At 44.9% G+C, this 114,021-nt stretch overlaps 2 protein-coding genes, 1 long non-coding RNA gene and 1 other non-coding gene across 4 annotated transcripts; 1 reads left to right on the forward strand and 3 right to left on the reverse strand.

Moving 5' to 3' along the window:
• Positions 1–46,088: 46,088 nt before the first annotated feature.
• On the reverse strand, positions 46,089–48,938 carry ACTA1 (actin alpha 1, skeletal muscle). Its single transcript, XM_046027083.1, has 7 exons — positions 48,836–48,938; positions 47,842–47,982; positions 47,410–47,734; positions 47,146–47,307; positions 46,859–47,050; positions 46,573–46,754; positions 46,089–46,490 (listed from the first exon to the last, which is right to left on the reverse strand). The coding sequence occupies exons 2-7, from the start codon at positions 47,968–47,970 to the stop codon at positions 46,347–46,349; spliced, it is 1,134 nt and encodes a 377-aa protein (XP_045883039.1). The 5' UTR covers positions 47,971–47,982; positions 48,836–48,938; the 3' UTR covers positions 46,089–46,346.
• LOC123955258 lies at positions 47,219–63,620 on the forward strand. The gene is made up of 3 exons (XR_006821229.1): positions 47,219–47,265; positions 50,101–50,245; positions 62,647–63,620. It is a non-coding gene; the product is annotated as an uncharacterized LOC123955258 (long non-coding RNA).
• On the reverse strand, positions 55,600–110,662 carry NUP133 (nucleoporin 133). Its single transcript, XM_046027082.1, has 26 exons — positions 109,170–110,662; positions 106,692–106,810; positions 103,983–104,086; positions 102,719–102,826; positions 100,681–100,815; positions 99,892–100,062; positions 98,074–98,229; positions 97,699–97,769; positions 92,478–92,625; positions 91,054–91,201; positions 89,955–90,112; positions 88,917–89,008; positions 82,881–83,044; positions 81,652–81,746; positions 76,066–76,290; positions 71,844–71,966; positions 71,181–71,280; positions 70,252–70,503; positions 69,484–69,617; positions 67,135–67,293; positions 66,217–66,352; positions 63,630–63,748; positions 62,574–62,654; positions 61,770–61,834; positions 59,847–59,935; positions 55,600–56,188 (listed from the first exon to the last, which is right to left on the reverse strand). The coding sequence occupies exons 1-26, from the start codon at positions 109,349–109,351 to the stop codon at positions 56,052–56,054; spliced, it is 3,471 nt and encodes a 1,156-aa protein (XP_045883038.1). The 5' UTR covers positions 109,352–110,662; the 3' UTR covers positions 55,600–56,051.
• On the reverse strand, positions 101,661–101,764 carry LOC123955841. The gene has a single exon (XR_006821386.1). It is a non-coding gene; the product is annotated as a U6 spliceosomal RNA (small nuclear RNA).
• Positions 110,663–114,021: the final 3,359 nt, after the last annotated feature.

The raw sequence follows: 114,021 nt of genomic DNA on the forward strand, positions 1-114,021 counted from the left end.
GCATCAGAGGTACCAACGACCGTTTCCTTGGGTCTGATTAATTTGTTAGGGCCGCTCACAGAACACAGAGAAACATCTTACTTACCAGATAACCAATTTATTATGAAAGGATATAACTCAGGAACAGCCAGCTGGGAGAAATGTATAGGGCGAAGTATGGACAAGGGTGAGGTGGCCCCATACCCTCTCTGAGCCGGCCACTCTCCCCGAATCTCCACGTGTCCACCCACCAGGAAGCTCTCCATCCCTGTCCTTTTGGGGCTTTGTTGAGACTTCATTGCAGAGGCATACTCAATTCAATCATTGACCATCCATGACTGAACTCCATCTCCAGCTGCACTCCCCTTTCCCAGAAATCAAGGGGTAGGACTGAAAACTTCCAACCCTGTATTCACAGGGTGGTTCCCTTGGCAACCAGCCTCCAACCTCTGGTGCACTTCAAAAGTCAACTCATTACCATAACGCAGCTGTCTATGAATGACAAGGCACCCATCTCACCTTTATGCATCTGAATTTCAGAAACTGAGAGCAAGAGACCAAGTATTACAGCAGAAGCTCCTTTTGTTCTTATTGCTCAGGAAATCGTGAGGGTGTTTGGAGCTCTGTGCCAGAAACAGGACAAAGACCAACTCCCTATTTCTTATTATAAATCACATATCACAACACCCTTTACTCAGTTCAGCAAATAGTAACCATAACCACTAAGAAGATGCATTCGCAGTAAATCTAATTAAGATCAAGTGTCAAGGACCTCACGTGCCTTGGTCCCCTCAAGACTCTGAGAGGGACTCTAACAATGTTTTTAGAGAGTCCTTGGTTTGCGTACAATGTACAACAGTAAGTCATTTAAATTGCAACTTTCCCCCAATACACTTCCCTTCCCATGGACTAGGAGTAGCTACAGGTAATTTGGGATCTGGCTGGTAGGATGTCGAGATGGGGTTTGGAGAGGTCTGTTCATGTGGTCACACAGGCCCTCCACAGGGACCAATGACACAGTGACACTGAGCTCTCTGTGCACCTGGCCAACAAAGGGCCACCTGCCACTCCATCTGCCCCAACCATAGCTGACGCCAGCGCCAACCTGCTGTACCTTCGGGGGCCATGTCCCTTGATGGTGCAATTAGGCTTTGTAGGCTAAATTTAAAAAATAGTAAAACAGAAATATTTGTTGTTGGAAACTGTAAAGTATAAGGAAGGGGAGGAATTACATTATAAGAAATGCTCATAACCTCCTCACTTGGATGCATGTCCTTCTGATATTTGCTTAAATGTGTACTCCTTTTATTTTATTTTTTTAATCTGAGTTCAGTGTAGTTAACAGATAGTGTGGTATTAGTTTCAGGGGTAGAATTTAGTGAGTTGCCTGTAACACCCAGTGCTCATCACATCACGTGGCCTCATTAATGTCCATCCCCCAGTTAACCCATCCCCCACCCCTGCCCCTCCAGCAACCCTGTTTGCTCCCTATAGTTAAGATCCTTTCATGGTTTGCCTCCCTCTCTGTTTTTATCTTATTTTTCTTCTCTTCCCCTATATTCATAAGTTTTGTTTCTTATTTTTTTATCTTATTTTTTTTATCTTATTTTTCTTCTCTTCCCCTATATTCATAACTTTTGTTTCTTAAGTTCCCCATATGGGTGAAATCATATGGTATTATTCTTTCTCTGATTTACTTATTTCACTTAGCATACTACCTTCTAGTTCCAACCACATTGTTGCAAAAGGCAAGATTTCATTCTTTTTGATGGCTGCATAATATTCCTGTGTGTGTGTGTGTGTGTGTGTGTGTGTGTGTATCACATCTTCTTTATCCATTCATCTGTCTATGGACATCTGGGCTCTCTTTCCATAGTTTGGCAATTGTGGACACTATAAACATTGCTATTAACATTGAGGTTCATGTACCCCTTCAAATGGCTATGTTTGTATCCTTTGGATAAATACCCAGTAGTGTAATTGCTGGGTCATAGGGTAGCTCTACTTTTAACTTTTTGAGGAAACTCCATGCTGTTTTCCAGAATGACTGTACCAGACTACATTCCCACCAACAGTGTAGGAGGGTTCCCCTTTCTCTGCATCCTTGCCAACATCTGTCATTTCCTGACTTGTTAATTTTAGCCGTTCTGACTGGTGTGAGGTGATATCTCATTGTGGTTTTGATTTGTATTTCCCTGATGCCGAGTGATGTGGAGCACTTTTTCATGTGTCTCTTGGCCATTTGGATGGCCATTTGGATTTTCCTTTGCCAAAATGTCTGTTCATGTCTTTTGCCCATTTTTTGACTGGATTTTTTGGGGGGTTTTGGGTGCTAAGTTTGATAAGTTCTGTATAGGTTTTGGATACTAGCCCTTTGTCTGATATGTTGCTTGCAAATATCTTCTCCCATTCTGTAGGCTGCCCTTAATTTTGTGGACTCATCTGAAAAAGTGAAATTGAGACGATGCTGATTTTGTGGTTTAAACTACTCGTTTTATGTGAGATGGCATCATGGTCGCTTTCCTCAACCATTTCAACATCTTGGAGAACCTACTTCAAGTGGTCGCTCAGCTGGGCCATCTTACACCACGCACCCAAGCTTATCCAGCTGGGCCAGCCTTGACCCACAGTTTACCTCTTCCAAGTTAGGTTTATCAGAAGTATCACTTGTACATACACATCTTTGCTGTCTCGTTCATTATTTCCTTAAGATAGATGCCTGAAAGTAAAATCACAGAACGAGGGATTGTTATGGCTTGTGTTTCATTGTCTAAATTGCTTTCAGAAAAGTTTCCAGTTTCTACTCCCCCTGCTCCCCGCAAGGCTGGGGAGGGTCCCCATGCCACCAGCCTTCTCGGTACTGACTTGTGTGTTAGCTTCTTAAATATTGTCAATTTGATAAACGAGAAGCAGCAACTCCCGGGGCTTAAATGGTCATGACTTTGATCAGTAATCATGTTAAATATTTTTCACGTGCATTGGTTTGTATATTTATCTTATGCCCTTTGTGTTTCTATGTATTATTTATCTTAAATTATGGATTTGTTCATACATGTTGTTTGCCTGCTTTTCTATTAGGATTTTTAAAGGTCAGTTTTCTGTTTTCTGTAGTTATGACTGTATTAACCATTTCTCTATCCCATTGTGGTGAGCATTTTCCCTGTCAATTGTTTGGAAATGAACGGGTGGCTGGGCTCCATCAGTCCTAATGTTTCCATCTTAGTTCTGGATAGGCGGCCTCTTTGTCTTCCCTGAACAGATCTATCCAGGGCACCCCAGTATCTTTTTTTCAAAGGGGGCTTGAAGGACAGTGAGCGAACCAACCCATGATGGGCACTTAAGTTTGCAAAAATTGTTACTAGTTGAAGTGTAAACATGATTCACCAACAAGACCTTTCTTGCCAAGGCACTGTGGTGCATGCCTCCTCCAGAACCTCCTCCTCTTCTTGTGGCTGCCTTAGGGACCTCACTCAAGGATCCCCTGCTGAGCACCTTCCCAGGGCTCCTGCAAGATGGAAAGCCAAACCCTTGGCAGGACGCAGAAAGCCTTTCCTGATCTGGCGCCTGCCTTCCTTTCTATCCTCCTGTCTCCCCAGCATTCCCAGTGTCCCAGTGCCGTGCTGCTTCCAGTTCCCCGAGTGGGAAAGTACATAAAACTCCAGCTCAGCTTCCAGGCACTGCCTTCCAGCAGCCAACAACCCCCCCACCCCCTGTGCATCACAGCTCACATTCTCACCACTCATTCGGCACTCATCACTGCGGTGCTAACAGCCTGCTCGTCCATCTGTCTCTGCCCATACTCTGTGATCTCCGTGGTATCAGGAGCTGTCTCTTCACTCTGAAATGCCCACTCAGCACATCGCAGGCACGCACTGTGTGCTCACGGGAAGAGGAAAGGGGTGGGGGCTAGTTCTCCTCTCTGTAGATCTGGCACCGTGGAAAGGTGCTTTGCAAAGTGTAAGTCCCTTTCCACGCAAGGGACATTATAGTCACTCGCAGAGGTGGTGGCAACATTAGGGCCACTATTATCTTCCACATTAAGATGAAAGTGGAAACTATCTTCAGCCTCATGGGCAGGCAGACAAACTTCACAGAAGAGGACATCATTGCTACAGGGTGAAATTTCTCATTTGGCAAGAGAATTGAATATCTGAAGCAAAGTGGTTTATTTTCTAATTACACTCTCTAGGGTTTCAGCAGCCACCAGGTGTGAAAGTCAAGGGGACCACACCATCTGCTCTTGTGATTGGATCCCTATGTGATTTGTCACCTAGGATTTTCAGGCATCAGATTTGACATACGTCCTGTGGGGGGCTAGGGCAGGAGAAGCCTCTGCCGTGCTAAAGTGCCTTTTGGGGTGATTCTTAATGGTTGATCCTGAGTCAGAACCTGCCGACTCCCTCCCACCCCCTCACCCCCCCATCCCCCCACTCCCCGCAGAGAGAGCTGGCCCCGCCCCCAGGGCTGCTTCTTGTATTGGCTTCTGGCTCTGGGTCACCAGTGCCCTGGCCTCCTTGCCTGCTCAGGTGATTGCTCTGCGCCAGGTGCTGGAGGTACAAGGGATGCTCCCTGAATCAGGGGGATGAGGGTCCTTCCCCGCCTGCCGTGCTCCAGTGGTCTCCTGAGCTCTTTTTCCTTTGGAGAGTAGTTCCCCCTAGGGCTTCTTTATGCCAAGATCTGAAGTTATTGGCTAATTATTGTAGCCATCTCATGAAGCAGATCTATTTCGAGGGGTCAGGAGACCAAAACCCAGGGACCGTCGCAACACAACACAAGCCCAGGGACCGTCGCAACCTAGACTCTGCCATGAGTGACCATAGCTCTCTTTCCTGCAGCAGCTGCTCACCGACCTCTGTCTGCCCTCAAGTTATCTGGGGGTTGTTTTTTAAAGTCTTATTTATTGAAGTAATTACTACACCCAGCGTGGGGCTCGAACTCATGACTCTCGATGGTCGCATGCTCCTCCTACTGAGCCGGCCAGGCACCCCTCATCTGGAGCTTTTATTAAACTGCAGATGTCGAGTGTCCTCCCCTAGACTCTGACTGGGGTGGAGGGAGCCCAGAGGTCTGCCTTTTCGCAGATACTTCAAGGGACTCTGATGCACCCGCCCAAGAACCACACCCCGGGAGACGCCGCCTTCCCTGGGTTGACCTGGGATTTGGAGATTTGCTCCCCCAACGGGGGTCCACGGACCACCAGCAGCATCACATCATCAGAGACCTTGCTACTAACTAGACTTTCTGACCATCTCAGATCTGCTGAATTAGAATGTGCATATTCACAGAATCCCCAGGTGAGGCTATGCACCAGAAAGTTCGAGAAGCACTGATCCCACTGTGGTAGAGGGAAAAACAAGAAAAGGCCAAGAGGAGTCCTACGAAACTCTTAAGGAAGCCCGAGTCACACTGGAAACACTCGGAAGTATTTGGAGTTACAAGCGTGTTTATTTCTAGAGGGGGATTTTCAGTGGAGGAGAGAGGCTATCTACTCCGCCGGCCAAGGACGGGGTGGGTGTGTTACTGAGTCATGCAGGTGAGGAAGGAGTTAGTTCTGTCTCTGGAACAGCACGCACCTCTCCCTAAGCAGGAGCACATGCGAAGACCAAAGCCCGTGACTCTGAAATGGGCAATATCCTCAATAACCCAAAAAGGGAAAATGCAGGCTGATTTTGCTTTTCGTTTCAACTCCCTTGTTTATTTGTGATGGAACACAGATGTCCGCAGGAGCCTCCCTGCGGCATAAATTTGTTATGCTAATTTGGTTTGGCTGAGACCCATCTCCAAGGCCACCATCAATCCTGAGGCCCTTCGGAGTGAAAGCCCTCCGCATGACATGTGCTGGCCCTCTGCCTCTGTTTCCCACATTAGCGCCCACTGCCCCCGTCGGCCCCCCTGGGGCAAAGGGAGCCTCTGGAGCCCTTCCCACCAAAAGTCCACTCACCCTGAGCATTTGGTGAGTTTAAGACTCTTTATTGGAGGTGTGGGGTCATAAAGGCGGCTAGTCCTTTCACTGTATCTCTTCCTAGCGACACCCCCCTTCCTTCCCCAAACAAAACAAGGACCTCCGGTTTCACTCTGTGGGCAGGACAGCCTACAGACATGTGTGCTTCCGAATAAACACCTGTGCTTTCCCTAAGATTACGTCTGATAAATAACATCTCTTCCACCTGCAGCAGGGGAGGCGACTGAAGGCAGAATAGGGTGAACTAAAATGATCCTTCCCTGATTTCTCAGACTAAGATGAAGATTCCTTAGCCAAGTTCAACTCCATCTCTCCGCATCCCTCCCCTGACCCTAAACACAGAGGTTTTCTGATAGGGATAGGAAACAGAAGAAAAAATTTGAGTACAGGGTCCAGGTGGGAACCCCTCTGAGACTGTGTCTGCGCACTCAAGGGCAGATCTGACAAGTGGCCAATCAGACCCCGGGCTCTAGGATTTTCCTGGGCTCTGTCTGTTGGTAACCCGGGGCCGTTCACTCACACACATCCAGAATGCCCCAGATCAGGACCTATGAGTCGGGGAGGGGGACCTGGGACCACACTTCATCCCTCTTTCATCTGTGCCCTAAAAAAATACCTGTCAGGGAGCGTGGAGTCAGGAAAGGAAGGAAGCCTTCCTGCAGGGCTGCTCCAGGACCCCGGCGCCCCTCCCTAGCAGGCTTGTGACGGAGGATGGGGAGAGGTGTGCCACACAAGGCTTAGGGGACCTGGAATTTGTGACCTGTTTGCCCTTCTTTTGTTTTTTTAAAGACTTTTAAAAAATGTGTTTATTTGAGACAGAGCAAGAGAGTGAGAGCAGTGAGGGAGAGGGAAAGGGAGAAGCAGGCTCCCGCCTAAGTGCAGAGCCCAAGTCGGGGGCTCGCCAGGACATGGGATCATGACCCCCACCGAAAGCGCAGGCTTTACTGACTGAGCCATCGTGTCCTGTGTTCGCCCTTCTTATAAAATAATATGTTCATTTTTAATATTTCTTATAAAACAATACGTTCTCTCATGTTCTTATAAAATAGTGTGTTCTGCAGGAAAACTCTGAGAGCAGGATTTTGCCTACGAATTCAAGGAGAGTAGCTGGGCGGGGCAGCAGGAGCCCTTCCCCTCCCCCGCCTCCCCCACACGCCGGTGGGAGGAAGCGGCCACCCACCGGTCTGTATCCAGCATGAATAATAACCGCCCTTTCTCTTCGCCACAAAAGCACACTGCCCCCGTCTGATGCAATGACATCAGAACTTCCGGGAAGCATCTTGCTTTTTCAGGCTTGAAAAATGTGCTTTTTCCTTTTCATTAGATTTTCTGTGAGGAGTTTGACGTGCGCTAGAGCCAGAGGCAGGAGCAAAAACGCGTGTGGGAGAAAGGGGGGCCTTTACACAGCAGACAACAGTTTCGTTGCCTCACTGTGGATCAGAATAGAAGCAACCTTCCCCCAACATTTCGCCACATTTATGCCCCCCATTAAAGCATGGTCCAAACACGAGCGCTGCCAGGCCTGACCCACCCCAGCCATGGGCCAAGCATCTGCCTAACCAGGACGCTGAGTCGGCCGACTCCGGATCAGGAAGCCCCTGTGATCCCGATCCGTTTCCGCAGGAAGGAGTGGGCAGGGGGCTCATTTGGGACCTGTGGGAGTGCGCCCTTACTCTATTTACTATTACTTCTATTTCCCGACCTCTCCTGCTACCCATCTGTACCGCTACCTGACTCATGCGCAGAGGGGACACCCCCCCCACCCCCCCCACCCCCCCCACCCCCTGCTACCCGCTCCTGTGCCCAGAGAATTCAGGCAGGAAGCCGGAAGGCCACTGAGGGCGCTGGGCAGGGGGCGGAGAGGGTGTCCTCCTGCCATGGGCTTCCTGGCCCCAGGCCCCACTAGACACCACCTCTGGGACCCGGGACCAGGAGCAGGGATGCCGCTTGTCCTCTGGGCCCCGCAGGGAAGGGGCCAGGAAAGGAACAAGAGCCAGGCCCACCGCAAAGGAAGCTGGAGGACAGCGGCTCTTCCTGGCTGGAATGCTCTGTCCCTTCTGATGTCACCAGGGAGCACCCCCCCCCCCCCGCCCCAGTCCCTTCGCTGCTGGGAGATGGAAGTAGTGTGACCAGCAGTCAGCACCTTGTCCCCTGGCAAGGCATAGGGGAGAGGCTGGAGTACCCCCAAAACGGCCTCCCCTGGTGTCAGGGCTGGGCTAATCCCCAGTCCCAGGGCCTAACCTCAGCCCTTCCCTCCCGCTCAGGAAAGGTCGCTGGCATAGGAGTTAGAATGGCATCAGGAGAGGGATAACCTCACCTCTTTATACACTCACTCCCTCGTGTACTTCTGGGGCAACAAGTTCTGAGCAGCGGCCGCCTCAGGACGGGCTGAGCTGGGCCGAGTGCATGGCACCCCCCGACCCCCGCACCCAGGGATGGGTGGAAAGAAAGGTAGGCAAGCGCTGGAGGCGTGACGGTGAGGCTGGCCGGGAGGGCAGGTGAAGGGGGAGCACAGGAAGCGACAGGACACAAATCCAAACCTGAGTTTTGCCTCAAGCAGGGCTCAGAATCGTGCGTCTGCAGAACTGGGACAGGCCGCCTGGAGATTAAGGAACAGGATGAAGCATTGGTTACAGCCTCCCCGGGCATTGCCTGGTGACTTGTGACTGAGGTCTGGGCTGGCACCACATACTGGCCTCTCGGCCAGGAGGCTGAAGGGGGCTCAAGCCCCAGGCACCATAGAGCACTGGCAAGCTTCGGCATGACCGGTCCTTCTGTGTAGAATGAGGACTTTGGGCTCAGTGCTCCCTGAGACCATTCCGGCTTTATGATTCTGTGATTCTGGGTCTGAGGGATTTAATATTGATTGATGATTCACACACAAGGCCTAGAGGTAATTGTGGGCTGGGTGATTCCTCATAAAGAATCAAAGCATCGTGTCAGTAGAACAGAATTACTCACCCTTGGAGTTCAGCATCGGGCAATATCACTAACAGAAAATATATTTTTTAAAAACTCTGCCTCAGGGGCGCCTGGGTGGCTCAGTGGGTTAGTGCCTTCGGCTCAGGTCATGATCCCAGGGTCCTGGGATCAAGCCCCACATTGGGCTCTCTGCTCAGCAGTGAGACTGCTTCCCTTCCTCTCTCTCTGCCTGTCTCTCTGCCTGCTTGTGATCTCCGTCTTTCAAATAAATAAATAAAATCTTAAAAATAAATAAATAAATAAATAACTCTGTCTCTGCGAAGCCAAACCAGATCAGAAGGAGAAGAGGAAGTGATGCCTCATCAGAGGGAGAGCAGCAGGACAGGTCAAAGGCCTGCCAAGGAGGGCGTCTCCAGCACCTGTCTTGACCGAACCTGGCATATCATAGTTGCCCAATTACTGTTTGCTGAATTGGATTGACATAAATAAAGAATTCCTAAGAATTCCTAGCATCCTGTACCAGACGTTGTTCATTATGCCCCAAACCATTCCCCTTTCTTATATCTTTATAGAAAGCCCACATTTTAGCTGGGCGCATCAGTGCTCAGAATAAAAATGACTTTTCTGAGTTACCCTCGAAGCATTATATTTTGGCCAAGTTTTGACCAATGAAGTATAAATAGCAGTATCCCATGACATCTTCCAGGAGCTTTCCCTAAAAGACAGCTAGTCGTGTCCTTTGCCTTCCTCCTTCCTGCTAGCTGGAATATGTGTGTGATGACCAGACCTCGGCAGCCATTTTGGACCGGGAATTGGTGACGTGAATTGGGACCCAGTGCAGCAAAGTAGATATTCCTGGGTGTCTGAGGATTTTGTGGACTAGAGCCTCAGTTCCAGTCCTGGATACTCTATCCCCAGCCTTTCAGAGGAAAGAGACATACATTTTTATCTTGCTTATGTCACGATTTTCTGTCTCTTACTGACAACAGAACCTGATCCAAGTTGATGCTGCCTAAATGTCTTCAGTAGTGCTTATGGAATGAATAAATGCCATAGCAATTATGTTATTATTGAAAAATAACAAAATTAAGGAAATATAGACAAATGAGCCATTGTCCTATAAGGATAAAAGAGAAAATTTGAGACTTATGCTTGAGTCCTGCCTACAGTTAATAATAATAACTGGATATTCACTGGACTTGTGACAACTGTTGAGATACTAACCCCCCAAATAACCCAAAATTCAAAAAAATGAAGCAGTGCTTTCTACAATCATTTTATACTTTTTCTCGAACCACTCTTCTCTCCCCAAAGCAAAAATAATCTTGTTATTTCCAATTAAATCCATTAATGACTATGAAGTCATTTAAGGACTAAAATTCAGATGTTTCTGCCTTCCTTTCCCCTGGGGATGTGCAAAGCTCTGGGGGACTCAGGTAAGTGCTGAAGAGGGGGTGCTGACCTCAGTCCACCTTTGCCCATGTGGCCCTCCTTTCGGGTCCTCATTCCCACAACTCTGCATCTTTTGCAGCTCTGCAAGGAGTCATGCCCTCCTCAACAAAACTCTGGGCCTCCTCCAGGTTCCCCAGCCCTCTTGGCACTTCTGGGGCCTCCTGGGAACCTCAGGACCTTTCCCTGATCCAGCTTGAAGCACCACAGCCTTGGCCCTCCTGGACACCCCACTTAGATGCTTCCCCAAGCTCCAGCATGCTGACCCTACCGGTGCACAGCTCCAGGGTGCAGGGGTCCTTGTCGACGTATCAAGGGGTCATTGTCATGGCTCATTCAGCTTGAGTGTGCCTGACAGAGTTCTTTCTCAGAAACTTGCAGTATCCATGATCTCCCTACTACCCTACCCTCCTCCCAAATTTGGAAAAACTCTCTTCCTTTCATCTCAGAAAGAGCTTTTCTCCCCTCATTCTGTGGTGAAGAAAATAGGCTTCCAAATATCACTTCTGAGTGTCTTCCTGCCACTTATAGGTAAACTTCAAACACTTAGCTCTTTGATGGGTCCTCTCTCCCAAAGCCAGGCTCTTGCCAGCTGAAACCCTTGGTTTCTAGACATTACTCAGCTGTGGTCTGCAGAAGCCTATTTTCTTTAGTGCCAAGGTAAGAAGGTGGCTGTGTTTGTCTCTAAACTTGGCCTCTACTGTTGGAAAGAAGGGCTGTGGGGTAGAAAGGAATGCCAAGAATTAAAATGAGCAGCTAATATTTCAAAATGTTTTCCTACCACATTAAGAAAAACAGATCTTCTGGGTCTCAGAAAGTGCACAGAGGGGAAACAAACAGCCCACAGAATCAGAGAGAAGCAGTTTCCCCTAGAGCAGTAAGGCCCAGGGAACCCCGCTCCCTCTGAACTATTTCTGCCCATTTTCTGTGACTTGCTGCCGAAAGCATCCTATCCAAGAATGAATGAATTTGTCTTGGAGGACATTGCTTAGTCCATGATGCAGTGTCCTTTCTAAGAGGGCTGCAGGTGACAATGACTTTTGCCTCATTTTTCTGAGCAACTGTGTTTCTGAGCTGTTGGCTTGTTTTCTCTCACTGGATACCATGGATCACTGTGGTAGAATGTGCTGGGGATTTGTTTCATTCAGGTATGAGAAGATGCACAGAACGGAAATGTCTGTCACGAAGGATGACTTTTTTTTTTTAAGATTTTATTTATTTATTTGACAGAGAGAGATTACAAATAGGCAGAGGGGCAGGCAGAGAGAGAGGGGGAAGCAGGCTCCCCACTGAGCAGAGAGCCCGATGTGGGGCTCGATCCCAGGACCCCGGGATCATGACCTGAGCCGAAGGCAGCGGCTTTAACCCATTGAGCCACCCAGGCACCCCCAAGGATGACATTTTTTTATACCCACAGATTCCCTAGAAGTGAGAGGCGCACAGGGAAACACCAGGTCAGTGAGGAGGTGGGGGGAGAGCGGAGGAAGATGTCGCCTAGAGCCTCCATTGTGTCTTCCATGGGATAGGCAAGGTGAGGCAGGGAAGCAGGTTTGGGATCAGCTAGTTTGAATAACCTCAGTGGGTTCAGGAGCATAGGAGCTGTCCCAGGGTGTCTGCTACCTGGGCCTGGGTGATTAGGGTAGGGGGACAGTGGCCCGAAATAGGAGAGCCCACAGAGGAGGTGACTGGCGTGTGGGTTCTGGGTTGGTGGTTTGCCAACGGAAGGTGCTTAAAGATGGGTTGTTGACTATCTCTAGGAATTAGCTAGCCCTGGGACAGGCACTGGCCTTCGCAGGGTCATCAAGGCCCCAAACATCAGAATAAAGACATGATTGTATGGTGACAAACATAATATAATTAAATAAATAACATATTTCAGCTCTCTCTCTAAGAAAAAAAGACATGATTAATACAATCATATTGGGGGCACCTGGGTGGCTCAGTGGGTTCAAGCCTCTGCCTTTGGCTCAGGTCATAATCCCAGGGTCCTGGGATCAAGCCCCGCATCAGGCTCTCTGCTCAGTGGGGAGCCTGCCTCCCCCTCTCTCTGTGCCTGCCTCTCTGCCTCCTTGTGCTCTGTCAAATAAATAAATAAAATCTTAAAAAAAAATACAATCATATTGTATCTCCCTCTTTCCACAAGCTGATGGTGAGCTCAGAATTAAAATTACGGTCCGTTTCTACCTGCCCGACTAATCTCCCTACTCCTAGCTTTATCTTAGCTTTCCAACCCTCTATGCTCCAATTTCTTTGCTCATTTTCATTTTATCCTTTATAATCTTGTATGCGCTCTCATAAGGCCTTTTTAGAACAAGACGACGTGTAAGTACGTGAAGGAAACACTGCAGCTTCCCACGAGGCTTGGCACGGAGGAAAGCACACAGTCATTTTGCAGGGCCGTCACGAACGCTGCAGAATGTGTCCTCTAGCTCAGAAGAGAGGCTCTGCGCCTAGACCTAGACCGTGAAAGTGACCGCCCACTGTGCTGACGTCATAGGTATTTAGGACGCACTGACCTACAACTCTGCCTTGGGACCTAGGGGAAGATTGGGGGTGAGGGGATTTCCGCCCGCCCCCCCCCGCCCCCCCGAACCCCCCCCCGGCCCCGAGAGCTCTCTGGAGGACTGGGAACGGCAACTCTCTTTCTCTGCAGATAAATTCCCCTGGAAGCAAGCAGACACCTTCAGATTTATCCAGTTAAACTTCAAACTGCCTCAAAGATGAAAACATTTCTTTCCCAACGAAAGCTTTTGTTCCGAGCACCCAACCGTTGGGAGACCTTGAAAGGACTCGGTCATAGTCAAGGACAGGCCTCGCGCAATTTTTTGCTTGTTATACTCAGGCCTGATTCACGGGCTCTAGGGCGACGCTGGCCGTCTTCCAGGTGAGGACACAGGCTAGGTTGCGTCTAGCTGTGTGTGTGGAGAAGTGGAACCAAGACCAGAACCAAGGCAGTCTGATCCCTAACTCTGTGCCTGTGACCACCCGGGAAGCTGCCTCGGGACAAGGGGGCTCTGAGCCTGGGCTGCTTCAGTTGGGAGCGACCAAAATCCAGTCCAGCTGGTTCATATCGAACAAACAACGGTGGGAAGGGATTTGTAGACTCAAGTAATGAGAACCCAGATCGATCTGAGCGTCCCCACCTGGCTGTCCCTCTCCCAGCTCCCACCCCAGGGGCCACAACTGCCTGTAACCCCCACCTCTCACCCCTCCACGGCCGCCCAGCAGAAGCGAGCTTCCCTCAGAACACCGCAGACCAGTCTAGGCAACGACTCTTACTGGACAGTTTGGATTGTTGGCTCATCCAGAAGCTGCTGTTTCCAGCTTCGTTCGAACTGGGTCACGGGCCTGGCCCGGGTCTTCTGGGGGAGATGGGTGATGCACGACCGTGTGCTCCATAGCTCGGGGAGGGAAGAAGGGTACTGGCCGACGAAAACACAGATGGTGACCAGAAAGCACCCACACCAGTAGCCCCGCGCCTGCATGAGCGGCGGCACGCTGCATGGGACGGCACCTCTGCCCACACCTTCCCAAGCGATGAGCAGCTGCTCTGCTCCCCCCCACCCCGCCAAGTTCAAGGGTCCGTATGTGGGGGATTTCGGCACCCAGGTTCTCACGCTGAGACGTTCCGTGTACTCTGCTAGCAAGCCCTCATCATCGTGAAATCTTCCTCCATTACAGAGCAATGCGAGCATAGGAAGAAAGCCACCAGATGACCATGGGTGCGTAGTAGGGCCCTGAGAACCCAAGGCTTTGACCCCGAAGCAGAGACACACTGACGTGATGGTTTCCCATGAGAACTATGACACCTCCTGGTGTGGCTTTCTGGATTTTCAGTGCAGAGTGGCTTCAAGTATGTCCTGGCTGGTCCAGGCCACGCATCCTGTGTTTTCTTCCAAATACCAGCTTGCTCCACAATGGCCCCAGGGGGTGAACAGTGTGAAGGTCACCAGGGTCCTCCAGGACCCACACATCTTCTTGCCTCCCTGCAGCCCCCGAGTAGACGCTCGTTTAAGGAGATTAAGGTGCACACGGTGGGTTGTCTGAATACACTGGGACCAACTGAGACAGACCCATGATGTTTCCATGCTTCTAATGAGGCCATTTCTGTCCCTTGGGCCTGGGCAGACAAGAGCCCTGACACCAGTGTCTGGGGAAGGAGAGGGCAGCCCAGGGGTGGAGCCACGGCAATGAAGGCCCCAGGAGTCTGGGGCTCCTTCGTGTTCTGTGTGACTCAGCAGAGTATCATGTGTACCTGGCTTGCCTTTCCCTTTCCTTCCTTCTTTCCTTCCTTCCTTCCTTCCTTCCTTCCTTCCTTCCTTCCTTCTCCCTCCCTCCCTCTCTCTCTCCCTCTCTTTCTTTCTTTTGAGAGTGAGAGAGCATGCACGGGGGTTGGTGGGGAGAGGAGAGAGAATCTTAAGCAGGCTCCATGCCCAGTGGGGAGCCCAACACGGGCTCGATCTCACAACCCTGAGATCATGACCTGAACCGAAGTTAAGAGTCAGACGCTCAACCAACTGAGCCACCCAGGGGCCCTAAGACTTTTCTAAAGCTGTGAAATCAAATTCATGTGTTAATCTGCCAAGAGAAGGTATAGAGACCAAAAGTGCTCTGAAAGGAGAAAAGAAGTTTATTTATAAAAAGGGGCAAGGGAGCCAGAATTCAGTAATACTCTCTCATCCGATTAAAAAACCCAACAAGTATCTCACACTTAGGCTCCACAAAATTGCCGCGTTTACATCTGTCTTTCCATGGTGGAAAACACGAAAACCCCTCACACAATTATCATCCACACATTGTGTTACATCCTCAGACATCGACTCCAAAAGCCAGTGATGAGGCTGTTTCTGCGGAGTTCAGGCTTACGGGAAATGCTTAAGATTTTCGTCTTTGGAGATCAAAACTAGACAGTGACTGTATGATATTTATTTTGCGTGAAGGTACAGAATATTTTTTCCTCCCTGACTGACGACTGGGGATCAGCTCACACTGACCTCGGGGGGCTGGGTCTAGTGCTGGTCTGCCCGGGGTCAACAAACGGACATTTGGGTCCGTTTGTCTCCTTGTTCCAATATGGCTCCTGGGCCTTCAAAGACATGATCAAAGTCAGTACCACTCTTTTTTTCTCCTGGGATCAGGACGGTCGTAGGGCCATGAGGAAAGGTGGCTTCGACAAAATGACACATTGAAGAGAGGAAGTCGAGCCAAAGCTGCTGACTTCTGTTTCTTCCAGCTTTTTCTTATTCCCTGAAATCCTCTGAGACCCATGAATCATTACATCTGTTGATCTTAATGAGGCAGAAGGAGCTCTTGAAATATCCGTATTCTCGGTACGTTCTTCCTACCCCGGGTCTCTTTCATCAATAAGAGCCTGAGTTTGGTTGTTTCAGGGGAGGCTGAGCAGAGAGAACAGAATATCGTTGCCTTTGGCTTCTAAACTGGGGCCTGGAAATCCACCCCAGAGACACAGTCTCAAAGGACAAGGGTTTTATTTGCAAGCACCTGACTTCCTGAGTAAAAATACTAAAGGCGTTGGAGTCTCAGGAAGGACTCGGAGCTGAAGCTTCACACGCACACACGCAGACGCAGGCACACGTGCACAGGCGTGCACACACGAGCACACACTTAGAAGAGCCTGTTTTCCCACCGCTCCAGGAGGAGAGAACTCTCTGGGCTGGGGACTTACGGCTGTTTTGCCAACAAGACCCAATTTCTTTTCTTCATGTAACATTTTCCTCTTTTTTTTTGTAAGTTTTTATTTTAATTTGAGTTAGTTAACACACAGTAGAATATGTGTTTCATGTGTGCAATATAGTGATTTCTCGCTTCCATACAACGCCCGGTGCTCCGCATGACAGGTGCCCTCCCTGTTCCCCTTCACAGATTCACCTCACCCCCCTTCTGGTAGCCATCAGATTTCTCCATAGTTAAGAGTCTGTTTCTTGGTTTGTCTCCCTTTCTTCCCTTTTCTCGTTTGTTTTGTTTCTTAGATTCCACATGTGAGTAAAATCATGGTATTTGTCTTTCCCGGACTTTCTTCACTTACCCTTATACTCTTTAGCCCCACCCATGTTGTGGCAAATGGCAAGATTTCATTCTTCTTACGGCCAAGGAATATCCCATTGTATGTACCACTTCTTTATCCGTTCATCAGTAGATGGACACTTGGGCTGCTTCCCTAATTCAGCTATTGGAGATAATGTTGCTATAAACATAGGGGTGCATGTATCTCTCAGATTCGGTGTTTGTTTTTTTAAGATTTTTTTATTTATTTATTTGACACAGAGATCACAAGTAGGCAGAGCAGCAGGCAGAGAGGGAGGGAGAAGCAGGCTCCCCACTGAGCAGAGAGCCCGAAGTGGGGCTTAATCCCAGGACCCTGAGACCATGACCTGTGCCGAAGGCAGAGGCTTAACCCACTGAGCCACCCAGATGCTCCTGAATAGGTGTTTTTGTATGTTTTGTGAATACCCAGTATTGTGATTGCTGGATCCTAGGGTAGCTCTATTTTTAACTTTGCGAGGAGCCTCCCTGCTGGTTTCCACAGTGGCTGCACCAGTGTGCATTCCCACCAACAGTGCAAGAGGTTCCTTTTTCTCCACAAGCTTGTCAACACCTGTGTGTGTGTGGGGGGGGGTTGATGTTGTTATCATTTTGTTTTTTGGGTGGTTTTGATTTCAGCCATTCTGACATGAGGTGATCTCTCATTGTGGTTTTGATTTGCGTTTCCACGGTGATGAGTGATAGGGAGCGTCCTTTCATGGGTCCGCGGGCCGTGTGGAGGTCTTCTGTCCACGTTTAAACTGAACTATCTGTGTTTGGGGTATTGAGTTTTATCAGCTCTTCATATATTTCGGATACTGACCCGTCAGCAGAGGTCTTTGCAAATACTTTCTTCCATTCGGTAGGTTGCCTTTTAGTTTTGTTGATTATTTCCTTTGCTGTACAGAAGGTTTTTATTTTGAGGGAGTCCCAATAGTTGATTTTGCTTCCCTTGCCTCAGGAGACACATGGGGAAAGAAGTTCCTTCGACTAATGTCAAAGAAATGACTGCCTGTGCCCTCTTCCAGGATTTTTATGGCTTCGGGTCTCACATTTAGGTCTTCGATCCATTTTGAATTTATTTCTGTGCATGATGTAAGAAAGGGGCCCAGTTTCTTTCTTTTCATGTAGCTGCTCAGTGTTCCCAACAGTGTTTGTTGAACAGACTGTCCTTTTCCCACTGGATATCCTTTTCTGCTTTGTCAAAGATTAATTGAACATATAGTTGTGGATTTATTTCTGGGTTTTCTATTCTGTTCTACTGAATGTGTCTATTTTTGTGCCAGTATCCTACTGTTCTGATCACTACAGCTTTGTAAGATAACTTGAAGTCTGGAATTGTGATGTCTCTAACTTTGTTTTCCTTTTTCGGGAAACTTTTTCAAGATTGCTTTGGCTATTTTGGGGTCTTCTGTGGTTCCGTACAAATTTAGGACTGTTTGTTCAGGTTCTGTGAAAAGCACTGTTAGTATTCTGAGAGGAATTGCGTTACATGTACAGACTGTTCAAGGTGGGACAGGTATTTTAACAATATTTGTTCCTCTGATCCACGAGCATGGGTCGTCCTTCCATTTCTTTGTGTTGCAACAAGACCCAATTTCGACTGTATTTCCTGTCCTTTTTATCCTGTAGCCTCTGAGAAGTCCATCGCCCTTTTCATTCATTCATTGAATAGTTACTGAACATTTATTTCGTTTCTTTTAAAATAGACTATGCTGGCTCTGGACTTCACCATGGAACATTCAAGAACAGATTCTGGGGGCGCCTGGGTGGCTCAGTGGATTAAGCCGCTGCCTTCAGCTCGGGTCATGATCTCAGGGTCCTGGGATCGAGCCCCGCATCGGGCTCTCTGCTCCGCGGGGATCCTGCTTCTTCCTCTCTCTCTGCCTGCCTCTCTGCTTACTTGTGATCTCTCCTCTCCGTCAAATAAATTAAAAAAAAAAAAAGAACAGATTCTGAACTCTCCGAGAGGTCGATGGGGATTCTACTCCTACCATGCCTATGGGCCCTTATGCCTCCATTCAGCTGCGACAGAGACTCAGAGAGGAACTGCAGGGGTTGAACTGTGAAACACCCCCCACCACCATCTGAATTCGTGTATTGAAGTCCTAACCTCACAGGACCTCACAATATGACCTTATATGGATCTGGGCTCTTTACAGAGGTAATCACACTCCAGTGAGGTCCTAAGAGTGGATTAGAGTTACTAATCCAATATGACTGGTGTCCTTCTAAAAAGAGGAATTTGGAAACAGACATGGAGGGGGGCATGTGAAGATGAACAAGGCCATCTATAAGCCGGGGAGAGAAGCCTGGGACAGAGCCTTCCCTCACAGTGCTCAAAGGAACCAACCCTGCTGACACCTTGGTCTCGGACTTCTGGCCTCCAGAACACTGAACAATAAATTTCTATAGTTTAAACCACCCAATCGGGCAAACCGTGTTGCAATGGGACGAGAAAATGAACACAGGGACCAACCCAAGTCCTTCAAGTCCTTTGTGTCATGACACACTTGGATGTCCCTGGAGCACACTGACAGCCATCCTTGTTTAATGTCTGTGCATTCCCTAAAGGCTCTGGGTGTCCCACCCCGCCCTCCCTGCGGGTCAAGAGGTCTCCAGCAGTGGATGGGGAAGGAGGATGTGGAGTTGGGTAGCTTCTGGACTGCCGGTCTTTCTGTCCCACCAGTTTTGCTAAGGGGCACCTGTTAGGGTGCCTGTGATGCTCTTCTCTGGGAAGTTTGGCCTTTCCCTTGTCTCTATTGACCACAGAGAACCCTCACTGGCCGTGCTAATGCTGGGGCACCCGTTTTCCTAGCCATTCCGTATTGACCAAGGATGGAAACTTGAGTCATCTGATTTTTTCCTGTTCTTGGAAGTGTCAGATAGAACTCAGACCGAATCTGAGCTTTCGCTTAGGACTGGACCTGTGAGCGTAATTTGGAGCTGCGGCGTGTCCATTGTCTATGGTAGGCTGGATAAGCAGGCAGGGAAGAACAAAGCAGATATTCAAAGAGGAGGATGGTGGTGAACAACAGAAAGAGGTGCCCAAGGCCCTTCCAGCCCTCCTGTGCATTCCCTCCTTAGGAGCTGCCTTCATCTCCCACATCCTGATAATCAACTCCCCTCCCCACCCTTGCTGAAGCTAGCTGGGCAACCTTGCACTCACTACCCAATCTCTACCATATCTCCTTCTCTTAATGTAGCCAAATACTTCTAAACACCAATTTTATAGCTGGTAACAATCCTCATAATCCAAAAACAGGAATTTATTTCTTAGTATAGGAATGTCAATTTCCTCTTGGTTGGAAAGAATTATAACAGGGAAGTGTATGTGCTTGGTATTAAGTCAGACTTGATTTCAAATCCCAGTTCTGTGACTTACTTGCTCTGTGACATTGGACAAGTTTCCCAGTCTCTCTGGGCCTTCGTCTCCTCCTCTAGAACACATAGGTGATAAGAGTACATGCCCCCGTAGGTTGCTGTGAACGAAATTTCACACACAGTGTGGCAGATGGATATCTATTCACGTCTCTTCCATAACGCTACAAAAAGGCTACGAAATGATACCGTTTGTTTTTATGTATTTTCACTGGGAAAAAAATCCAGCTCTAAACACAGTAAAATCAGATCTCTCTGTGATTTTTTTTTTAAAGATTTTATTTATTTATTTGACAGAGAGAGATCACAAGGAGGCAGAGAGGCAGGCAGAGGGGGGGGGGGGGGAAGCAGGCTCCCTGCTGAGCAGAGAGCCCGATGCGGGACTCGATCCCAGGACCCTGAGATCATGACCTGAGCCGAAGGCAGCGGCTCAACCCACTGAGCCACCCAGGTGCCCCAGATCTCTCTGTGATTTTAACATTTTTTCTTTTTACCTCTATTTTCTCATTTGTCAACAAAAAACACATTACATGGGGTGCCTGGGTGGCTCAGAGGGTTAAGTATCTGCCCTTGGCTGCAGACATGATCCTGGAGTCCTGGGATCGAGCCCCACATTGGGCTCCCAGCTCAGTGGGGAGGCCGTTTCTTCCTCCCTCTCTGCCCCTTCCCCTGCTGGTGCTCTCTTTCTGTCAAATAAATAAATAAAATCTTTTTTTTTTAAAGTTAGTTATATCAAAGAAGTTAAGGTAAAACACATTCCTCCGTGAGGGGCCTGAGTCCTTCCGTTAGACAAACATTTTGGAAGAAGTATCGTACTATAATCTTTGAAGTCAGAGATAACCTTAAGGATCATTTCATTTAAACACTTCTTAAAAAAATAATAACAATTTTTTAAAAGGGCGGCTACCTGAGTGGCTCAGTCAGCTAAGCATCTGACTCTTGATTTTGCCTCAGGTCATGATCTCTGGGTCATGAGATGGAGCCCTGCATCGGGCTCAGTGCTGGGTATGGGGTCTGCTTCAGATTCTCTCTCTCCCTCTCCCTCTGCCCCTTCCCTCCTCTCCCCTTCTCTAAAAACAAAACAAACAAAAAAACACTTCTCGGGGCGCCTGGGTGGCTCAGTGGTTTAGGCCACTGCCTTCGGCTCGGGTCATGATCTCAGGGTCCTGGGATCGAGTCCCGTGTTGGGCTCTCTGCTCGGCAGGGAGCCTGCTTCCCTCTCACTCTCTCTGCCTGCCTCTCTGCCTACTTGTGATCTCTCTCTGTCAAATAAATAAATAAAATCTTTAAAAAAAAAAAACACTTCTCTTTGTGAACAGACCAAATAAGGAGTTACAAGAATATTTGCTATATATCTGCAACTTCATTTGAAAGGCATCAAAAAATCAGACAGATCGCAGGGTGGGGAGAGGGCTGAGTGGGCGGACGGGTAGGTGATCAGTCAGACGTCAGTGGGGGATCCGAGGCGGAGGGCAGATGGGTGCTCGTGCACATTCCTGTAACTTTCCCCGTGCTTGATGTTTTTCATAACAGAACGTTGGAGAAGTTCATGGACACGCGGTGGTTCTAACAGCTCACACGGAGCCGGAGCAGACAAGTGAGCGTTCCCTGCACGTGTGCTCCCTACTCCCACCCTCTGCACCCAGGTCACCTCTATAAATCTGTAGTGTCCCCCCCTCCCATCATGCCCTCAGTTTTTAGATGAGATCACAGAGCTCCAGAGAGACCCTGCTTCTTGCCACGCTCTCCCCGCAGGTCAGGAAATTTCCATGCTGCTGCTCCGGGCTCTGCAGCACCCAACCAGCAAGGGTGTCATCAGAGCCGCCGCAGCCGGGACAACCCAGCCTGCGCCCTCAGCCCGGTCTGTGAAAGACACTTGCGGGGAGCAAGTTCATCCTCCCCGGTGACAGGAGTTTTTCTTGGCAGCGGCAGCGTGAAACTCGAAACTAGACTCGAGTCGTTAGACACGAGCATCTACACAAACTGATAACATATATAAATAACTACAAATCCACCTCCATTTGGCCATTCAGAAAGAAGCAGCCTTGCAGGGACGGGCGGTCAACATGGTTACAACATGTAAACCAGCCCAGAAATCGCCACGCAGACGTCCCTACGAGCTAGAGAGAAGGGCACCCACGGGCAAAGGGGACAAACAGGCCAGTCCCAGAAGGACAAATCCGGCAAGTAAGCCTGTTCTGACACCCCACAAAAAGTGAAGTTCAGGGTCACCGGAAACAAGGACTACAAACAGTGTCTTTTCTTGCCTATCACGGGTCCAAAGGAAAAAGTGATCAGAACCAGGGCTGGGGGTGGGGGGGATGGCAGGCGCCGAACTCCGCCCGCCCTTCTCCCCCCTGTTTTCCTCTTCTCTGCCCTTCTTCCACAGTGAGGGCTTGGCAGCCTCCCTATCTTCAGCCTTCGTCTTCTGCCAGTCCCAGAAGACACCACAGCCTACTTTGAAACCTCTAATTTGACGCGCGGCCAAAGGGAATTCATCCACGTCTGGGGAAGTGCCAGCTGCATATTAGGCCAGTTTGGAGAATTACGTGGTCGGGGAGTTAATTCTACAGGAATTAGCACAAGCATTAATTCCCATTAGAGGCCTGGTCTAGGACGTACTCAGCCAGAGACAACACATCCTTTCGGTGAAAGTGCACCGTTCCTGCTGCCGTCTTGCCATTTTCAAAGCAAAAAATGCCAGCTGGAGGAAAAAAAAAAAAGAAAGAAAGGAGCTGGTAGGAAAATAGGACATGAGCAACAGGTGCTGTGACCTACTTCGTCCCACAGGGTCCCCTCCAGGCAGCGCTTCATCGCTGAAGTCATGAGTGCGGACATTTGTCAGAACACTTGGGGGATGATCTGTCCGCATGTGGGGCTGGACGCCAGAATGCGCTCCATCATGGAACTGCCAGCCACGGCGACCAGTGTGTCCAATTAAAAAAGAATTACACCCGCAGATATACCCGTGCACAGTTAGGACGTGAGGAGAACAGACCTGAACGTGTCAGAGATCTCCCAAACCAAGAAAATTTGATTCGGGTACTGAAGGTGTAAAAAACTTTCTTCTTCGGTCATTTCCGTGTCCACATGTGTTCCCACACCTGATTCCTGCAAGTCCTGGGCCCCTGAAAACAGCCTCTCTGTAAGCTGCTTCAGCCCCTCTCCAAAGGATGAGAAGGACCAACATGCCCAGACCTTGGGTCCACAGGAAATAGAAACAGCTTGAACAAAGCCCCAAGACAAGAAAGACATGGGCTTATGTGAGGGCCCGGGAGTGACCTCAGTGGCAGGAACAGGGCGGCACGGCGTATGGAGATATGGGAAGCCTGTGCCACCCAGAGTGCCTTCTCGGAGCCCTTGAGGCCAAGAGCTCAGTGCAAGTCCATGCAGACTGTCTTCCTCAGGCTCCTCACTTACCGATGTGATGCGGGCCCTTCTGTGCCTGAACGCACGCTCACAAACAGCCTGGCCCAGGAGAAGATTCTCGTAGAACCTCCACGAAAATCACTTTAGAGTTTATACCAGTTAGCATGGCATTTAGTAACCATATGAAGACTCATGCCTGCGTCTTCATATTTGGAAGGATCTTCTGCCCTTGGCGTCTGTCTTCTCATAACGTATCCCCTCAGTATATTACCTATTGCATTCTGTGTTAAGATTTGGCGGTTGAGTAGACTTGGAGAATTTTGTGATGATTTCTATGGTCTCCGGAGTGAGCAATGGCCCTCTCTTAAGATCAGATCAGCTCAGGGCACCTGGGTGGCTCAGTGGGTTAAAGCCTCTGCCTTCGGCTCAGGTCATGATATCAGGGTCCTGGGATCGAGCCCCACATGGGGCTCTCTGCTCAGTGGGGAACCCGCTTCCTCTTCTCTCTCTGCCTGCCTCTCTGCCTACTTGCGATCTCTGTCTGTCAAATAAATAAATAAAATCTTTAAAAAAAAAAAAAGATCAGATTGGCTCCTGGTGAGAAGATGGAGGCATATCCTCTCCCGTCTCCACGCTGCACTGCTGAGAGCAATAAGGTGGCAGGCAAAGGCAGGAGGGGAGGCTGGTGAGGGAGGGTGTGGGGACGAGGGAAGAGTAACGGGGGTTGAGCCTCTCTTACGCTCCAGGCACTGTGTTGAGCATATATTTTTTCATTTTAACTTTTCTTAGGTGTATAATATACATCCAGTAGAGTGTCGGATCATAAATGTACAGCTCAACAAATTTTCGCACATTCGGTGTATTTGCATTTCCCACACCCTAATTAGGAAACAACATCACCAGCAATGCAGAAGCCCCCCAGCATCCTCTTTCTGTCACTGTATCCCCGAGAATAATTACTTTCCTCATTTTTCTTATTGAGATGAAGTTAACCTATCACAACTTTGGCCATTTTCAAGTGAACGATTCAGAGGTATTTAGTAATAATTTAGTAATAAAATTGATCTACCACCCCCTCTGTCTACCTCCAAAACATCGTCATTACTCCAAAACCCCATTGCCTATTACACAGTCACTCCCCATCACTCCCCTCTCCAACCCCCAGCTCTTGGCAACCACCATCTACTTCCCATTTTTATGGATTTATTGATTCTGGATATTTTATGTAAAGAGAATCATACAATATGTGACCTTTCGTGTCTGGCTTCTTTTACTTGGAATAAGATTTTCAAAGTTCACGTACATTATAGCATGTGTCAGCGCTTAAATTTTTTTCTTTATGGCTGAAAAATATTCCACTTGGATGGATAGATTACATTCTGTTGATTTTGTTTATTTTTGAAGATTTATTGATTTATTTGAGAGAGAGAAAGAGTGTGTGTGGGCAAACAGGGGAGGGGCAGAGGGAGAGGGTGAGAATCTCAAGCAGACTCCCTGCCGAGCACAGAGCCCCATCTGGGGCTCATGACCCTGACATCATGACTTGAGCCAGAATCAAGAATTGGACACCTAACCGACTGAGCCCCCCAGGGGTCCCTCCCTTCATCTCTTAATAGACATTTGGGTTATTTTCACTTTCGGACTGTTACGACTAGTGCTGCTATGCACATTCACGAACAAGTATTTGTTTGAGTACCTGTTTCCAGACCTTTTGGATACAAATCAAGGAGTGGACTTTCTGGACCATGTGCTGAAGCAATGTGTTGTTTCACTTTTGGGAGAAATGCAATTGACAGTTTCCCAGAGTGACTACCCCACCTTCCATCCCCACCAGCAGTGGGAATGAGTTCCAATGTCTCCATATCTGTGTGAGTACCTGCTATCATCTGTCTTTGTTCGCTTCCCAGTGGGCATGAAGTGGATCTCATTGTGCTTCTGATTTCCATTTCCATAATGATGAATGACGTTGAAGGTCAAGGGCTCATTGGCCATTGTATTTTTTCCTTGGAGAAAAGTCCATTCACATCCTTTCCCTATTTTGATTAGGTTATTTATTTTTTATTGTTGGATTTTAAGTTATTTATCCATTCTGGATAGACAGCCCTATAGTGTAAGCCCTAATTGGTTTTTTTTCCTCTTTTTTGTAATGTGAGTACCTGACTTAAGCTTTGATTGCTTAAGCTTCCATTTCAGTGAGGTATCTGCTTCAACGATGGCTATCTTGAATAAACATATTGCCAGCCGCGTGATTAGATAAAGAACCAGGCCACCTCTGCCCACTGAGGCTCTGTTGTCGTAGAGATCTTGGTTAACTTTGATAACTGGCCATTTGGGTCATTTGTCTCTTCTCTTTCTATGCTTTAAATTCCCACTCTTATGCTTTAAAATCACCAATAAAGGTTAAGCCTGGGAAACCCTAGACCCCTACCCTCAACCCCAATAAAAGCAGAACCCTGGGCCTATGAAATCTTCCCCACACAACCTTACTATATGGCCCCAGGTATGCTGTGTAATTTCTAGATGTTGTAAGTAATAAACTCCTGTTTTTTCAGAGCTTCCTGGTGGCTGCTCTAGGGCATCTTACAATCATAATAAGAAAGATAAAGTCCAGTCCATCCACAGCACTGGCTGTTGGTAGGTTGAGATCAGCCCCAAACTGTCCCTTCTCAGCTATATAATTTGCAAATATTTTCTTCCATTCTGTGGGTTGTCTTTTTACTTTCTTAACGGTATCCTGTGAAGCATAAAATGTTAATTTGGGAGTTCCAGTTCAAGATGGCAACTCACTTCCTCCCACGGACACATGGAGTCTACAGCCACATATGGAGCAGTGTCCTCTGGGTAGAGAGGGGGACTTGCTGAGAGACTCCTACTCATCAGTGAAGGAGAAAACCCACAGAGAAACTGGAAATAGAGTTACTTTTTGTGTATGGTGTGAGGTAGGGATCCAACTTCGTTCTGGATCCCAGAGGTTCTGAAAAACACTTGTTGAAAAGACTGGTCTTTCCTCCGTTGAATTATCTCGGCACCTTTGTTGAGAATCAGCCGGCCAGCAGTCAAAGACTGTAAATGACAGAAGCTAACCCAAGGACAGCTTAGGTGTCCTTTAGGCCCCAGAGTGAGGCAAGTGATACATCTGACACGGGTTTGGGACAAACACCTGCTTTGAAAGGATGCTGTGAGGCTTCCGTCCGGGTAGGCATCATTCTAAGCCCCTTACCGACATCATCTCATGTCATCCTCACGGCAATCTCCTGAGGGTAAATACAAGTATTCTCTCCTACAGAGGAGGAAACTGAGGCACAGAGGGGCCTGGCAGTTTGGGCAAAGCCGTTCAGCCGGTAAGCGGAGAGGGGAAGAGGGGGAAGCCAGGCACCAAATCCAGGCAGTTGAGAAGTCTAGCACCGTCCCTGCTGTATCTCAAGCTCTCAGAGAAGACCCAACAAGTAGCTATTATTTATAAAATGAAAATAACAACAACTACGTTATGGGTTTTTGATGCTGTGTACAAGTGCTGCTTTATAAACTCTAAAATCCCATTTCGCTGATGTAAGAGGGATGCCAGATTTATGCATTTTCAGTGGCCACATCTGTGACGTGACCCAGGACTTCTCTTTGTGGAAGGTTCTGCTGGCAGAAGAGCCTTTCCTAAAAGTACCTATTTCTGCTTCATCTTAAACCGGCTATGATGCACAGAGAATCAAGTAGGTTTGTTGTTTTCAAAGCCTCTTCAATCTCATGGGAAGTTTGGTTCATCTATTTCTGGCGAGGTTTAGAATACACGGAGCCCACACCCTCACAGACACGTGCACACACAGAATCATCACAGTCCTGCGCGTCCAGCTCTGGGAAGCTGCCTTTCCCTCGAGGCCCTTTATTATTTCAAAAGGAAAAGCAACGTGTGAAAATAAACCTTCAGGCTGCAGAGAATTTGTCTACAGAATATTGCTGTCATCCAGATAGCCAGGAACTGAAGATGCTCTAAATAGCAAAGGCATCTAGATAATTGCTGCCTTCCAAAGGGAAGTTGGCAAGAACTTCAAAGAAAGGAAAGCGAGTTCACTTCCATCAAGTAAGGCTGCAGATAAGAAATTTGCTGTTGATGAGGAGGTGGGGGAAGCCCAGCATAAGTGCCAGTGTAAATCACCCTGCGGCGATACCGATTCCCCAGGGAATCCGGATGGAAGACAGACTGTGATATAGCTCCTGAGGAAAATGTGCTCCCTCGATAGCATGGACTCCTGCCTCTGTGGAAAGTTCAGTCCGGGCCCAGAAGAGAGAAGTCGCCCCAGAAAGGATCACTTTGCTGAAGACACTTGCATCAGTGTCCCGTCATGGCTGTACTCAGTGACCACAAATTTGGTGGCTTGAATGATACAAGCACGTCGTCTTGTATTTCTGGAGGTTGGAAGTCTGAAATGGATCTCAAATCCTGGGGTCAGCAGGGCTGTGTTCCTTCTGGAGGATGTCAGGGTCCATCTCCTTGGAGGCCACCTCTGTTCTTTGGCTCTTCGTCCTCTTCTGCAAAGTAACTGCATCACTGCCATCTCTGCCCTCACCGTCACCGTCACTACTCCTCGTCTGACTCTGAAGCCCTGCCTCCCTCTTGGACAAACTCTTGTGATGACACTGGGTCCACCCAGATAATCCGGATAACCTCCCCATCTCGAGCTCCTGACCTTAGTCCCATCTGTGAAGTCTCTTTGGCCACAGCAGCTACCAGGGTATGGGTCCTGGGGATCACAACATGGCCATCTTTGGGGGCTCTTATTCTGTCTGCCTTTCTGCTTTCAAGAGAATGGGTCAGGAGCCCAGTTTGCCTGGCCCGCTCCAATTTGAGGCAAGACCAGCAGGGCATAAGGCTGTGCTTGTATTCCTGAAGGATCAGGCATCCTTCAGGATGAAGGGAGATGCCCTGAGAGCCTGTGGGAGGAGAGTAGCCAGACCAGGTGGTCTTGGACCTGACCTTCCCTTTTATTTGTCTTTTGAGTAAACTTTTTATTTGAGAGTGGTCTTTGATTTACAGTGAAGTTGTAAAGATCCGTATAGAAAGCTCCCATATACTTCATACCCAGTACCCCCTATGATTAACAGCTTAAATTAGTGTGTTTGTTACAATCAGTGAACCAACACTGATACATTGTTATTAACAAGAGCTCACACTCTATTCAGATTTCCTTGGTTTTTATCTACTGTCCCTTTTCTGTCCCAAGATCCCTTATTTCACTGAATCCTCGTGTCTTCTTGGGTTCCTCTTGGCTGTGACATTTTCTCCAACTTCCCTCATTTTTTATGACCTTGACAGTTTTGAGACATACTGAGTCAGGTATTTTATAAAATGTCTTTTGTTTGGGATGTGTCTGATGTCCTTCTCATAATTATATTGGGGTTATGCATTTTTTGGAAGGAGATCACTGGCATAAAGGGCCATTTTCATCAATTCGCACCCAGGGATGTTAACTTCTCATAATTATATTGGGGTTATGCATTTTTTGGAAGGAGATCACTGGCATAAAGGGCCATTTTCATCAATTCGCACCCATGTTCATCAATTCGCACCCAGGGATGGAGGAGGCATGTCTGGCAGGTGTCCCCACCGTGAAACCACTCTTTCTTCTTTCCTTCCTGTACTCGATAAACATGAGGCTTTGCACGGGGCCACGGCTTCAGAATTCTGAGACCACCCCGCATGTACACTGGCATTGAACAATTAAGTAAGCGAATGACAGTGGGAGTCAGGGTTCTGCCTGTTGGAGCGGAGGTTACAGAGGCAAGGGGAGGCGGCTACAAGAGCCAGGTGGTAAGGCACTGCAGTTGGAGACCAGTATGAACTCATGCTTGCTTTTTTTTTTTTTAGATTTTATTTATTTGACACAGAGAGAGGTAATGAGAGCAGGTACACAAGCAGTGGGAGAGGGAAAGGAAGAAGCAGACTCCCCGCTGCGCAGGGAGCCTGATGTGGGGTTCGATCCCAGGACCCTGGGATCATGACCTGAGTCAAAGGCAGAGGCTTAACAAATGAGCCGCCCAGGTGCCCCTCACGTTCGCTTTAATGTACAGATTGCTGGATAGGGCAATGCCCACAGTTGTGTGTAGACAAGGTTCACAGTACATAAATAACTCTCTTGCTCTGTTGGCTGAGAGGACCTTGGAGCAATGATACCCCAGTGGCAATAAACAGAGCCAGCCCCAGATCTCTGTGTTCTAAAACCATTCTCCAAGAAAAGGAACCAGAACTCCCAGGAGAAATGGCTGATTCTAGGACCAGGGCAGAAAATATACAAGGGGAGTCTGAAGTATCTCACTGGGCCAGAAATTAAGGGAGTGATTTAAAAAAAAAAAAAAATCCCACGGTGATGGGGTAGATCAAACGGACATGGGAGCCAGTATTCAGAGCTGCAAGAATCTGGCCTTCTCTTTGAACGAACAGTGGTGTCTGCTACCAGGCACTGAATGGCATTTCACCCCAGCGAAGGCCATGCAGACATCCTCACGTCGATCCTCACAATATGCTTGGGAACATTTTTCTCAGTTTAGGAACAAGGAAGTGGACACTTGAGACAGTGATGTGAACCAAGATCACACATCTGCGAAGTGCCTCTAGGATTCACGACCTGTGTATTCAGGGTCTGCTCCCAAACGTCACTCAGGACCTGCTCCCACAGCCTCTGGAGGCCCTGCTCATGCATGGTCGGCCCACAGAGGTCTCCCAGGCCAGGACTCACACTCCTCGTGTGGCTTCTGGTGCATCTCCCCTTCTCCAGGAGATGGTAAGCTTGTCACGGCAAGGCAGGTGTCTCCCTTTCCCTTGCTCTCTCCCCCAGGGGCCAGTAGAGTGCTGGGTACACGGTCCCATAAGTGCCTGTTCCCTTGCCTTCCCTGTCACCAAGGTAAATCCCACTTCCTTCCAGTGCACACACTGGGCACCACACCCGTAAGAAGCCTAAAGCAGAAGGCGGGAGTTATGATACCTTTCTCTGTTTTACAAGTCACATCTCTTAAAACTCTTGGTGCTTCAAGCCAAGATTCCTTTCCTTTTAATTTAATTTAGAAGCTTCCAGAATCTGTGAACCCTACATGTCTGTCAGATATATGCTCTAAGCTGACATAAAGAGGGAGATCCAAAGCCCAAACAGTAGAGCCTTTAGTACCCACGTGGAGGAGGGGGGAGCCCGGAAAGGGAGATGGGCTCCTGCCGTCAGATGTGCCCCACCACCTGCCATAGGGTCCCCTCAAACAGGTCTAGTGGCGGGAGCCAGTCACCGCCATCTGCCGTAAAGGTAGATGCATAATGGTAAAGCCTCAGCCGCCTTCAGACTGCAGAATCAGAGAACCAACATCGCCTGGACAGGACTGTGCCCGGGGGGCAGACTGGACTGGCTTTTCCCTCAAGGAGTGAAGACCGGATGTTCCCATATTGTGGTCCTTGTGGTACTTCTCCACCCAGGCAAGGGGGCTCTGTGGGCTCTAAGGACCCAGTGAGGGTCAGAAGATACTGAAGATCTCAGCATCTAATGTTGCCGAGGCCCCACAGGCATAATGGAGGGGGAAGGGCGGTGTCCAGAGTTGAGAGAAGGACATGTCCCAGAAGACAAGGATGCAACTGTTTGGACAGTGCTGCCTTCCTGCTCTTGATAGAGCTGGCTCTGGCACGAGGGAGCTTTCCTTTTCCTTATATGAGGAGGTGTCATTTAAGTCTGTCTCCGTCTGTATCTATATAATGGCAGACACCTGGCTGAAAAGTGAAAATGCAAAGTAATGAAATGTCCTCTCTGTCTTCTAGACATCAGCTGGGGTCATATGGCTCCTAAGATTGAAATGAGATAGGCTTGAACCCTCCTTCCTCCTGTGGAAAATCCAACATCCTCCCTCTACACCCCGGGAATGGAGAGACTTAGTTTCATGTTCATATTTTTTCTGAGTTAGTACCACTACCAGAGTCACTCAATTTATAGATCATTTCAAAATTCTGTTGTACTGGGGTGCCTGGGTCGCTCAGTTCTTGGGCATCTGCCTTCAGTTCAGGTCATGATCCCAGGGTCCTGGGATCGAGTCTCACATCAGGCTTCCCTGCTTGGTGGGAAGCCTGCTTCCTCCTCTCCTACTCCCCCTGCTTGTGTTCCTCTCTCGCTGTGTCTCTCTCTGCCAAATACATAGATAAAATCTTAGGAAAAAAAACCCCACAAAACTCTGTTGTACTGTAGTAGAGTCAGAGAAACCAATAGGAACTCGTGTTTAACTTAACATATATGCAAACGTATATATGGAAATAATTATAGATGTATGTATACATGGGTTAACATACACATCAATATTCCTTAGCTCTGTCAGGAGGGCCTGGAAACAGCAATAAACACCCCAGGAGCAGTGAGCACATTAGTGCCCAGACCTTGGTTTCTAAATATCATTCTCCAATAAAAGGACTCCTTGGAGAAGTGATTGATTCTTGAGCAGGGAAAATCCAACACATGCCTGGAGCGTATCGCTGTAGGAGAAAGCAAGGAAGTGCACCATCAACAAAAGTATTGTGCTGTCAAAGGGAAGAGCACCTAATGGCCAAAGCCAGAATGACTCGAGAAGAAAATAGGTAACATAGCCCTGGATTATAACCCAGAGTGTATATGGAAGTGACGACTGCTTTAGTTAGTAATGGGTGAAGAAAAGCAGCCCCTCCTTCCAGAAGATTCTGAACAATGTATGGAGAGACTTCCAGCTACAGGGTATGGATGGAGCTTAATCCTCCATCCTCCTCCTTTAAGCTCTAAGCCTGGGTTCTAAAAAGTACTTTAGGGAAAGTAAAAAATAGTACATTAGGCAGGAGAAACCTGGCAGACACCCCCTTAGCCGCGCAATGAAGACAAATGCCACCCGGGGAGACACGCCATCTCATATGATCTTCTATATGATGTGATGAGAAGGGCAATTGGCCTCTTTGGTGTTCTTTCCAAAATCCCATAACCCTGGTGTGAGCATGAGAAAAAGATGAGAGAAATCCAAATTAAGAGACCTTCTCCAAAATCCCTGAGCAGTACTCCTCAAAACTGTCAAGCTCATGAAAAACAAAACAAAAAAACCAGACATGACTTGAGAAACTGTGATGATGAGAACAAGAAAATGAACACGGATGCAGCGTGGTGCCCCCAAGGGTTCTTGGGACAGGGCGTTCATGGGAAAACAGCCAAAACCCAAATAACTTCTGGAATTTATGTAATAGTAACTCAGCAAGTCTGGTTCCTTACTGCGGCCGCTGTGCCCAGGGTATGAAGACAGGAACAACAGGGGGACTGGGCGCAGGATATACCGAAAGGAGCTCTATGTACTCCTGCTGCAACTTTTTTTTTTTTTTTAAGATTTATTTATTTATTTGACAGAGATCACAAGCAGGCAGAGAGGCAAGCAGAGAGAGGAAGGGAAGCAGGCTCCCTGCTGAGCAGAAAGCCCGATGCGGGGCTCGATCCCAGGACCCCGGGATCATGACCTGAGGTGAAGGCAGCGGCTTTAACCCACTGAGCCACCAGGCGCCCCGCCTGCTGCAACTCTTGTGCCCCCACCGCGACCCCAGTTCCTGGACATAGCTCAGGCCGAGGACTTTACCTTCCCCTCTGTTTACCGCCCTCCACCTCGTCTGTGTGAGGGGAGTTTTCACAGTTGGATTCCCCCCCCAGGGCCCAGACTGGCCTGGCACCAGAGCCCCTCCGCTGTCCTGGGGACGTCCTGGAGACCAGGAAAGCCCTGCATGAGCTCGCTCCAGAGGTGCGGGCCCCGCAGGCCAGGGAGGACACAGAGCTTCTGCAGGGAGGCGGGTGAGGCTCTGTTAGGACAGCCGCAGGCCAAGATACCACTCGGCAGCCCAGCGTGCCCCAGAGCTGTAAACAGCAACCGTAGGCAGGATTTCAAAGCTTCTGGGCCGAGAGGGACCCTGGAGGTGAGGGTTCTGCCCCTTGCTTCACAGATGTGGAAGAGAAGGCCCAAGTGGGAGCACTGAGTCACGGAGGGACTGTCCCTGGGTCGAGTCGGGAGAACGTGGACAATCCTGCCCGGAGCAAAGACGGGCACAGGCCAGGAGGAGGAGGGGCCCCTAGAGGCTGTCAGGCGCACAGTGAGAGCGGCCTGAGGGGGCGCTGCTGTGGGGGAGAGCAGCCCACGCCTGTGCACTCTACAGGGGCAAAGGGGTCCAGGCCAAGGGTCCCCATCTCAGCGTTCCCCCCAACTCAGCAGACGTGCCTTCTCCTGCAGCTTCTCAGGACCCTGCCGCCTGTGGCCAGCTCCCCGGGATATTCTAACCAAGGCTCCGAGCCGAGGCGAGGCAGTTCCAGGTCCTGCAGAGAATTTCCATGAGGGCTTCCGAGGACACAGTGAAAGCAATCACGTCCTCTTCCGAAGACGATAAAACAGAGGGGTTCCTGGGAGCTGCTAGTTTGTATTGTGACCGCTGCTCAGACTTCCGCTCGGCGAGCTGATAAAATCTACCTTTCTAGTGTTTTTAAGCCCAAGCTTCTTGGACGTGGCAGCTGTTTTCTGTTTTTATTTATGTACAACCCATTCTGTGCAGCTCACTAAGCTGAAGAAGCCTGGGAATAAAGTTTGAGACAAAGGTTAATGAAGCTCTTTGTCAAGAGAGGAAGGAAGGAAGGAAGGAAATCAAATCGGAGCTGCACACAAGGCCAGCCTGGGCCCTGAGCCCCTGCAGAGGCAGAGGGTGGCTTCTGTCTCTGGCAATGGCAGCCAGTGAGAGGGGCTCCTGTCCTCTTCTCCCACAGCATAAAGACACCTGTCACTTCCTGTCCTCTGGCAAAGCTGCTCAGCCTCCCTGCTGCCACCAGCCCTTGTCATACCGTTTGGGGGCTGGGGCCAAAAGCGAACACGGTTGCCTCCCTCCCTCCCAGAGTTCGGCTGCTCAGGGCCCTGGGTGGGGGTCCGGGGGGCTCAGCGCCCTGCCAGGGGGCTCCGCCTCCATGTCCAGGGCAGTGTGGCCCTAATTTCCAAAATTAACTCTGCTGTCATGACATTAACCGCCCTAGTAAACATGCCCATATGTTACCGGGGAGGGAAGGCCAGGAAGCCCCTATCAGCCTTGAGCTGGGTTAATTCTGGACCAGAAAGAAGCCCCAGGGTTGGGGAGGCACAGCAGGGGTGTGGTGGGGGGTGCGTGCTGGTGTCTTTGGGGGCACAGCAAGAAAAGGCACTGATAATGTACACAAGGCACTTCTTCAGCCCCCTGGGGGAGGCGGGAAGTGGGGATGGCCTGCTCTCCCAGCCGGGCTGGAGGACCCCCAACTCGGCTCAGGTTCAAGGATAGATAATTCCCTCTGCAGGCTGGGCGGCGTCCCACCCTCTGCGGCTCCCCCACGGCCGCCCAAGTCCCTGCGACCTAATAATACACACAAATCAGAAGGCAGGCCACAGGCCGTGGCCATGCAAGGAGAGGGAGTGAGCGGACACCTGTCCCAGCCTGTCCCCACTGGCCTCGCCCTCCCTCCAGCCGCAGAGCTGGCGGCACCACCCGGTGTCCAGAAGCGCCCTATACTGAGAGGATGAGAGTGCCCGGAGGCGGGGGTGGCAGGCATGTGGGGTGAGCGGTCAGTGCACCCGGCCCAGAAAGCCTGTTCTCTCCCCACACCCCTCTCCCTGCTCCAGCTCCCAGAGGACATGGGCCGCTGCCCTCAATGGAAAGTTGGGCAGGCGGAGTGAGAGGAGGCCACTAGGAAGATGGACGAGTTCCAAACTGGCTTAAGGAAGTCCATGGGCTTTGTCCTCCATGCCGACTCTGAAAGGATCTAAAAGAGAGATGCCCTCTTTTATCCATCTTCCCCAAAAAGGCCCGTCAGCTCTGCGTTTCCGGGGCTGCCCTTGACTTCTCCACCATGCCCACCACCACGCTCCCCAGGGATTCGGGGTCTGGGCATCAGGAGAGTAATAGGTTAGAGACACAGACTTCCTGATGCCGTAACAGCCTGGGACTCTTCGATCACCTCGCAGCCTTGGCTTTCTAACCTGCAAAGTGGGAACTTCTCTCTTTCCTCCTGAACAGGCTGCTCCTTGGCCACAAAAGAAGATGCCCTCCCTGTCATTCATGAAGGGCAGAGACTCAACTGGCAGACCCTCACTGAGCCAGCCCTGGTGGAAGGAACAGTGTAGGCTTTGAGGCCACTTTGTTTTTTGGGGGGGGGGGGGAGTGTCCCAGCCATACCTGTCAAGAAAGGTGCAGGTCTTGGAGTGGGGGAGGGGGGGTGATTTGAGCACGTGGGAGAGCCGGGCCCTGGAGCCGATGTCCAGGAGAATGGGGCCGTCAGCTCCCGCCACAGTGTTCAGATGGGAGGGGACAGGGGAGGGTGGGGCGGTTCAGATGGTAGGGGACAGGGGAGGGTGGGGCGGGAGAGGAGAGCACATGCACCAAGCCTGGCTGTCCCTGTGCTTTCCCAGCAGGATCTGGATCCTCTTGTCTCTCCCCCAGGGCCTATCAGAGCCACTCTTGGCTTTAAATTGTGAGTTTAAAACTAGGCTTACTAGTGCAAGAGGGGAAAAAAACCCAGACCACTTGTCAGTGTCCCTCTCCTTCCTTCTAGGGTCAGGCCCAGTGTATGAAAGAGAGGACAGCTGCCTGTTCTAGGAGGCCCCAGAAAGGCGAGGTCTGTGCCAGTGGCCGGGCACCTGCTCCTATAGGCATGGCCCCAGGGCACTCGGAGCTATGCTGGGGTGAGGGGCTCAGCCTGTCTGGTCTCCAGCCTCCATGCACAGGCAGGTCCTGGGGCCTTGGGTCACCAGGATCTTGCCCTGAATGTGAGGTTCTTTCCATGGAGAGACCGGAAATGCTCATGCCTCTTCTCCACGAGGCCCAGGAGCTGGGATCCTGGGGATACAAGGGCACACGTGCGTGCTGGCTGCCCACCGCTGGCAGAGCGTGGCAAGAAGAATGCGTGGCCCAGCTCACCAGGTCCTTCCCAGCAAGAGTAAATGCTAATTCTCCGGGCCCAGATTGCTCAACGGCTCTCGTCCTGGAGATTATCCAAATGGAAGATAATCCAGGGAGGCTCAGAGACACGCAGCAGAGCACTTCTTGCCCTTGGCCCGGCCAGCGAGCTCAGCCAGGCTGGTGGTGTCCCCGTGGCAAATCAAAGAAAAAGCAGCGCACATTGTCTAGAAGGCGCTGGGGAGCAGAGCTCTTCTCAGGCCTGGGCCTGCCAGCTGCCCCCTGGGCACAGAGGACAGTGACACTGGGTTCTCCGGTCACTTTGCAGTCATCCCCCAACCCTGCAGGGCTTTCCACGGATGAGGAGATGGAGGGGCAGAGAAACGGAATGACGTGCACAAGGTGAAGGGGCTCGGCGAATCGCAGCCGCCATCTGACCGCCAGCCTCGGCCTCCTGCATTTGTCCGTGACCGGCTGCTCGTGGCTCCAGCCCCGGGAGGGCGGCAGCCTTCCGCGCCCTGCTGAGGAGCCCTATTCTGCCGGCTGTCCCGGTCAAGTGCCTTTGAGCACAGCTTCCCAAGCCCCTCCCGCAGCTGCCGCCACCCCCTGGTGCCAAAGCGCAGGCTGCAGGTCGGGTGGCCCCCGCTGGATCCCGGGATCGTTAGCGGCGCGGCTGCCCGAGGCCTGGCGAGCCGAGCCTCCCCTCCCGGGGCAGCCAGGGCTTCGGCGCCAGCTTATTGCTGGCGAAGATCTCCTGGTAAGAGGCAGGGATCGCTTTATAATTCCTATTCAGACGCCCAGCGCTCCCCTCGGCCCTCGTCCTCAGCCACCAGATCCCCCTCACCAGCTGCGAGGCTTATTTAACGAGTCAGATATGAGCAGGCTCCGATACAAAAATAGAGGCAGGCGCTGGGAGCTGGCGCGGTGACTCACCCTGTGGCAGGCGGCGGCGGGGGCGGACAGCTGCGGGCCTCCCCCCCACGTCTCCTCCCCTCTCCACTCTCCCCGCCCCTCCCCTGCTCCGCCTCTGCCCCATCTCCTCTCCTATTTCCCCGGCTTCTTCCTCCCTCTCCCCCTCTTCCCCCCTCCCGGTTCCTACCTTGCTCCTCCCTCCCCCTCCTCTCCGCCCCTTCCCAGCGTCTGGAGAAGGGTCCTCAGGGCAGACGCGGGATAAAGCAGTGCTATTTGAGGCAGGTTCCCCCAAGGCTCATTTACTGTTTAAGATTCTCCTGCATTCTTTCCTGAGAGAGGAAACGCCAAAATAGCACAAACTCTCATTCTCCTGTGGTCTTCCTGGATCTTTTAAGGAGAATCCTCCAGTTCCGATGATCCTCCCTGCCTGCTCCAAGGTGGGAGCAGACTGACAGGAAGCGGAAAGGTTGTAGCCCAGGCCATACCCCATCCTAGAGGCCCAGGCACTCCGGTCTCAGGGCCACATCTCTGGGACCAGGCCCGTTCCTCCCTCCCCTCCTGCAGTTCCTTCTCCAGGTGCCAGTCTGCCCCGTGTCCCACACCCGCCACAGCTCACTAGCTCCCCGGTTTCGGGAGCATCCTCATGCGAATTGGAGGCTGAGTCAGAGGCCCGAGAGCTGTCGTGGAGTATTTCCTCCTGCTCCTGGTGATGCCAGGTTCGCTCTGTCTCTCTTTCTCTCTGTCTAAAATGGTTCAATAGGTTTTCTTCATTCTTAGATTAAAGCAAAATTATGTCTTCTGCAGTGGAGGGTCTGCTCAAGCCTGGTGTGGCCCCTTCTGCATCCCCCTCACCCTGATACTGTGAGCCCCCCAAGGGCTGAGACCCTGAGCCTTTGGCTCACCACCTTACCTCCTGGCACAGGGCCGGGCACATAGTAAGTGCTCAGTAAATGTATGTTGAACGAATCAGCAAGTTAACTGCTGACGGGTGGGTGTGCAGTCGCAGGCAACAGGGGAATCTCAGAGTTGTGGATCCTTTTAGAAAATGAGCAGAAGAACAGTCAGGACCAGAGTTTGGATGTCTTGACTTCTCAGACTTAAAGGACAGCCCCCATGCCTGCGTCCTTGGACAACCAGGAAGCTGGGTGGAGGAAAAGGACACTCCCCTGGCTGTGAACCATGAGCCTGTATTCTCCCGTGGCCTGGAACAAATCTGTTTGCCTCACAGTGTCCAGATTGCCCTTTGGAAAAAGTTCAGCGGCTCGCACAGGGCTGGGGTGAGGGTGAGGCAAGGAGTCGCCCAGGGGCCAGGGAAGGAAGAGGGAGAGCCACGCTGAGCCGGGGCCGGGGTGTGTTTTTCTGGGTGAAGTCCCTTCAGTCTCAGAGGGGCCGATACCCTGGCTTTCAGGTTTCTGGCACTTGAGCCTGCGGGTTCAGCCTCAGTGTCCCTGGCGGTCAGAGCGCAGGTCCTGCCTGGGGCCTGGTCTACCCCTGCGGCCCAGCCCTCCACCAGCCTGCTCCGCTCTGGGCCCTCTGAAAATCTGAGACAGGAAGCAGAGGAAAACCCAGGTTCCAGAGAACCTGCCAGAGGTAGACGTGGAGCGCACGAGGCCCCCCCCTTTAAGCATTTACTGAAGAAGTTCAAGTACAGTCAAGTGACTCTCTAGCGCGCCTCTCCATGCCTAGAGTAGGAGAGACCTTCACAACTGTGTGTTGGGGGTGGATTTTGAGCACTCTGGCTTAGGAAGGGCCAAGTGTGAGACGGGGCTCTGCGGAATTTGCAGGGAAGCTGGGCTTTGGAGACACTGCCTTCTCCCAGCTCACCAGCTTGTCCCGCTCCCGAGTCATTCAGAACAGCCTCTCCTTTCTCTCCCATGAGTGACGAGGGCAGAATCATACACGGGCAGCGGAATGAGGGGCCCGCGGCCATGGGTGGCTCTTCCCCCTCCGACTAGAGATGGAGCTGGGACCAGAATGCAGTCTCTGCCAAGTTCACCCAGGACTGCTCTGGAGCTCAGAGCAGAGAAAAGAAAGGAGCGAGTGCAGCTCCTTTCAGCTGGTGCCACCTGGGGATCACACGTGACGCAGTGGTCCTCGGAACCCCGGCCCAGCCCAAACCCCGAAGCTCCTCCGTCTGTCTCAGGAGCCGGCTGGCCAGCGCATCTGCCCAAACTCACCCCCGCTGCTGGAAATGCCATCAGGACTATTTATTGGACTACTGAGACCTCTTCTCTTCTGGTTGTTTTTTTTTTTTCCTTTTTCCCACATTTTTCACTTGACTATTTTTAATAGTAATATAATACACATTTCTTGAAGAAAAATAAAGTTGGGACAAATATTGGAGTATAAAAAGGGCAGAAAAAAATCACCAGCAGCTGTTGTGGTGACTTTGACCCAGGCCCTTTGCCTCTTTTGCCCTTCATTTTTTTTTCGTGCTTCAACTGATCCCTGTTGACACACGGCACGTTAGCATTGGACCGTGAGGGCTCCAGGCACCCCGGCCTCCCAGCTGGTACCCCATCAGCCTGGGGAATATTCCAGACCCAGAGCATTTTTAGACCCAGAGAAAAAACAACAGCTTTAAAATAAGGCAGCAGAATTGGGGGCAAAATTCCTGAAGCTGCTTATGAGATTTGTGCTGTTTTCCGTCAGTGGCCAAAGCCAAGCCTGAGAAGGAAGAGCCGTGGAGTTCCATTTATAGGGGATATGGCAGGCTAAATTCTCAGAATCAACACTCCCCTTGCAAACGACTTTTTAAAAAGCTGAATAAAGAATTTTAAAAATCTTAACAGGCACTGAAGAGTTGACAAGATACTAGGGAATTAGTGGGCCGAAATCTGAGGGAAGCCGGAAGTGTGGCAATTGTGGGAGCAGCTCTCGCCCTGAGAGCGTTTGCTTATCTAGCTTACCTGGCACTGAGGTTTAACAGCTTTGTAAAGCTTGGGGCCTTCCTCCGTGAAGCTGAAGGGCTACCCCACAGGAGACGAGGGAAGGTGTGAGCCAGAAGTAAACCCCACCCCACACGGCCTCACCAGCCTCCTTGACACCGAGCACGACATGGCGGTGATGGCGCGGGGGCGGGTTCCCGAGAAACTGAACACAGCTGAGTCCTCATGTGTATCTGTGGTCCCCGTTTGTATCCCCTGGGACCACCAGGCAGTGAATTTTATCATCATTTCAGAAGAGCTGGATCCTAGGAGATCCCTGGCGGAAGCAAATACAGATCCTTTCTGAAGAGAGGCACTTGTGTTCCAGGTTTCCAAGTCTACAAGCATTCTTCAAGGACGGTGAACAAGACACCGTCAACAAGGAAACACATGGATACAAGGCCGTATGAATAAGAACCTGAACAACAGGTAACAGAAACAGACTCCCAGACTCCAGTTACTGGGATTATTAGGTCCACATTGTTTAAAACACACACACACACACACACACCAAAATAACCTTTGGATGCAGGGGCGTCTAAGAGTCTGTCTTCTGCTCAGGTCCTGATCCTGGGATCCTGGGAGCAAGCCCCAGGTCAGGTTCCTTTCTCCTCAAGGAGCCTGCTTCTCCCTCTCTCTCTCTCTGCTGCTCCCCCCTGCTTGTATTTCCTCTCTCTCTCACTCTCTCTTAAATAAATAAAATCTTAAAAAATAACACAACACCTTTGGATGCTTTATTGAGGAAGTAAGAGAAAGGCTAACAAATATCCATTGGGAACAGAAATATAAAAACATGCTCTCGTTGATTTGGAAAAGAACAAAACAGAATATATAAAAATTTCCATAAGGGAAAAAATTAATAACAGAAACTTAAAAGTCCACAAAAGAGCTTAATGATAGATTAAGTAAAAGGAAGAATTAGTAGATTGGACGATCAATTAGAGGAACTACCCACTATGCAATTCAGATAAACCCCCTAAAATGAACAGTGTTGAAAATTTTTTAGTGTAGAACATATATGATATTCTGGGGCACCTAACTGGTTCAATCAGTAGAGCATGTGACTCCCCCTGCCCCCCAAGTTTCACTCATTTATTTCAGAGAGAGAGAATGCAAATGAACAGAAGGGACAGGCAGAGAGAGTCTCAAACAGACTCCACACTGAGCATGGAGCCTGACACAGGACTCAATCTCATGACCCTGAGATCTCAATCCTGAGGTCACAACCTGAATCAAAATCAAGAGTCAGTCACTTAACCGACTGCACACCCAGGTGACCTAGCTTGTGACTCTTGATCTCAGGGTCATGAGTTTGAGCCTTGTGTTGGACATAGATATTACTTAAAAAAAAAAAAAAACTTCTGATATTCTATTATTGATTGCCATTTTTTCTTTTGATTAAAATTTACATTGAATGAAACACACAGATCGTAACTGTATGCTCACTGAACTTGATCTGTTTGACACAATTCACATTTATCAAAATATAGAACATTTCCATCACCCCACAAAGTTCTCAAATCTCTACCCCACTTCCCAGAGACAACCACTGTTCTGGTTTTTCTATATCACAGACTAGTTTTGCTTGTTCTCTAATATCATATAAATAGAATATTACATATATAGGTTTCTGTGTACATTTTTTTTCACTCAGCATGTTTTTGAGATACATTCATGTTGTGTGTATCTATAGTTTTTTCCTTTCTATTGCTGAATGGTAGTCCATTATATGACTACACACAGCTTGTCTGGTTTTCTACTGATGAATACCTGAGCTGTTTCCAGTTGTTTCTGGTTTTCTTTTTCTTTTTTTTTAAGTAAGCCCCATGCCCAGCATGAAGTCCAACATGGGGCTTGAACTCACAACCCTGAAATCAAGACTTGGGCTGAGGTCAAGAGTCAGAGGCCTAACCCAGTGAGCCACCCAGGCACCCAGCTGTCTCCAATTTTTACTATTATGAATAAAGCTGCTATTAGCGTACTTGTACAAGTTCTTTGGTGAATATATGTTTTTAATCTTTGTGGCTAAATTCCTAACAATAGAATTATCAGGTATTAGAGCAAGTTATGTTTAGTTTTATAAGAAACTTCCAAATGTTTTCCAAAGAGATAGTACCATTTTGCATTCCCACTCAGAGTATGAAAATTCTAGTTTCTTCACATGCCTGTCAACATCTGGGATTGTCAATCTTTTTAATTTTAGCTGTTATAGTATGTATATAGTAGCATCTGATTTTTTTTTTATTTTTTCTGTCTCTAACAACTGAAAAGATTGAGCACTTTTTCGTGTGCTTACCTTTTCTTAAAATTGTGGTAAAATATACCTAACATAAAATCTGTAATTCTAACCATCTGTTCTGTGGCATTAAGTTCATTCATTTTATCATGCAACTGTCTCCACCATCCAGCTCCAGAACTCTGTGCCCATTAAATACTAACTCCTCTCTCTTCCTCCTCCCAGCCTCTGGCAACCACCCTCTTACTTTCTTCCTCTATGAGCTTGACTACACTAGGTATATCATGTAAGGAGGAAATCTGGACCCAGACATGGAAAGGGAGAATATGAAGTGAAGACACAAGGAGAAGATGGCCATCTATAAGCCAAGGAGAGAGGCCTCAAAACCTACCAATCCCACCACCACCTTGATCTTGAAGTTGTAGCCTCCAGAACTGTGGAAAAGTTAACTCCTGTTGTTTCAAAGCATCTATTTTGTGGTTATATGTTACAGCAACCACAGGATCCTAGTATAGGTGCCATGAAGGAAATAAGTCAAGATGTGGAAAGATAAGGATCCAAGGGTGTTATGGCTGCCCCTTGGCCCATGATGTAGAGAATCTGCCATTCCCAAGGCCAGCTCTGGTGGCCAGCAGCTCTGCACAGTGATGAGGTTTAGGAATCACCAATCGTTATTATACAAAAGGCAATCCTGATACTATCGGCACATAGGAGAACCACCAATGTCATCTTAGCACCTTCCGCAATCTATCTTTTACTCACTCATATATCGCCCTCAGAAACTTCATTACTGGGAGAAGTCATCAAGAAACTGATAAGAGGGAAAGGGCCAATCAGAGGGCTCAGGGCTCCTATATCCAGAGACAGGTCCTCTAGCTTCCTGTGTGACAGGACCACCCTTGTGAAGCCCCCGCATGTTCCTCATTCACATCTGAGTAACCTCCAGCTGCTTTGCCTTTCTAAACCACCTTTGGAAGTTGCAGCCCTTGGTGGCTTGGGAGCTGGCTCTGGTTGTAGGTGACAAGGAAACAGGTGGCCCAGAGTCCTGTGTCCCTACTGTGAGACCGACCCAAACACAGTGCCATCAAGGCCAGATGTTCTCTGCTTCTTTCTGAGAGCTGCAGCTGAGGCATGTATCATCAGCTTACGGTAATCACTCAAAAGAACGATGACATATCAACGGTGCTGAAATTGATGCCTTCCAAAGGACGGTACAGGGCAGAAAGGAAATGAAAGTGACAGAAATGAGACAAAGAGGAGAAGGAGGCAGCCAGGTAGGTAAGCTGACCACATAAATGCCCACATAGCAGTATCGGTCTGCGGGATGAGCCCATTTCCACCTCTGTCCTTGCGGCTGAGGCACTACCCGGTAAGAGGTGGTCCCCAGCACCAGAGGCAGGGTAGACCCTCTTGAGCACAATGAAGGCTGTGTTTCCCCATGAGAACCAATATTTGGAACTCATCCAGCCTCATCAGGAAACAATGGGAGGGAAGCCAGCCTCACAGTGGCAAGTGGCTGAACAGGCTACAAAACAGCCACTGTGTCCACAGCATCTGATGGCTCATGGTGCAGAGAGGGCCCTGCACCCAGGAACTCCCATAGACTTTGCAGTAATCAGAGTCAAGGCATAAGTGGAGATCGTGGCACCAAACTCTAAAGGATGGGACCATATCTCAGCCCTCTCTGTACCTCTTGCACATGGTAGATGGGCAGCAAAATATTTCATTAACATTTTGTGGGTTCTACCACATCTGAGGTAATGGATCAGGGGACAGATGCAGCTGGGAAGGACCCTGATATTCCATGGTCCAATTCAAACTTCCAAAGGTTTACATGACAGAGCCTAGGGTGTACTGTGGTCTTGGATCCTTTCCTTTCTGCCGCTTAACCTTAAACCTTTTGAATCCTGGCACATTCTCTCTTCTCATGTTCTTCTCTATTCCTTCTTTCTCCAACTGAACACTGGTAATATAGATTTAGTGAAAACAAATTGGTGGCAACTTCACAAGCTCTTGTGAGAAGGAAATCAGATTCCTGATAAGTCCCACTGCCAAGTCTAGGGAAACACGCCATAAGCAGTGGATGGGGGAAGTTTTTTGTTGTTTTCAATTCTCTCACTGCTCCAAAAACTGATTCTCTGAGATGGCTGTTCAGTTGGGGGAGAAGATGTAACATTATTCACTCCACACAGGGACTTCTTGGTTCTTATTACTACAAACACTTGTACAGCTGTTGGACTCAGTATTTCTCCCCTCGCCCAGCACACATTTTTATATGCTCTAGATACACATTTTCAAAAGACCCATTATTTACTACACCACAGCCAACATCCTCCTTCAGGACAAATATAGGAAATACAATTCACCAAATATCTATCATCGTAACCTAATAGGAAAGCAGGAAAACTAACAGAACACTAATAAAATGTGTGATGTGTTGTTGTTGTTGCTTTTAGAGAAGTCTAAGTAAGGAAGATAATTTTCAGAGGTGGCACATTCCAGTGAAACCACACGATTAATAATATCTGCGCATTTTTTTCTGTCGAAGAGCAGTATCAGAGGTAATGCGGCAAGAAAGGCTACCAGGTTATATTGAAAATTTCTGTGAGTTCCGAACGACCATGACTCATGCAATGATTATGATCACAGGAGAAATGGGTCATTATCTCCTGACATACCTTACTGAAATCTTAATTAAGTGATTTTGGGTTTTGGTTAAAAAACGCTTAATATGACAACTAACTCATGTAACTGACATTTTTCTGGGCTGCTGGCTACATGAGTTATTCAGTCTGTGCACACATGGGTTTAGTTTGCTCAGATATGCCTATGCATACCTGTCATTATCAGTAAAACCTAGATTCCTCCAAGAGGCTAGAACTTCGCGCATTTTTAACATGTATCCACCCTTCGTGGGGCAATAATACACAGCATCATAGACTTGTTCGATTAAAATTTTAAATTCTACTGGATTACTGATTTTCCTGGCATCTGGGTTTGGCAGAATTCCCACCTTAGAGTCCTCGAAGGCTCCAGAAACGTTTCAATGGGCCATACAAGGAGAGAATGAATGAACCTATGGCTATGTGGCTTATAACACTGCATATTGTTAATTCTACTTACAAACTTATTTTCCAAAAAACTTTATTACCTTCTTTGAGTCAGAATCTATTTTATTTAGGTGCCACTGTCCTTGGTAACCTCCACTAGAAAACACTGAGCTGGTTTTTAAACAAGTAGGTACTGTGCTCTCCCAAAGAAACTGCACCCCATTAGCGTATTTTGTGCCTTTAGAACATGGCCAGTGGCGGGAAGGAGAGGGTGGTGTTTCTCCTCCCTTGTTTACCCCTCTTCTTCCACGGCCAGTCTCAGCTCCACTCCCCGCAGACCCTTCCTTGCTGGGCTGCCCTCGGGGTCCGTGTATGCCCCACACGCACTGTCCTTTCTGGACCGCTCATTCGCCCCTTCCTCACCCTCCTCCCACACCTCTGGGTGTGGCTCCTCCCCACCCCACCCTGATTTTTGTACCACCATCACCTTGGCTGGAAGCAAAGGACTTCCCGGTCTGGAAGAGAAGTGACTGTCTTCATTTACAAACGAAAACCGGCTCATTAAATGCAGAACACAACCCCTTCAGTTAGGTCTCGAGATTCGGGAGGGGGACGCCGGTTTCCTTTAAGGGAACGCGGAGCGCCGTAATCGGAGCGGCTCGCGCGCGCCAGCACCGTGGACAGCGCCCGACGCCTGCGGCGGGCCAGAGCTCCCGACAGCGCCCTGCAGAGGGGGAGGGTCCTCAACACACACCAGGGGGCCAGGTCGGGCCTTTAATGGGCCTGCGGGTATTTGGAAATTGTCCTGATCTAGGGGGGAAGGAGCGCACTCCCTGGGAGTGTTGTGAAAAGTGACTCCAGTGACACTTGTGACACGGAAGATGGGGGGACTCTCTCCCTCCCTCGACCCGCCACTTCCCTCCCATGGCAAATAAACACAACAAACAACTTTACGCAACAGACAGAATGGCTGAGTTTAATGCTTCAAGTTTTCCATTTCCTTCCACAGGGCTTTGTTTTCAAAATAACAAAATGAGGTAAATAAGTTAATGTATGTACACGTTATAAACATTGTGTCGCGTTGCGGCGGCAGCAACTGCAGTTGTTAGAGACGAAGTCGCTGCGCGGTGACTCGAGGTCAGCCACCTGCAACCTCAGCAGATTTGTCGTCCTGAGGAGAATTCGAGCGCTGTTGGCGGAATGGGGTCTAGAAGCATTTGCGGTGGACGATGGAGGGGCCGGCCTCGTCGTACTCCTGCTTGGTGATCCACATCTGCTGGAAGGTGGACAGCGAGGCCAGGATGGAGCCGCCGATCCACACAGAGTACTTGCGCTCAGGCGGGGCGATGATCTGTAAGACAGGGAGCGCGTCAGGGGGTGAGGCCCGCAGCCCAGAGCCCACGCGCGGGCAGGGCGCGCGGGCCGCCGCCCACCTTGATCTTCATGGTGCTGGGGGCCAGCGCCGTGATCTCCTTCTGCATGCGGTCAGCGATGCCGGGGTACATGGTGGTGCCCCCCGACATGACGTTGTTGGCGTACAGGTCCTTCCTGATGTCGATGTCACACTTCATGATGCTGTTGTAGGTGGTCTCGTGAATGCCCGCCGACTCCATGCCTGCGGGGCGCAGGGAGCAGCGTGAGCCGGCGGGGCGCGGCCCGAGGACGGGGGGCGCGGGCGGGGCCCCGGGACTCCCGCGGAGGCCGGCGAGCGGGACTCACCGATGAAGGAGGGCTGGAAGAGCGTCTCCGGGCAGCGGAAGCGCTCGTTCCCGATGGTGATGACCTGCCCGTCGGGCAGCTCGTAGCTCTTCTCCAGGGAGGAGGAGGAGGCGGCCGTCGCCATCTCGTTCTCGAAGTCCAGGGCCACGTAGCACAGCTTCTCCTTGATGTCGCGCACGATCTCGCGCTCGGCTGTGGGGGGCAGCGGCAGGAGAGGAGCCCTCAGCGCAGGGCCGCGGGGCCCGAGCGCCACCCCACCCGCCCCAGCTGCCCCGAGCGCCGCGCACCTGTGGTCACGAAGGAGTAGCCACGCTCAGTGAGGATCTTCATCAGGTAGTCAGTGAGGTCGCGGCCGGCCAGGTCCAGGCGCATGATGGCGTGCGGCAGGGCGTAGCCCTCATAGATGGGTACGTTGTGGGTGACGCCGTCGCCAGAGTCCAGCACGATGCCTGCGCGGGGGGCAGGGCGGGCACAAGGCTGGCAGTGAGCGCGAGCCCCTCGGCCTGCGCGGGCGGGGGGGGGGCGGGGGGGCCGGGGCCGCGCGCACTCACCGGTGGTACGGCCGGACGCGTAGAGGGACAGCACAGCCTGGATGGCCACGTACATGGCGGGCACGTTGAAGGTCTCAAACATGATCTGGGTCATCTTCTCGCGGTTGGCTTTGGGGTTGAGGGGGGCCTCGGTGAGCAGGGTGGGGTGCTCCTCGGGGGCCACGCGGAGCTCGTTGTAGAAGGTGTGGTGCCAGATCTTCTCCATGTCGTCCCAGTTGGTGATGATGCCGTGCTCGATGGGGTACTTCAGGGTCAGGATGCCTCTCTTGCTCTGAGCCTCGTCGCCCACATAGGAATCTTTCTGGCCCATACCCACCATGACGCCCTGCGGAGCGGAGACAGCACGCCCACGTTACCGCGGCTCGGAGTGGCGCAGGGCCCCGCTCCACGGAGGTCCCCCGCCCGGCTCCCTCCGCCGAGCGGCAGCCTGACCTGATGGCGAGGGCGGCCCACGATGGAAGGGAACACGGCCCTAGGGGCGTCGTCGCCGGCAAAGCCGGCTTTCACCAGGCCGGAGCCATTGTCGCACACGAGGGCGGTGGTCTCGTCTTCGTCACACATGGTGTCTGGTTTCTGCAAAGGACAGGAAGGCCGTGGAGACACGCGGCGCGTCAGCACAGGAGGCCCCGCTGGCCCGAGAGCCCTCCCTTCCCAGGGACCGACGGGCATCCCCAGCCGGAACGGCGCGCAACCGGCCAGGGGAGCAATCGAAGGGACCCATCCCTGGCTTCTCTCCCCAGGCTCAGGGCTGCGATGCCACGGGGAGAGGGGCACAGGGCCCTGGCGCCCACACGGATAATTTCTCCACCCCGGGAACCCAAGCACAGGTTCCGCCGAGACTTCCCTGACTTCGCCACAGGCTACACGCGGCAGGAGCCAGGCGAGGGCGCCCACCGTCTCCGCGCCTCCGCGGCCTCACCTGGAAGGTTGAGGCCGGCGGGACCTGCTCGCTGGGCAGGCGGCCCGGTGCAAGGACATGCCCATGGGAGGGGCTTTGGCGCTCCAGCCAGGGCGGATTGGCCCATTCCGGACCCGTCTGACATTCCAGGCTCTGAACAGCGGCACCTTTTCAAAAGCCTGATGGCCAACCCAGAGAATAAGGGCCCCTCCTGCTCTTTGGCTCAGGCCTTCGTTGGGAGGTATTGCCCTTGGGACGACTAAAGCAAAAGCTTTAATCCACCTGGCACACACTAAACGCCAGGTAGCGGAGCCCAAAGGGGCTAGGGATAAATTTGGAGACATTTCCAAAAACTGATTGCGTTGTGTCTCCTCTATAAAGAGCGTAAAGTAGGCCTTGGGGCTGATCAGATGAGTCGGTTGGGTTCTACCTCGGAGTTCTCCCGGCTCCCCTAAGTGGTGCCCTATCACCTTGTCCCCCTGTCCTATTGTTCTCCTGTCCCTATCCCCTCCCCCACTCCCGCCCTACCTGGGCGGGTGGCTACACCTGCTGCTCTCTGGCTCGGGCCCGGGTCGCCGCGGGAGGGAAGCGAGGCTTCTCTCGGCGCTGTCCGCTGCGGTGGCCGCTGGTCCTCGCGCTCAGGTTTTATATAGCCCGCGGGCGCACCCCCCCGCGCCGCCCCGCAGGAATGTCGCTCCCCTTCTCGAGCCATATTTGGGTGTTGGGCACTAGAGCCCCCTCCCCCAGCCGGCTCGCGGCCTGGGCCCCCGCCCGGGTCTCCTGCGCTGACCAAAGAAGGAGCGGCCTGGCCTAAGCCCAGGTAACGCGGGCCGGGCCGTATATGGAGCGTCTCCCCGGCCGGTCGGCCACCCCTACCCCCCCCCCCCCCGCGACCCGGCCCAGTTGCCCGCCCGAGGGGATGGGGTGGGGCGAGGGTCACCGCGCGCGCCAGTGGGTGCGTGTGTGCGCCTGCGCTCCCGGAGCTGCACCTGTCCGAAAGGCCTCCCCACCCCGTCCGCTCTGCTCGCACGGGCGCTGCCGAGGGTGCCTCCTACATTTCAACCCTTCTTTGGGTTTACTCAGACCTGCAAAACCCCACGCGCGGCTAGAGGGAGGAGGGAGCCGTGTCCCAGTGGTGGGGCAGAGAGGATGGGGGCAGGAGTCACACCCGGTGTCCCAGGAAGGGAAGGAAGGAGACCCCCGTCCCCTCCCGCCAGTGAACTTCATATTCTCCCCGCTCTACCTACCCCTGAGGCTCCAACTCAAGGGCTGACCCAGGTCGGCTCCCGCCCCCACCACGGAGAGGGATACCGGCGGCGGGAGGGCGCGCAGCTGTCGCGGCCCAGACAACTGGCGGCGGGAGGAGAGGACTGAGAGGCGGGGAAGAGGAGGAGGAGGCACAGGGCTCCCGGGGACAGGCCAGTTCAGCGGCCCTGGCAGGGCCGGGCACAAAGCCAGGGCACCCGGAGCTGTTCGCCTCAGTGAGGTTCAGCACATCTGGGGGGTTAATGAAGGAATTGAGGGGGTGTCCTCTTTCTCCACAACCTGCCCCAGGTTGGGTGGGCCGAGCTGAGCTCCTAAGTCCCCACCTCCTTGGTGGGGCTAAGAGTGTCCCTGTCCTGGAACTGAAAGGCCAGGGTCACCAGGCACGACCTGGTGGTGGAATGGGTGAAGTGCCCTAAGTGAACCTTGCTCGACCTCCCTCCCAGTAAGAAGGACAAGGACATTGCACTCTAGGATGGGTAGCGATTTTTCCTTCTGCAAAGGCTGAACAAACTCATCTTTATATTTAGAGGATGATGCCTTGCCAAGGCCCGGCCGCCAGTCCACCTTGGAGAGTCACCATCTACCAGAGGCCGCTGAAGAGGTTCTATTTATACCACTGATATATGGGGATATGCCTTTCAAATTTTCTAGAAGGATTTGGATCTACTTATGGTAAGGTGGAGTGAGGGTCAGAGGAGGTTATCCAGTTGGTGCCAGTCTCACATTTTCTCTTTTTTGGGGGGGGGTGGGAGGTGGGGGTGGGTGGGAGGTGGGGGGGGTGGGAGGTGGGGGAGGGTGGGAGCGCAGTCCTAAGCCTGCTGTGGAAGCCACAGGGAGACACAATTTTCTGTGATGAACTCAGTGACATGCTTTGAGGGGGTACATCAGTGACACGGGACAAGCAAGAATGGAATGGTTCATTTTTCTGATGTGCTTAAGTGCTCCCAAAATAGTTGCAATTCACATTTGGTAGTGGAACTCGGCAACTGGGACAGGTGTGGCTTCTCTGGAGGGAGGGACAGAAAAGCACATGGAACCCTCCCCTGGAGCCCACATCATGGCAGCTCTTCCTAAAACCGTCAGTCAATTAAGCAATAGTTTGGTTAGGATGGGGCTTACGCACTGGACGCCAAGGGTCAGCTAAAAGCTACTGCGGTTTCCTGTTTAGCTTTTCCCATTATCTTAGAGAATGAGGGAGTGACAGAACAACATGGCCTTCTGAAAACCTCAGGTCCTGCTGGCAGTGGGTAGTGATGAGACTAGAAAAAAATAAACCAGCAAATGCACTACAGGTACAATATAAACGGAAAAGCTTAAATTTTGGCCTGAAATAGGAAGAATATCAAAGAACTTGGTATTTGAAAGGGGAGCGGAGTTGTATTTTCCAAAATTCATGCTCAGTGCAGTTCTCTCTAGCAAGCTTGCTCAGCCCAGAGTCCATGAGCTTCAAGCACAGAAAGCTATGAAGAAAATGCTCAGGAGGGAAGAGACTGAGTCCAGCAAACCTTGTGGCGGGCGACGGGGGTGGGGCGGTGCTGGTGCTGAGGACACCCGGCCAGACATCTGCTTTCTGCCCCTGGGGGAGCTGTTTAAATAGTCTCTGACAGGTCACTGTGGGGCCACCCAGTCCCATTCTGGTCTTGTTGAATTCTCATTGGCCTAGGACTAGACCTCACGGGCGAGTCACGGGCGAGTGGAAAAACTGTCTCCATACATGTACACTTTTGGGGAACACACCAGTGCTCCACTCTCGCCCGATAAGCAGGTGACTGCCTGCACACCCTTCTGAGAACTCAGTAAAGCTCAGCCATGTAGGGGATGCCTGAGAGAGGGCCTGCTTCTAAGGTCTCAGGTGCAGCCCCGCTCATGACACCTGACAGGGCGGTGCTGCGACTCAGCTGTGGGTTCACAGCTCCCTCCTCCGCAGCCCTATGCCTTGAGCACCTCACAAATCTGTTTGCGCCACTCTCACTGGGTCTAAACCCCCTATCGTTTCCTACTGTTTCAAATATGAGTTCGGGGTGCCTGGGTGGCTCCGTCTGTTGACTGTGTGCCCTCAACTCGTGGTATAGGGGTCCTGGGATCGAGCCCCGCAACAGGCTTCCTGCTGGGTGGGGAGTCTGCTTCTCCCTCTCCCTCTGCTCCCTGCCCCCCATTCTCTCTCTCAAAAAAATGTCAAATATGAATTCATAAAACACTTTATATGCTTTCATATTGTTAAAAGCATATAAGCTTCTAACTATTCTGAGGTAAATAAGACAGGTAATAGTCATTCAGTTTTAAGAATCAGAAAAGCAAGGCTCAATGAGCTAGACCACTCCCAGGTCCCACAGCTGGGGCTTGGGTGACTCTCACTAGTAGTCAGGGGGCGGGGGCAGCTTTCTACTTTCCTTTAATCCTCCCCAGCACTTGGTTTGGTTCTGGAAACATAACAGTTCTTCAAGGGTTCTTTTCTGAGAGGCCAAAGACATCCTGCAATGAAGTCAAGGCTTCTGCCTTGGCCATCTGTACTGACCTAATGATTCCACTGGAGCCCTCAGCTCCGCCCCTCACCCCACCACCTCCTAATATCCAGCACGAGAAGTGGGTCAAAAGCTTGCGCTCTGCAGAAAAGTATTTCTGGGGGCATCCTCCCCCCGTTCTGACTGTCATATGTCTGCTTCTCCCTTTCCCTGGGCTCCCCGCCCCCCAGTCTCTCTCTCAAAAAGAAATCTCAAATATGAATTCATAAAACACTTCACATGCTCTCAAATTGTTACAAGTATACAAGCTCACTTCAAGAAAGGCTCCATATTCTCAACTGATGATACTATGTACTCCTTAACACTGACTTGAAGATTAAAACTAGGTAAGTGCCTGGGGCATAAACACTCAACAGCTCAGTATCTTTCCCGTGTCCGGAGGAGGTGAGGGGGTGAGGAGGTAGAAGAGGGGAGCAAAGGGCATTCAACACTGTTAGAACTGTCTGCGAAACACGTCAACATCAGCGCCAACTGAGCAGGAAGAGTCATGTGATTTTACAGGAATTTGGGGTGCACACAGATTTATTCTAGTATTATCTAAAATGGTAAAAGTAAAGTAAAAAAACCCAACCCAACCCGAAACCATTAACCCAAGTGTTCAGATCGCTAGAAGGCAGAGAAACGTCAAATAAAGCCTGGCACAGCCATGCGGTCAAGTGTCCTGCCGTCATTGAATTGTAGACATGCATTTTTGAAGGGGGGCATTCTTCTGTGGGGTGTGAAGAATATCTTAGATGTGACAATGACCTGTGGCTCCAGAGGCCCAGCACAGACAAACCTGACAGTCTATCTGCAGTACTAAACTTTCCCGGTGCGGGTACGGGGGTGGACTGATTAGGACCAAACTGTCTGAGAAGAGTCCTCAGGAACGACAGTGAGAAACAGGCTGGGAAACACTGGATTAAGGAGATGGTCACAGTATACACTAGGTTATGGAATACAGTATGCACAAAGCCAAACTGCCCAAGATACATTCCACTTTTTAAAAGTTCATTTAAGTAATCTCTACACCCAACATGGGGCTTGAACTCATGACTCTGAGACCGAGCATTGCCTGCTCTTCCCACCGAGCCAGCCAGGCGTCCCTAAGAGACAGTTCAAACTGGTAAGTGAAACTATTTCTGGCTGGTGGGATTCCATATACTTTTTTAAAAAATAGGTTTCACACTTTCCTCAGTTTTGCTTGTTTTTTAAGAACTAATGAGGGCACCTGGGTGGCTCAGTCGGTAAAGCATCTGCCTTCAGCTCAGATCATGATCTCAGGGGCCTGGGACTGAGCCGTGTGTGTGTGTGTGTCGGGCTCCCTGCTCAGTGGGGAGTCTGCTTGTCCCTCTGCTCTTCCCCCTCCTCACACTCTCTCTCAAATAAAAATCTTTTTAAAAATTGTTAGGATTATACAAAACTATTTTTTAAATTGTATTTTGGTATTTAATGAGGGGATTTTGCATAGAAATGCTATTTTCTCTTCAGCCATTCTCCAAATTCAAGGTCCAGGAATACACAGGTGGGACCACGTTAGTATTTCTGTAGTTATCAGCCTCAACATGTGCAAGTACGCTGGCTTACAACAGACTAAGAAGTGAGTCCGACGACATTATGGTGTGGCTTTCCTTCCATTCCTGTTCCGAGAGAAAGCAGTCGGCCTCAAAGGAGAAACGTGGCCTTGTGTGCCTGGTGGGTGATACACTTCAGGTTTCTGATTCAGAACCCAAAGTAAAAGAAACAATCCAGTTTTGAAGTTTTCTTCAAAAACGAAATCCTTACATTAGAGGGTATCAGGAGTCTTTTACCTCACTGGGGTTTCAAGCAAGTCTCTTACATGTATCTCCAGTTCTGCCTTCATCCTTGACACATTCATGATTTTTTAAATTCATTTAAGAGAGAGATAGAGAGAGCACAAGCCTGGGGAGAGGCAGAGGAAGAGGGAGAGGGAGACTCCCCACTGAGCAGAGAGCCCAATGCAGGACTTGATCCCATGATCTGAGATTATGACCTGAGCCAAAGGCAGACGCTTAACAGACTAAGCTACCCACGTACTTCATATTCACAAAATCTTAAAACACACCAGCACACAAAGCTGGCTGCTCACTTTCAAAAATGTTATCGTTTGATTTAATCAAAGCTGCAAGCTATGACTTGGAGAAAAGCAAAGACAGAAGTGGAGAAAAAAAAACTTTCCCAAGTCAGTAAAATTTCTCTTTCCTTACAAAACATGCTCACCTTTAAAATGTGTCTTTATCCATTACTCAATTTATATAAAAATCAATTCTTTGGTAAAGACTATGTTGTAAAATTTTAATTTAGAAAAATTATTCAAAATCTTAGGCCTTAATTTTACCACTACTAGTTTTTAAAAATCCAACCATTTCAGTGCTAGGCTACTGACGACAAGACAAGAGCTAGAAGAGCGAGCCTTCCCCCCCCTCAAAATAAGATGACTATGCATTACACGGTGACAGCAGTCATGCAAAATCATGCCATCGATGGGGCCCGGGTGACTCTCAGACTGGCCTTCCTGTCGCACTAGGGATTATTAGATTTGTGGAAGCACGTTGAAGGGGGCACAATGCTGTGTCCCCAGAGCACATTATAACGGACCAGGATCATACAGCTAAGAACTGTTAATGTCAATAGAAAACCAAAGCCTCGTCTTATAAGAAGAGAATTTTAGCAATTCCTTACCTGCCATCTGACAAGTTCTTCCTAACTTCCCTTAGCAACCCTTCAATAGGTTCCTAACCTGGACCCTGATGCTGTCCCCGCACACAAGCTGCAAAAAGAAGAAGACAAGGCTGCTAGTGTCTTTCCTCTGGTTATTAATGTAATGAGCTCCATTAACCTCTTCTTGACAATGTGTTCAAAGGCTGGATGTGAAGCGAGAGGGAAGAGGACACAGACGGCTGTACTTTGTGAAACCAGGAACCGGCCTCTCTTCACCATATTTAACTTCTGACCTTTTCAGCTGTCGGAGCAAGTTGTTTAGTGAGCATTCAACTGGGCCAGAATCTGAATATGCCAGCAGCTCCCTGTCCAATCTCTAGTCTTTATTTAAAGCTGATTAAAAACTGAGTGATGACACTGGTCAGAACAATGACGCTTAGGGAATCACTACTTTTCAGTAAATCAGATGCCATATTAAGAAAACCTATAATGGCCTCTAGCATAACACATGCTTTACATTTGTTAGACTGTGGTAAAGCTGGCATTCAGTGTAAATCACCTTGAAAATACACGGAGCTAATGGAATCGCCATACTGGAAGGCTGTAACTAACACCAATACTATAAACTTATTACATGGTAACTTATCGATAGGCTAGAAAACACTTAAGGGTCTTGTTCCTCTCATTAATGCTCAATTATTTATGTAGAAATATTTAATATTTTCCCAATGAATCAATTCGTTCTCAAGCTCACATGAATTACGCCTTGTTTAGTCTTTTAGTCCTACACCAAGTTAGCAAATCTGACATCGACCTTACTTTCCCTTAGTGGGAAATATGTATTTCCCACTAGCCCCAACCAAAACAGACACCAAATACTCCAGATTCTCTTCAGTGCAGAGTCACAGCCATTTCAGAGACAATCCGTGCACTCTGGTAATGTTTAGAGTTACAAAAACTGAGGCCGAGAAGTGCTTTGTGCATACAAGTAGCCAGAACCAGAGTAAGAATTCCAGAACCCCCAACAGATAAGAAGAGAATGGAAGGGCAGCAAGCACGGAAATAACAAGTGCTACATTTTAGATGGAAAAAGGAGGAGAGAAAATATCTTGTAACAAAAAAACCAAAACTACAGTCAGCCTTACAGTGGTTTTGCAGCAGCTTTCAAATAAAGTATACAAAATTTAGCAATACGTGTTATAAACTGTACAAATTTTTAGATGTTTAAGGCCTAAGATTTTTAAAAGAACATGCTTCCGCACATTTTCAGGAACAGTGACCATTTTTAGGAAAAGTTACATTTGCCCCATAACATAATATTCATAGTTTGCTTTCAAAACAAACTCAAAGTAAGGATTAGACTTCAGGCTTCCGAGCTGGTCTGCTTGCAGGAGGTCGCTCACCTCTGGCAGGTACTCACTGAGCTGAATGCCTATAAACACAAACACAGAAAGTCCTTTTTAATTTTCATAAAACTCCCAAATGAATGAAGATGATTAATGATAACACCTGTGCTTCTATTTAAAATATAATGTCACTCCACTATTGGGAAATACTCTGCTCTAAATTCCTTCCACTGTCAAACATGCTTGCAGGTCTACAGCCTGACATTCTTACTCTGAAGAGGCTGCGGGAGTATTTTTCCCCCTAGTGGTCAAAACAGCCAATCTGATCAAAGCTTTTAGTAAGACTTGAAATAATTTCATTTTCTACACAGCTTAAGTCATTTCTTCAATGTGGAAGTTTTTAACTAATAATCACCTGAAAACAAGTATTTCAAACAATTACATATTCCAACAATTATACATTAATTTCAAACAAATATATAATATCTATTTATATATTCAGGTATTTCAACAACTATACATATTAAACACATATCCAATTATGTACGGGGAAACAATTTAGCAGTATAGTAGTATGAAAGCTAGCTCCAGTGTCTCAAAATATATTATAGCCGGAAATGAGACCGGTGAGGAATTATTTCTTCATCAGACCTCTGTAAAGCTGGAAAGCCAATGAGCACTGATGAAACAGAACTCTTGGAATTAGGACCTGTGTAGTTACAAAAAGATACGTACAATTTTCTTATTTGATAAAGAAAATGGGAAAAAAATTTTCAATTAATAATACAGTATTTTATAATTTGCCATATTAGCATAAGGTTCTCAAAATCAAATACTGAGGTTTTTTTCCCAATACCCTCAAAGTGCCCAGTACTATTTTTTGTACTTAATTATTATATAATTAAAAATCTGGGTTAGTAAATGTTTTGAGGCTAAATTTGAAATATTTATAGATCATTTACTACAATTAAAATACTTTCAATAAGGAGTTTTTATCTGTCAAGCAGCATTATACTTCTGAAAATATATTGATTTTAAAAGATCAATTCTCTAAAAAAAATTACACATCTTATTTGGCTTCTATTTTTACCATGCATGCCCTCTGTTTAGAACTAGTATTTGATGGATTTCTTTTTCTCACTACCATCAGCTCTGTCCTCCTTTAAAAACATTCACTATTGTACATAGTAGCTGTACTATTAAAAAGGTTCCAAAAATAAATGTCTTTAACTTCTTGATATAAGTATATATACCTTTTACTTGCACACATATGTTCATTTTTCTAACAGTTTCTACTTGTTTTTGTTCTTTGGTCATAATTAAATAATTCTTCCTGTAAAATCACAACTTTCCATTCCTGTTGTCCATCTATGATTTATAATCTAAGAATAATAAAAACAGCAAAGTCACCTCTAAATAGCACTAAACATTAGATAGCCACGATTTAATTCTGTGGCACTTTTATGAGAACAATCTTCAAGGAAAGCACTGGATTTGGGTCCAAATGCTTTCTAATAATCTATTAGGCTCATGGAAAATCTCTCCAGTAGTACAGAGAAATCAACCATACCCAGTTATTTCATTTCCAAATACAGAAAAGAGAAAGTCTCAGAGGGGCATTTAGCTCTTTCTGAATTTCAAGTATTTCAAATACTTTCAAACAAATCAGATTCTTCTGTTATACTCCTTCATTATTTCATTTTTAATTTTTATTTATTTTGTGACAACGAAAAGGCTGCTTAATTAACCTTTGTGTTATTTGCTCATCTTTGAAAAAGAATGCACTATTAAATCGGTCATGACAGGATGATCAAGTATTACTTTTTCAAAATAAAAGTGCAGATCAATTCTGAGCAAGTTCCAAGTAATCTAGTCATGGAATTATATTTTCACTGAATCACTTACAAAAGGAGACTAAAAATCTGAAAAGTAACACTAAGAGACCATCGCAGCTGGGTTGGAAAACAAAAGCTTCCAACATGTAAACGCTGAGAGTTTGCTTCTGTTTCACCCCAGAATACTGGTCTGTGTGGTTAGTTTCACACTGTTTTTCTAAGGGTCCCCCTTCATGTCCCCTGGTTAAGCCAGCAATTTTAAAATAGAAGACTGCAGGGACGCCTGGGTGGCTCAGTTGGTTGAGCAGCTGCCTTTGGCTCAAGTCATGATCCCGGTGTCCTGGGATCAGGTCCCACATCGGGCTCCTTGCTCGGTGGGGAGCCTGCTTCTCCCTCTGACTCTGCCTGCCACTCTGTCTGCCTGTGATCCCTCTCTCCTTCTCTCTCTCTCTCTCACAAATAAAAAAATAAAAAAAAAATCTTTAAAATAGAAGACTGCAGAATACAACCCATTACAGAGGAGCTGGGGCTATGAATCTGCAAAATACTTGTAGGCATTCAAAGGACAAATGTCTATTGAGTGACTACTATGTACCAGGGACTGGGTTCGTCATATTTGATGTAGATTAAATAATGTATCTTGCATATATATGTATAGAAAACTTTCAAATGTGTGTAAATGTCAGTATGATGGATAAAAGTCCTATCCATTTAGAGGGATTGAATTTACAATAACTTACCACTGTGTATTTTTTCCATTTGGTATAAAACAGAGTACCCTTATATTTGCAAAGATTGGTAAACACTAAGTCTATTTTGCACGTTGCCTGAATTTAGTATGACACATTTTGATAGAATTTTCTATAATAAACATGAGCCGCACATATGTAAAATGTGCAAAACGCTCATCTCTGGTCTGACACTCTCCATACATTAAGCTCCCAGTAATATGAAAAAAGGTGAAAGTACATACAGTTGACCCTTGAACAACACAGGTTTGGACGGCAGGGGTCCGCTTACCTGCGAATTTTTTTGACAGAGTAGAGTACTGTAAATGTATTTTCTCAATAACAATTTCTTTTCTCTAATTTATCTTATTATAAGAATATAGTATATAATACGCCTGCAAAGTATGTGTTAACCAAAAGTTTATGTTATTGGTAAGGTTTCTGGTCAACAGCAGGCTAACAGTAGTAAAGTTTTTAGGGAGCCAAAAGATTTATGGAATTTTCAACTGTACTGGGGTCACTGCCTCTCATCCACACATTGTTCAAGGGTCAACTGTATCCCCTACTTCATATTCCCGCTGAGAACAGCATTTTACCTACAAAAGCTTCTTTACCTAATTTACTGTGTCTCAATCAGCAAATGGAATTTTGCTGATTATATTAGGTACAAAACATGCAAAACATACCCCCTTCTTTTTTTATTTTGTTCTTAACATGAATTTTAGAGTTTTAATGTCCAAAATGGACGTGTAAAAGCATTTTGTAAATTGTACTTTAGTACAGTCCATTATATATCAAAAAGTTATTTCTCATTTATATATCATTTCAAGTTCTCAATCTTCACAAGAGTTAACCGAAAAATTAAGGAAAATGGTTACTTCTGTCATACAGAGTTTTGGTGTCACAACATGTGAATCCATTCCTTGTCCATCCTGAATCAGCAAGGAGACTTTGCCCACTGGAGTCCACCAGGACCCATGTGGATGGAGACTTCACCCTGACCCATTCTCCCCCAGTTGGGAGAGGAAAGAAACATTTTAAACAAATCTCTCTAACTCTGAGTATGATACTATTTAATCTTAAACTGCCCTGGCACTGACACCTTGGAAAATCCCCACTATTTTCAGATTTCTGAAACTGAGGAGTGATGCTCTAACTTCCAATATTAACAAATGACTTACCATCTTTTAAAAGTTTCTGTAAGATTTTCACAAATATACTGTCTTTAGATACTTCAATTGGATCATCCTTACCATCTGAACTGGACCAGCTAGAAAACAAAATTGCAGGAAGAAAAAGAAATCATGGACATATTTGAAATAAATGACTTCTGTTTGCTAGTTTTATTTTGCTGGTTGTGCCAGGGGTGGAGAATCTTGAGTTTTGTAATACTGTTTCAAAGTATTTAAATAAGGGAGGTCTGAATGTTGAATATACTTAGAGTCCCAATATCAGATACAAAATGCTACACTCAGGTAGCTATTCACCCAACACAATAGTATGTATTTGATGTCAAAACAAAGTAGCAAACCATCTTCCCCCCAAAATTCTATAAATAAATAACAAACCTAGTAAGGACTCCCAAGTACAATCTTCAGACCATAGGTAACAGTTACAATACATTGTAACATACTCTGCTTTTCATAAAAATAAAATGGTAACGAGGGTCTAGTATAATGTTTTCTGTATCTAGTTGAGATTACTGCTCGCTCACACACACATACACACACACACACAGAACCACTGCTTTGCAGTAATCAATGAAATATTCCACAATACCTTAAAGTTTTTAAAATTTTTTATTTGAGAGAGAGACAGGAAGCGAGCATGGCAGGGAGGGGCAGTGGGAGAAGTAGACTCCCCGCCAAGCGGGGAGCCTGACTTGAGGACCCAGGACCCAGAAATCATGACACGAGCCAAAGGCAGATGCTTAACTGAATGAGCCACCCAGGTGCCCCAACACCTTAAAGTTTTTAAACATGAAGCCATGACAAGGAATTCCAATCAAATGACAGCATACTTTTTTTAAGATTAGAAAGGAGAATGAAGCGGGCAGAGGGATATGCTTCAGAGAGTGACCTCCAAGACCAAACAGAACAACAATTTTAACTATTTGGGAGTGATCAGAAGAAGAAATGCTTTAGTAAAAATAGTTCTCCTGCAATTTCTCAGCACCATATAAAAAGGAAAATTTTAAGTAGGGAAGGGTGTTAGCACTCAAGTTCTCTCAAATTCTTTTCCTAGCAACAATTCAATCCCCCAACTAATTATTCTGTCTTTCACTGCCACCGCCTTTCTTTGCCACCATTTCCCATGGAAATCTCCCTTCTCAGGAAGGAGATGATCACGAAAAAGAGGTCTCAGTAATTTACAGGAGAGTACCGATACTCTAATATACTTTTTGTTTAAAACAAATGCAGCTTCTTTGGCAGAACTGGCCCAACTTCTGTGAAAATCAAGAACATATATATTTCTGTGCAAACTGACAGTCTATATTTTAAAATCAAAAGTAGAGGGGCATTTAGGTGTCTTGGTTAAGTGTCCGATTCAGGTCATGATCTTGGGGTCATGGGATCGAGCTCCACACTGGGTTCTGCACTGGGCATCCAGCCTTCCTGAGATTCTCTTTCTCCCCCTCTCCCTCTGCACCCCACCCCTGCTCTCCTACTCAAATAAATAAAATCAAAAGAGATTTATTATACCAGTGGTCCTAAGTCCTTAAACTCTTCCTTAACTACTGAATGAGAAACTTAGATTACTAAAACATACAATAAAATTTTTATAATTATGTTAGAATATAATTAGGTTACAAAACCATTTGATACATGATATCATAATCTTCCTCAAGAGTCCTTTTCTAGGGGCATCTGGGTGGCTTAGTGGGTTAAAGCCTTTGCCTTCAGCTCAGGTCGTAATCTTAGGGTCGTGGGATCGAGCCCCGCATCAGGCTCCCTGCTCAGGGAGCCTGCTTCCTCCTCTCTCTCTGACTGCCTCTCTGCCTACTTGTGATCTCTGTCAAGTAAATTAAAAAAAAAAAAAAAAAAAAAAAAAGAGTCCTTTTCTAAAACCATAGCTTAGATTCATGTTATGTTATGAGAACTTACTTATCTCTCTGAAGAGCTTTGCAAAGGATTTCCAGTTTTAGATCATTTATATTTACATCTTCCTCCTTTACAGTAAAACAAACAAAAAAATCCTCATTAAGTCCTGATTTAAAAAAAATACATGTTTAAATTTGAGTTAATTAATTCTGCATAAATTATTTACTTTAATTCATAATTTAAAAAAATTTCCTTTAAGACATTAATACTCAGAAGAGTAAGCCAATTAGTAACTGTATGAGAATTAGTTTCTGATTATTCTGTAATAATCTGATTTTATCAGGAAGCTTGAAGGGCTAAGATTTGAAACAAGGTACCAATACACTACATTTTTAAAATCTACCAAACTGCTTCCAATTGCAGGGCCAACTATTTAATCTACAGAATTGTCATTATAACCACCTCCTCTCCCCCAAAGAAACAGCTCCTCTTAGGGTGAATACTATGAAGAATAAATCGATAAAGCAATGTATCAGACTGAGGAACTAATGATGATTTAATAATGAAAGAGAAAAAAATGCCTCAGGAGTCTGAAAAACTGTGTTTTTATTCATGCACAGAAAAAGACATCTGGGAATGTGTGAGAATTATCAGGAAAGGGAATCTCCTGACAGCTTTTCTAAAGAGCTATACACATTCCAAGAGTTAGGAAAAGCTGAACCAGAGAGTCTTTCTAAATTAATACACTGTCATGATTGGCTAAAAGATTTATTTTTTTTTCTCTTTTTGTATGTATTTAGTTCTATAGAAAACTAAATATATAAATTGTGATCCTTGCCTGTGATCATCTCAAGTGATTTTACTTACCGCATCAATATATTCCAGCAGGTCCAAAGCTTTCTTGAAATCATATTCATTAGCTCTTCTGTTTTCTTCACAGATATACAGCTGTGGCAAGTTCAAATAAGGTTGAGGATTATTTTAAGTCATCATATAACCAAGACTAGAGAAATTTATGGAGAAAAATACATCATTCTGTCTTTCAAGTAAGTCAAAGATATCTTTATTTTATCATAAGAAAACTATCATCTTTGGAAATTACATTCCATCTATCCTCATAATAAACTGTCCTTCAAAATGTGCCTATGCTCAACAGTAATTAATTTGCAAATCTTGGTACATACACCTCTAAAATATCAGTAAATTTATATTCTTAGGTTCAAGATAGTACACATATTTCAGTATCCTTTCGAGCATATTCTTTGCAATATGCTATATAAGGAGAGGCCATTGTGTGCTCAATTATAGGAAATCTGTTACTAGCGATGGCTAAAATACCGATGTTTTTGAACTGTCTTCTTTTCAATAAAATTAGAACAAATTCAAAGTGATCCACATTGCTCTTGTATTTGAAACACTTTCTTGAAAGGCAAAGAGAGAAGCAGAGTTAAGGCTACGAGTGTATTTAACAACAGAAGTATCTTACCCAGGCTGCAGTGCACAGTCTAGCTATGCCCTTAGGAATGTGTTATGTTCCAGAGGAAAAGGGTGAGGTCAGTACTCATAGGCTATGAAAATCCAGTTCCTTAAACCATTTTTCTTGCGGAAGAACCTGAGCTGTACCTCATGGTACATATTTGTCCTCTGCTGGAAAAGAAAGTACAAGTACTTTCTTCTGGTCACCTGCATGAGCATCTCTAGGAACAGGTGGAGATTGACAGGGAGGCAGAGGCGGGTCCACTACTTCCTGCTAACGCGCATCCTGATCTCCAGCAGCTTCTAACAACTTATTCTAGGGGAAGGGGAATGCTACCAGAAAAATAGAAAGTGGGAAGATGACCACTCATAGAACTATACCATCTGACTCTAGAAATACCGATGTGTTGTTTTGAGACTCAGGTGTGAGGATGGAAAGGCACGCACGCTGATGAGCTGAGGGGCAGTCAGCACTGGCATCGCACTGAGACTTAGCTGTTTCTCCGCCAGCAGCTGTTCAGGCAGGGTCTCCTGGTGCAGTAGAAAGCGCTCCTGCTCAGCCATTTCTAGAATTCAGAATAAGAGGCAGGGAGGGCAGTAAACTCTTCTGCTCTATCATAAAACAAATCTGAATTAAAACAAAACAGAGCATCTCTCATGGTAATCTCATCACTACTTGGTGATCTTAAAATGTTATTACTTCTGCTACCTCTTGAGTTCTGATGTTAAAACATATTCATGGCTTGATTCAAATCATAGAAACAATCAGTCACCAGAAATAGGAGGGGCGAGAAGAGCTATGAAAACACACGCTACTGCTTGAAGGAGTTGCAGAACAGATGGCTACTCATGAGGCACAAGTCCCTCAAATCAGGGGTCACCCAGTCCCATGTTATTTAGCTCAGTAACTCCCACCAGCGTTTCTAATATACTCTTTCACTGAGGGAAATGATCTATTTAAAAGCTACCATGAGGGGGCACCTGGGTGGCTCAGTGGGTTAAACCTCTGCCTTCAGCTCAGGGCATGATCTCAGGGTCCTGGGATCGAGCCCCACGTCGGGCTCTCTGCTCAGCGGGAGCCTGCTTTCCCTTCCTCTTTCTCTACCTGCTTCTCTGCCTATTTGTGCTCTCTCTGTTAAATAAATAAATATATTTAAAAAAAAAAAAAAAGCTACCATGAGTATATTCCAGGAAAAACAAAATCTGGAAGTTGAAGCACCAAACCTAACAAGCAACGATAACCTTAAGAGGATGAGGTGACCGGGTGAGGCTCACTTGGGATAAGCTATCAAGGCTGCAGCCCATTCCCAGGTTTTGCCCAGGAAAGTGTGGTGGGCTGCAGGGGAAAAGGACTGAGAACTGCCATGCAGTCTCATAAACAGTGGTCACAGCAAAGTACAGTGACCAAAGCACAAATATGCTCATAATGACATCACTCCACATGATGCTAATTTTATAACAATCACATGAATCATTTTTGTGCAATTTCCATACCTAGAAAAACAGACTGGGAGGATACACAAAATAGTAACAGTAGTAATCTCTGAGGCAATGAGATTATATAGACAATTTATTTTTTTGTTGTGTTTTTCCTGGTGATTTACAAATTTCCATAAGGAATTATCATATAACCAGAATTATTATTATTTTTTTAAAGATTCTATTTATTTATTTGACAGACAGAGATCACAAGTAGGCAGAGGCAGGCAGAGAGAGAGGAGGAAGCAGGCTCCCTGCTGAGCAGAGAGCGTGACGCAGGGCTCGATCCCAGGACCCTGGGATCATGACCTGAGCCAAAAGCAGAGGCTTAACCCACTGAGCCACCCAGGCGCCCCAACCAGAATTATTTTTTAAAAATCTACTCCCTATATCCAGATACACTGATGACAGTCTGTAGGTAATTACCGACACTTGAAAATACTCCCACTGTTTTAAGAAAGCAAAAGTTAAGAAGTGATCAAATCAAGATGGTGACCAGAGTTCCAATGATTTCTGGTGGATGGGGGAGCAAAAAATAAAACCCTGATTTGATTAACATGGTCTAAGTCTGGTGACCAGGCTAAAATTTGGCTTCCCGTGTTAGACTATCAGCCAACCTTACAGAAGCAGGGGGAGCAGCAGGGGGAAAGGGAGAAGCAGGCTCTCCCCTGAACAGGAAGCCTGTCGTGGGGCTCAATCTCAGGACCCTGAGATCATGACCTGAGCTGAAGGCTGACACCTAATGAATGAGCCACCTAGGCGCCCTAGATTTTTCATTTTTAAATGGCGAAATAAAACGCTTTACTACCATTCTTTTTGGTGTTCAAATTATCCCCAGACTTGGCCAGTGGAGGCTATTGTGTTGACATCTCTACATTGAACTTGCTTTCTGGCTAAACAAGACTTCCCAAGACCATTTCTTCAATATCCTCATTTCCTTTTACTGAGAAATAGTGAGATGCCAAAGTACAGGACTAGGCATACTTATGCTCCTGGGGTACAGAAAAACTTTAATTTTAAACAATCCTGACTCCATCTGATTATCTCCGATTCAAACGCAGTACAGGGTTCTTCCTCGTCCTCCTTCCAGATTTCATCTCCCTTCCCCTTGGTTCTCAAACATAACAATATATCCAATCAATTTCTCAACCTACAATATAACAAAATAATTGTATACAATTATGATGCCAAAAAGTTTTGAATTCTGAAACTAGTAGCTTCAAAATTACAACTATCTATAATAAAACCCACTGAGTAAAGGCCAAGACTTCTTTGCAGTTCTTCCTGTTCTTAGGATACGAGTCACTAAGGGTACTCAGAGCACTCTTCAAATCATATAACAACCTTCTTAGGAATTCTTAATTAACATACAAATTTTCTCTAAAAAACAGAATCCCAAAAAATACATACTTGAGTAAGTGTCTAACAACACTGAACAGAAACCACTCTTCATAAAGGAGAGGCAGATTCTGTGTCTAAGGAACCCTATTTTATGATAATAGGAATGCACTAAGTTCACTGATAGCATGACTGATGTTCAAATCCTTTCTTTTACCTTCAATTTTTTCCTGCAGTATATCCTCTGAAAAGTCTGAAGCCAATGCAGCCAATTTACTCAAACCAAGAAGCGTTTTCTTCTTTGCAAAGTAATGAGTTTCCATGTTTGCCAAACCCAGAAGTGTTGCATGAGCCTACAATAAACAAAATATGAAAAGTGGTAAGATTCTGTGTACTAATTTAAGTTGAAAACAAAACTGTTTTCCCCCGATACGAATGAAAGATCAGATCCAATACCAGCAAACCTAAAACTGATCGGTAGCGGATACCAGGAGTAACCACTCAATAAAATATCAACCAGCCACACTAATTACTGGGAAAAGAAACACGTATAAAACATCTGTTCCATAATAACTATATATTCAGTTGAACAACTTGCCAAGGAAAAACTTTAAAATTAATTCTTGTACTATTTTTACTCATAACTTGAACATTTTCATTACAAAAAAAGGCAATAGACTGTTCTTTACACATTAATAAAATTTTTGTACTTTACTGTAATAGTAGTCAAATCACAAAAGATACTTTTTTTATTGAGACATTAAAAGTAATGGCAACACTACCATAAATAAAAAAGAACAGTTTACTCAAATTATGTCAGAGAATAAGAGATACATATTTCAAATAATCTCTAGGGGCACCTGCGTGGCTAAGAGTCTGCTTTCGGCTTGTGTCATGATCCCAGGGTCCTGGGATCGAGTCCCGCATTGGGCTCCCTGCTCAGCGGGAAGCCTGCTTCTCCCTCTCCCACTCCCTCTGCTTATGTTCCCTCTCTCGCTGGGTCCCTCTCTGTCAAATAAATAAATAAAATCTTTAAGAAAACAGAATAATCTCTAAATAGTATTCTAATCACTAAACTACACTAATCAAGTAAAAAACTGCCTAAGTCTGCTCAGTGTAACTCAATTGCTCTTACCTTTTCTAATTCTTGGCTGTTAATTTCATGTAACCAGCTGAGATGTTCATGAGCCTGCAAAAAATTCGCCAACTCTCCATGCTGAGAAATGGGCTGAGATAATAATTTGCCTCGCTTTCCTTTCTCCAGATACCAACGGAACAGAAAGTCTGAAAAATTCTACAAATAGTAGGACAAAGAATCCAATAATATTCAGTAATATAATTTTTAAAAGTACATTTCTATATTAAAATATTAATTTTTTTTCAAAGGTCTTAGATTGCAGAACAGAAATCTTTAAACACTTAGATTTTCTATGTGGTAAAGTCCTAAAAAAACCTTAAGTCACCTCATTTCATAAATGGGGAATTCAGATTCAAGAAGAGGATCTTGCACAAGATCACATAAACTTTAGATGTGCATGGTGTGGTATGGTAGCCACTGGCTACATACAGCTGTTTAAACTTAATTAAAATTTTAAAATTCAGTTCCTCAGTCACACTAGCCACATTTCAAGTGCCCAATGGCCCTATGCCCTATCTTAGACTATATGAGTAAGATCGCCAATGTTACAGAAAGTTCTAAGTGACAGTGCAGATCGAAAGATTCTTCAGGGTTGAATTCTGTGTCAGAAGGCCATGCAGGTGTGCTTGATAAATAAGAATCTAGAGAGGCCCTCAGTGCCGAGCTGGTTTTTCCCACCAGACGTTTGCTGAATGCTGGGTAGTACGGAAGGCTAGGGTTGGAAAGGAAGACCAAAATGTCCTACACAGTATGTAAGAGATGTTTCCACTACAGAGGGAACTCTGCGACAAACACACCAGTCCCACAAGACTTCAAAACTGGAAATGAAATGAATGTTAACAAAGCCACAACCAAGCCTTGGCCCACCCCTATTCTCGATGAATTGAGTGACCTCTCATCCTCTTTGCCTCCCCAAATAAAAAGAGCATTCATTTCCATCTTTAAGTTTCTTTAATACAGAATATCCAAAATAAAACAAAAAAATTACAAGACATAAAAAGCAGAAAAATATGACTAGTAAGAAGACAATAGAACAGACCGGAGAATGATCAGATTTTGGAGGTAGCATGGAAGGATTTTTAAATAACTACTAAACACATTAAAGAAAATAAATGAATGCAAAAATGGATGGAAAATGTCAACACAGGATTAGAGTCCACAAAAAGAATAAAAATCATGGGGCGTCTGGGTGGCTCAGGGGTTAAGCCTCTGCCTTCAGCTCAGGTCATGATCTCAGGGACCTGGGATCCAGCCCCACATCGGGCTCTCTGCTCAGCAGGGAGCCTGCTTTCCCCCCTTTCTCTCTGCCTACCTCTCTGACTACTTGTGATCTCTCTCTGTCAAATAAATAAATAAAATCTTTAAAAAAAAAAAGAATAAAAATCATGATGGGCCGGGCGCCTGGGTGGCTCAGTGGTTTAAGTCTCTGCCTTCGGCTCGGGTCATGATCTCAGGGTCCTGGGATCGAGCCCCGCATCGGGCTCTCTGCTCAGTGGGGAGCCTGTTTCTCCCTCTCTCTCTGCCTGCCTCTCTGCCTACTTGTGACCTCTCTCTCTGTCAAATAAATAAATAAAATATTAAAAAAAAAAATCATGATGGGCGCAAAGTATTTACTAGACCCTAGTCAAATATTCTAAGTTACGCCCAGTTCACAATATACTATTAACACCATCAAAAACATGGTTGTGAAAGAGTTGATGATAAGGACAAATATCAGTGATGTATTAAGGGAAACAAGCAATTGGTGAAACATGTTTGTCTACAATGTTATAGAGTATGAACACTAGAACAATACAAACCAAATGTTAAAAAGGGTTCTCTCTGGGTGGTGAAATTGTGAGTGACTTAAAATTTTCTATTTTATAGACGTTTTCCGAATTTTATACAATGTCACTTTTATAGTAGGAAAAAAATCAGTTTTTACATGAATATCAACTGACTGAATAAAGTGGCTTTAAGGAGCAACTAAAATTCACCTAAACATTGTCATAATGAGAACTTTAAAAAAAAAAAAAGCATTATGTCATTGAGAAAAGCTGAGCTCTCCAAAAGCTGTAGGATCCTGTGCTCCCATGAAATTTTTTCAAAGTTTTAAAACTCTCCCAATATTCGTCTACCCAAGTACTTTTAATTATAACTAGAAATACCAGAACGGAAATGAGAGTTTTAACACTTTGTTCAAAGGTCAAAGAATCTTTCAGTAATATTTGGAATTGTCTGCCAACTTACAAAGAAACATAATGTACAAATTAGTATCTAAGTTAACAGCATCTTCCTAAAAACCCAACATTTGAAATGGTAAAACCAACTACACAATCTACTGCCTACGTCCTCAGTGTTCATTACCTGATCAGCAAATTGGGTCATGTAGCGCTGGAGTCTGGTCTGGTTGTCGGTCTGCTCACACATCTGTACTAAGATATCAAAGTCACAGTACTTTTCTGCTAATGAAGCAGCCCATGGGTACTGGCCTAGTGTGACTATAAAAATGAGAACAGATGGAAAAAAAAATCCTGTTAGTGAAAACTTAATATATGATGAAAAAAATATTACTTGAAATTTTACCTTTAACTCATACCATACTCTAAAAACAATTAATGGAATAGAAACCATTCCAGTTACTGGCATTCAGTTTCATAATCCACATAAATTCATTAAAGACACAAATTTAATCCACTGCTTGTTCCTACCTACCTAGGAGGCTATGCCCTTCCTGTGTGTACAAGACCCTCTTCCTCATTCTAGCTATGAAAAGAATGTGTCCTTTGCTGAACAGCCATACTCTCCTAGCTGCGCCCTCTAACAGCCCTCATCGTGCTCTACTGGGCAGACTAGTCATTTGTGTAAAGGTCTCAGATGACAAGCTTGGAGGACAGTCTCCATTTGTTGCTAATTTACCTTTTCAAATCCTCTTCAGCATGGTACTTGTACCTAGGAAGTATTGAAAGCAAGGCTGAACAAAGGAACACAGGAAGCTGTACATATATGCATTAAGTCCTCGGTTACGGTTGGGTAAATGACAGTACACTGAACACCCTGCATTAATGATCTGACTCCTTCATCCGTTCTGCAAATTCGAAGACCCATGGCCCTCGCTAAATACCATGTACTTACGAAGTGGAGATAAGAGATCTGATCTCTTCTGGAGGTACTCGATCTCCAGACTGTTGTATCTTTCTTGATCACCAGATCGGTCCAGAGACTTCAGCTGGGAAACATAACCATCCAGGAAGCAATCAATCAGGGCTACCAGCTGTTCTGTCAGAATGTTTCGGAGGTTGCTGTCTGCCTGAGGATAAACCACTTTCAGGACAATCCCATGCTGGCGTTCTATTACTGTTCGGATGCCTGAAGGACCACTTGTTGCTGTGAAATCACACAAATTAATACGGTAAGTAAGGGCTCTACACTGGCTGAGAAAGGCCAACTACCTAAAATCTATCACCTCACTGCTGCTGGAAAAAGAAATCAAACAGGGTTTCAGTTGATAGATACCTCTCTGTGCTGCTCAAATCCCATCTTCTCCATGGGAGACTTCCTCAACAAAGCCAGGTAAACATGATCCTTCTTCCTTCTAAATCCCTTTAATACTGCTCCACATACTTTTTTGTATTAAATCAACATTAAATAGAGTCAACACCTCCAGAACCAGGACGTGCTTCTTTGAATAACTATATGCCCTAAAATCTAGTAGACATGGGGTGCCTGGCTGCCTCAGTCACTGGAGCATGCGACTCTTGATCCTGGGGTCATATGTTCAAGTCCCTCGTTGGGGGTAGTAGCAATTACTTAAAAAATAAAATCTAGTGGATGCATAGTAAGTACTAGTGAGATACACCATGGAGAGATCTATAAATTATTCAAGGGAATAAAGCAATTTTCACAAGAACTGCTCATTCTGGAGACAGCACTTATTTTTCATTTCACTTATAAACCTACACTAATGGAGTAATATAGCTTCCAAAAATGGGCCATTAGGAATATATTTTGAGTCACTGTTAATAATAAATCAGTGTATTTGGGCTCGGTGCTAGAAATCTCACCTGTCCAAGGAACATATTCAGGTTCTTGTTCTGGTAGTTCTTCTCTTCTATATAAGGAGTTTCTATTTTGTCGATAATGACTAGCAGCTTGTAGCATGTCCTAGAAAAAAAAAACATGTTAGCATATGTAGAAAGTGATGAATCCTGGTATTTTTAAAGGTAATTTGAAATATCAAAGTCTATTAATACCAAAAAATACTTAGCACAGGTCTGCAAAATTACTTTTTAGTTCTTTGTATATTTGAAATTTAACTTCAATTCTGGAAAACTATAACAGCCGAAGTAGGAGAACCATTGCTATAAAGACCATTAGCTAAGACTAAATGGAACATTTTCATCAGTAATATAAAGTAATATAAAGGTTTTGAGTGATTTATTTAAATAGTATAACATTTATACATTTGCAATGATATATCCATCCTTCTCCAGATAAAAGGTTTGTTCTACCAAACACGACTCAGGAACATAGACACTAATGCACAAGGCAAACATTCAAAATGTTTGGGTGATTAATAAAATGACTGGTATTTTCCTAAATTTTTGGAATTAAATGCTAAACGCTTATAAATTACTGGCAATACAGACTAGGAATATGGAAGCCACTTTCTCTTTTATCCACACTCTGGTCTTTGATTTGCTGAAATCTTCACCGTAGTTTTATACCTTAAGAATACTGTTCACATTGATGACCACCTCAGCCCATTCAACGGATTCCAATGATGTATCCTTTAAGACCTGCTCCTCATGCTCTAGCAAGCACTCACAGACAGTGTCTACCTGGGACACCTGGGGAAGTACAGAAAAGGCAATACAAAAATTAAACAAAAATTATGGCAATGCGTAGTAATTACAACTGTCCAGAATATAGTCAAGGGGCTTTTCTCATCAAGGATTACCTCAGCTCATTAGCCAGAATAAAACAGTGGATGGTGAAAATAAATTTAAAAGGAAATAGAAAGAGAAAATAATGTTCAAGGGATCCTTGAACAAAAAGGTTTGAACCGCATGAGTCCACTTACACGTGGATGTTTCCCGATACAGTAAATTTCTCCTTTATGATTTTTAAAACACTCTGTGTGGGAGGTTAGCACCCTTAAGCCTCCATATTGTTCAAGAGTCAAATGTATGTGGGGCACCTGGGTGGCTCAGTGGGTTAAAGCCTCTGCCTTTGGCTCGGGTCATAATCCCAGGGTTCTGGGATCGAGCCCCACATCGGGCTCTCCGCTCAGCAGGGAGCCAGCTTCCTCCTTTCTCTCTCTGCCTGCTTCTCTGCCTACTTGTGATCTCTATCTGTCAAATAAATAAATAAATAAATCTTAAAAAAAAAAAAAAAAAGAGTCAAATGTATGTAACTTCTGTTCTTTTCTAATTTTTTTGTCATTATTAACATATGAAGATAATGAAGCCAAAATGTTCTTTAAGCACTGAAACACCTGTTTCCAGTTTCAGCCCACAGTTAAACACCCCCCTGTATTTTATTTATTTTTAAAGATTTTATTTATTTATTTGACAGAGAGATCACAAGTAGGTAGAGAGGCAGACAGAGCGGGCGGGGGGGTGGGGGGGACAGGCTCCCTGTTGAGCAGAGATCCTGATGCAGGGCTCAATCCCATGACCTGAGCTGAAGGCAGAGGCTTAACCCACTAAGCCACCCAGGCACCCCAAACTTCCCCCCCTTTATTAAGTGAATATTTACTTAATACATTTAGAGTTTGTATAGCATTGAGCATGTACAGAAATAACAAGTAAGGTTTGCTGCCCTTAAGCTTACAAACTAGCTGAAGGAACAAAACATGCAAAATGTGCCCCTTCCCCCCAAAATCGTCTTTTAAACCATTCTTCCTTTTCTACTTCAGGTGTTAGTCAAGGCATCCTAATAGCCCCAGCAAGAGACTTTTGGCTCATTTAATTTCTAAGATTAAATGCAAGGAGTTCTTAATACTGTTAATAGGAAAATGGTAAGAAGGCATGTATGACATAAAAAAAGCAGAAGATAAAAAGGCAGGGATGCCTGGTGGCTCAGATGGTTAAGTGTCATGATCCCAGGGTCCTGGGATCAAGCCCTGCATCCGGCTCCTTGCTCAGCGGGAGACTGCTTCTCCTTCTGCCTCTGCTGCTCCTCCTGATTGCGCTCTCTCTCTCTGACAAATAAATAAAATCTTAAAAAGTATATATAAAAGCAAATAAAATGTCAAAACACTTGCTCAACATCCTCACCACGTGATATGCATACTCAGTGGTTTCAAACACTATTCATATGGGGACCCAACAGTCTGTCTCTTAGGCAGTTAACTCTATGGAACCCTAGGATTCAAAACTACACCCCAAAGGAAACAAGACCAGGAAACATCATGAGGAATTAAGATAAATGATGACATAGAGTCTTAAACATTACCATTTTCCATATGGAGCATTCTTTTGAAGAACCAATCACATTTTTGGTTTTGTTCTATCATATTCCTAAGGTGCTACTCATGAATTATATATCCAACTGATAATTTCCAGATTCTCCCCCCACCAAGTTAACTGGAAAATGCAGGTATAGTGAATCACCTAGCATGCTTTCCACTTAGATCCAAAAACAGAAAATGGAACCAGGCTCTTACTCAGTTCTTTCAAATAATTTGCTAATAATTTTTTTAAAAATTTGCTTTGCCATGTAAAATTACATATGAACAAGGACCAAAAAAGAACACAAAAGTGACAACAGTTTGTGAAAGGAATCTATACACCTTAAGGATCCTCCTACCTTTTCCCTTCAAACCCCAATAGCCTCTCAAACGTGAGGCCTTAAGAGGCTTACAACCCCTCATTTCCAAATCCCTTTCCTTAAATACATGGAAACCTTTCTCCCATCCTTCCGGCCAACAAGCTAGATGGCTCTTCCAGACTTGTTCAGGATCTCAGAATGATCAATGACGTAGTCATCGCTATCCACCCCACTGTCCTCAATCCATACACCCTCTTCCCCACCATCCCACCCTCCACCATGTACTTCACTGTCTGAGACCTTGGCATGCATTCTTCACTATTCCCAACTCCCCAGCACCCCAAGACATTTTGACCTTTACCTGGACTGACCCTGACACCTGACACACCCAACAGTTACCGTGGACGGTCCTCCTGCAGGGTTTTCGGGATAGTCCCCACCTCTTCGAACAGCTCCACATCACATAACCTCTCCCTCCCAAATAGCACTCTTATCCAACTCGTAGGTGACCTTCTCTGTAGCCCTTCTTTGCCCACTTCTATTTCTGACACCATCACTCTCCTCCCCTTCCTACACAACAGAGAGTTAGGGCCAAGTGCAGACACCTGTGAGTTTTGTCTGTAAGCTTGACTGGGGGTAGGAGAGTGAGGGCTTTGCATACATTCCTTTCAGACTGGTTAGATCATGAAATTTGAGGTGAACTGTTTTTCTTCATTCAGATTTTGGAGATATTTCCTAAATTTGAAAAATAAAAAAATAAAACAAAAAAGTGCTTTGCCTTATATCCTTAGGGAAAAAACTAATCCAAATATACAAGAACAAGGCAGTCTTAGAACTAAATACATTTGGAATCAACAGAAAACCTGAACCTAGTTCAGCATCTTAAATTATTTTTAGGTTACAGTACATGAAACATAGTTGACCCTTAAATAAGACAGGTTTAAACTGCATGGGTCCACTGATGCACAAATTTTTTTTGATACCTACAGTATGTGAATTCAATACTGTGAATTTATTTTCTCTTCCTTTGTAAATTTTAACATTTCCTTTATTATAAGCATGAGTATATAATACTGTATATAACACATAAAATGTGTGTTATTGATGACTGGTAAGGCTTCTGGTCAACAGTAAGCTATTAGTAGTTAAGTTTTTGAAGTTACACAGATTTTCCGCTGTGCAAGGGGGCTCACATGTTGTTCAAGGGTCCACTATATTAAGAAGAAAAAAAAGACTTCTTGGCATAGCCCGCTAGATGCTAGATTACAGCTAGAATGTAACAGGAAGGAAGTAAAAAACAGACTCACCAAACAGAATGAATAGTCCCCACCGGTAAAAGAACAATCTCAAACTGCAGAGCTATAGGGGAAGAGCTCGAACCATTAGTGTCACCATCCTTACAGGAAGAGAGGAAAGTCTCCCTGCCCCTTCATGAGGTGGTAAAGTCACACAAGAATAAGAGCTGTATACTATTATCACAATGGTCAGCTGCACCAGCTGGCCAAGGTCTTAATCTCTTCTCCCTCTGAAGTTCACAGCAGGGTTTTCTTTTCCTTTGAAAACAAATCTGATTTTAAAAGCAAGGTAGCTAGCAGGATCCTAGCAGTAGCTGAGTCTAGTGAAGGGACAGCTTAGGGTGGTGCGGCCAGGGTCAGAGGATCTACAGGAAGGCGCTGCATCCAGGGCTAGCAACAGGCAGCCCCTATTAAGCCCAGGCATGAAGGGACCCTGGGCGGAAGGAGTTACAGGACACGTGGACAGCAGCCAGTGAGAAGCCGTAGTCTCTGACAGAAGGCACAGCCAACCGCAGTGGAAGCAGGGAAGGAATGAAGCTGGGGGAGTAACAGAAAAAATAACAAGAGATAAGCACTCCCAACCTGATGGTGTCTCCCTGTTAGCAAAGACAACAGGAAGGCACAGAAACCCACTGACAAGTTGCCCTCTGGGGCAGCATCAACAGTGGCTTTGGAGAAGCAAAAGGAAAACACTCAGCAGACAGTAGAAAACAGTCAATTTTGCGAGCTCTAATTTACAGGGAATGTAATAAATAAATACGGAGTCCTATTTAAAATTTCAATGAGATTTTTTTGTCCTCAATCTTTTCCCTGTTCGAGGCATGATCAGCAAATGGCAGGGCTCTACGAAGGCACATTAAAGGCAAAAAACTCCTCTTACTTCTCTAAAAAAGACATCTGCAGGCGTCAGGTTGGATGGGATTTCACAGTCCCTCTTGTTTAAAGCAATCATTATTGCTGTGTTCACCAGGTCAGAGAGCCTCGAGTGGTAGTTCTTGAGAACAATGGCAGCTGATAACTTCTCCGCATGCTCGCAGAGCAACAGTCGAGTTGCCATGGGCGTCCCTCTTACTTCAAAAGTGTGAAGACGTCCAAATAAGCCAACCTGGTGAAAAACAAACACATGTTCTTAGAAAGCATTTATAGTAACATGCAATATAATGCAGACTTATCTCCACCAGCAGCACACTGAGTACAGAGCCACTGGCCTTAGCTATCCCCAACAAAGTACCTCAGCTATCTTCTCCTTTCCACTGTTTTAAACACACACACAGACACACCTCTCTCTCTCTCTCTCTCTCTCTCTCTCTCCCTCCCTCCCGCCACAGGCATGAGCAACCATAAGAAAGCACAGATGTTCCTTTTCTGAGATTAAGGTCATTCCACTACTCTATCTTATTTCTCATTATTTATGGTTATCAAAAGCATAAAATTGCTCTTTTCTACCTAACTCCTCAAGGTTCTAGATCTCTGTGAACTAGAAACTCGGCAGTCTCTATGTGTAGTGACTAATTTCCATGGGAAACTAAAAGCCATGGGAAAGGTGGGGGCATCTCTAATCCTTTGCACTACTACCTCTGGTCTGCCCGATGTCCATTTCTGATGTGTTCCTACTAGGTTCTGAGGGTTCTTCTAAGCTTTCTTATCTGATAAAGCGTTAACATCCCAACTAGGAAGAAGCCAAGAGAGATATCTAAATACTGAATACTCTTCCAAATTTTATTACAGAGTGACTTGATTTTTGTATGCTGAGGTTTATTTTAAATAAAATACAAAAAAAAAAACAAAAAAAAACAGTACCCCAAATCCCCAGAGAGGTCCTACTGAAATGGGCAAAAAATACACATGGTTAGGAAATGTTTTTTTTTTTCCTGAATTAGATTTCTTTTATTACAATGAACTTAAAGAAACAATGAGAAATCTACCTTTTGCTAAAATGGTTTTCTGCAAATCCCCCAAGAGGTTAGTGACAGTCCTCTCCCTCTTCTTTTTTTAAAGTATAAAGAGAGCCCTAAAGTGTGTAAATGGCAAGCCACAGGAGCCACTCTTTCCATATAAGAGATATCAGAATCATTGAGGAACACCAGAAGTCAAGACAGGAGGAACAAGCGGTAATTGTAGTGAAAAGCCAAAACAACTTGTGTCTTCGAAGTCTGGTTTACGTATGCATGTCAAGAACAAACACTGCAACATCAGGCAGCTGAACACAAAAGACAAAAGCTGATATTGTGGGTCTTTTTCCTTTTTCTCTGTGCAAAAAAGCTCTTTCATTTTTTCTAAATGAGAGAAGACTGTTCTTTTCAAGATTTTATTTATCTGACAGAGAGAGAGAAAGCACAAGCAGGGGAACACAGAAGGAGAGGGAGAAGCTGAGCAGGGAACCCAAAGTGGGGCTTGATTCCAGGAACCTGGGACCATGACCCGAATGCAGGGGGACACTTAACCAATTAAGCCGCCCTGGCGTCCTGAGAAGACTTTCTACACTGTGACCTGACACGAAAATGCTGCGTGCCCAGGGTGCCGTGCCCAGCAGCACCTCTCACTGACTACTATTGTGAGCAGAGAATCTGGACAGTAAGAGGATGAACATGACCTCTCTTGGCTGGGGAACCATTTCTTGTCACTTTGCTGCTGAATTCACTAGTTAAACTGCTCAAAGAAAAGCTGCACCCTGACTCTGGAGCATCTACAGCAATTACATATAAAGACTATCAACGACAGCACACGTGAACCCCTCGTTCATGGAATATAACCAACAAAAGAGCGGGTCTGATAAACTGGGGCCAGAATGCAGAATAATACCGGAGGTCAGACCTCAACGTGCTCAGGAACATCCTCTGCCACCCCTAGTGAACAGCAAAGCCAGGAAAGAGGCTGTGAAGCTCTGACCCACGGAAGAGAACAGTTCAAAACGTTTGACAAAGGCATCTCTTCCCAACACACTCCCTGTGCGGCTCAGCCAACAGTGCAGGGCTTGCGAGGCATAATGTGGACACCAGAGCCCTCAGCTGAACTTGGTCTGCCACGCTGGATTCCCCATGGTGCAAAGAGAACTGGAACGCTGTCCGACTCCCGGCACTATTTCACTCACACTGGTCCCTTTAAAGTCTTCTTTCCTCAAGCCAGACCCCTAAAGGACCCTGTATGCAGTGAGGGTCTAGACTCATGACCCAGATGTCAAACTGTAGTTAGAGCAGGAGGACTTAAATCTGATGAATTCTACTCTGTAAAACAGCAACCGTCTGTGAGTTGGGGGTATCAACGAGGTTTCTGTGAACGGGAAGACTGAACCGGGATGTGCAAGGCAGGATTTGAACGCCTAGCGGCCTGCAGGAGTGACTCAGGCACAAAGCTCCCAGCCTGCCCTGACTAATGCTGGCATGGGGGTGCAGAGGGGGCACCTGCTCAGTGTTTAAACAGAGTCCTCGCAAAGAGGGGGCTAGACCTCTGTGACACTCCTAAAGCTCAATGTACCTGCTACCTGTGCAAAAGACAGGCGTGATTCTTGTCTGCACAAGTGCAAGGTCTGCTTTCTTAATTCCTTCAATAGTAAAGCAACACCCTAGAAGAGAAGAAACTTGGAAAATCGTGGGAAAAACCACATGGCCTTTCCCAGTGCTAGCTGTCTGTGCTGGGGCACGAGTTACAACCCTTCATGATGCTGAAAGCTACAGTACAGGTTACCTAGCTAGGGCAGTCTGCAAAGAGTCCTGTTTTCCCTCACAGAACACAAGAAAAAGGGAGAACTGACCCATGCTGCAGTAGGTCACCATTCTGGAAATCTCTCCACCACACTGTCCATGGCAAAAGTGGAGAGCCTGGCTTGCACATGGTTAGAAAACTCAATAGTATGGAGAGGTAAGAGTCCCCAGCCCATTCCCTACTGGAGCTACAATTAAATTCCCTATCTTTATCTGTTTTTGTGGCATTCATATGCTAGGAGGCATCTTTCTTTTTTTTAAAACACAAAGGAGTCACACTATATTGTCTGTACCTGATTTTTTTCCACATTTACTCATTTTTTTTTTTTACATTATTTTTAATGACCATGGAATAGGTCACTGAATCAACCTGTCTTAATTTATTCAACCTGTTTACCTGGTTACTTTAAAGTAAGAGATGCATAGTCAAAAAACAAAACAAAACAAAAAAGAGTTGTACAGTCATTTGGGATTTGAATTCTCTTCCTGGTTCCCTCACAAATACCGCAAATGCAGTTTTTACCTGAGGGAATCCTGCCTGCCTGCTTCTACTCGCCTCAGCACAGCAGCACTGCCAGTGAAGTGATGTCTATGTATCAGCATCACTCAAGCCACATACCGAACAGGAGCACAGTAACTGCCTGCTTCTAAGCTTCTCCAAACTACGTGTGAAGACGTATGCTTCCCTCAGTGCCTGGAAACTGGAGGCAGAGGTTCTCATCCTCTTTAGCATGAGATATGGCCTTGTGGGCACAGAGTCTGGCTTGAGAAGGAGAACCTCATATTCAGAAGTATTTCCTCAGGATCACCTGGGTGGCTCAGTCAGTTAAGCCTCTTCCTTCAGCTCAGGTCATGATCCCAAGGTCCTGGGATTGAGTCCCGCATTGGGCTCCTTGCTTAGCGAGGAGCCTGCCTCTCCTTTTGCCTGCCACTCCCCCTCCTCATGCTCTTTCTCTCGCCAACAAATAAATTAAAAAAACTTAAAAAAAAAAAGTATTCCTTAGATACAAGTATCTGGTTATACAATCATTTATGTTAATAATAATTAACAATTAATAATATGCTCTAAAATATTAAAGGTGATTCAAACATAAAGGCATAGCCATAATGGGATTTTTAGACCCAGCCAGGTATTACCTTGCAGTGGACACTGCCTCCAAGAGTTGAATGACTCCAGCAGGGTTTCTGAAGCCCAGGGAGGCTGTGCCAAGAGATACAGCAACGGCTCCTACCCATGGCTCTGGCACCCTCTGACGAATTAGTGTCTCCTCGGTGTCACATAGTAAGGCATGAACTCCTTCCATCCCGGTATATACTGCACAACCCTTCTGCCACATTGACTTTGGCCCTCCTCCCATCAAGACATAGAATCCATTTCTCAATTCTTTTCATCTGGGCTGGCCGGTGACTTGCTTTGACCAATGTCACTTTGGTGGAAGTGACATTTTGTGACAACTGGGGTAAGACCTGAGGAAGACTATAGCTTCTAAGTTCATCCCCATGGAGGGTTGCCCTGAGACCACAGAAAGCCAGTTCAGCCTAAAGGAGAATTACAGACTAAGTAGAAGAGAAGAACCCTGTGGCCCAGCTGACAGACTGACATGCAATGTCAGGCGAGAGACGCTTGGGGACCTTCCAGCTCAGGTTACCCTAAATGCAGTTCAAGGAGTGGTCCAGCTGAAATCCATTTTGGGATGGTTTTTTAGGTGTTAGTAGTTAACTGATACGCTTGACTAAATAAACAATTACATCAGAACAAAGTCTGTTCCCCTCCCCCCCCATTAGTCTGTAGTCTATCTAAACCACTTTAAAAAGAAAGGAGAGAGACTTGAATGGTTGGAGTGCCCTTGCCAAGACAATAAAAGTAGACAGGAGTCAAACCATACATTACAAACATTCTGAAATCATCTAGAATTGACCTGTTCAATAAGGTAGCCACTATCCACCAAAGTGATGATTTAAATTTAATTAAAATAAATTAAAAACAAATACAGTTCCTTAGTTGTACCAGCCACATTTTAAGTGCTCAGCAGCTGCCTGTGACTAGTGGCTACTGAGTAACACAGATATAGAACATTCTCATCACCACAGAAAGTTCTATTAGACAGCATCGTAATCTCTTTAACATGAAGGCATTATCAATTTTGGAAAAAATAAGCAAAAGTGGGATTAAATGTATTTGTTTGGATATATAATATGCTTGGGAGCCACTACTGATCAACAAGGCAGAGATGGGTGATACTGTGTAACAATTCTGACTAGCTGCAAAAACATATTCTAATTTTAGGCCCAATATAAATGGGGATAGTCTATTAAAAAAAAAATACAAAAAAACCCACCACAAACTTTAAATAAGGAATTGATTCTAATGGCACTTCAAAATTATAACCCAAAAATCAAAATCTGTCATTGCCTTACTGCTCTTCATGATCTTTTCAATAATACAAAGCAATTCATGAAAACCCAAGTTTACATAAAACCACACACGTATCCTAGAATCTTAAAAGAAAGTTGAAACATTTCTGTGGAAATACACTGTTTTTCTTCTTTTCAGCCTGTTTTCCATGCAGCTCCCCATCCCCCAACAGCCCTGGACTTATTTACTTTCAACTCAGCAAAGAAACTGGAAAACACTAGTCCTGTCCAACCCCACCAAACACCTCAGAATAAGAAAGGCTCTCCCACTGTCCTGGACAGAGCTGACAAAAGACACAGTAAAGCCAGGAGTCCCGGCCACTCTTGTTCACAGCAACTGGGATGCTTACTTGGTGAATAAAGTCCATAAGGAAAGAATGGGCCTTCATCTTGTCTTCTAGCTGGTGAAGAATAATCAGTGATGTATTGCTAAACCCAGGTGCTTCTGTTGGAACACAAGAACAGCATTTAAACACATAATGTACTGGCTTTACAATAATTACGGCTATTAAATTAAAAACTGAAAAAATATCTATACCAAAGGAAACTACCAACCTTTTCATGGAACTATTTGCAACTATTTGTAACATTATCCAAGATTTTAAAAAATTTAGACGAAAATTTTGGTAGTTTGGCATAATTCATACTATATTTATTCAAAACACAAACCCTGTTATTATTATTATTAGAATACTAAGCTTGCCAGCTCAAAATGAAGTCAAAGAAAAAAGGTAAGCACTGATGTTTCCTTCCTAACCCTCTAATGAGGCTTAGCAAACTTGCTAATAAGTAGCAAATCAGAGAGAGAAATGGACACTTGAGACAGTTTGCTGCTACCTGGGAAAGTGGAGTGCCCATGACGATGGGGCGGAAGAGTAAGATGGACAGTCACCCAGGGCAGAAAGGAAAGCGCAGAGCAGAGACATGGTGTGCTCACCTCTATATGCTGAGATTAGCTCATTGCCGCTCTTAGGGAAATTTATAATTTCTATTAGGCAAATACAATGATTATGCCAAAATTATCATTTAATTTGGGCTGATAAATAGGTGCCAAATGCTTATCCATACCACCAATTTCCTTTTAGACATTAAATGGTAAGAAAGCTAAGTAGGGCTAATTAATCTGCTTCACAGAGAACAAGCAGGATTTGCTCCAACAGTCCTTCAGTTTTTATCACATAGGTATGTTTTGAGCCCTTTTCAAAATCTACTATAAGGTAAGTTATAACCTTTAAAAAAAAGTAAACTAATAATTGCTTCAAAAACTAAAAAAAAAAAAAAAAGTGCTTCAAGAAATGCTTTAATGGGATACCTGGGTGGCTCAGTGGGATAAAGCTCTGCCTTTGGCTCAGGTCATGATTCCAGGGTCCTGGGATCGAGCCCTATATATCGGGCTCTCTGCTCAGCAGGGAGCCTGCTTCCTCTCCCTTCTCTCTGCCTGCCTCTCTGCCTACTTGTGATCTGTCTGTCAAATAAATAAATAAAATCTTAAAAAAAAAATAAAGGGAATCCTTTACTAAAAGAACCATAATATGCTCAAAACATATCACTGCATAATATGAAAAGTGGAAGTTCTTACCCTCAGGCACAGACTCAGCCCACCGTGGGTCAGATGCTGGGTAGTCATCCACCAGATCCACACTGATTTGTGTAACAGCTCTGTCTAGTTCGCAATCAGAATCCAAATCAGAACGGGAGGAAAAGAGCTCATCAACCACCATTTGAGCATGACCTAGATCTTTTCTGAAATAAAATTAGAAAATAGAAGTATTAAAGGAGGCAAGCCATTTTAAAAATTCACCATGAAAAAGTTAACTATCGGGGCGCCTGGGTGGCTCAGATAGTGAAGCGTCTGCCTTTGGTTCATGATCTTGGGGTCCTGGGATTGAGCCCCGAGTCTGGCTCTCTGCTCAATGGGGAATCAGCTTCTCTCTTCAACTCTGCCTCTCCTCCCGCTGGTGCTCACTCACACACTCTCTCTCATGCTCACTTTCCCCCCGCCTCAAATAAAGAAATAAAATCTTTCAAAAAAGAATAAGGTAACAGTGAAAGTCCCCTAGTTTAGTCGTTACCTTTTTTTAAAAAAAGATTTATTTATTTGAGAGAGAAGGAGCATGCCAGGGGAAGGGCAGAGGGACAGAATCTCAAGCAGACTCCCCACTGAACTCAGAGCCCCACATGGAACTCAATCTCACCACCAGTGAGATCATGACCTGAGCGAGTCAGACACTCAACTGACCAAGCCATCCAGATGCCCCAAAGTTAACTATTTCCAGTACCATTTATTTAAAAGGGAGACAGCCATCGTGCATTTATTAATGCAACAATTACATGCTGAGTGCTTACAACATGCTAGGCACTGGGGCCAGAATGACAAGACATTAAAAACACTCCAGGACTTCACAAAGGACACAGTGTCACAAGGAGCCAGAGAGTTAAACAAGTAGTTAGGTGTATACTGTGACAGGAAAAGACAGAGCACTTGCTACAGAGCACACAGAAGGGAAACCAAAACCATCCAAGGGGCAGGGAAAACTTCCTGGAGGAAAAGGTTTAGGATAAGGAGAGGCCTATAGCTACAGAAGAGGAGCAGCGAGGCTGAGGGGACTCTGGGGAGTACACGGTGGCAGAGAGAGCACACATCACACCTGTGAGTAAGTACGTCCATATCTTAGCAAAGAACTGAAGCCATAGAGAAGAGATCACCCAGGGAAGAAGCCTTCCAGGGCAGACTCTCAGAAACACCACCAATCAAAAGACAGAGTACATAAAACCTCATTCACCATGACATGGAGTTCTAGGCACTAGAAGGCACTTCTTAGGCACTAAGAAGAAAGTGTCACGTTTTCCCAAAGGATCATTTTAGGATATGGACGGGGGCAGAAATACCAAGATAGGAAGTTCCTACAGGGGCGCCTGGGTGGCTCAGTCACTGGGCATCTGCCTTTAGCTCAGGTCATGATCCCAGGGTCCTGGGATCGAGTCCCGCATCAGGTTCCCTGCTCAGTGGGAAGCCTGCTTCTCCCTCTCCCACTCCCTCTGCTTGTGTTCCCTCTCTCGCTGTGTCTCTCTCTGTCAAACAAATAAAAAGAATCTGGAAAAAAAAAAAGTTATTGCAGAAACCCAGACAAGAGAAGGGGGTCTAGCAGTAGCTGCAGAGGAGAATGGAGACAATTAGTCAGGTTTGAGAAAAAAAGAGATTTGAGGTAAATATTGGCAACTGTTTGGATCTGATATATTTTTGCTCTGAAACTGAATGTATTATGGTAGGACATTTTTACTAGTGGCAGAAACAGGGGGTAAAAGAGAAAGCATAAGCTTTGGAGAAGACAAGCAAGGCTGTGGGCACATTGAACTGAGATGCCTGTGGAATAACAGCTGCTCTGGAACAGTCTTCATTTGTATATAATGGCCTAGAGTATGGTAAATCTGTGTTTCTTTGGCAAATGAAGTAAGTAGGAAAAAAAAACAGGCAGGGAGTAGAGAGAGAAAAATTATGATAGACAACAGCAAAGGCAGGCAGTTTAGTTATAAACAGGAACAAACAAAAGGGGTAGTAGATCAGAGAGGGACACAAAGTCAAACACTGGTCTTTTTTTTTTTTTTAAGATTTATTTATGATAGAGAGAGAGAGATTGCAGTGGGAGGAGGGTCAGAAGGAGAGGGAGAAACCCAAGCAGATCCGGCACAGAGCATGGAGCTCAACGGGGGCTCAGTATCAGAACCCTGAGGTCATGACCTGAACCAAAACTCAGAGTCAGATGCTTAACCAAATGTGCCACCCAGGAGCCCACCCCTGTTTTTTTAAAAATGGTATATTAAATATGATTGATGGCTGGTGAGAAGAAGCCAGCACAAGAGAGGTCAAAGATATAGAAGAGGAATAACAAAACATAGTCTCAAGAGAAGCAAGAGACTGAGGCATTCAAAACAAAGACAAAGAGGGGTGCCTGGACGGCTCAGTCCATTAAGCATCCAACTTGATTTCGGCTCAGGTCGTGATCTTGGGGTTGTGGGATTGAGCCCCATGTCAGGCTCTGCACTCAGCGGGGAATCTGTTTGAGATTTTCTCTCTTTCTCTCTCCCCTCCCCCGCCCCTCCTTTCTGCTTGCATGCGCACAGGCTCTAAATGTATAAATGAGATCTTTAAAACAATAACAAAAAACACAGGGATTCTTTTTAGAAAGAGCAACCCTTCCCACTTTATAGGGTGCGAAAGAGGAAAAGTAGTTGCAGTGCAGGTAAGTGTGTAGGTATTAAGTCCAGGGAGTTGCTATCTAATGGCTTCTATTATCTGTGAAGTAGGAGCCTGAGCCCTCTGCTAAGTATGGGAGAAGAGGCAGAGAAAGGGAAAAGGTTGAGGAGAGTTAGAAAAGCACTGAAATGGACTCTTGGTAGAACAAGAGATGGACCTGAATTGAGAAACACAGAAAAACTGCCTAAAAGTGTTTAAGGCCAAGCTGAAGCTGGAAACCTGGTTATGCTACAGGTTATGGGAATACAAAGTTCGCTAAGGCAAGATAATCAACTATTAACTATTTTAATTAACAGAGTAAGTTTCTTAAAACTGTCATGAGCAAAAAGATCAAGTGAAAATAAAAATAATGTAAAAATTAATTTCAAAGAAACCATGCCATAGAAACAGCAATATTAACCTTAGCAAAAAACGAAACAGAACATTTTTGAGTGCGATCTACTCATTTCAGCCGCTAGGGAGCATGTGGCAATGTCTGGAGATAATTGTGGCTGTCGTAAGTTGGGGGAGGCTGCTCCTGGCACCAAGTAGGAAGAGGCCCGCTGTGGCTGCTACACATTCTGCAATTCACAGGGCAATTCACAGGAGAACATCGTATGGCAAGGTAGCAAAACCCTGCTTTAAAAGTATGATTCCATTTGTGAAGGATCTAATTCCTTTAGATGATTAATAGGTTCATACCAACCCCGAAATGATCTCGTTAGCCTCACGGGGTAAGTTGAAGGCACAGCTGTGCTAGAGATCCATGACCCTTTTCCTAAGGTTACTACGCCCTTAGGACTTCAAGTCAGGAGATTCCTTGTCGAGCTTAATAATCTTCTACAGAACATTTAGAAATGACTACATGGGGTTGAATAGCATCCCTCCATATCCTCATTTACCCAGAACCTCAGAATGTGACCTTATTTGGAAATGAGGTTTTTGCATATATAATTAGTTAAGTTATGGCGAAGTTATACTGAATTAGGGTGGGCTCTAAATCCAGCGACAAGTGTCATGATTAGGAGGACATGTAAAGGCAGACACGCAGGGAAGAAGGCCATGTGGTAATGGAAACAACTGGAGTGATCCATGTGCAAGCTAAGGAATGCTGATGATTGCCAGCAACCATCAGAAACTAGGAAAGAAGCAAGCAAAGATTCTTCCCTAGAGCTTTCAGAGGGAGCATGGCCCTGCTGACACCTTGATTTTGGATTTCTGGCCTCCAGAAGCACGACAGAATAAATTCCTATGAAGTCACCCAGTTTGTAGTGATTTGATACAGTAGCCACAGGAAACTAATACAAGGACTATGGTGACTTGCTCCATTATCTTTTAAATTTTGAGATGCCACAAGTCTGTCAAAATTGTTGAAGGAGGGGGCGCCTGGGCTGCTCAGTGGGTTAAAGCCTCTGCCTTCGGCTCAGGTCATGGTCTCAGGGTCCTGGGATCGAGCCCCACATCGGGCTCTCTGCTCCGCGGGGAGCCTGCTTCCTCCTCTCTCTCTGCCTGCCTCTCTGCCTAGTTGTGATTTCTGTCAAGTAAATAAAATATTAAAAAAAAAATTGTTGAAGGATAAACTTGTGTAAGACAGGATCACAGTATTTTAATCCAAATCTTGGCAATAAGACTGAACACCATGCAATAGAGCAAAATTAAAAGAATACATTTTAAAAACAGAACAAAAAACTTGTCTAATGGTGCCCTCTTCTGGATGAGAAACTAAGATCAGTAGATTATTTTGATGGCACAGAATTACGTGTGTTTTTTAAGATTTTCATTGAGAGACCACACAGCGTGTGCACAAGCAGGGAGAGGAGCAGAGGGAGAGGGAGAAACAGACTCCCCCCTGAGCAGAGAGCCCGATATGGGGCTCGATTGCAGGACCCTGGGATCATTACCTGAGCCAAAGGCAGATCCTTAACCAACTGAGCCACCCAGGTGCCCCAGTGGCACAGAACTGTAATACTTTACGTGCTATTCCCCCTGTGGGAGTGAACTCCTATGCATCAAACACCACTATCGGTGAGACCATGGGATCATGAGCTGAGAACTGGGGGATACGGAGGTAGTAAACTCTGACTATAACTTCAAAAAAAAGACCTGCCAGATAAACTAATGATCCTTCAGACAGTCCAATGGCAACCCCACTCAACACTTCACAAAGAAACAAACAAAATTCCAGAAATGTTAGCAATCTGTCCAAAGTTGCACGCAGCTATTTAAAGGCAGACCAAAGGCTAGATCTCAGTTTTCCTTAGTGTTCACTCAAATGTGAATTTACTATACCTTTTAAGGAAGGTACATGATAAGCAAAATATATGTCTAGGACAAATGACTGAATTTGCCTTAAGTCCAGAAGTATTAGGTCATCAAGTGTGGCAAACTGAGTATCATTCCCCTCCCATATGTATACTCCCTACTGGCACCCTCCCATGCAGGGGGAGGGGAGCTCGCCCCTGTAATTTGCTATGGCCAATGGGATATTGGCAAATATGACCCAAGCTGAGATTTGAAAAGCATCTGTACACTGAGGCTTAATCTCTTGCCACACCTTGCCACGCCTGAGACATGTAATCAAGGCTAATCTGCTAGATGATGAGAGGGCACATGATCAGAGAGATGACCAGAGCCCTTGAAATGGGAGCACCTGGGTGGCTCAGTGGGTTAAGCCTCTGCCTTGAGCTCAGGTCACGGTCTCACAGTCCTGGGATCGAGCCCCGCATCCGGCTCTCTGCTCAGCGGGGAGCCTGCTCCCCCCTCTCTCTGCCTGCGTCTCTGCCTCCTTGTGACCTCTCTCTGTCAAAAAAATAAATAAAATATTTAAAAAAAAAAAAAGTAAGCAAGTCTAACCGGGATGGCTGGGACTGATCATGGACAGTGAATTCAGATGGGAACCATAAAATGGCCACCTATACCCAACCCCAAACGGCCAGACTGCAGAATCATGAGCTGTATTAAACAAACAACTATGTTTTCTGGTGATTTTGTATGCAACAAAACCCAATGAATAGGCAAAATCTAATTTCTCTGTAACATCTAAACCACTGTATGCAACTTACTTGCCTTCACAGTATACATAAAACACGCTTGCTAAATGTTTTTCATGGCCACCATTTTTAATAGCACACTGTTATCCATTAAGTGGAGAGAATATGTTACACCATGCTTTTTCCTAGACTAACTGGAAGCCTCTTATGCCTATCAAGCTCAGAGTAAGTTTTTAACAAAGCTTTAACAGCACTGAAGCTCAGAAAAATCTCCTTGGTGGTATCATTCCTCCACCTTGCTCCCACCAGTCAACAAATAAGTAGCATATATCAGTAAAATGTGTCCCCAGGCTTAAATTAAATAGGCCATAATTTAAAAAACTTTTCATACTTGCAATATTGCAGAAAAGCAGCTTTTAACAGTTTGGTTTTATCCTCCTGGGCTATGGTTTCATTCTTTGTAGAAGGCTCAAAAACCATACTCTGTCAAATAAAAAACTGTAATTTAGAGGTGAAGGTATCAGAATATTCTGAATTCTTGGACAAAAAACCAGACCCACCTATGACAGCAACAACAGACACATAGCTGTTTACCATGTTCTTTATACCAGCAGTTTACTTAAGACATTTACTAAAACAAGATAAAATGGACTAAATGATAACTAAAGTCTTATCAAAAAGGTATAGATATAACCAAAGAAATCCTGAAAAATAAAAAACTGGAGGAGGCATCAAGTTATACCACAAAGGTATCCCAGGTACCAAGTTATACCACAAAGCTGTAGTAATCCAAACAGTACGGTACTGGCATGAAAACACACAGATCAGCGTTAACAGATTAGAGAACCCAGAAATCAATGCACAATTATATGATCAATTAATCTTTAACAGAGGAGGCAAGAATATGCAGTGGAAAAAAGACCATTTCTTTAACAAATAGTGTTAGGAAAACTGGACGGCTACATGCAAAATGCATCTGGACCACTTTCTTACCTTACACACAAAAATAAACTCAAAATGTGGATTAAGGACCTAAATGTGAGACCTGAAATCATAAAAATCCTAGAAGAGAGCAAAGGCAGTAGTTTCTCTGACATTGGCTAGAGCAACATTTTTCTAGATAGGTCTCCTAAAGCCAAGGAAACCAAAGTAAGTTATCCTAAATCCTTATCTTCTATAATAGGAAATCAACAGATGTCTAATATTGGTGAATTAAGAGGTGGCAACATATGGTATTACTTAGAAATATGGAGAAAATACCAGCAGAAACAGGTAAAAGACTGAAAAGGAGCTGCTTCTGGAAAGGACAGAGGAGATGAAGGAGGTAAAAGAATTATGTTTTCATCACAACTCTTTTAAAACCGTTACTCTAAAACATTTGTGGGAAATACAATGACAAAAATCTTAAAATCTTATGGAACCACATTACCTCATTGCTGGGTCCAGCAACTGAAGATGCTAGGGAATCTTCAAGGTCTTCTGCTAATACAGACACACCCTCCCTTGAAGTAATAGACACCAACCCACTGTTTCTAGAAAAAAGGATAGGAAAACCACCGCAGGAACCAGCTCCTAAAATACTATCTCCTAAAAGAAAGAAAAATACACAGACATACATAACAAAAAAATGCTTTCTAAAATCTACTGCCCTAAGCAGAAAATAATCATCTTGATACACTAAGAACCTTTTTTTTTTCCTTTACAATAATCCTCCTACTTTGAACTCAGCTTTTTAAATCCAGATCAAATGTCAGGATCCTATTGCTATTTGAAATACCAGGCTCTGTGTCATTCAGTTTGGGGACAACAAAAACTAGCCTTGCAAGATAGCAGTGAGTATGATAAGCCAAAAAAGAAAATTATTCATTCTGCAAAACTCAGAATGACAGCTTTTTTAATCCAATGGAGTCCTCTTGCCCTCTTTCTGTATTTCTTGAGTAGGTCAGTGGAGAAGGGGAAAAAGTCTGTTTGCTCAATTCCTTATTACCATTCTCCTTACCCAAAGTCAAGGCTCTTGTGTTGAAACTAGAAAATCTAGGTTCCATCCTGCTGCCTCATTTGGATTTTGCCCTCTGCCTGGTCTCTTTACCCTGATTAGACTGCTTGCTTGGCTTTTATTCACTCCTGGCTGGCTCCCCCACCCTCTGCCACCATTCCAGCCCCCCTGCATGAGTCCAGCACCTGGGATCTTAACCAGGAGTCCGGACAAACTTACTTACAGAACATCAACTCAGGATAAATTCGTCTAACTAGGAATAGGCAGTTACTTCTCTTAGTGTCAATTCTTTGTTTCCTGGCCTCTTCTAGAGGAAAACGTTACTACCTTTTGCCCCAAAATATAACAGTTTGGGAATTTTACTACCCTTTTGGTTTTTCAGTAGGGTTGGGACTTCAGCTACTACTGCTGTGGTCGTGAATGTCTCAATAACACTTGGGGGTAGCATACTTAACACTTATGGAAAGAGAATAAAAACTGCTAAGAATGACTAACAAGTTATTAATCATCCTTTCTAAAACTGATACTGTACCTTGTGTATTAAAGACAATTTTCTCCCTAGGAAGAGAAAACTTCCCAGTTCCTGTGGCGCACACGTAGACAGCACTTTCAGTATACAGATAGGCAGTCTGATTTGAAAAGTTTGGGACCATCAACCGACACATAATCAAGTCTTCAGACTGAAAATTAAATGTCAGATTATGTTTAAGGATAATTAAAACAAAAATACTTGCCTGCATAATTTTGTAACTTGTATTTTTATACACTATCTCATAAAAATGATAAAATAATTCATTCTGTCCTTGTCTAAACCTAAATACTATTCTTGGGATGATTTACAAAATATGACAGGGTAAGTTTATAAACATCAATTAGAGAGAAATCATTTGTCGAATTGTAAATAATCAGCAAATTTTGAAAATTACGGGCGCCTGGGTGGCTCAGTGGTTTAAGCCGCTGCCTTCGGCTCAGGTCATGATCTCAGGGTCCTGGGATCGAGTCCCGCGTCGGGCTCTCTGCTCGGCAGGGAGCCTGCTTCCCTCTCACTCTCTCTGCCTGCCTCTCTGCCTACTTGTGATCTCTCTCTGTCAAATAAATAAATAAGAAATCTTAAAAAAATTAAAAAAAAAATTTTGAAAATTACATGATGGTAAGATTCTAACTAAAAGCCTATAACAAACATGAGAAAAGAAATAAAAAGACTGATTTATTTTATTACTAATTTAAAATTGGCAAATACTTTGTAAGTGATCCCTGGTAAACATTTTGCTTCTTACTTCACTGTGAAGATATCAAGCACAAGAAAACTGAATTAATTTGTTTATATATAAAATCAGAAGCAGAAACAGAAATATGACCTAATTAAATGAAATCAGCAAATGTTAAATATACTGTTTATTATTAAAGAAGTAATTTTATAAACAAAACATTAAAAAGTGGTATTCCATAATGTTTTTATTCTGAAACTGTTTTCTTTACATCTCTTTTGCATTGCCTGAAAAATCTTATCACTGAGCATGTTTTTCTTGCATAATCAGAACTGTAAGGTTTGTTTGAAATAAAAGGACAAATTAAATGATTTCCTTACAGTATTTAGTTACAATCACATTAAGAATAAGGATTTAACAAAATTAGATACTATACGGTATAAGGCTAAATGAAATGAATTTACATTTAAGGCTTTTCCTTATGAACATCACCATTATTCAACAATATTTACAACATTAAACAATTGCTTGCCGTCAGCTGCTTCCACTCATTTCTCTTTAGCTAAGGTTGTCCAAAGTAATGAGTCTAAGACGGCAAACAAAATGCAGTGCCTAAAAACTGGCCATTTAAAAGTATCTCAAGCCTTCCAAGTAAATCTCTCAAAAGAATCTGAGCCTACAACAGTTAGGACAAACAACTCAGTATGTTCTTGTCATCTGCAATTCACTTTATAGATAGAACTCTTACCTGAAAAGGTGGATTGCACTGAGTGACTTCCACAGTTACTGCATCAGACATTTGGTGGCCATTATCTTCTACTGTTATCAGAGAGTAATAGATGAGACATGGATTGTCTGCTGGGTGCCATGCGGCTGCCAAAATCAGGAGCCCATCACTAATCAATGAAAAAGAAAGATCTGCAGCCTCTTGGAAGTCAGTTTGTCAGTTTCTTATACAGTTAAATACATACTAACCATATGCCCTAGCAATCCCACTCCTAGATATTTACCCAAGAAAAACAAAAACTTATGTTCACACAAAAACCTGTGTGCAAATAGTTATAGTGGCTTTATTCACAATTACTGAAAACTGGAAGCCCAATATCCTTCAACTGCTGAATAGATAAATCCCGGTAATTTTTTTTTAAAGATTTTATTTATTTATTTGGCAGAGAAAGAGAGAGAGAGAGAGCACAAGCACGGGGAGCAGCAGAGGGAGAGGGAGAATCAGGCTTTGTGCTGAGCAGGGAGCCTGATGCAGGACCCTGGGATTACGACCTGAGGTGAAGGAAGATGCTTAACTAACTGAGCCACCCAGGCGCCCCTGGTAAATTTTTTTTTCAAGACTTTGAGAGAAGAGAGTGCAAGTGGGGAGAGGGGCAGAGAAGGAGAGAGAATCCCAAGCAGACTTTGAGCTGAGCACGGAGCCCAAGGCAGGGCTCAGTGCCATGACCCTGAGTTCATGACCTGAGCTGAAATGAAGAGTTGGAACATTTAACCGACTGAACCACCCATGCACCTCAAGCCCTGGTAATTTTACACAGTGTGCCACTACTCAGGAAAAAGGAAGAAACTGCTGAATGAACATCAAATGCATTGTGCTAAGTGAAAGAAGGCAGTCTCAACAGGCTTTATATTATGTGATCCCATTTACAGGGCATTCAGAAAAAGGCAAAACTACAGGGACTGAAAACATCAATAGTTGCCAGAGTTGAGGCTGAAGGAGGCTTTGATTACAAAGGGATGCAAGGAAGTTTGGGGGGTGATGGAACTATTCCATATTGCGATTGTGTCTCAAGGTCAAATGAGTCTGCTTCTGTCAACTCATCATACACTAAAACAGGTGAGTTTTACTGTATATAAAATATAGCTCAATAATTCTGACTTAAAAAAAAGATCACCAAATCATCAAATGCAGGACCGACAAAGCATAGCCCTCAGGCCAAACTGTGCCCAAGCCTGAGTTTTTATAAATGAAGCTTTACTGGAATGCAGCCATGCCCACTCATTTCTATACTATGGATGCTTTCATGCTATCACTGAGAGAGCAGAAGAGCTGCAGTGAAGACCACATTGTGGGCCCTTCAAAGGAAGGCTGCCAAACCCTGACCTAATTTGTTCTTTAAAGCTTACTTTGGTGCAGAGGAACATTTTGTTTTTAATAATCAGTTACAGAAATTTCAATGTGAAAACAAACCTTTTTCTATCTTAAAGCTTATGTTTCTCGTAAGTCTATCAAAATTGTTGCCGTCAACAAAGAATTACATGGTCTCTAATCTCAAGCCCTCCAAAATACTCAGTAGCATTTATTATTAGCAACTTTCATTCAAGTCTCAGAAATAATTAAGGGGAGGGCTGCGGGGGGGGGGGGGGGGAGAGAAAGCACCCTCTACTGACAACTAAAAAGAAGAAACCAGAAAAAAAAAATTGAAACCCAGCTACTGACTAAATGACATCACTTCAAATCGAACAATCCAAACATAGCTCTCGTTTCTTTTTCCACTGTGATCTTCACCAGCTCCTGCACCCTTATCACTCCTACTCAGACTTCTGAAAGGAATCCAACAATACTAGCCCAAACTTATAATATACTGGCAGTGACCTAAAGAGCTAACACAGGATATGGAAGAAAGTTATGCATAAAAAGGAACTAATGGACTAAAGACCTAAATGTGAGATCTGAAACCATAAAACTCCTAAAAGAAAACAGGCAGCGATCTCTTGGATATCAGCCTTAACAACACATTTATGGATATGTCTCCTGAAGCAAGAGAAACCAAAGCAAAATCAAACTCCTGGGGCTACACCAAAATAAAAAGCTTTTGCACAGCAAAGGAAATGATCAACAAAACAAAAAGGCAACCTACTGAATGGAATTTCAAAAAATGATATATCTGATAAGCAGTTAATATCTAAAATACGTAAAGAACTTACACACCACCACCACCTCCCCTAAACAACCCAATTTAAAAATGGGCAGAGGCCCTGAATAGACGTTTTTCTAAAGAAGATATACAGATGGCTAGGAGACACATGAAAAGATGCTCCACATCAGTAATCGTCAAATCGTCAAATCACAATCACAATGAAATATCACCTCACACCTATCGGAATGGCTAAAATAAAAAGGACAAGAATTAACAAATGCTGGTGAGGATGTAGAGGAAAAAGGAGCCCTCACATTCTGTTGGTGGGAATGCAAACTGGTGAAGCCACTGTGGAAAACAGTATGGAGGTTTCTCGAAAAATTAAAAATTGAAATACCGTATGATCCAATAATTCCACTAAATGGGTATTTATCCAAAGAAAACAAAAACACTAATTTGAAAATATATACGTACCCCTATGTTTATTGCAGCATTATTTATAACACCTGAGACATGTAAGCAACCCAAGTACTCATCAACGAATGAATGGATAAAGATATGGTGTGTACACACACACACACACACACACACACACACACACACACACACACGAATAGTACTCGGCCATAAAAAAGAATAAGATCTTGCCATCTGTGACAAAATGGATGGAACTAAAGTATTACGCTAAGTGGAGTTAAGTCAGACACAAAAAGACAAATACCATATGACTTCCCTTATACGTGGAATCTTAAAAACAAAACAATAAACAAAACAAAAAATAAACAATAAATAAACAATCGGAAAAACAAAAGAAGACTCTTAGTTGCCAGAAGGGAGATGGCTGAGGGGATGGTCAAAATAAAGGGGATTAACAGGTATAAACTTCCGGTTATAAAATAAACAGGTCACAGAGATGAAAAGTACAGCCAAAAAGACAAAAAAAAAAAAAAAAAAAGAAAAGAAACAAAGTGAGGTCCCAGAGAATGTGGTCTTGAATGTACCAAGGAGGGATGCAGAGTTGGTCATACCTATAAGGCACTATATTGAAGTTACTCTGAAGACTGTATATTGGGTGACAAGGGGTGCCACCAAGTCATGGAGACATGTCTAACAAACAGAATTTCTTAGAGTAGTGCTAGACCAGTTTTATTTGACATCTATATAAAAACATCTTCACATGTGAAAAAAACATGAAGCTGTTTTAGGTAGCAGAGATGATAGGTAGATACTCTAAATTTTGCAAACCAACAAAAATTTAATAATAAATTTTTTTATTTATTGTTAAAAATTTAAAAACAGGGTGCCTGGGTGGCTCAGTTGGTTAGGCCACTGCGTTCAGCTCAGGTCAGGATCCCAGAGTCCCTGGATCAAGTCCCACTTTGGGATCCCAGCTCCACAGGGAGTCTGCTTTTCCCTCTGACCTTCTGCCCTCTCATTCTCTCCCTCACTCTCTCTCAAATAAATAAATAAAATCTTTTTAAAAAAATTAAAAAAAAATTTTGTTAAATTTTTACATGAGTATATACAAAAAAATACACTTAAGACTTAAAAAATCCAATTTCACATCTAAAACGAGGATCTCTGAGCTCTGTGTAATGATTTAGTAAAAGAACTTATAAGCCTGTTCCATGAAAATATATGCCAGGTTGCAAACCTGGCCAAACAAGCAAAAGATCAAGGAGCGTCAGTGAGCATCAGGAAGATGGACAGCATCCTTAAATAGAAGAAATGTATGCAGATACGGACACTGTATGATCACTAGATGGTCCAGAAGGAGAACAAGAGCTGCATCTTACAAGTCCCATAAGCATCTTGCTAGCATGACAACTTAAGCATGAAATTCTTAAGCATGTTTCTCTTGTTTTCAGTCCACATCTCCGTTCTGAAAACCATGTGAAAAAATGTCTGCATCGTATGACCACGTGGGCTGTGTCCCAGCAGCAGTAATTTTTTTTTTTAAGATTTTATTCATTTGACAGAGAGAGACAGTGGGAGAGGGAATATAAGCAGGAGGAGTGGGAGAGGGAGAAGCAGGCTTCCCACAGAGCAGGGAGCCTGATGCGGGACTTGATCCTACTACTACGACCCTGGAATCATGACCGGAGCCAAAGGCAGATGCTTAACGACTGAGCCACCCAAGTGCCCCCTAGCAGTAGTTCTAAATTCCTGAAAGTCTGGGAAAGATATGAAAACACATAAACTATATTTAATTAAACAACTTGTGGAAATTAAGCACATGCTATTTCTACCTCTTTGATAGTTTATGTAAGGTTTTCAGAAACTATAAAGAAGGATCTTACTGACATTCTCAAGAGCCTAAGAAAAATTATACAGCAGAACTGCAATATCCTTCCAAAAATACAAGTAGAATTTGTTCTACTAAATAAATTACTCTAAAACACATAAAAATTGCTCTTAACTTCTGGTATGTTGTGTTTTGAAGAATTACAAGTCATATATTTGTACTCATTATGAACCTTCTTATGGAAGCCATGTTATAAATGGTTTTTAAGTTCCATATGACCTTTGGTATTAAAATTAAATAATAACACAGGATAACTAACCTAGGATTTATCAAACTAACCGAGGATCTTAAGCGCCACTTGGAGCACCATCTCTAAGAGGAAATTCACTGTGAATTTAAACCCTGAGTGAGTTCTCACTTGTACTGCCAAGCCAAAACCTCACTCCACTTTCCCTTCTTCAATATCACCACAAACGTAAGCTTACTAAAGCAAAAGGGCTGGAGAAGAATGCGTGGTATGGCCACTGAGAAGAGAAGGATGACAGCAGGGGCACCCACAGCAGCAGGGAGGGCATCTCTTAGTGTGAAGAGAGGCTCCAGCCATAAGAGCAGGAAAGATGAGTCTCAAACTAGGGCAGACAACTAACATAAGAATATGCAGGTGAAGGCTGAGAACTGCCTAGATTTCTCAAATCAACCAGCATCTCTAGAAAAGGACACAAAGCCTTTCAGTAAGGTATGAAAGTATGATGCAAACAGCATTAGAAGAACAGACGGCAAGACTGATCATCATTTTACAATAAACATTATTTTCCCAAAAAACTACCTGTATTCTTGAGGACAAGCTAACTGCTTACCAGTTTTGCTTCAAATCCAAATACCGAATGTTGACCCCTTCTTTAACAGCTTCGTAGTTACTTTCAGATCCCTACATGAAAACACCAATAACATAAGCTCCATGAGTGTAGGGGTCATTGCTTTTCACCTCTGTATTCCCAGCACCTACGAAACAGTTCAAAGTTGCTGAATAAATAATATATGCATTATAAAAACTACTAAGTAAACCAGAGAACTCCAGTATTTCTAAGGTTTGAACTCCCTATTTCTGCTTATCTGATGACTAAAAGCTACAATGCATTGAAATGTGTTCTAATAAATAAAATAATTAAAGAAACTAGCATTCTCATCTAATCAAAATGTGAATCACAGAGATGAATATTATTTTTCCTTACCCAGATAGCATCAGTAATGTTTTCCTTCAGGACTCTATTTAGATCCCAACTATGTGCTTGTTTTTCTGAAGAATCATCCAATTCCCATTTACTCATGTTTGAACTTGTCAGGCTATAAAAGCTTGCTCTCTCTCTATCCCAAAGGACACTTGAAAGCTGTATGGAGAGGAGAGAAGAAAAAAGTTACAAATGTGAAGGAACTACTTTTCTGAAATTCAAATTTATATGTTTCATAAGTATTCCATTAGTAATCCTGGCGGAATTCTATATTTAGTATTCCAGAAAGGAGTGATCCTAAAATGGACCTTGAAAGCAAGGTAGATTTCCAGAAATATAAAAGCAGACAGCCCACAAAGAGTACAGTTGTGGGAAAGTTATAAGGCCTTCCAAAGAACAAGTAGTCCTGTTACATTGGAATCTAGACTATAGCTAGAAAAGGAGGGAAAATAATGCTCAAATGAAAAATTAGGGACACACAGCAGAGTCCTGACTGTGAATCTGTACACCTAGCAAACAAGGTATTATCAATGGCTTTTGAACTCAAGAGGTGTGTTGTAGGAAAAGGAATGTGGCAAGTTATATGTAGATAGATTATTCTGCCTTTTCAAGTATATATTGGTCATGAAGTACAGTTATGTTTTTAGTTGAGCACACGATTGTTTTAAGTTAAAGCCCTGATTTTCTCCATTTCTCCTGTCACCATGATTCTGGCCACTAATGGGTGAGAGAGCCAACAGAGAGTAAACTGAACTGCCACCCAGGGCTTAGGGGAAATTGACCAAGAGTGCAGATTAGGGCGTAACAATGGAAGCAAAAGGTAGGGATGAAAATGAGACGTGACAGAAGTCAAATCTATAGTATCTGTTAAGTACGGAATCTGCTACAGAAGGGAGGCGCGCATCCACACACCCACAAACACACACACACTGGAGAGTTTATACCCAGGTCACTGAAAACAGTGACAGGGTCATGAACAGAAATTAACAGGCCAAAAGATAAACGAGTTTTATATACACTTTTGGTGTAGAAAATGTGAGGGAAGAGGGAATATGAGCAATTTGTTTTCAGACATATTAGGTTTTAGGTCTTTAGACCATCAAGGAGGCAGATGGCGAGAGCAACCTGTAGTTAGAAGGAAACAGCACAGTGAGAAGAAAATGGGCTTTCAATTCAAAGAGGCCTGGGCACATATCTGCCACAGAGTAGTCGTGCAACGTCAGGCAGTTTACATAAATGTCACCGAGGCTGTTTGCTCATCTGCAAACTGGGGAGAAAGCACTCTACATTACAGGTTATCACAGTTATTGCTCAAAATAACAAATACAGAGCCTCTAGCAGAGAGGAGACGCTCCAGGTTTGCTGCCATCGGCCTCCCTTCGTTATGCCAGAGCCTAAGGCAGAAGCCCGGCCGACAGATCCAGATTCGAGTCATCCACACAAACAGCTGGAGTCATGTGAGTCGAGAACCCTTTCGGTCAAGTCAAAAAGCAAAACTGGCCCTTAAACACAATTTCATAAAACAGTTTATACATTTTATATATAATTTTATATAACAGTTTTATATAAGAATGTATAAGAATGTACATATACATGTAAGAGAATCTGTATGGTTTAAGAATATTAAAGTTACAGGGTTTGTGAGAGAGTTCATATGAACTCATTTGATCACAATAAAAATGCTTCACTGGAAACATCAAAGGTTTTACTTCCTATACACTAGTTTTCATACGGAGACAATACCAACTTCATAGGAAACCTCCAACTTACTGATTTCATAAAGAAACAAGCTTGTAAAACAAAATCATTTTATCAACTTACGATGAGATCACTACTGGGAGATAAAATTCCCAAAAGAGAAGAAACCTTCCGACCAATTCCTGAAAGCATCCCTTGTCCTTGAGGCAGAATGTGTTGATGAATCTTTCCTAAACTATCAGGTATCAGCCGAACCAGCTGGCTTCCCGATGAGGACAAAATAAAACTTCCTCCCTATAAACAAATATTGTGAAATTAGTTATGCATCTATAACTAAGATAAAGAGCATTAACACAAAATGCTTTGATACAGAAACAAGTCATCTATCATCCGTACCTTAAAACAAATCTAAAAGAATAAAAAAAAGTATCATTTTACTAAAATGATTTACTTACAAATACTACAACATGTTACTAATATATGATACTATTACTTTTACATAAACTTTAGTTGTTTTTTTAATTGGGTGTTTCCTTAATTCTGATTTTTAAACTACAGGTTCACCACACTACAGGTTCAACAAATCAAGTATCACATTGTATTCTTTGGTAAACTTGCAGAGTGCACATTATAATGCAAGCCCTTCTTCCTAATGTCTAAGGGTTTCTAAGTGGCCGTCAGGAAATATTTCTGAAAGAAATGAATACCATGGGCTATGATCCAATACTGGTATTTCAGAGTCCTAGGAAAAAGACTTTCCTTTGTCCAATCGCTCAACGCCTAGACCCTTACATTCTTCTCTTGCCTCTTTCTGATCCCTCTCTGGCTATATGGTCTATTTTACTCATTCACATCTCACTACAAGGCAAATCACAGCTTTCCAATAAATATGAAAGAAAATCCATCACATACCTGCACTGCTGTTAGGAAACTGTAAGTCTTATCACCTCCCAAATCTACAAGGGTCTCTGTGTAGATATCTTCACCAGCAAGGCTTGGCCAGTAGCGGACAGATCCTTCTCTGGTGGCAACCATGACAGCAATAGCCTTCAAATGAGATCATAACACTCGGCAATTAAGAGTAAAAAGGCATGTCTGGTGTGTCTGGTGACACTGATAAAAAGAAACTAGGGCAATTTATTATCTGATTTACAGAAATTAGGGGGGACATAACCCTTCCTATTTATATTTTAAACATCATCAGACTATAAAATTTACTTTCTTTTCCTTTTGTTGTGCAGTTCCAGTAATTTTAACACTTGTATAGACCTAGGTAACTACTACCAATATAGGGACACAGCACAGTCCCATAAACATCCCAAACTCCCTCGTGCTAACTATCACTTCATAATCACACCTTTTCCCCATCTTAACCCTGGCACCCGGTTTCCATCATTACAGTTTCATCTTTCTGAGAATGCCAAGTAAATGAAATCATACAGAATGTAACCTTTAGCACTGGCTTATCTCACTTCAGCATGTCTCTGATCTGGGTTGTTGCTGTATGAAGAATTCATTTCTTTTTACTGTTGCATAGTAGTCCATTCTATGGATGAAACCCATTTGTTTATTCATTCACTTGTTAAAAGGACATTTGAGTTGTTTCCACCTTTGGCTATCACAAATAAAGCTGTTACGACAATCACACACTGTTTTTTGTGTAAACTTTTTTAAAAACTTCTTTTCAGTGTAACAGAATTCATTGTTTATGCACCACACCCAGTGCTCCATGCAATACGTGCCCTCCATAATACCCACCACCTGGCTCCCAACCTCCCACCCCCCGCCCCGTCAAAACCCTCAGATTGTTTTTCAGAGTCCATAGTCTCTCATGGTTCATCTCCCCTTCCAGTTTCCCTCAGCTCCCTCTCCTCTCCATCCCTCCATGTCCTAAAAATATGGAACGCTTCACGAATTTGCGTGTCATCCTGGCGCAGGGGCCATGCTAATCTCTGTATCGTTCCAATTTTAGTATATGTGCTGCCGAAGCGAGCACTTTGTGTAAACTTTTAAGTTTTAATTTCTATGAGGTAAATAGCCAGGAATGGAATTGCTAGGTAAGTGAAAATCAAGTAGCTGTGCCATTTTGCATCCCCATCAGGAATGCATGAATTCCAGTTGCTCCACATCCTTGTCAGCACTTGGCAGGGTCAGTATTTTGTATTTTGGCCATTTTAATCGGTATTTGTGACAGCTCACTGTCATTTCAGTTTGCATTTCCCTAATGGCCAATGATGTGAACACCTCTGTGACACTCTTATATCGTTTTTGGTAAAAAGCATCTGTTCAAATCTTGTGCTCTGTTTTGAAATTGGGTTGTTCTCTTATTAAGCTTTGAAAGTTCATTTTACATTCTAGATACAAGCTCTTTGTTGGATATAGGACTTAGGAACATTCTCTCCCAGTCTGTAGCTTGTTGCTCTTTTCTTGCCACTGTCTTTGACAGAGCCAAGTTTTTAATTTTGATGCAGTCCAAATTATCTATTTTTTACTTTTGTGAATCACGCTTTTGGTGATTTCCAAGAACTCTTTGTCTAATCCCAGGTCATGATGATTTCCCCCTATTTTCTTCCAAAAATTTATAGTTTTATGTTTTACATCTAAATCTATGATCCCTTTTGAGTTAATCTATGATCTTTGTATAAGGTAGGAAGTTTAGGGGAAAAGTCTTTCTTTTTTTTATTTTTATTTTTTTGCATAAGGATGATCAATGGTCCCAACACCATGTACTGAAAAGACCATCCTTCCTGCACTGCACTGCTGCTGCAGCTGTCACAGACCAAAGGGCCACCTCTGTACCTGCATTCTCTATGTGTCTACCTGCCCATACTAGTGTCTTGACTCCTGTGGCTTTAGTTATGTGTCTGAATCAGGTTGGATGATTCCTCTAATATTAGAACTCCCTTATTTAAAAAATATATATATTTCAGTAAGCCTTTAAGTCACCTACCTGAGTAGAATGTGCTTCACCTGCAGTATCAGGATAAGAGAGAGCCACCAAGTCAGCACTGCAGGGGAAGTCACTAGGCGGCAGCTGAAGTTCTTTGCAAACAGATAACTAAAGAAGAAACCCAAACCAAAAATCTTTCACATCAAATCCATTTTTTGAATATGCACCTGACTTCACTATTTTCTTTCCCTGCATATTTCAGATTCTCATTTATTGCTGGAAATACCATTCTACAAATATTCTTTCTTCTCACATCTTTCTCATTAGGGTTTCATCAGTGCTTTCAGTAATTTCAAAACAAGTATCTTACGAGATACAGAATCAGGAAAACTTAAGAGGTAGACCAGACCCTGAATATCAACAAGCGCAATATCTTTCTGGACTAAAAAAATATCTACTGGTTAAGAGATGTGTGTATGGAATTTTCCCAGGCTAGTCTTGATTTGTTTATTTGACATCTAAAATCAGCATGACCACAGAATAACTAAATATACCAAGCTATCCAAAAAATACTTCTTGGCCTCAGCCAGGTATTAAGCTCCTTCTGCTAACTCATCATGGCCCCCAGGACGTCTCCCTCGCTTAAGCTCTCAACTACAAATTCTATTTTCTGGGCAGCACCAGTATGGAGACCATAGATGTCAAGACTTTAGGTAAGCATGAGTCCCCAGTTCCAACAGAACAGTGGCCCAGTAACAACAGTAACCAGTGACTGGTGCAAGACAGGATGCCTGATCTGGAACACAAAAGAAAATAAGCTGCTGAGGATAAGGTCTTAGAAACACAAATGATAATCCTACGTGACCCAGAAATCATGACTTGAGCCAAAATCAAGAGTTAGCTGCTTAACTGACTGAGTCACACAGCCGCCCCTCAGTTTTTCCCTATTAAGCATCATTCGGTGGATTTTCTATCTTAGAGATAAATAAACTCAGTTCATTAGGTTAGGTGGACAGCGTTTAGTCTTAAACTTCATTAGGTAGACTGAAATGACATTTATAATGTTAATTAAAAATTATAAAGTCTAATGTTATTAAATGTAAATAACATGGATCTAGTTTAAAATTATTAAATGGGAGAAACTTTCCCAACACGAAAATGTATTTGCAGGCTCAGTACTCCGTATCACAACAAAAATGCAGAGCCAGGTCTGAGTAGATTCAGATTACTGTCCTTTAACAACTCTAAAGCTTTAGGGTAAAAATTAAGAGCCAATTGGTAATCCTCTCCTCTACCTCCTTTTAGCTCCCTAAACAGCAATTACCTTAGTAATAGGTGACAGAGCAATCTTCCAAATAATGAGTTTCTCTTTGCAGACCAGACAAGCCCATCCTCCTTCATCTATGTGAACAGTCAAGAGATCATCAACTAAAAAAAAAAAAAAAAGAAAAAAAGAAAGTATGTAATTAAACCTAAAGCATGAGTAAGAAAAACTGTTAAAAACAAAACAAAACAAAAAGAAGGGGCGCTTGGGTGGCTCAGTGGGTTAAGCCTCTGCCTTCGGCTCAGGTCGTGATCTCAGGGTCCTGGGATCGAGTCCGCATTAGGCTCTGTGCTCAGTGGGGAGCCTGCTTCCGCCCCCCTCTCTGCCTGCCTCTCTACTTGTGATCTCTGTCTAATAAATAAAAAAACTTTAAAAAAAAACAGAAGAAAAAAAACCCTTAAAATTCCTTATACCAAGATCTTCTTTATGGTTATATTCTTTACATACATATGTGTGTGTGTGTGTGTGTGTGTGTGTGTGTGTGTAAAAAAGTGATCACCACATAAAATAATTCATTCACATCAAAAAATGCTCTTGAGTAATTCAAGAGTTATTAATACCCAAAATAAGAAATCCATTTAACTTTGATAATCACTTTCAGAAATCTATCTGAAGGCAAAAAAGTATATTTTGGACTTAGGTTTAATATCTTTTAATATTGGTTATAAACCAGCATCTTGCTTTCTATAATATTTAGTAACATTTGTAATTTTATTTTGATACGGCAACACAAATAATAATCTTTCCCATTAAATATATTAAAAAATTTCAAGGAAAAATTGTTCCTTCAAAAGAATGTGATTTTCAAATACTTTCCTTAAAGTATGATAAAGTACTTCATTATATGCAGACATCAAGGGTTACATTCCATATCTTCTTAAAAGTTATTTATTTTAGCAAGAGAGAGAGCATGCACAAGAGAGGGGCAGAGGGAGGAGAGGAAGAGAATCTCAAGTAGACTCCTCACTAAGTGCAGAGCACGACACAGGGCTTGAGCCCATGAACTGAGCTAAGACCAAGAGTTGGCCGCTTAACCAACTGAGCCAGTCATCCAGACACCCGATGGGTTACATTCCATATTAAATGACAAAACTGAATTATTATATTGCTGTCATAAGCACTGGTGGTAAACCTCAGTAAGTGTGTTACCCTTAGAAATTTAACTAATTTGAGCTTTGCTCTTTGCCTAAAGCCGGGTAGAGGGGCGAGATAAAAGGCATCAATAACGGACAAGCTAAAATACTAAATCACGTGGGCTAAGTGTGGTTTCTGCTGAATTAGCATATCAGCTCAATATTTTCTTTTCCTGAAAGCAATAAAGCAGCTCCAAATACTCTACTGCTAAGTCCTTGAGGTCTCTGACTTCACACACAGCCCTTGGTAGGTTTCCATACAGGGAAAAGTTCTTCCAGTTTACACACCCCTCAGTTTAAACATCCTAATTTCCAGAGGCTCTCTCCTCTGAGGCTGAGTATTATTTGTTACTAAAAGTCTGGTGGCATGAACCAGGAGTATGTTAAAAGGTTTAAATATAATTTAAGCTCAAATTTTTAAAAGAGTAAAGAGAAATGGAATATATATTATATATATTTAAAACAAAAACAGTGCAGGGCACCTGGGCGGCTCAGTCACCTTCAGCATCTGTCTTCAGCTCAGGTCATGATCCCAGGGTCCTACCCCACTCAGCAGGAAAGGTGCAAATCCCCCTGCCCCTCCCCCTGCTCATGTGTGAGCTCTCTCTGGTGCATGCTCACTCTCTTGCAAAAATAAATTTAAAAACTTAAAAAAAATAAAAATAAAAACAGTGCATGACAGAGGTTAGTAGAAGTTTAGTTGTCTGAAAACCACTATACCTGAGTTCTCAAGGACTCACAGGCAAGATATGCAAGCTCAGGTTGACGAGAAATATTCCTTGCTAGAATGGAGTACACTTTAACCTTTTTTGACTGTCATTCACAGTATGAAATACATTTTATATCATGATGCATTCACATACAATTTAAATAAAACAAACAAGCATCTAACATTATTATATGAAATGCACTCTGATAGTTTGCATTCTATTTTTTTTAAATGTTGCCATAAGCCACTAAACTGATTTCAGTTACTACCTGCAGTCTGAAAAACACTGTTCCAGAAAATCACAAAAATCTAGAATTGAATCACAAATAAAGACGACTTGGGAACATCCATGAGGATGCTCTGAACTTTGCTCTCCCAGTCACCCAATCCCTCATCCTTTCTGTTGCCTTTCTGACCCTTCTCTGACTGGTTCTTCCAAACTGTAACTCTGATTCTCTGCCAAGAGAATCTTCTAAAGGCACACCACACTGATAACACAAACGTGTACATATAACCTCTAGGGTACTATATAGGATCCAGAAATGGAGGTAGTAAGCCTTGACCTTACTGCATTATCACACCAATAATGTGAGGCAGTGTTTTGGGTTTTTTTAAGCTAAACTTCATACACACGATCAACTTTTGAAATGAGACTGAGTTTTGCATATGCAGTGAAATGCGTGCTAAAAATAAACTCATTCTGCTTTTCGAATTCATTACATTTCTCAATTACAGTGAAAACCAAATGTTACCTGTTTCTAACCCATTTAAGTGAAGGTACATCAGACAAAGCACAAATACCAATCTGAGCCAGAGCCAGGCTGCATTTTGAACTGCTAACAGAGGCAAACGGAAATTGACACCTACCTTCAGCCAATGTCAAGGCTTCCATTACTTTAACAGGAAGAGAAGATCCAAATGTTTTCACATCATAGTTCATAGACTCAGTTACACAGTGGTGTGGCAATATTCGTGTAGGTGTTCCTCTAAAGAAAAAAGACATTCCTTGAACCATAACTTAAAATTTTCTGTTGTCTACGGTGCCTAGGTGGCTCAGCCAGTTAAGCAACTGCCTTGGGCTCAGGTCATGATCCCAGGGTCTCAGGATCTAACCCAAATTGGGTTCTCCGCTCAGCGGGGAGCCTGCTTCTCCCTCTCCCTCTGCCTGCTACTCCCCCTGCTCTCTGCCAAATAAACAAATAAAATCCTTGAAAAACTTTTTTTCCACTATCCTAATTTTTAGGTACATATTTTCATATAAATGAAAATCTTTGATAAACAAGAAAGATGAGGTGTAGGAGTAAAAAAACAAAAACAAAAACCCAAAACAAAAACAAAACCACACACAACTCTGGCTCATATGTATTACATAATACATTTTTTTGTTAAAAAAAAAAAAAAAAAAGACTGACAGGATCTAGAAAATGGCTTCTGACTCTTATGCTCTCGTAATCAGATGTATGCTCTATTCACTTAAACTCCTTATAACTGCTTCCTTAGCTGTGATATACGAAGGTTGGACTAGATCAGTGTTTTCCAAACTGTGGATCATTTTGAGGGTATCAACATTTTTGAAAACCAGAATATAATCTAGAGTTTATTCTACACTGTGGTCAAATAAGCTTTACAAACATTGAGTTAGATGATCTTTGAGCTCACATCAGCCTTGGAACTTTTTTTATTGAAGTATAGTTGACACAATGTTACATTAGTTTCAGGTGTACAGAACAGCGATTAGAAACTCTGTGCTATGCTCACAAGGAGAGCTACTCTGTCACCACACACCCCTATGATAACATCACTGATTACATTCCCTATGCTGTACTTTTCGTCCCCATGAAAACTCTCGAATCAGTTCATCTGCATTCTTCTAGTTGCTGTAATTTAACATGTTCCCCAGACTTAAAAGCCTGGATTCCAAAAAGACTGTGGAAGTGTTAAAATGTCTGTAATATGCAAACAGTTTAATGCTGTTTTCTGCACTGCTGTTTTTGTTTTAAATATTTTATTTAAAAATTTAACATCATTTTGCTTGCTTAATGCTTTGTGGTAAATCAATTAAAATTCCTTTCAATGTTAAAAAAAAACAACACAATCTGTAACTGAAAGTCTGTACCTCCCACTCCCTTTCACCCATTTTTCCCTCATCAGCTATAGAATTTTATGAAATCTACCAGATTTTTTTTAAAGATTTTATTTATTTATTCATGGGAGAGAGGATGGGGAGGGAGGCAGAGGAAGAAGCAGGCTCCTTGTGCAGAATTCCATCCCAGGACCCCTAGATCGTGACTTGAGCCAAAGGCAGATGCTTGACTTAGCCACACAGGCGACCCCAGATTTGTACAAGAAATTAGAATCATGAGTATCTGCTGTTACCTGTTCTTCAACAGCAGATACAGCAGTTGAAATTGTATCTCCTCACCCTGTTAACATTCAAAAAATAATGTAGTTACCAGTATAAAATTTATTCTCTCTTGTCATGAGGATTAAATGAGCTTTGTTTCTTGACATACCATTATAACCGAAATTTTTCTTTAAATAATCACTAGGAAGTAAGAAAATATTTTAAAAACACATTAAGTAAAGTACAGCTTTAATTCCCTGACTTTTCTCAAAAGGAGTAGAAAACACTGACAAGATCACCACTCTGAAGAGCACTTTCAAAATCTAAGTTTCTGCAAAACAAAGTTCTTTTAGGGTAGACAAAGTCGGAAGAAACTACTCAGAAACAAGTTTCCGCCTAAAGTTCTAGATTAGTTATGAAAGGGTGGGTGCGGAGCATGACTTAACAGGTGATGCGGACTGTGCCACGTTTTTTATTTGTTTACAAAATCACTATTCTTAACTCACTGCTATGGAAAGATTTCGCCTATTAATTTCGCTACAAAGTTGACGTGTATGGCCCAAACTCCCTTAGTTATCAATCAGAAGATATGAGTGACAATAACTCTATTAGGCATTTTCCCGGGTTGGAGATGCTCTTTCCCACCACTGCCGAGGGATTTCCTATTGAAGCAGGCTGTCGCCTTTACACAGACGGAAAGACCCATGACTGACTGACACCGCAACACAGGGTAGTAAGGAGGCAGCTAACCACCGACTGAACTCTCATTTGTTCACGTCTACACAAAGCTAATTCCAGGAGAGGTGCAAAGTGGATGCCTGATGAGTTAAAGCGAGGCTGAAATAACTACCCGCAAAGATGGCGAAGATCTATTTCCCCAAAACTCTGGCATTCCTCCCCGCCGGCCCCGGTTCCGGAGGCTTCTGGGGACACACCCCATCAGGCCCGCCGAGGCACGTAAGCCTGTCGGTCAGCAGACCGCACCGGGGACAGTCACTTACCGCGAGCTCAGCGAGCTGCGCCGGCCGACCGGCGAAAAGAGCACCGGGGAGCTGACTGCCGACCCTAGTGACAGACCTTTTCTGCTAGTCGCCCGGGGCGTGGAGCCGGGTCCGACTCCGCCCAGCGGGCCCCTTCGGGTCCCGGGCCCAGGTGTCCGCGGAGAGGAGACGCCCGGGAACATGACGGAAGGGAGAGGCGACACCGGGCGCGCAGATTCCTTCTCTGGGACTGTCGTTCGGCTCGCGCGCGGGGAGCTTGAACGCCCAGAGGCGGGAGGGCGCGCGGTGATGACGCAAAAGCACAGCGCCGAGCGGCGGGCTTGGTCGGGGAGGCGGGGGAGGCCCGGGTGGGAGCGCGGTGAGACGTAAAAGCGCGGCGCCGCGCCGCGGGGCGTAGTCGGAGCCGGGTTTGTAGCGGGCCGGGGAGGGCGCGTGATAATGACGTCAGAGACTGCGTCGGGCCGTGGACTTGGTCCTAAAGGTGACTCGCGGAGGGTGTAGGGGGCTGGCGGGTGTCCGGAGTCTCGGGGAAGAGAAACTGCAGAGCCAGGTGGCCTTCTCGACTGTCTGGCCCTGTAGCAGCACGAACGCAAAGCCTCTCTGCGTCCCGGTCTCTCAGCCTCTTGGGAACTGGACAGTGCCGGTTCTCCGGTCCACGCCGAGAAGGGGAAATCGGAAAAATGGCCCCGGTTTCACATTCTGTTATCTTTATTCTGCTCTACGTGCGTCATTCCCCGCCCCACGCCGGTGACGCCACAGGTCCACATCTTTCTCCGGGACCCCGCTCAAAACTGCAGGCTCCAAGCAGCTCCCTGGTGGACGCTCCGACCTGCGCGTCCTGCAGGACTCCTGACGAGCCACCTGCTAAACGCCGGGTTCTTGTTTTCCTTTAGGGCGCCTGTCCTCACACCTCGGCCCCACCTGGTAAACGGGCCGGTTACTCAGGTCAAAGAGAAGAGCTCTGTCCGGGGTCATTCTGCACACTGAACCGCCCGCGCGACTTCCGGTACACGGTGGCCCCTGAACGCGGTCCTTGCACGTCAGCCTCCTGCAGTGGACAGTGGTGACCGCGGCGAGTGGAACAGTATCACGACCTGTGCCTTGGGGGCAGAACAAGTACTTCTTTATCACCGCCCAGGGTTCTGCCTTCTCCTAGTGGCTGCCATTTCCTTAAAAATCACACAAGCAAACAACAACAACAACAAACAATAAATCATTTCCTCGTTTATACTTCGACCTCTTTTTGAATAGGATAGTCCCTTAGGGAATCCAGAGGAAGGGACAGTGTAGTGGTTCTCACACTCAAGCGGTGTCATCACCAGGAGGGCCAGTCAAAGCGCATTGCGGCCCAATCACAGTGTCTCTGCATCTCCAGCAAATTTCTAGGTGTCGGATGATGCGGCCATCCGGGCACACTGAGATAACCACCGGCGTCGTGATTGAGTGTGTAGACTCTGGAATTAAATGCGACTCGCTTCAGATCTCCGCTCTGCTATTTACTGTCTCCGTTTTAAGCCTCTATTAAATTACTAATACATTAGATAATACAGATGTGACTGTATTTGTGGATGTCAAAAAACAAAAACATAGAATGAAGGCAAACAAGCGAAGAGAAACAGTATTTCCAATAAAATAGTACTCTTAAAAATCAGTAAGAGAAAGCAAGCTACCCCAATAGAAAAAAATGGAAATGTATGAAGGGCATGAACTACCTAGCATTAAGTCAAAGACTAGAAACGACCAAAAACACATGAAAACATCTTCAACATGACTAATAATTAAAGAAATGCAAGTGAAACCACCAATCAGTATTGTTTGCCTGTTGAATTAGCCGGAAGGTTTTATAAAATGAAAATAGTTCATGCTGAAAGGCTCTGGGGTAATAGGTGCTGATGTATACACTTTTGGTGAGATTTTTATAAATTAGTATGGTCTAAGGATAACCTATCGAAAAGCCTTATAACTTGTATATGCTATCTTTTTAAAAAATTTTATTTATGTATTTAACAGAGAGACAGCGAGAGAGGAAACACAAGCAGGGGGAGTGGGAGAGGAAGAAGCAGACTTCCCACCAAGCAGGGAGCCCAATTCCGGGCTGGATCCTAGGACCCTGAGATCATGACCTGAGCCAAAGGCAGTCATTTATTGGCTGAGCCACGCAGGCGCCCCTTGTTTATGCTCTGTAAACCCGGCAATTAACTTTTAGAATTTAGCTGAAAAAATCACAATAAATATGTTTTATAATAGCAAAGAATACAGAAAGATGTCCAATGATAGATTTATAGTATATTCACATTATAAAATTCTATATGGTTAAAAAGAATACATGTAGATGTGTGTAATGAATACTTAAGGATGTAGGAAAATATTCTGTTGTAAAATTTTTAAAAGCAGGTTGGTCAAAAAACAGTATGTCCACTATGAGCCCATTTTTTACTGCAATAAAAAAATGCCTCGTAGACACCCGTACGCGTGTGAGAAGCTCAACTTGAACACGTGCCTCCTTTTTATACACCCTTCCTAAAGACTGCCCTTACAAGCTTTGATTTCTGTGGCACTAATCACTGCAATCAACAATGGGATAGTAGCCAGAATTGTTTCCTGCAGCTGTGGTAGAGTTGTTAGAATTCCAATATCACCAACACAGTAATGGTGATATTATTAAAATGGAAAGGCAGGGAAACAATGAAGAACTCATCATGGAAATTATCCATGCCTGATCATTTTCAAGGCATTCATTTAACTGCCATCTAACGGCAATGGAACTTTTTGAGACTCTAAATTTGAGACTCTAAATTGAGACTCTAAACTCTAAATTCCACTGTAGTTTAGAAGTCCTCCGAGCAGGGAAGAATGCATATTGTTTTCACTAGTTCTGCAGTCAGCAAACTGTCAAGGGTCAGAAAGTATCTCCAGCTTTCAGGCCATACAGTCTGTTGCAACTGCTCACGAGTGAGTGTGACTGTGTTCCAATAAAACTCTTTATGGACACTGGAATTTGAATTTTATATAACTTTGATGTGTTATGAAACATTTTTCTTTTGGTTTTTAAAAAATCATTTAAGACCGTAAAAACTAGGGCACCTGGGTGGCTCAGTCAGTTAGGCATTCGACTCTTGGTTTTGGCTCAGGTCAGGATCGCAAGGTCGTGGGATCAAACTCAAACCAAAGTCAGGCTTCACGCTCTGTGCAGTCTGCTTGGGATTCTCTCTCTCCCTCTCCCTTTGCCCTTCCCCCAGCTTGCACACTCTTCTTCTCACTGAATGAATAAAAAATCTTTAAAAACAAACAAAACTGTGAAAACCATCCTTAGCTTGCAGGCCATACAAATCAGGCAGCCGGTTAGTTTGTGGATCCATGGGGCAGTTTATTGAGGGAGGCAAAGGTCCTTTGTTGGCAGAGAACCTAACAAAATAGATATTTTTTGAATGAATAGAAATCGCCATGATGCCTCAGTTGTAAAAATCATGTAGGACACCCCAAAGGAACATTTACAATGTAGTTCTCATATACTTCTTTCATAAATACACTTAATGTTTTGTAACATTTATATTTTCATTTATTTTCTAACAGCTTTGGCATTTTTATGAAATAAAATGAATTTCCCAAAATAGAGCCCTAATTTATAAAAATGTACTGACAAGTGTTTAGCCTGTAACAATTTATTTAGCTTATGATTATTTCCTGAGAACCAGTCAAGCCCAGGGTCAGAGAAGGCCTTGTACATAGGGTTGAGTCTGGGAGAGTGGACAAAAAACCCTAAGCTCATTAACATGAAATTTTACCCTTACAGGTAGAATTTCTGGTGATTAGAAGTGTTTTTTGCTTATTTTCTAAATTGCTTATATGAACGTACATATCCCTCAATGGATCTCCATGCATGTAGGATGAAAGCTAAGATTTTCAGCATGATATTAAAGGTCCCCCATGATCTGGTTTCCGTTTCTCAAATATCTCCTTCTATATGGCATCAGTGCTAAACTGACTTACAACTCGCCTATTCGTATTTTGTCTTCCCTGAAAAATGGGATGATAGGTATTTATGTAAATTATAGCATTATCTGGGGCACCTCAGGTCGTGATCCCAGGGTCCTGGAATCGAGCCCCGCAGGGGGCTCCCTGCTCAGCAAAAAGCCTGGTTTTCCCTCTCCCTCCACCTGCCGCTCCCCATTTGTGCATGCCTCCTCTCTCTGTCAAGTAAATAAAAAATAATTTATAGGATTGTGAAAGTATAAAACATGTTAACATGTACACTCTGAAAACAAAGTGGTACCATCCACAGTGCTGGCAACAACCTCTGTACTACTTAGCTATTCTCTTGTAATTAATATTTTTAAAGGTTTTATCTGTTTATTTGACACAGAGAGAGATCACAAGTAGGCACAGCGGCAGGCATAGAGGGAGAGCCAGATGTGGGGCTCGATCCCAGGACCCTGAGATCATGACCTGAGTCGAAGGCAGAGGCTTAACACACTGAGCCACCCAGGCGCCCCTTGTAATTAATTTTTATCTGCCTTATCTCTCCTAAATAAACTAGAAGCTCCTAGAGGGCAGATAATCATTCTATCATTAACTCCACAGCACAACTCCTTGTCTAAGGTGGGGGCGGGGAGGGGCTTAGTTGCTGCACTGAAGCGACTAAACAGAGTGTTTCTGTAGGAGTACTGACAATACTGACTCCATCTTTAGCCCTCCGTCTTGTTCCTGTTTGCTCTATGACCTCTTTCTGTTCCAGGCCCCTTGAAGATTAATATACATACCTTAGAAATGCCCACCAAGGCTGGGATATGTGGAGGCTTGCTTTGGCCTCCCATGCATCTGTTGGAGGTAAGAGTCTTTACCCTTCCCAATG

Source organism: Meles meles, chromosome 13 (genome assembly GCF_922984935.1).
Source record: "Meles meles chromosome 13, mMelMel3.1 paternal haplotype, whole genome shotgun sequence".
Classification (NCBI taxonomy): Eukaryota; Metazoa; Chordata; class Mammalia; order Carnivora; family Mustelidae; genus Meles; species Meles meles.

Coding starts and splice junctions, on each gene's coding strand:
- ACTA1 (XM_046027083.1), bottom strand. CDS start 47,970: ATGTGTGACGAAGACGAGACCACCGCCCTCGTGTGCGACAATGGCTCC. Junction 47,051..47,145: donor CTACTCCTTCGTGACCACAG/GTGCGCGGCGCT, acceptor TGCCCCCCACAG/CCGAGCGCGAGATCGTGCGC. Junction 46,755..46,858: donor CTTCCAGCCCTCCTTCATCG/GTGAGTCCCGCT, acceptor TGCGCCCCGCAG/GCATGGAGTCGGCGGGCATT.
- NUP133 (XM_046027082.1), bottom strand. CDS start 109,351: ATGTTCCCGGGCGTCTCCTCTCCGCGGACACCTGGGCCCGGGACCCGA. Junction 97,770..98,073: donor ACATTACTGATGCTATCTGG/GTAAGGAAAAAT, acceptor GTTTTCATGTAG/GGATCTGAAAGTAACTACGA. Junction 59,936..61,769: donor AAAGCTCTTCAGAGAGATAA/GTAAGTTCTCAT, acceptor TTTGTTTTCTAG/CTGGTCCAGTTCAGATGGTA.